Source organism: Macrotis lagotis, chromosome X, assembly GCF_037893015.1.
Source record: "Macrotis lagotis isolate mMagLag1 chromosome X, bilby.v1.9.chrom.fasta, whole genome shotgun sequence".
Taxonomy (NCBI): domain Eukaryota; kingdom Metazoa; phylum Chordata; class Mammalia; order Peramelemorphia; family Peramelidae; genus Macrotis; species Macrotis lagotis.
The window spans coordinates 241,569,570-241,693,397 of record NC_133666.1 but is presented as its reverse complement, the minus strand read 5'-3'; the positions used below and the strand labels follow the sequence as shown (position 1 = coordinate 241,693,397).

The following is a 123,828-nucleotide window of genomic DNA, read 5'->3' as shown; positions in this document are numbered from 1 at the left end:
GAGTGCTGAAATTGAAGTCAAGAAGACCCTGGGCAAATCATGTAACCCTATTTGTCTCAGTTTCCTCGTCTATTAAATGAGCTGGAGAAGAAAATGACATACCACCCTAGTATCTTGCTAAGAAAATCCAAAATGGGTTAATGAAAAATCAGATACTACTGAATTGAATTTTTAAGGAAAGAGAATATTAGTGTCACATAAAAGTTACTGATGAACTTTTTTTTTTTTTAGGTTTTTTGCAAGGCAAGGGGTTTAAGTATCTTGCCCAAGGCCACACAGCTATATAGTTATTAAGTGTCTGAGACTGCATTTGAACTCAGGTCCTCCTGACTCCAGGGCCAGTGCTCTATCTACAGTGCCATCTAGCTGCCCCCTGACGAACTTTTTAAGAAGGAAAAAATAAACTGATAGATTATAAAGCTAAATACAGATAAATGAGTGTCTCATCATTTAAGAAACATGGAAACTAAGCAATTGGCAAAGAAAGCATTTGGGCAATCAGCAAGGTGATTACCTAAAAAAGTTGTCTTTTCTTCTGAATCTATTGTTATACTTCAAACAACAGCTTTAAAAATCATCATAGCCCCACTATTAGCCATAATTTATTAAGCTGCAAATAATTTCCATGGTAGAGCATTTTATTCTCTTTATTTTTTCCCTTTCTTGCAACTAGTTGATCAAGATTTCTTCTTTTGCTCAAATACAAAAGTAGAGCATACATAGGACAACATCTCAGGGATTACTGATACAAACCAATTTTTTTAATACAGCATAAAAGCTCTATTTTTGCTTGTACTGATTTTGAATTTAATATTTATTGTATCATAAACAATAGGGAATAAGCCTTGCTCTTAACCCCAGGGCCTAATAAAAATCTCTTAGAGGTTTTTTTTTTCAAAAACAGCTTTATGCATAAATATCAAGAGCTAATATCATTTGTTTGCATGTTCTAGTTAAGTGTCCTTGATGCAGAAACATAGTCAAAATCAAGTCCATGTGTGAGAAAAATAACATTCTAGGAACTGGGGGAAAAAATCATCTCCCAGATTTGAGTAGGAACAAATCATGACCCAGTTAATTTTTTAATATGAATCATATAAAGGATAGAAGAAATATATAAGAAAATTTTTTGAAATGGGAATTGAATAAATACCTGTAAAAATTTTAATTTATAAATTTAATAAATATCCTAAAAATAAATTCTTAAACAGATGTCTTAAAAACTCTGTAGTAGTAAACAGGAACTTAATAAAAGTAGTCAGAAAGACTTCTGGGGCAATCTTTTAGGGATAGGCAATCTTCCAAAATGTAATGCCTTCTATGAATCATTGTCTTCATTTTATCTTCTTGAAGAGAGGATAAGAAATCTCACCTGCCTGCATTAAGACTAGATAACTTTAAAGAATTGGCTCTCCACTGAAAGATCTCTAGACACTGGCATTCAGAAAAATGACTCAGTGAAAAAAATATTTTCAGCAAAGAATTTAATCCAAAATTTGAAATAGTTTATTTTATACTATCTAACTCCAGAGGGAGAATAGATGAACTGAGTGCAAATTTATAATTTTTTTTTTTATTTTTCTTCCTCTGCCATGACCAATATGGAAACGTTTTCCATGATTTCACATGTATATTTGTATCACACTGTCTTGTCAATGTGGGGAGGGAAGGAGAAAGAGAATTTGGAAGGAAAACTTTTTTGAATATTAAAAATAATAAAAAACCCAAAGAAATTATTTTCTTCAGTAATCAGAAGATCTGTACAACTGAGGTTCACAAAATTTTACACATGAAAAATCTAGATTTTTTTCCAAAGAATATAAATTAGGGATGATGAATTACTCCTTAAAAGGATTAAATGCAAGTAGGATCCTTTAAATATCTAGCTGCTTTAGGATGGTTAAAATGATTCAAATTAAAAAAAGAAAACATTTTCTAAAAATATCTTTTGTATAAAGCAAAATACATTATAATGCCCTATTACTTTAACCAGAATATGAAGTTCCATGATTCTTGTTTAAAATCTTCCCCTTCATACACACACACACACAGACACACACACACACACACACATACATACTTTTTAAAAAATTGTTTATTATGCTTTAAAATGCTTGTGCTTTCTTCATCCTAGATTAAATGACATGATTTAATAACTTGGTGATGATGAGTTGTCATTCTGGAGATTCATTTCAGTAAGAAAAGAGGACCAAAAAAAGATTAATTGTTGAATTATTCCATTAAATATGTAAGGGCTATAAAAAATAGACATTTTCTTGTCAATAGCAAAAGATAAACTAGATTCAACAGAATTTAAAAACTCAGCAAAGAGGCAGTGTGGTACAACAGTTAAACCTTGGTCTTGAAGTCTACAGAGAATTGGTTCATATATTGCCTCTCTGGTCCTCAGTTGTAAAATAAGCATATAGACCACATGATTCCTGAGGTGCCTTGAAGATCTATAATTCTAGGACAAAAGTATAACAGTCATGATAGTTAAAAAAAAGAATGTTTTCATTCATGCAAAAAATGTGAGTTCTCAGTTTAAGAACCTTGGTAAAAAGCAAAGAAAACAATTATTTGTATGTGTTGCTGATGATTGAATCCTTACATTTGAGAAGGAAAAAGAAAGATTTCAAATTAGATACATTTTGAATCAACAAGGTAACAAGTAAGGTGTGTGATTTTTTTAAATTGCCAAATTTAAGGAGAGTTCAGCTTAATTATAGCTATCTCCCAAAAGTCAGCATTATGATGACAGCTCATGTGGAATTACAAGTTAGAGCCTAAAATAAATTGTAAAAAAAAAATGTTGTAGGTTTGATGTGTCATGAAGTCTTGTACAAAATTAATTCACAGTAGAAATATTCACAAAACAGAAGATTTCTCTGCAGAAAGATTCATGTTTTTAAGATGCTATGGAAAGATGCATAGATCAAGAAGCATGATTTTTCTTTCTTAATGACAGCCCAGAGGCTAAAATCAAACAATGAAGTTAGGAGTAGAAGGCAGGCAGAAGTGAAAAGCAGCAATCTTAAACTCCAGACCTGACTCTCCCACTGACTTTCTGTGTGACCTTGGTTGAACAAGACATTTAATCTCTCTGGATAGCAGTTCCTCATCTGTAAAAGAAGGAAATTGGATTAGATGGTCTCTAAGTTTCTTCCAACTTTAACATTCTATAATTTGAAAAAAAAGTGTCTCTATGTTCCATTGGAAGATGCTATTTTGTCTGAACTACACTATGAATGATACCCAAGCCCAATATAGCCCCTTTTCTGGAGTCAGTTACTTAGCAGTTTAAAGAAGACAGAAGGGTTCCTTATGAATTCTCTCTCTCCAACACCCTTCATGCTTTGGACTTATCTTGGAGCATTACTTTAGATTTTTCCCTCTAACTCAAATTCTATTTCTTAACTATCATTTTTTTGAATCTGATTCAAGGGTTCATTGGAGTTCTTACTTCATTAGTCAGTGAACTTAACAGTAGAATAAAGGACAAGTTGAAAGTCTGCTTATATTATGCTATCTCAAGTTTGTCAAGAAGACATCTAAACATTTCGAAAGTGTGCTTCTCTAGGAGGTAAGTGATGAGAGTGATAATTTGGTTCTGCTTTATAAAAGATACCTTAAATTTTAAGTGTAATTTAAAGCTTTATTAGCTTAAAAAGTCAGACTAAGGTCTTCTCCAGTTCTAAATCAATGATCTTGTGATTTGTGTCAGTACCTGTTAAAAGACTTGAATTACAGTGAAGGTTTCTACTTCTCTCACTTAGGCTGTTGCTATAAAGAAAGAGTCATAGTGTCTACTTCAGGTAGACTCCAGGCAGGATTTCCACTGATGCTTCTGCCATATAAAAATAACCCAAAGTACAAGCTCTTCCATATAAGTCAAAACCTACTTCTTTAGGTTTAGTTGTGGACATGTTGAGTTTAAACTTTCAAAATATCCAGTCTGAGATGTCTGAAAATAATTGGAAATGTGATTGGAGGTCAACAGAGATGTTAGAGCCAGGCAAGTAGATCTGTTTCATAAACATAGAGATGTTAGATGAAACCACTGGAACTGATGAGATTTCAGAGTGAAATATTATAGGAAAAGAGGGTCTAAGAGCTCTGTAGATTATCCATAATTAGCGGATGTGAGTTGGATAAAATTCCAGCAAAGGAGACAGCATAGAAATGGTAGGTAGGGAGCCAGGAGAGAGAAATGTCTTGAGAACCTGAAGGGAAAACATCAAGGAGAAAAGGGTGATCATTAACAGGGTCAAAGGATGCAGGAGGATAAGAATTGAGAAAAGATCCTTTGATTTCACAATTAAGAGATCATCAGTAGAGGAAGAAATTTTGGTTGAGTGATGAAGTCAGAAGCTAGATTGCAGAGTTAAGAGAATGAGAGGAAAAAAAGTGGAAGCATCTATTAAGATAACCTTCTAAAGGAGTATAGCAACACAAGTTATAGGATGATCCTATCACAAATGAGTGGATCAAATGAGGGATTTGGGTTTTTGGGGGCTAAGTGACTTCCTTAGGGTCACACAGCTAATAAGTATCAAGTGTCATCAAATGAGGGATTTGGGTTTTTGGGGGCTAAGTGACTTCCTTAGGGCCACACAGCTAATAAGTATCAAGTGTCTGAGGCCAATTTGAATGCAGTTCCTCCTGACTCTAGGGCCGATGTTCTATCTACTGCATACCTAGCTGCCCCCAAATGTGGGATTTTGAAGATTGGGGATATGAACATGTCTTTAGGAAACAGGGAAACAGTAGTCAGGAAATGAAGTTTAGTGACTGTAAAGATGATGGGGGCGAGAGACATCTGCCACAGAAGATGGGAACAGGATCACTTATGCATATTAGAGGGGTTTGCTTTGGCAAGGAAAAGGTCCATGTCTTAATTTGATATAGGGTTGAGGGAGGAAATAGTGGCAGAGGCATCTGAGATGTGAGATGAGGAGGAGAGAAGAGGGAGTTTTGGATGAATGATCTCAAGTTTTTTAATGAAATATGTGGCAAGATTTTTTTTTTATTTTTTATTTTTGGCAAGATTCTTAAATAAGAGAGTGGGGGAAGAGAATTGTGGGAAGTTTGAGGGTTGAAAAGATTTTAGAAAAATTGCTGTGAGGAATGAGATAGTGAACCAATTGGGAAAGTATTAAAGGATTGCATTGTCTCAGTGAAGGCAATATTGAGATATGAGTTTGTAGAGGCATATAATCAGCACGGTTTGTACAGAAAAAAAATGTATGGGACTAAAAGTTGTAGATAACAGGAGTACTTCAAGACTGGGGTTTGACAGGCAAGATCTTCAGTAGGGTAATGGGGCAAGAGACTTGAGAAAAAAGGATAAAACTGATAAGTGGTGATTGATATAGGGGAAAACATACAAGAATTCTGACTTGAACCAGGTGCTTTAGAAAGGTCTCCTAGTTCCTAAAATATTTGGAGATCAAACTTTTGTGTGTGTGTGTGTGTGTGTGTGTATGTGTAAGAGAGAGAGAGAGAGAGAGAGAGAGAGAGAATTGGAAGAGTAAGCCTGGTGTCTTTTTATAAAGATTACAAACACAACTCCTTGAATATTGTGTAGTCATTTTTCAATCATATCTGATTCTTCATGATCCCTTTGGGATATTTCCAGATATACTGGAGTGGTTGGTCATTTCCTTCTTCAGTTCATTTTATAGATGAGGCAAATGGGATTAAGTGACTTGCCCAGGGTCAGTTAGTATCTGAGTTCTGATTTGAATTCAGGAAGATCAGTTTTCCTGACCTTCAGGTCTGGCACTCTCTTCAATGTGTCATTTGGTTTCCCTAATTCTTGATTATAGCAAGATTTAATATTTGTTGAATAGTGGATCATAAATCCCTTATAATTTTAAGATATGTTGTCTTTGAGGAGTATATGGATGATACCTGGCTGCATTAGTCAAATCATTTTTATTAGAGGGGACAAACTTTCCATTTTTCTTTACAATTTAAATACAACAGAATTTTCCTAACAAATGCTCAAGAAACTTCTACATTCAACATTCTACATTCCAAAGCACCAACATAACTATCTATAGGAGTGATTGTGACAGTACATATCACTTTCTACTTTTTGGAATTTATAATTAAGCAGGAAAGAAGGTCTGTTTTAACTCCAACACAAACATTATTTCCATGACTTTGACCTGAGTTTTGTTGACTTTGTATTAACCTTGTATAATATGGTCATCATTGTTTATATTGAAACTTACTTTGCCTTCTTTACTCAATTCCTATGAACCTTTCCAGGTTTCTTTGAATTCATCTTCTTTATTCCTTCAGCAAAACAATATTCCAGTTCACTTACATATCCTAGTTTATTAAATCATTCCTCCATTACTGGAGTCAGTACTCCCCCCCCACCCCTTCTTTAGGTGGGATGATAAAATAGGCATACAATTTTATTAAAAGAAAACAAAAGATGACTAGAGAAAATGAGACTAAGGGTATATTTTGTGTGTATAACTAATAAAACTTGACTCTGCAACCAATTTCTAAAAAAGTCTCAAGAATATTAAGAAAAAAAGGTAACACCATTGCAAAAAGACTGACCAGTTTGTAGAATAAGTCTCTTTTGGGTTATTTTCCATGACAGGTGGATCTAAGAACCCCAGTTTGAGATTCTCCAGTCCTAGGCAAGGCATTTATCACCTTTTTTTTTTGCAAGACAATTGGGTTAAATGACTTGCCCAAGGTCACACAGCTAGGACCTTAGGTCCTCCTGACTCCAGGGCCACCTAGCTGCCTAGCTGCTCCTCAGGCAAGGCATTCACAAAAGATATGAAGCACCTCCCTGAGTCACTAAAGATTTGGAAAAGACTTTGCTATACCCTCTATTCGATTTACTGAGGACAGCAAATATAAAACAGACAGGAGTCTAAGAGTAAAGGGGAATCTGCTTTCTATTTAAATGGATAAGATTCTATGCCCAAATACCTTAACTAGGTGAAAACACATTTCTGTCATTTGTTAAGTCCTCAGAACAAGACCAGGACACTCCCTAGGTGAGTTAGATTGGTGGAGAGATTTGGCAATGCCCTAGGGGAATATATATAAAACCAAAGAGATTGTACTAATTAAACTAGCCAGATCCCTGAGAAGGAATTGCTTGGGGCTGAGGAGACAACTTTATTTTAAGCCTCTCTCCTCAAATACTACTCCCACTCCACCCACCCCAACCTTTTGACTAGAGGTTTGGGAACTTTTCATCATAGATTTGTCCTACCAATATAACTTCTGGTGCCAAAGAGAGACTGAATTTAATGAGGAAAGACACATTCAAAATTCTACAGTATTTCCAGTAGAAAAACTACTCTATACCTAAATGAAACATCTTTAGAACACTAGCAAAAGAATTTCTAAGAGCTATGACTTACCTCTTTTTACCACATATGCTTAAAATTTGAACTCACATGTACTTGCATTCTGTATGTATTTATGGGCAAATATATTAATACATTTTATTATTTTTTTGGTGTCAGCTACACTTCTATAGTGAATACTTATTGATAACTATTTCATTGATTATAATTGATATCAACTGATGAGATCAATATGACCGGAAGTATATTAGCAAGTAGGGGATCTTGAGTAATAGTATTAGAAAAACACCCCCCCAAACCCACTCCTTAATCCTTAGTACTTCACAAGAGGAGATGTGGCTGATATTGTTCTGGGAATCCAAACTGCCCATGGAGATAATGCTGGATAATGACTCCAGCACTCAAAATGCTCATTTTACATTCTCTAAAAAAATTGAGTTAGTGTACCATTAGTGCTGTTAATCAATTAACTGATAAAGATGGTGAAAATAAGGAGAGAGGTGTACTCTATTTTTAATTTTTTTTTTAATTTTAGGCAATGGGGTTAAGTGACTTGTCCAAGGACACACAGCTAGGCAATTATTAAGTGTCCAAAGTCAAATTTGAACTCAGGTATTCCTGACCCCAGGGCCAGTGCTCTATCCACTGTACCACCTAGCTGCCCCAAGAGGTGTACTCTAACAGAGACTTCATTAATCACTATTTTTAGAGAATAATCATTTAATCAGTTTCAAGTTCACCTAAATGTATTATCAACTAGGCCACATCTTTCATCTTGTCCTCAAGGAAGCTTATTAAATGACTTATTGAAATCCAATATATTCTATGATTTTTAACATGGCCTAATGTCATGGTCAACAAAACAAACTAGGATCAGTAACAGTAGAAATTTCACTTATGACCCTCAATGTTTTATTATAGTTTCCTGCCTTGACTTGCCTTTTCTTTGACAAGCCAATATTTACTAATAAACTTTGGTAATTTAGGAGAATTAAATTTTTTAATGAATATACATCAATTTTCTTTCCTTCCTACTTTCACCTCCCACCATCAGGGAAAACAAAGAAAACTCTTTGTAAAAAATATGCATAGAGAAGCAAAAAAAATTTCTATAATTAATATGTCAAAAAATATGTCTAAATCAATATCCTGAGTTCATCACATTTCTGCCCCAGAGGTGGGTAGTCTCCTTTCAGTATGAGTACTCTGGAAACATGATTGGTCATATGTCTTTCAAAGATGTCTATACAATATTGTTACTGTGTGATCTGTTTTATTCCTGCTCACTTTATTCTGCAGTTTTCTCAGGTTTCTCTGAAACTGTCACCTTCATAATTTTTATAGATTACAATAGTATCCCATTTCATGAATATTTCATAACCAGAGCAATCATTCTCCAATTGATGGACAGCCTCTTAGTTTCTTGTACTGGACTAATGTGAAAAGAATCATGTTTTTTATTTATTCATAAAAGTTCTTTTCCTCTTTAATTTATTGAGGGTATGGGTCTATAAGGATATTAGGTCAAAGATTTAGGGTATAGTACCAATTTTCTTTTATTTAATTTTATTTTTACTTCCAAATTTTCTCCCACCTTCTACCCTCTCCCTATCCAGATGGGAATATTAGAAAAATAAGAACCATTACAAATATGTTTAGACATGAAAACCATTTTTTCCTCCATTAGCCATGTTCCATAAAAAAAAAAAGAAAATTGCTTCAGTTTGCAATTTGAGACCATCAATTTTCTTTCTGGATATGGATAGAAATTTTCATCAGGAGTCCTTTGGAATTATGATGGGGTCATTATATTGATCAGAGACAATTTTTTACAATGCTCTTATTACTCACTGTGTAGATTGTTCTCATGGTTCTGTTCTCTTCCCTCTTCACTATTTAGGGTTAATCAAATATCTGTTTCATACAAATCTTCCCTGATTTTCCTGAAATCAGTCTTTATCATCATCATTTATTATAGCACAATAGTATTCCATCATATTTATATACCATCACTTATTTAGTCATTCCTCAATCAATGAACATCTCTTCAGTTTCAAATTCTTTGTCACCACAAAAGAGAATTATTATATTTTTTGGTATATATGGGACTTTTTCTCTTTCTTTGATCTCTTTGGTTTGAAGACCTAGTAGCAATATCACTAGGTCAAAGTATATTGTACAGTTTTAGCTTTTGGGGCACAGTTCCAAATTGTTTTCCAGAATAGTTGATTAGTTCAAAACTGTACAATCGGAGTATTAGTGTACTCATTTTCCTATAGCCCCATTTAAAATTTGCCGCTTTCTTTTTTTTGTCCTCAGTCAGTCTAACAGGTGTGAGGTGGTACCTCAGAGTTTTTATTTTCATTTCTCTAATAATTGATTTAGGAATTTTTTTAAATGTGACTATTTATAGCTTTTCTTCCTCTGAAAACAAACTGTTCATATTTTTTGACCATTTGTCAATTGGGGAATGGCTCTTAAATATTGTAAATTTGAATCAATTCTTCATATATCTAAGAAATAAAATCTTTAATCAGAGAAACTTCTGGCAAAAATTCCTCTCTTCCCCCCTTCCCCCAGTTTTCTGTTTTTCTTTTAATTTTACTTGTATTGTTTTATTTGTGCAAAAAAATTTTCTCTTATCAAAACTAGTCATTTTTCTTACCATGATCCCACTTGTTTGGTCTAACTCTTCTATCCAAAGATCTGACAGCTAATTTCTTCCATGCTCACTAATTTGCTTATGATATCACCATTTATGTCTAAATCCTGTACCCATTTTGAGCTTATCTTGGTATCTGATGTGAAATATAAAGCCCCAATAACTGGGAGTTTGGGGTTTATCAAACACTAGATTACTTCTAGTAATTTTTTCTTTTCTGCATATTGTGTACCTAATCTGTTACATTTTAAACAACCTCTGTTTCTTAAACAGTAACAAATTGTTTGAGAGATTATAATTCTGTAGTTTAGAGATCAAATATTTCTAGTCCTTCTTATTTTTTCCTAATTCCCTCAATATTCTTGACTTTTTATTCCTCATAATGAATTTTATTATTTTTTCCCCCCAGTTTGATAGTTTGATTGGTCTGGCATTCAATAAGCAAATTAATTTGGGTAGTATTGTCATTTTTAGCATACTGGCATGACCTGCTCCAAGGAATTAAAATATTTCTCTAAACAGATGTTTAGATCTGTCTTTATGTGGGTGAAGTATTTTGTAATTGTGTTCATATAGTTTATGTGTGTCTTGGCAAGTAGACTCCCAAATAGTTTATATTCTCTTTATTTTGAATGAAATTTCTTTCTGCTTGTTTTTTCAGTAATATATAGAAATGTTGATGATATGTGTTTATCTTATATCCTGCAATTTTGCTGATGTTATTTTGATTAGTTTTTCAATTTTGTGAGTTAATCATATTAACTGTTATGCCTATTCTTTCAGCATCTTTTTATTATTGCCATAGTTTGCATATTGAGATAATGGACATTTTTGTTTTACCATTGATCTTATTGGAAAGATTTCTAGCTTATCCTTACTACAAATAATGCTTATTCTTGGTGTTAGATTGCTGATGTTTTTCAGTTGTGTCTAATTGCATAATCCCATTTGGAGTTTTCTTTGCAAAGATACTGGAGTAATTTTCCACTTCTCCAGCTCATTTTACAGATGAGGAACTGAGACAAAAAATGGTTTAAGTGACTTGTCCAGTGTCATGGGCCACACAGCTAGTAGATGTTTATGACCAGATTTGACCTCATGAAGACGAGTTTTCTTGAATTCAGGCTCAGCATTCTTATCTACTGTAGCACCTAACTGTTTGATATTTTAGCTATTGAAGTAAAGCTTTTATTTTATTTCTATGATTTGTTTTTGATCTTTTCTTTCACTCACCCATTCTTTAGGATTAAATTGTTTAGATTTCAATTAATGTTAAGCCTGTTTTTTAATAGCCTTTTTAAATGTAATTTTTATTGCATTGTGGTCAGAAAAAGAAGCATTTAATATTCTGCTTTTATGAACTTGTTTGTGAGATTTCCATATTCTAATACATGATCAATTTTTGTGGAGATACCATGCATACTGAGAATAGGTATATTATTAATTATTCTCCAGAGACCTATCTTATTTAACTTTTCTATAATTCTATTCATCTCAAATTCTTTTAAAATTTTATGTCTAAATTTTTCTAGTTCTGAGAGTGGTGAATTGAAGTCCTTCACCATCCATTATATAGTTTTGTTGTATATTACTGCCTGTAATTAATTTAATTTTTAAGAACTTATATGTGATGCCATTTGATGCATATATGTTCAGTAATGATATTATTTATGGCATCTAAGCAAAATATAGTTTTCCTGTCTCATTTAATTAGAACTATTTTTGCTTTGATTACCATGTCTTCTTCCTGACTATAGCCCCAGTGCTCTGGCCTTCATATCACCTACTTGCCACCAACAACTATATTGCAGTTTATAGTCTTTAATTGTTTAGGGCTGTGAGAGGTAAAGTCTCATGCATACAATCATATAACCAATATATTTTAGTGATAGGACTTGAAACCAAGTAAAAAAAAAAATCAAAACCAGAGTCTAAATGCCTCAGTGACTGGCTTGCAACAGGCATAATTCCTTTAAGGTGGAATAAATCATCATTTTAAAAACTTTGAGTTAAACTGTGAATGATGTGAATTCAAATAGATGTGACTATTTCATGAGATTTGTTATTTGAACTAATAATGTACTAAACCATTCACTATCAAAACAGTCCTTTTGTTTGGAGGACTATATAATTGAATTAGTAAGTCTTTGCGAAGAATAACAAACATTTAGAGCAGTGTTTAACTTTTTTTTTCAATGTCATGAACCCCTTTAGTAGACTGGTACAGCATATGGATCCCCTTTAACAAAAAGAGTATTTTGGTTTTTGCAATTACATGTAAAGACAAATTTTGACATTTACTTTTTGCAAAATTTTAAGTTCCAAATTTTGCCCTTCCCACCCTTTTTCCTAAATCTATAAGCATGTTGATATAGGTTATATATGTGTAATCAAATAAAGCTTATTTCCTTATTAGTCATGTTGCAAAAAAGAAATAGAACAAAAGGAAAAAAAACAAGAAAAAAATAAAGTGATAATAGTATGCTTTGATCTGCTTTCAGACTTCATCAATTTTTTTCTCTGGCTGTGGATAGAATTTTCTAACATGAGTCTTTGGATATGGACCCTTTTCTGAATAATTTTTTAAATGCATAAAATAAAAGAACAAAATTACAAAGAAAATGTTATTAAAATAGTTATCACAATATTATAAAAAATTATTCATGGACTCCAGGTTAAATGTTTTTGATATTTTTTAGATCATAGTGTTTCACAAACTTTTTCAGTCTCATGATTCCTTCATATTCAAAAAATTGAAGATTCCAAACAGATTTTTTAACTGACATTTATAGTACTAGACATCAAAATATCTTATGAGAATGATTTTATACCTTGATAGGGACATTTGAGGGCCCACAGAGTTCCTGAACCACACTTTGAGAATTGCTAATTTAGATCAGAAGAGGTTGATGAGGGCTAACATTTTATAGCATGCAACTTGAGTTCAACACCAGTGTTAAGAAAATGGAGGCTATCTTTGGTAAACAAATTGAAAAGTATAGTACTAGTGAGTACATTCAAAAATGACTGATTGACAAAGACTTTAGAGTAGCATGATAACAAGAATGAAAAAAATGAAGATTAAGGTAGAAACTAAACAGTTTTTTAAGTCAATGAATGCTAAGGAAATAATTTAGGGCTTTTGTGTAGTTAATATGAAACTACTACCATCTTTTGGCAGGAAAGTAAAAAGTTAATTGAATAATCTGACTATTTCCCTGTGTAATTTCTTACAGTTAAATAGCAGATCTGGGACCAATGATGGACAGTAAGCAAGTACCCAGTATATGCAACATGGGAACTGAGGAAAAGGTACAAACAAAGGACATTTGAACAGGTTCATATTTAAATAAATGAACATAATTTTAATGTCAGATTATGCTGCTCTTTAGGAAGCTAAGTGTTTATATGTTACCAAGAAGGTTCAATGCTTCTCTTTGATGAATTGTAAACACAAGATGAAATTTTCAAATGCAAAAGAGTGCAGTTTTCCAACTTTATCTGGAACTGACCATGCCTTGTCTCAGCTTTGTTAAATAACACACATACATTTATGTGTGTATGTGTGTTATATACACAGATTATTGAAAATCTTGGGAAAAAAATTCAATTATACATGTAAAATCACAGAGAACATATTTCCATATTATCACTTAACTAGTTTCTAAGAGACACAACTGAATAACCACAATAAAGTTAAAAGTTCAGGGAGGAATTGGGAGTTGCAGAAAAATGAATAGAGGTGGAAAGCAAATATAGAGTAGAGAAGGAACATCCTTGATTAAACAAATGAATAGCAGTACTTTTCTCTACCTTTGGTCAGATTGGAGAGTTTTATGAAAATTATTTTCCAAAGTGCATCAACATTTTCAGTTATTATTGATCTGTTTAAGTGAATCAAAAACCTTAGCCTAGACTTTTTTACCATTATTTTAATATTGACTGTGGCATTTTGCTTTTATTTTTTATGATTTCTATAAAACTACAGTCAGGAATAGTTGTAAGGAGATTTTCAATAAGCCTCAGAAACTTTGACCTTCAGATTTCTCTTAAGTTTATTTGTTGTTCAGTCGTTTTCAGTTGTGTTTGACTTTTCATAACCTCATTTGGGACTTTCTTGGGACAGATGGCTTGCTTTTTCCTTTTCCAGTTCATTTCATAGATGAAGAAATTGAAGAAAATAGGGTTAAGTGACTTGACCAGGGTTACATAACTAATAAGTGTGTAAGGTCAGATTTGAATTTAGGAAGATGAAGTCCACCTCTCCACCCTATAAATTATTATACTTAGATAATTAGTTTATGAGAGACTTGTGCCAAGCAAATAAAATTCCACAAGATATAGCTTATTCTCTTGGTGGTATAAACATTGCATATAATTGCTGGAAGAAACCCTAGAAATCATCAAATTCAATGCCTTCATTTCTTTTTATTTTTAATGAGAAGTAGTAAGTAGTAGTTAAAGAGGAGAATTTGAAGGCAAGAAAACTGGGTTCAAGTTTTGTGTTTGATACGTTCTATGTGAATCTGAGGCTATCATCCTCTGAGGGCCCTAGACAACTCTCTTAAGACTATTAGTGATGGAGATGGTAGTAAGCTACATTGGTTGAGATATAGTTTGAGAATTTATAATGCTACTATGTTCTTCCCTTTTATTTATACTTTTTCTTATTGTTTTTGAAACCTTAGAACTTTCCTTTTTCTAAATGAATTTTGTCTAATTATATCCTCTTCTCAGTGTTTTGATTGGTATAGCAATACGTTTGCAAATTGATATAGATGGTCATAGCATTTTTATTAACACGGTCCAACCATAAGCAGTGAATATCTAATTATTTGTTTTTAAATCATGTGAGTATAGATTAACCCTAATAAATTTAATGTATTTTAACGATGTTTTGAATGACATTTTTCTTTTTCAGGTTGTCTTTGGGCTTTGTTACTATTGTAAAGAAATGACTCTTTTTTTTATACTTCTGTTATTTTGTATACAGATACATTATGGAAGTTATTAAACATCTCAATATATTTCTTCAATCACTCTCTGAAGTTACCTTGGTATTCTATCATGTCATCTCCAAAAATTGATAATTTTGTCTCCTCTGTCAATTTTATACTTTTCAGGTTGTCTTTGGGCTTTGTTACTATTGTAAAGAAATGACTCTTTTTTTTATACTTCTGTTATTTTGTATACAGATACATTATGGAAGTTATTAAACATCTCAATATATTTCTTCAATCACTCTCTGAAGTTACCTTGGCATTCTATCATGTCATCTCCAAAAATTGATAATTTTGTCTCCTCTGTCAATTTTATACTTTTTGGTTTTGCTTTTTCCCCTTTTGTCATAGTTGGTATAACAGGGTTCTTAGTGTTTCTAGAATTATGCCAAATTAAAGTGAGGAAGTGGGAATAAATAGAGGAAAACTTGCTTTACAGTCACTTATAATGGGAATGTTTCTTAAAAACAATAAGAAATATTTCTTGTAATAAGATATTGAACAATAAGGAATTGTTTCTTAAAAACATGAAACAATAGAAATGTTTCTTCACAGGGGTAGGAGGAATTTTAACTTGAGTTTTAAAATATATTTTTTATTATATTAAAACATTTATTTTTTTGGATTTTTTAAAAAAGAACAAAATAAATTCTATGCTTTATCAAAGACTTTCAGCATCAAAAGAACTCATGTATTTTTTGTTATTTTTGTTTTATACATTGTGAAAAAAATAGCTGACTATATTCAGAGGATACCTCTCAAATGATACCTCCTATCTGAATCTTGGCAAGTCACTTTACCCTCTGGGCTTCAGTTTATTTGTATAATAAAAGGTTTGGACTAAATGATTTCTGAGATAACTTCCAGGTCTACATCTATTATCCTATAACATAATTAACTATTTCTTATGTTTACTCAACCTTGCATCTCTGGTATTAATCTAATTGATCATAATAAATTGTTTTCTTCATAGTCTCTGTTAATTTTATTTAAAATTTTTTGTCTCAACATTCACTAATCACATTGGTTTATAGTTAGCTTTTTCTTTCCCTTATTTGGATGATCAATATCATATTTTTCTCATAAAAAGAATTTGATAGCATATCTTTTGATTTTTAAAATATTTTAAAATATTTGAAGTTAAGTACATATTTTGTAGAATTTGCTTGTGAATCCATCTGGGATGGATTTTTTCTCCCTTGACAGTGTATACTTTATTTGATTTCTTTTTCTTATATGAATTGTTTAGAATTTGTTTCTTTTTTTTTAGTTTAGCTATTTTATACTTTTGTGAATATTCATAAATTTCCTTTGAATGATCAGTTTGCCAGCATGTGATTATAGTAGTTATGATACTTCTTTTATTCATTTTTTTCTGTGAATTCACCATATATTCTTTTATATTTGTAATTTGATTTTCTTCTCTTTTTCTTGATCAAAAGAATGTCAAAAAGTTTTTTAAGTTTACTCTTCATTAGTTTTAGTCTTTTATATTTTATTTTCCCACTTTTCCCTAAAATTTTCAAGATTCCTCCTATATCTTATAGGATTGTTAATTTGTTTATATTTTTGTGTTTTTAACCATGGGCAATGTTCACTGAAGTTTCTTTTTCTGTTTTGATTAAATAAATTTTCACAGATATAAGTTTTCTCCTGAGGACTGATTTAACTTTGTCCAAAAAGTTTCAGTGTGTCGTTTCATTGATAACTTTTACCTTTAACATAATTATTTGTGATTTTTTTTTCTTTGAACACTCAATCTTTCAGGATGTCATTACTTAAGTCTTCATTTCAGTCTATACTGCTTACCCAAATTTCCTTTAATCACTATTAATTTTACTGCATTATGATCTACAAACAATGCTTATTTACATCTTCCTTTTCACATTAGTTTTTATAATCCCAGTAAATGATGAATTTTTGTAAAAATACTCTATGATCAAAGAAATATATTTCATTTCTATAATGTTTTCATTCAGAAATTGTGATAGGTCAGTCAAAATCTAGCATTCTTGTTTACCTTTCTGTAGGACTTGTCTAGCTCTCCAATAGGAATATTCATCCTTTCCATTAGTTTTAGAAAAAGAAGTTCAAAGGAATGAATTACACAAAGACAAATAACTGGTTACTAGTGCTATAGATGGAATTGGACCCAGCTATCTTTATTCCTAATTATATTCCCTATCTTCACTGACTAGTAGTTTTGTTCATAAACATGTAGTTTATCTTTTTATTATAATCTTTAAAATTATAGGGTGCTGGGTTTTATTGTCTCTGGATGTAAATTTAGGTGAACCTGGGATTATCAGAATGTTCAGTGATTACTTCTAAATAAGTGATATCTCTATGTCTGTTAGCAGCAAATCCAAGATTGGTTGTAAAATTTCTAGATTAAATTTCAAATGCTTAGTTTAAAAAATATAACAAACACTCAAAAACAATTTTATCACAGCTAGAAGTATCTAATAGGTAAAAGAGAAAATTATGTTAGAATAGGAATATGAAATAAGGCATAAGACAAAAAAAAAAAGGAAACGGTCAGAGTACCCTGGCCTAAATTGGCCCTCCATAACTCTCTTCCTTCTGTTGTGAACATAAAGGGACAGTTTGATGGTTTCTTCAGTGGAAATAGCTTTAGAAGAACAAATCAGGGTTTTTGAGGTAATGATCATCTTTTTTTGACACCTTAGATGATTGGCCAGCAGGGACAAATAACACACATAGAATGGGTTTTTTGTGATTGTTCTTTCACCTTGCTTCTTTATTTTCTTCCCCAAGTGAAGCCATCTCCTCAGGGGAATTGCCTATAAATTGAAGATAAGAAAAACAAAAACACAAGACTGTGAAGACCAAGATTTTGTAGCCAAAATAAGGGGTGGGGGGGGGAAGTCAAGTAATTGAAAGATATTTTTATTAAAGTCAAAACAAATACTAAACACACAAAACCACACAAATCATTTTTTAAAATTTTTAATCAATTCCTTTCTAAAATTTTCTTTTTCCTGAGTTATCTCAGAGGCTTTGTCTTAGAATTTCAACTCTGTGGTGATTAGAATAACAAAACTTGTTGCTTTAGAAATGAATTTGGTTATTGCAAATTTAGAATTAGAAACAAATTGGGTGCTGTGAGGTGGTGCAGTGGATTGAGCACCTCTTAGCATTAGGTGGACCTGAATTCAAATCCAACCTCAGACACTTAATACTTACTTAGCTTGGCAAGACCTTGGACAAGTCTCTCAATTCCATTGCCTTGCAAAAATAAAAAAAAGAATTAGAGATAAATTGAAAGATTATGTATAAAGAAATGGTCTATAGGGTCAGAAACGTATAAAAGAAAATATCTCTTATGATAAGCAAATAAAAACACCCAAATAAAGGAATGTAGAAGAATAAGTGAAAACAAAGCTATTTTATGCAAAACAATGTGTTTATTTTAAAGGGGAATTACATGCAAGATACTAATGTTATGATGGAATGCATTTTTAAACTTTTAACCTTTCATTGTGTTTATGGAATTCATTTTCCCAGAAGATTCCTTCAGTTCTTCCATTGATCCATTTGCATAAAAAGCAATTATACCAAAGAATCCTTTACTGATAATGAAGATCTTGCACCCTAATCCATATGCAGAAAATCAAATGGTACCATCTTTAGTGCTTGGATGGTACCTAATAGAATTGTTGGTAATACATATACATTAACATTTTTCCCATATCTATCATATCTATGGTTTTTCTTCTCTCATTTTTTTTTGGCAAGGCAATGGAGTTAAGTGACTTACCCAAGGTCACCCAACTAGGTAATTAATAAGTGTCTGAAGCCATATTTGAACTCAGGTCTTCCTGACTCCAGGGCTAGTGCTTTATTCACTTTGCCGCCTAGCTGCCTCTCCTCTCATTTCTGATCGGTAAAATCAGAGAAGACTTCCTGGAAGAGGTGGTATTTGAATATTGTTTTTTTATAGACTAGTAGAAATTCAATTGAAATATTGTGGAGAATAGAAAGGTTGTAACTGGGCTAGTAAAAGAAAAATTTCTCAATGAAAAATGTAATATGAAGAATTACTATATCTCTGACAAAATTTTGGATGTAAAGGGATGGTTTGTGAAATTGGAAAAGGCAGTGGTGATCACTAAGAAAAAAGAAGTTTTTATTAAGAATAAGTTATTCTGGATTAGCCTCATTCATTGACAGTTATAGGCTGCCAAATTGGAAAAATGCTATACAACAGAGTTGACTTAATTTATCGAAAAAGCATTTGACATATTATTTGCACAAGATGAAGGGATATGGGTTAATAAGGTGCAGTTAGAATTGGCTGAATTTTCAGATTCTAGTGTATCCTTTAGTGACTTGTTATCAACTTGGCAAGAGACTTCTGGTAGAGTCCCTCAGGAATTTGCCCTTTGCTCTTTGCAGCAATTTTTTAAAAAATCAGAATTATGGAATGCCAAAGTTAGAAGAAAATGCAGAGGCCAGCTTGTTCAATCTATACTTGAGTCTTTTTACTTACAATATATTAAATATTTTTACTGGAAGACCTTAAGTAAAGGGAAATCCATATTACTTCCAAGGCAGCCCATTCTTCCTTCTCTGGAGTCTAACCTTGTTTCTTTGCAAATTTTAGCTATTCTTCTAGTTCTTTCTAGGATAATGCAGAATTAAGTCTACTACTTCTATGTGGCAGTCCCTGAAATTTCTGGACACAGCTTTCCTGTTCCCCTTAATGTCCTCTTTTTCCAGAATAAACATTCCTTGTTCTTTTAACCATTTCTCAAGTTTTGAGTTCAAATCCTTCACCATCCTGCTTACTCTCTTTGTGAGTTTGGTGTAGTAGAATTATGAATTTAGAGTCATGGGGTTCAATTTTAGGTTCCCTCCAATTTATAATCTCTGTGACCTTTGGTAAGTCACTTCAAGAACTTGTTTGAAATAAAAGTCAGAATGTTTATCAAGTTGGCAAATACTATAATCCAAAGCTGGAAGGGATGATTAACACAATGAATGGCAGAGTTAATAACCAAAATATCTTGACAGAGTTCATACAATATTCAACTTAATTTAATAAAGATAAATGTAAAGTCCAACAGGAGATAAGAAAATCAACTCCATAAGTTGAATTAGGGAGATTTTTGAGGTTGCAAATTTGGTATGAGTTACCAGTGAAATAGGGAAACCAAAAAAGCTAATGAGATTTTAGATGCATTAATGTCTGGAATACAATTGATATTAATTCTGTTTTGTTCTTCTTTAATCAAATCACATGTACCTTTCTAAACATTTCATATTCTTCCATTTTATGTCAAACTCTTATAGTCAAACTGGCCTACAAGTTATTTTCTGAACTTGAGCACCACATCCTACCATTGGGCAACTGAACAAACTGCTCCTTTTGCCCACACAACTTTACTTTTAAGAATTTCTTGTCAAACAGATCCATGTCATATAAAAATGTTTAGGACCTGGAAGGATCCCTGCACCTTATAGACACCTAGACACTCTCTGCTATCTGGCCTAGACTCAAAGCCCTTCTAGAATGTAGCTTGGTAGAGTCTGCTTTGGCTTATCCTCTACTGGCATATCTTTCAATTCAACCATTCAACATTTATCAAGTTTATTATGTGCAGGCTCAGTTGTGAGGTAGGACCCCACAGTTACTTCCTTGCCAAGATGAAATATAAGAGAAGAACTTCTGGGGTTATGAAGTTATATGCTATTATTCCAATCATATGTGTCATTGAGCATTTCTAATCCATTTCTTCATCCTGTTTTTTTTCCAATTTATTTTATTTTAGAACCTCCCCCCCCCAGCTACATGCAAAAGTGTCATCATTTACTTCCAAATTCTCTCCCTTCCTTCCATACTATTACCCCCCTTGAGAAATAAGTTACTTAGTGTAGGTTAAAAATGTTACTACAATAGTCATAAGTTGTAAAAGTAAACATAACACCCCCTCCACAAAAAAGAGAACCTCACAAAAAATAAAGTTGAGAAAAAGAAAAAAAAGCATAGTTCAGTCTGTATTCAGACACCATCAGCTCTGTCTTTGGGATAGATAGCATTCTTTATCATAAGTTCATCAGAGAAATTGCTTCAACATTTTTTCCTCCACAGTTGCTACTGCTAGCTATATTTCCCTTCATTCTATCCTCTCCTACATACCATTTATTCCATTCTCTTTCTCCTTTCACCTTGCCCCTCCTTCAAAAGTGTTATATCTGACTACTCTCTCCCGCATCTTCTCTCTTCTATCACCTACATTCCCCTCCTCACTCCCTTCCCCTTTCTCCCATCCCTTTCCTCTCCTATTTTCTTCTAGGATAAGATAAGATATCTATATTTAATTGAGTATGTATGCTATTCCCTCTCTGAGCCATTTCCAATGAGAGTAAGGCTCTCTCCCCCCCCCTCACCTTCCCCCCTCTTCTCTCCACTGCTAAAGTGTTTTCTTTCCTCTTTTATTTGAAATAACAGCCCATTCTATCTCTTCTTTCCCCTTCTCCCAGGACATTCCTTTCTCCCCTCCCATTAACTCCATCTTTTTAATGTCTTCAGCTCCCTCCTATACCTTGGTTATATATGTTCCTTCTAACTGCCCTAATAAATGGAAAGGTTTGTATGAGTTATCAGTATCTTCTTTTCATGGAGAAATTCAAGCAGTTCAACATTATTCAATCCCTCATAATTGGTTTACCCTCTCTATGCTTTACCTGAGTCTTGTAGTATAAGATCAAACTTTCTCTTCAGTTCTGGTCATTTCATCAGGAAAATTTGAAAGTCCCCTATTTCATTAAATGTCCATCTTTTCCCCTGAAGGAATATTATTCAGTTTTGCTGGGTATTGACCCTTTGATGTAATCCAAGCCCTACAAGCTCTTAGTGTAGAAGCTGGTAAATCTTGTGTTATACTGACTGTAGCTCCTTGATATTTGAATTGTTTCTTACTGCTTGTGATATTTTCTTGATATGGGAGTTCTGAAATTTGGCTATAATATTTTTGGAAGTTTTCTTTTTGGGGGTCTCTTTCAGGAGGTGGATTATTTCTGGGATATCAAGGCAGTTTTCCTGAAGAATTTCTTGAAAAAAAGTCTAGGGTCTCTTTTTGGTTATGACTTTCAGGTAGTCCATTCCAGGTCAGTTGTTTTTCCAGTGAGATACTTCACATATTTTTTCCTAGTTTTTCATTCTTTTGATTTTGTTTTATTGTTTCTTAATTTCTCAGTCATCAGCTTCCCTACCCACATTCTAAATTTTAAGGAATTGTTTTCTTCTGAGAGCTTTTTTATCTCCTTTTCCATTTGGTCAATTCTGCTTTTTAAGGCATTCTTTTAATTTGTCTTTTGAACTGCTTTTTCCATTTTACTCAAACTAGTTTTTAAGATGCTATCTTTTTTTTTTTAGTTTATTAATATTTTGGGGGGGATTTGCAAGGCAGTGGGGTTAAGTGACTTGCCCATGGTCACACAACTAGGTAATGATTAAATATCCGAGGCTGGATTTGAACTCAGGTCCTTCTGACTCCAGGGCCAGTACACTCTCCACTGCACCACCTAGCTGCCCCTAAGATGTTATCCTCTTCAGTATTTTTTTTGAACTCCTTCACCAAGCTTCTGACTTGGTTTTCATGATTTCCCCACATTGCTCCCATTTCTCTTCCCAATTTTTCCTCTATCTCCCTTACTAGATTTTCAAAATATTTCTTTGAGTTCTTCCATAGTCTGAGACCAATTCATATTTTTCTTGGAGGCTTTGGATTCAGAAGCTTTGACTTTGTTATCTTCTAAGTGTGTATTTTGATCCTTCATAGGACCAAAATCTGTCTATGGTCAGACTTTTTCTTCTTTGTTTGCTCATTTCTTCAGCTTATGACTTAATTTTTACTCTCTATTAAGGTGGGGCTCTGCTTCTGGGGGGGGGGGGAACACACTGTCCAAATCTTTTGAGGGTTTTAATAGTCATTTTCAGAGACTATTCCCAGGTACCTACAAGTTCTCAATTCCTCCACGGCCTTATGAGAAGCTCTGACTACTTTCCTGAACAGTGCTCTGATCTGTGGATGACCATAAGCACTTTTTTCTGACCTACAAACAGTGAGCTTTATTGAGTACCTGCTCCTTTTCCTGAGACTGGGGTCCCAGATTGTGAACCAAATCCAAATATGGGCAAAGCAATAGAGTTCTGCCTCAAGGATAGCAAAGAGATTCCTGTAATCTCCTTCTGACTCCCTTACCTTCCAGACTGAGAAGTCTGGAAGTAGCTGCCAGGTGGCTCCCCAGGCCTGCTCCTGAGCCTCTGGAACCAGGTCTGCGCTGAGGCCTATACTGGATTAGGCTTCCCTCTTACCCTGGTGTGACAGAATTTTCCTGATGACCTAAATTGTCCTTGGCAGTCCCTGAGCTAAGAGGTCTGAAAACCACCACTACTGCCATGGACCCAGGTGCCCTGTTCCTGGATGCCTAGAGTTGGTTTGCTCTGGTACAGCCCATTCTGTGCTGTGGGCTGTTTCTAACCTTGGTGGAGAACAGATCCTTCCTGTGGATCTTCCAAGTTGTCTTAGACTGGAAAATATTTAACTCAGTCTTTTCGTGGGTTCTGCCTCTAGAGTTTGGTTAGAGTCATTATTTAAAGATATTTGGAGTGATTTGGGAGATAGCGCTCAAGAGTCCTTGCCTTTACTCCACCATCTTGGTTCTACTTCCCACTTCATTCCATTTTAATAACCTTACACTCTGCTTAATACTCAACTTGGGTGAACCCTTTAGCCCCCAAAACCTCTATGATCACCCTCTTTCTCCCCACCCCTTCTTTGAGTCATATTTTCTTCTTTTAAATGACCATTTTTATTGGCATATATCCTCTTTCTTCACTTCCTACTCCCACTAGAATGTATGCTCCCTGGGGAAAAGGATATTTTCATTTTTCATTCCAGAGTCTGGCATAGTATCTTGTATAGTATCCTGTCTCATTTGGTGACCTCATCAACTCTCATTGATTCAATATTTATTTCTATATAAATGACACTCAGTTCCGAGTTTTTTTTTTTTTTAAGTTTTTGCAAGGCAATGGGATTAAGTGGCTTGCCCAAGGCCACACAGCTGGATAATTATTAAGTATCTGAAGTCAGATTTGAACTCAGGTACTCCTGACTCCAGGGCTGGTGCTCTATCCACTGTGCCACCTAGCCACCCTCAGTTCTGAGTTTTAGACCCACACCACCAACTGCCTTGCTGAATATCTCCCCTTGGATGTCATATCGACAACTCAAAATCAACAAATCTAAAATAGGATGCATCATCTTTCCTCTTCATCCTCTCATCCTGCCCCTCCATACATCATCCTTCTAAGTCAGACAAGATTCACAATTTTTGAGTCATCCTTTATCTCTTTCTTCCTTCAATGCTGTATAAGTAGTTAATGAGTATTGTTAATTTTGCCTCCACAAAAGCTTCATCTTTCTTCACCCTACTCATATGGTCACTGGCACTTCATCACCACAGGCCAGGACAAGATGGTTCTAGTTCTAGCTCTATGAATCTATGATCCACTAGCTGCCCAACTGGTTTTCTGTTTACAAGCTTTCAAAAATTCACCCTCTGAACAGCAAGACAAAGTTTGGACCATGTCAATCTAAACTAATATAACACCAAGACAAAGGTCAGACCATGTTATCCCTTGCTCCAAAACCTTCAATGGGTTTGAAATGTCTCTAGGATAAATCAAACAGTTCAGTCTTATGTTCAAAGCCCTTTACATCTGTTTTTGATTTATCTTTTATCTAATTTTGTATATCTTCCTTATCCACATTCATTCACTCTTCATTTTCCAAATAAATTACTTGCTAGCTGTTCCTCAAACTCATTATGCCATTTTTCATCTCTGTGACTTTAGAATGGCTGCCCCTACATCTGTCTCTCTTTTGTCTTTTCCTCTTCACTCTGTTCTCAGTAGAAGCCCCACATTAGGAGGGGCTCTCTCTAGTTGTTGCTGAGAAACCCAGCTATTTCTTCCACAATTATTAGATAAGTTGCAGGGTTGTGAGTGTGAATCTTTTTTTGTGGGTCAGCTTCTGAGCTGTGATATTTGACTAGAAGTTTCAAGTAGTCTCAAACACCTTTATCACCATGTTTCATAGGAAGGGTTTTGGGTAGGTGATTTTTTTTTTTATCTTGGCCTCATCATCCAGGAGACTCCTGGGTGATGACAGTGGATAGAATATGACCTCATGTCAGGAATACTTGATCAAACCTAGCCTGAGATACTTTCCAGTTATATCTGAGGCAAGTCACTTATCCTTTGCCTATCTCAGTTTCCTCAACTGTAAAATGGGGATAGTACAACGCTTACCTTATAGAGGAGTTGTGAGGACCAAATGAGATATTTGTTAAGTGCTTAGTCCTTAAATGCCTGGCAAATTGTAGGTGATCTAAGTTTATTCCCCTCCTCATGTTCCTCTCATCCTACATCCAGGAACCAAACTTTGTTGTTTTAAATCATTTAATTTGTCCTTTAGATATTGTTTCTACCTCACAGAGGATTACTGTTTTGTAGTTTGCTACAAGAATTGGAGAGATCAGGATTGAATCTTGGTTTGAAGACTTGCTACCTTTGTGATTTTGAACAAGCTCAGTTGACCCTCTCTGGGACTCAGTTTTTTCTTCTGTAAAATGAATGTCCCTTGCCAGATGACTCCTAAGGTTTATTTTCAGTTCTAAACATAAGTACTTTAAGCTTCCTAATGTCTTCATCATCTTCCTAATCACTGTGAAATTGTGATTAACTGAGTCTCTTTAAACTGAGTTTAAAGTGACTGTTCTAAGACTTAGTGAAGATTATGCTTATTCCCTGATATTAAGAGTTACACATTTATACATCAGTATTTATAAATTGTGTCCCATAAAGCCATGTCCCATAAAGCTGTGGTATTCTGTCTACCCAATTTGGAAAAGGGTTCTATGTGAAAAATGAAAATCTAGTGTCATTAAACTTAAAAAGATATGATAAATGTTAAGTAGTATAATGTAGTGCATACATTATAAAAAGGAAACACTCTTATGTATGTGCATATATGTTTTTAAATATGTATAAAGCAATGTACAAGTGAAAGACAAAGAATGGAAGTGAGTACAGTAAATGAATCAATTTTGAGTTTCATTTAATTTGAAATTCATTTAAATAGCAAATAGCAGGGCAGTTAGTTGGCACAGTGGATAGAGCACTGCTTGGAGTCAGGAGAATGGGAGTTTTAATACAGCTTCAGACACTTGTCACTTACTGACTGAACAACCTTGGGCAAGTCACAACCCCGATTGCCTCATATCCAGGACCATAGCCAGTTATTCTGATTCATATCTGGCCATAGGAACTCAGGTGGCTCTGGATCACCTCTCTGATGTTATGGTCTTCTTCAAGAATGAAGGACAAAGGAGCGGCTAGGTGACGCAGTGGATAGAGCACCGGCCCTGGAGTCAGGAGTACCTGAGTTCAAATCGGACCCCAGACACTTAATAATGACCTAGCTGTGTGGCCTTGGGCAAGCCACTTAACCCCATTGCCTTGCAAAAACCAAAAAAAGAGAATGAAGGACAAAGATGCAGTTAGGTGGTCCAGTGGATAGAGCACTGGTCCTGGAGTCAGGCGCACCTGAGTTCAAATCCGACGCCAGACACTTAATAATCACCTAGCTGTGTGGCCTTGGGCAAGCCACTTAACCCCATTGCCTTGCAAAAGCTAAAACAAAACAAAACAAAAAAAAAAAATGAAGAACAAACAAAATTGTAAATGGCTACAAATTTATAAAGTTTATAAAGATTATAAACATTCAGTGAAAGCACAAATTACATGTGACAAATTTTGAGGATATGAAAAATGTTACATTTTTTTTATTTTGCTCCCATATTGTCCCAAAACTCCTTTTGCCTAGGAAGGCACCATCATCAAGTCTCCCAAGACCAATATTTATGGGTTTTACCAATGTATTTTTAAGGTTAAAAGCATTATGTAGGTAAATTTGGAGACACTTTCACTCAATTTTTTTTTGAGATTTTCTTAACTTTAATGTTATAAACATAATGACTTTACATATTAGGTTTTATAAGTTTCTTTACTTCTACCCCAATACACTCATCCTCAAAAAAACAAAAACAAAAAACAAGGAGATTCTTCTGAAATTTGAATTATATACTGGTGAAAAATTCAGCATATTAGCATAATTCTTAGCTATTTTATGAAAATGGCAACAAATTTGCATCAAAAAGAGCAAAACTCTTTCTACTGACAATAATTTAGATGCTTTTATCTAAGGATAAAATATCTCACAAATAGTAAATTTCCACTTTTTTCTTCCTTGAAAAATAGAAACATTTTCTATATAAGAGATATAAAGACAATCAAAGCTAATCAGATGGACAAGACTTAGGGAACTCCAAGAGAAACATTCAAAGTCTTACTTCAATACAGTACTTTTAATCAAAACAGAATTCAAAGTTGTTTTGAGTCAAGTTTCAAACAAAATCTTCACCAAAATAATGTCACATTGAAAATATAAAGGGTTCCCTGTCCTTGATTTCATTAATCAAAGTAAGTTGAACACAGCTGTTAGCATCAATATCAGATTTTTCAATGAATTAACTTACAGTTGAAAATTTTTCGCAAATTTTACAAAATCTTATCTCAAAGTTTTCAAGTATTACTTTCCTTTGGTCAAAGTAAAAAAGGCTAAGGTTTTTAAGGTGACTTAAAAAGAGATGGAAAAAAATTCCTAATAAAAGTACTCCTGGGGCGGCTAGGTGGCGCAGTGGATAAAGTACCGGCCCTGGAGTCAGGAGTACCTGGGTTCAAATACGGTCTCAGACACTTAATAATTACCTAGCTGTGTGGCCTTGGGCAAGCCACTTAACCCCATTTGCCTTGCAAAAATCTAAAACACACAAAAAAAAACAAAAACAAAAAAAAAATAAAAAAATAAAAGTACTCCTTTTATTACAAAATTGTACCAGACCTTTTTAAAATTTTTTTCATTTTCATTTTCTTTTATTAAATTAATTTTTATTAAAGATATTATTTGAGTTTTACAATTTTCCCCCCAATCTTACTCCCCCCCCCAACAGAAAGCAATCTGCCAGCCTTTACTTTGTTTCCATGTTGTACCTTGATCCAAATTGGGTGTGATGAGAGAGAAATCATATCCTTAGAGAAGAGACAAGAATTCTAAGAGGTAACAAGATCAGACAATAAGATATTTGTTTTTTTCTAAATTAAAGTGAATAGTCCTTGAACTTTGTTCAAACTCCAAATCTCCTTATCTGGATACAGATGGCACTCTCCTTTGCAGACAGCCCCAAATTGCTCCTGATTGTTGCACTGATGGAATGAGTGAGTCCTTCAAGGTTGATCATCACTCCCATGTTGCTGTTAGGGTATACAGTGTTTTTCTGGTTCTGCTCATCTCACTCAGCATCAGTTCATGCTAATCCCTCCAGGCTTCCCTGAAATCCCATCCCTCCTGGTTTCTAATAGAACAATAGTGTTCCATGACATACATATACCACTGTTTGCTAAGCCATTCCCCAACTGAAGCACATTTACTTGATTTCCAATTCTTTGCCACCACAAATAGGGCTACTATAAATATTTTTGTACAAGTAATGTTTTTACCCTTTTTCATCATCTCTTCAGGGTATAGACCCAGTAGTGGTATTGCTGGGTCAAAAGGTATGCACATTTTTGTTGCCCTTTGGGCGAAGTTCCATATAACTCTCCAAAAGGGTTGGATGAGTTCACGGCTCCACCAACAGTGTAATAGTGTCCCAGATTTCCCACAACCCTTCCAACAATGATCATTATCCTTTCTGGTCATATTGGCCAATCTGAGAGGTGTGAGGTGGTACCTCAGAGAAGCTTTAATTTGCATTTCTCTAATAATTAATGATTTAGAGCATTTTTTCATATGGCTATGAATTGCTTTGATCTCCTCCTCTGTAAATTGCCTTTGCATATCCTTTGACCATTTGTCAATTGGGGAATAGCTTTTGTTTTAAAAATATGATTTAGTTCTCTGTATATTTTAGAAATGAGTCCTTTGTCAGAATCATTAGTTGTAAAGATTGTTTCCCAATTTACTACAGTTCTTTTGATCTTGGTTACAGTGGTTGTATCTGTGCAAAACCTTTTTAATTTAATGTAATCGAAATCATCTAATTGGTTTTTGGTGATGTTCTCCAACTCTTCCTTAGTCATAAACTGCTCCCTTTTCCATAGATCTGACAGGTAAAATAGTCCTTGATCTTCTAATTTGCTTATAGTATTGTTTTTTATGTCTAAGTCCTGTAACCATTTGAATCTTATCTTGATAAAGGGTGTTAGGTGTTGGTCTAATCTAAGTTTCTTCCATACTAACTTCCAATTATCCCAGCAGCTTTTATCAAAGAGGGAGTTTTTATCCCAAAGGCTGGACTCTTAGGGTTTATCAAACAGCAGATTACTATATCATCTCCTGCTTTTACAACTAGTCTATTCCACTGGTCTACCACTCTATTGACTGATGCTTTATAATATAATTTTAGATCAGGTAGGGCTAAGCCACCTTCTTTTGCACTTTTTTTCATTAAGCTCCTGGCAACTCTTGACTTTTTATTTCTCCATATTAATTTACTTACTTTTTTTCTAACTCAAAGTAATTTTTTGGAATTTGGATTGGTAGGGCACTAAACAGCTAGTTTAGTTTTGGTAGAATTGTCGTTTTTATTATATTAGCTCTACCTATCCATGAGCAGTTGATTTTTTTCCTTTTTAATCCTGTCAATTCTTGACTTTTTATTTCTCCATATTAATTTACTTACATTTTTTTCTAACTCAAAGTAATTTTTTGGAATTTGGATTGGTAGGGCACTAAACAGCTAGTTTAGTTTTGGTAGAATTGTCATTTTTATTATATTAGCTCTACCTATCCATGAGCAGTTGATCTTTTTTCTTTTTAATTAAAGATTTTATTTATTTTGAGTTTTACAATTTTCCCCCATCTTACTTCCCTCCCCCCCACCCCCCACAGAAGGCAATTTGCCAGTCTACATTGTTTCCATGGTATACATTGCTCCAAATTGAATGTGATGAGAGAGAAATCATATCCTTAAGGAAGAAACAAAAAAAGTATAAGAGATAGCAAGATCAGACAATAACGTATCCATTTTTTTCTAAATTAAAGGTAATAGTCCTTGGTCTTTTTTCAAACTCCACAGTTCTCTCTCTGGATACAGATGGTATTCTCCATTGCAGATAGCCCCAATTATCCCTGATTGTTGCACTGATGGAATGAGTGAGTCCATCAAGGTTGATCATCACCCCCATGTTGCTGTTAGGGTGTACAGTGTTTTTCTGGTTCTGCTCATCTCACTCAGCATCAGTTCATACAAATCCCTCCAGGCTTCCCTGAATTCTCATCTCTCCTGGTTTCTAATAGAACAATAGTGTTCCATCACATACATATACCACAGTTTGCTAAGCCATTCCCCAATTGAAGCACATTTACTTGATTTCCAATTTTTTGTCACTACAAACAGGGCTGCTATGAATATTTTTGTACAAGTGATGTTTTTACTCTTTTTCATCATCTCTTCAGGGCATAGACCCAGTAGTGGAATTGCTGGATCAAAGGGTATGCACATTTTTGTTGCCCTTTGGGCATAGTTCCAAATTTCTCTCCAGAAAGGTTGGATGTCACTCAAATTTTCCAGGTTTTATTTTTATCTTTTAAATATTTTTTTTGTGAATTGCAAAGTCTCTCCTTCTAGTCCCTCCTCAATACATTGAGAAAGCAAGCAATATGTACAATATCCATTGTACATGTGAAATCATGTACAAATATTTCCATACTGACCAGAAAATTGTATGTTTAAAAAACACAGTTCACATAATGTTATCTGACACAACAATTGTATTTTTGTATATAATTTTCAGAGGTAGGTATGTATATATGCGGAGAGAGGAGGGAGGAGGGAAAGGTTATATAACAAAATTTAATATATAATCTATAGGGGAAAGTGATGCCTGTTAACTAGAAGGTACACTTAGATAAGTTATAAGAAACCTGAATCTAAAAAGGTTACTTTTTAGTTGTGGAATAGGGAATATCATGGAGATGGTGGTAGTGGGACAGTAGTATATGAGTCTTGTCCAGATGCAGGTGATAGTAAGAGCAAAATGAACACCAAGTTGAATAAAGGACTGAAATTTTCTAGAATGCATCAGTTACTATTTCCGATGGGGTTTTTTTCCCCTTTGAAATTTGAGCTATTCTTGTTTCAAGTCTGAACACCATCAAGTACGAGAAAGAATTTTAATTTGAGCAATTTGCAGTGTGACAGCACGTGTGGGCACAGAGATGACACTTAATCTGGAGCAGTTTGTTATCATATGTTTAACAGTCAGCATAGCCCGAGGACAAGAGCCTATTATTTATACTGTAGTAATACTAGGGTTTTCTGCAGTGTGGTAATGCAATATTGAGTTTTCCCATTTCTGCTTCATGAAAAATCTATTTTCACCATAATATAAATTAATTTCATTTTAATATTTCATAAATGTTTTATCATGGTCTTTGATATGGTACTAGAATTTTTTGAGCAGGGGCATTGGTATTTAGTATGCATGTTATCAGGAGAGATAATATCAGTATTCCTTCAAGTATATGAAGAGATTTTAACTTTTGATCTGCTTGGCCCCAGGAGAGAGCATCAGGTATAGAAGAGATATATAAATAAGCTCACAGAAAGGAAGGACCCCTTAATAATTCTAGTTAACTGAAGGTAGATTGGGCCTTGAGAGATAGTTCACTGGATATCTTCAAGTAAAGCTAGATTAACTATCAATTAACCAATTGGTTAGTTACCAATCATTGGGGGATATATTGCTCAAATATGGGATAAGATATGTAATCTGATGTGGATATCAGGAACAAATATGGGGAATGCTTGGAGATATAAAGAAATTTTGAAATGGAAAGTTGAAGCAGAGCTCAATGTCAGAAAGCTTTAATATCCTTAGAAAGAAGCAGATTCTTTATTGAGTGTGAGAGGTAGTTAATTCTTGAGGAAAGAGGTAAGAGATCTGATAATGTGAATTATAGGGAATATGATAAGAGTCAATAAAAGATAAACTAAAAGATTATAGATAAGTGTTGGCATGCCCAGTGAGGTTAGCTAGGATGGATTTGGAATAGACACTAGGCTTGAAAATTAAAATGCTTGTGGGAACATGTTTTGGAAATCTTTAGGACAGGAGTAGGGGAAGAAAAAAAGAAAAAGAAATTTATGTACTAACTTTATTATATATTTAAAAGGAATAGCAGACCATAATAGATTTCCAGTTTCATGTGCAATCATCTTTTTCATTATTAGACTATGTTATGAAATATTAGTTTTGTTTCATAAATCAATAAATTTACAAATTAAGTAAAAAAGAAAGAAATATTGAAAAGAGGTATGCTCATTAATGAATGAACAAGCATTTATAAAGTGATTACTATTCTAAGTATTGTGCTAAATAGCTATGCATACAAACAGAAAAGACAGTCCTTGATCTCAAGGACCTCATATTTGAATAGGAATCAACCCATAAGAAAGATTTTAGCTGCAAAGTCAGATGGAAAACTCGCAGGGTTTTTTTTGTTTTTTTAATTAATTTTTATTAAAGATATTATTTGAGTTTTACAATTTTCCCCCCATTTTATTTCCCTTCCCCCACCCCTCCACGGAAAACAATCTGTCAGTCTTTACTTTGTTTCCATGTTGTACCTTGATTCAAATTGGGTGTGATGAGAGAGAAATCATATCCTTAGAGAAGAGACAAGAAGTCTAAGATGTAACAAGATCAGACAGTAAGATTTATCAGTGTTTTTCTAAATTGAAGGGAATAGTCCTTGAACTTTGTTCAAACTCCACAGCTCCTTATCTGGATACAGATGGCACTCGCATGGTTTTTAGGGGGCAGTTGCAAAGATGATAAAAAAATTTCTATTTTTCTGACTTTTTCACTGATAAAATCATATCAAGTTTCTGATGTTCTCATAGTAGCAGCATGAACACATTTATAAGAGTTTCTTTCCTTAAACTGGTTATTCCAAGGGAAAAACAATAGGAACTTTTTTACAAGTGGAACCTTAGCAGCTCATGGTCCAATCTGTGCATGAACTTGTACAAGAAGAAATGAACAAGTGGACTTCTAATCTTTGCTTAAAGTCTCAATATTTTCCAAGAGGTCCCACTCTATTTTTAGATAGTTATAAGGAAGACTCTCCTCTCTCCAGTCCCCATTTCCTCAAGCCTAAATTTGTAAGACTCTGAAAAACTTAAGTTTTGACTTTTAGAATTCTATCAGGGTCCAAGTACAAGCCTGATTACTCCTCATTTATCCTTGACAGTTCTTTTTTGTTTTGCTTTGTTTTTGCAAGGCAATTGGGGGGGGGGGGGCGGGGAGGGAAGTGGTTTGCCCAAGGTCACAGCTAAATAAATATTAAGTGTCATTTGTACTCAGGTCCTCCTGACTCCAGGGATGGTACTCCATCCACTGCACCACCTAGTTGGCCCTTTGACAGGACAGGCCTTTGCAAAAAACTTTGAAGCCTATTCTTTTCTTGTATTGTATATCACGTGTGCAAAAATAAAGATAGAGCACCATTGTTTAGGAGACATTAATTTTTTAATGAAAAATATTGTGAATTTTTAGGTTATATTATTTAAGGAAACTGCATATGGTCTTTTTCTATACTTCTGCCTATAGCTCTCTCCCTTGTACCTCTCCCTTCCTAGTTCTACTTTCCCCTAAGCCATTATTCTCTTCACTTAAGATTTTGACAATTGCTTATGAACTTCCTGCTTCTCTCTACATTTTTTTCTCAGACTCTTGTCATCTCATAAATTCTCATTCTTTCTATATAATCATGAGAAAGCAACATATACCTTTGCAGTTAGAGCAAAAAATAAAAAATAAACTGGATTGGAAGGAACACTAGATTTTTAACAGATTGTTGGTTTCAAATCCCTTGACTGACAATTGGAGAAATCATTTAACCTGAGGTGAGGTTTTCTCATCTGTAAAATGAAGGAGTTGAAAGATGATGGCTAAGGTTCCTTTATAGCTCAAAATCTTTTACTAAAAATCTGCTAGATTCTTCTACGGGGTCTGGATTTTGTGAACTAGTTTTGTTTTACAGGATTTTCAAGACTTTCTACTTCTCTGCAATTTCAATTGCAGAGGTTGGGACTCAAGAGAGGGTAGCTGCTAATTTGGGTTCTAGGAATAATCTTATAGATGAGTCCTTGAGTTCACAAGACCCAATAAGTTTGTTTCCCTATTGATAACTAGCCATTAGACTTAATTAGCTTTTAGCAAAGAGTTTATTAAAAAAGATAGCATACTAAAAAAGTTGGTACAAACTAGGTACATTCTCCCCAAAATAAGTGCTTTTAAGTACTTAATGTTAATGGAGATTATTGTGTATCCTATACATGTGGCAAAGGTTCATAACCCTCCACACTCACATGTGAGTTCTTTTTCTATGCAAACTCCATTTCTCTGTCAGCAAGGTTACTCAGACTCCAGGGGGTCTGTTTCTTGAAATCATAGTAACATTTCTTTTGTGCAGAGGAGTCACATTCCTCGAAGCTGTTTCCTCCTTTAGGTTTAGTTTGGATGCATTGCCTCAAACTGGTCCAAATTTTTCAAAGACATGGGCCATGTAAGGGGGTGAAAAGAAGGAAAGAAAATCTCTTCTTTCTCCATAAGATCATATCCTTCTCATTGTTTAGTTTTATCTCTAATTACTGAACTGGACTCTACTACTCCTGAACATGGAATCCTTTACCACTAGAGTTGCTGGTATACTGGTTTGATTTGTTTTTATACACAGGCCCATGAGGCTCGACTGATTCTATCAGAGATGATACTCCTTGTGTGTTTCATTTGCTTTGATTCAAAGGCCAAAGTCAATTCTTTCAAATTAAGTACATATCACATGAAATTGTGATTACAGGAAAATTCCTTAACATCTACTTTACTTATTTTATAATTACATTTTGAATTCTGTGCTTGCATTATATTAAATGAGGTGGGATGGTGGATTCCTACTTCTTTCAAATCAGAAAAAAATTTGGACAAGATAATTCTGGTGGAATTAATCCAACCTTAATCAGAATATTTGGGGGGGAAAAGACACTATTTTTTCTCTCTTCTCCCAAACACACTGGGTAAAGCTGTAAAAAAGATGCTTATCAAATTTTTAAATGATATGAAGTGGGGATGGGGGTGGGGTAAGATAGTTCTGACAAGCTCCAAAATCTAAATCAATTTTGGCTAACTATACTACTGCTTCTAGTCCTTGGTATCAAAGAGGTTCATACCATCCAATCAGGTGATAGGTTGCATGAATAGTACAATTATGTTTATTATGAGTGAATAGTATAATATACAAGGCATCCTTCTCACTTGCCTTTACCAGAATCATTCCATCCCTTGACCTGGCTACTGCAGGAGACTAAGGTCATCATTGAGGCACTGGAGCTTCATCAACTCTGGGCAAGCACCAGCATGTGATATTTGGTGACAGAACATGATAAATTCTAACTTCTCTCTCAATGGACTAATTGTCAGTAAGGTCTTTCTTCTATGACCTTCCACTTTGGAACTACTCATCAGTATGGCTGTATGAGCAGTACACTACCAAAGCCAGGCAAGCACAAGCATGTGACATCTGATGAAAGAATGCAATAACCCAGGGGCGGCTAGGTGGCGTAGTGGATAAAGCACTGGCTCTGGAGTCAGGAGTACCTGGGTTCAAATCCGGTCTCAGACACTTAATAATTACCTAGCTGTGTGGCCTTGGGCAAGCCACTTAACCCTGTTTGCCTTACAAAAAAGCAAAAAAAACTTAAAAAAAAAAGAATGCAATAACCTAACTTGTCTCCATGAACTAATCAATAGTCCTTTCCTCTCAGTCTTTCTCAAGACACAATTAGCAACAAACTTTAACACTAAGAATGTCAGCTTGCCATTCTTAGGACTTATTACAAAGAGCAATTTTCCTGGCTCCGGCTCCCACTGACTTCTACAGCTTGATAACATTATGACTCTAAACACACCTCGAAGTGCCCATAGAGTGATGATATGGACAAACTAATGAAATTCTAGTAACCAAAGTGAAGTCTCTGGGAGTCACAGGGGACTGACTGAAAGAGTTGATTTATTCTTATCTTTTCTCTGATATAATTCTTTGTTGTTGCTGTTACTTTTTGCATTCTGATGACCCTAGATGATCAATCAATCTTAATGATTTAAGGAATACCTATTATGGAGTTGATTTATTCTTATCTTTTCTCTGATATAATTCTTTGTTGTTGCTGTTACTTTTTGCATTCTGATGACCCCAGATGATCAATCAATCTTAATGATTTAAAGAATACCTATTATATAAAGATGACCCAAGATGATCAATCAGTCTTAATGATTTAAGGAATACCTATTATGTAACAGGACTACAGTAAGTGCTGGGGTTTCCAAGAGGGGGAAAAAGAATTCTTGCCCATAAAGAGCTTATGATTAAAAAAAGGGGAAACATGCAAACAGAATATATACAAAGCAAGCTATATTTAGGATAAATAGGAAATAGGAAATAATTAAGAGAGGGAAGTCACAGGTAGGGAATGTTATCAAATCGTTGCCAGAAATCTTAAATTTTCCTATAAAAATGAAGATTTTAATTGGGATAATTTCCTGCTTTTATTCTATTGAATTTAAAAAAATATCTTTTATTATTGACTTTCAGTAAGGGTATTTGAGATGATTAAGAGAAATGTCTTTTTTCTGAATGTTCTGATTATATTGAAAAGATTTTTTGGGTCTGTTACATCTACAGTTTTATATTTATTGGGACGATTTTTCATTTTAAATGAAAAGTCTCCACTATCCTTATTCCTAGCCCCCTTCCAATTCCCCCATATTTTTCTAGATATCCATTTCAATGTTGATTTGAAAAAGTGATAATTTTGTACTGAGGCAGCATAATTTTCCTGAATTTTCCTGAAAATAGGTCCTCAGGTCCTATGGACCTTAATTAGCAAAATGCCTTAAATTAATGACATTTTTTATCAATATGCCATTCCTTTTTTTTTTCTTGTTTCCATGGTATACAATGATCTAAGTTGAATATGATGAGAGAGAAATCAAATCCTTAAGAAAAAAAAATAAAGAGCGAAATTACATAATTTTTTTTTGTACTGCAGTCTAATTGATCTGTTCAAGCAGCTAGTGCTTCCCATCACTGGATTATGGAAATGAGGACCTCATGGGGTCAGCTCCAACAGACTTTTAGTGGGCATTGGAAGACTTTCCAATGTTATCAAATCTTTGCCAGAAATAAAAAATTTTAATTCTTTAAGGAATCCATTTACTTGGATTGGGGGAAGGTACACCTACTATTTATTTCATAATTTGTTCTGCCTTCTGTGTAATGGGAAGGAATTTCTAAGAGAGAAAGGGTAATTAAAGTCCAACTCTTTTATGAAAGTATTAAATACATATATTTCTTGAAATTTCTTTAAATTTTTTTATTATGAACTTAACTGCATCAATTTCCATAGGTCAGAAAAAAGAGACTTGCACATGAACTTGTGGATCTCCTTATGAACACTTTTGTGTAAAAATTGTTCTTATCTGTAAATTCTTTCTGGTCTTCTTTGTGTTCTTTTCTCTGCATTGTTTAAAAAGGAGTTACATTTTACCAAGATTTCAACATAAAACTCTGACAAAATTTCTCATATTAACTTTACAGGACAATAGGCTACATTTATTGAATTGTTTGAATGATCGACCAAGGATTGTCTGTTATGGAGTTTTTGTTTTGGCTTTAGCATTTGGAACTGAGAGCTCATCAATGACTTGAATAAAAGCAGAGATAACTGTCTGAACTGTGGGGGCAGACTGCTCAGCTCGTTTACCAAAACCAGAAGAAACCATATACAATGAGTAACTTTTCCACATGAAAACAGGATAAAAATTTGGCTAGTATTCTGTCCATGAAGAGGAAAGGGAGTTTGTTCAAAAAAGCCAACACTAGGAGACCTAACAAGTTTTGGGTCCAGTTAAGAGGAAGAGAGGAGAACATGCCCTTAAGAAAGTTCCAGGGTAGTCTGAAAGTCCCAGTATGAGACCATTAAAAACTCCAGGGAAAGGGGGGCAAGCAGGCAAGTCACAGTGGTGCAGACCTTCTTTAGTCTGGTGCCACAGAGTTCTTAAACTTGAGGGCTGGGTAGCACAGTCTAGGCATTCTGAGGTACTAGCTAGTACCACAGAACTCCTTGAAATGTTGAAAGGATTAAAAACAAAACAAAACAATGTGGACATTATATTTTCAAGAAATAAATGAAAACTGCCCAGAACTTATCAGAACCAGAGGACAAAGTAATGACAGAAGGTATTCTCCATTAGTGAAATCACAGGAAAAACCCCTGAATTATAGGCAAAATCCAGAGTTTGCTCTCATGTAAAAGAAAAAAAATTGTAAGAATTCAAAAAGAAAGAATATCCCAGAAGACCCAGCTGGCAGCTCCCACTAAGAGATCTTGGAATATACTATTCTAAAAAAGCAAGCAAGATAATCATACAACCAAGAATAACTTTGCAAAGTTGAGTACTCTTCTATAGGAGGAAAAACTGGATCATTAATGGAAAAAGAGGACACATTTTTGATTTGAAAAGCCCAGAATTAAGTTAAGATCCTCAAAATAGGGAAACCTAGAAAGATAAATTGGAACTATCAGGAGCTGTATGGTTTTTCATAATTGGAATGCATAAAAAATAAGCACAGGTATACTAACATAAAGGAAGGAATAGGGAAAGAACATCATTGACCTTCAAAATCTAAAATGAATAGAAAAGCAAATTGCTGGCTGTTAAACATTTTAGCCTTCCTTTATTCATTTTAAACAGCCAGCAATTTGCTGTAATATCAAAAACAAGGGGGAAAGAGGGAGAATAATACTAGAGAGTGAAGTTACAGCAAAAATAATCTTTCTTGATCCTTTTATATTATTATCCAGCCATGTCCAACTTTTTGTTTTTTATTTATTCATTCATTCATTCATTTATTCATTTTTAGGTTTTTGCAAGGCAAATGGGGTTAAGTGGCTTGCCCAAGGCCACACAGCTAGGTAATTATTAAGTGTCTGAGACTGGATTTGAACCCAGGTACTCCTGACTCCAGGGCCAGTGCTTTATCCACTGTGCCACCTAGCCGCCCCCATGGCCAACTCTTTGTGATGCCATTTAGGGTTTGCTTGGACTGGACTGGTTTGCAACTTCCTCCTCTTGACTAAGGTCATGCATCTAATAACTGTCATAAGACAGATTTGTCCTTCCAACTCCTGGGCCTGCTCTTATCCACCAAGGTGTCCAAAAGGCCAGGGGAGGGGAGTAGAGTAAGAGGAAGGGAAGAAGGGGGAGAAGAAAAGCTAAGAACTAAGGAAATCACATAGACTGTACTCTTAGACAACTGGGGCATTAAACTAATAGATTATTTGTGTCATAAGAAATGAAAAATCTTTAGAGAATCCTAGGTGAAATGACACAGTGAAGTGAGCACAAAGCTGGAGAATAATTTATAATAAAGATAAACCACAATATAAGAAAAAACAACTTTGAAAGATTGTTCTGGTGCAATGAGTGCCCAGCTTACCAGAGGACCTAGGATGCAGCATTTATGTCAGCTCAACTCCTGACAGGTGATAATCAACTCAGGAAAGACCCATTTGTGACACAGCCACTGTGTGAATGAATCAATTTTGCTTGACTATTACTTTTTTTGACTAACAAGATTTCTCCCTTCCCATACACACATCCTTCTACTTTTTCTTTTTTTTATCCATCTCCCCAGTTTTATTAGTTTTATTTTTATTTTGTTTACAGATTTCTCACTCCCACTTAATTTAAGTACTGAAGCTACTTTTGTAACAAAGTAAAAGAAGTAAAATTAACAGACTTCATTTGAAAGTTCATACAACATTCACATCTTTAACTAGTAGTCCTTCTCCATTGTTTGAATTAACAGAAATATATTCTCTCCCTCCTATTCCCTAGACTTCACTGAAGGGAAAAAAACAATTTTCTTGCAACAAATGTTTAGCTGAATCAAACAAATTCGCCTAGAATATAGAAAACATGTATATTTACATAAGCATTCATATATATGTGTATATATAAACATATATCTCAATTCATCTTTATAATGAATAGCATATTTTTCCTCATCAGTCCTTTGAAATCATAAATTTAGTCATTATTTGATCATAGTTTATAGCTTTCAAAGTTTTTTTAACTTTGTTTTATATAGTTCTCTTGCAGAATTCTGCTCATTTTAAGTTTATATCTTTTCTGAACTATTGACTCTCCTTGACGTTTTTTCTTCCTAGTTGACATTTCATTTAACATTGTATTTCATTATGGCTTTCTTCAATTTCTTCCAAGTATATGTTTTAGTCCTTGTGACTAGAATATTCTTTTCTCTGAGTCTCTGTTTGGACTTACTGTGGGATTTACTATATTCTGATTTTAGCTCTTGGGTTTCTCCTAATTCTTAGTATTTCCTCGTTGTGTTTGTATCTTCCTTCTGGATAAGGACTTTTAGCTTGCTTGGGTAAGACTCTAGTCTTTTCTGTTTCTTATTGTCATTGAAGGTGTGGACAAGCCTTGTTTGACCCAGGAGAGTGTAGTCACCTTCAGGAGGAACTCCTGAGCTCAGACTCCTGGTACCTGGGACTTAAAATTTTGACTGTTTCCCTTTTCTACCACCTTCCTTTTAAAAAAAATTGTATTTGTTTCCCAGTTGTATACAATAGTAGCTTCTACCTATCATTTTTTGGTAAAGTTTCCCTCCCTTCTCTCCCCCCACCCCCTTCCCTCCCCCCACTTCCCCACAGAAGGCAGTCTGATAACCTTTACATTGTGTCTGTGCTTATACATTGATCAAAATTGAATGTGTTGAGGAGAAAATAAAAATTAGAAATAGCAAAATTATGTAGTATATAAGATATATTTTTTAAAAAATGGAAGGTATAAAACTTTAATCTTTGTTTAAACTCTACAATTCTTTCTCTGGATACAGCTGGCATTCTCTGTCACGGGTACTCTAAAATTCGTCCTGATTATTTCATTGATGGAATGAGTAAGTCTGTTAAGGTTGATCATCACCCTCATGATTACTGTTTGGATCTACAATATTTTGCTTCTATTCATCTTGCCCAACATCAATTCATGCAAGTCTTTCCAGACTTCTCTGAATTCATTCCTCTTGGTTTCTAATAGAACAATAGTGTTCCATAATATACATACAGCACAATTTGTTCAGCCATTCCCCATTTGATGGACATTCACTCGATTTCCAATTTTTTGCCACTGCAAAGAGAGCTGCTATGAATATTTTTGTGTAAGTGATGTTTTTACCCTTTTCCATGATCTCTTCAGGGTACAGACCCAAGCAGTTCCACCACCTTCCTAAATTGCCCAAGGAAGCCAAACCTGGTTGACTTAGTAACTTGCTGTGATTCTAATGGCTCAAACAGACGGATCTTTTCATAGCAGACTTCCTATGGTATCCCAGATACTTTGTTTCTCCCAAGTACTGCTCTGGTCTTTTTCCTGCTGTAGTTTACACTATGGGTTGTCCATGTAACCTAGAGAGTGCTGCTTGAACAAACTGGCCCTGACAAGAGTTTTTGGCTATTTCCTTACTTTCCAAACTTACCCCCTGGGTTATATCTGCCCAAAATTTCCACAAAATTCTGGCAGATATTAAGGTGAAGTCCTGGAGTGCAGGTGGCAGATCGTAACTGTTGGTCTTGTTTTTTAAATAATTATTTCTTCTGGCATTTTAAAAGAGCTGTGTTTTGTTTGGTGGTGGGTGGGGAGAAGTTGATTGGAATCTACTCTACTTTAGGGGTCCCTGATAGGCTACCATTTATTTCCCCCCACAATCAATATGATTTATAATTCCAACTATTTGAGTCATTATAGAGAGAGATGTATCAAAGGGATTCATGCCAAGGCTCACTTTCTAAAAGTTGATCTTGTTGACTTTTTTTGGAAATTAGTATACACTTTATGAATTAAATTTTCCAACTTCTCTGCTCAGTTAAGAGAAATATAACTATTTTTTGGGTCAATATTGATATTAAATATTTTGAAGTCATTGAGAAATCAATCATTCTGGATAAAAGAAGATCAGATCAATGCATCTATTATTTAACGACCCTCACAAAATAGGCTGTAAATTTATTTTATTCAAAAGTACTCAGAAGTTAGCAGGGTACTTATGATCATTGCCTTCTATTTATCCCAAAGGAATATTTATTTCTCTCTATGCAATCTATTGGAAATTTCAGTATTTGACAGATATTAACCATTAGGTTTGGGTTATACTGTATTATTAAAAGTTCATGTTATGCAATATAAGATGTATGATCAGCATATGCATTCAGTTATAAAGCTTTCCAAGCTAAGATATTGGCTTAATTGTATGGTTAATTACTAACCTGGCTCACACTTTTTCTTCTTCCCAGGATGCTTATAATTTTATTCATTCTTCAAAACTCAGCTAAATTTGCCATGAAGCTTCCCCTCTATCCTTGCAGTTTGAAGTAGACATCTGATAAATGTTCATTGAATGAAGATTGAACATTGAAAAGGATTTAAATTATAGTGGAAAAAAGGAAGGTTCCAATGTGAACATAATCCCCTGCATGCTGCATTTAAATAATGTTATCCATGTTTTATTGCATTTTTCTTCATTTTCTTAAATATTTCCTAATTATGTTTTAATTCTGGCTTGGTCATTACTGGAGGTTGGGCTGTGTGTTTGACTGCTCTATTTAAATGACACGGTAGGCATTAAATTTTAAAATTTTGTCTCTTTTTTTAAGAAATATATTGACCTTGGATTCTGATTTCATCAGAAATTTTTGAAGACTTACAAGTCAAAAGCCATGAAGACTCGACAATAGTCATTAATTACAGATATAATTCAGATGATCAAAAGTACAGAATGCATAAATGGAAAATGGGATCCAGAACCTGAGTAAGAATATTTTTTTAATTACCTGAAGCAAATATTCCTCATCCTGAGATTCATAGAAGGAAGGTCTGCCCCCTCAGTATAGGTTTTGGTAAGTTTTAGGAAAGATCCTTGGACAGTTTCTCCAAGTCCAGAGTTCTAACATTTGATATCAGAATATCAACATATGATATAAAATCAGTTAATAAAACTATTAAGTGCTCATAATACATGCTGGGGCATCGTAGGCATCCTTTTCTTTCCCAGAGTCCCTCATGAAGTTCTCTTGTGTGCTCTTTTGGGCTTAGTCAGTTCCCTTGTTTAGTTATGAAGCTTCCTTTTCCAGGATCTAGTTTATTCTTTGTGTGTCTTATCAACCCTCCGATGACACAGATCAGTTGTCATTAGCCACTGCTTCTTTAGGACCTTTGCTGCAGTATTTTCCCTATTGGTTATTTTATTTTATTTATTTATTTTTTTAGGATTTTGCAAGGCGAATGGAGTTAAGTGGCTTGCCCAAGGCCACACAGCTAGATAATTATTAAGTGTCTGAGATCAGATTTGAACCCAGGTACTCCTGACTCCAAGGCCGGTGCTTTATCCCCTACGCCACCTAGCCGCCCCCCTATTGGTTATTAATGAGACTTGGACTCCAATGACTGTCTCAGAGAAATTCAAACAATTGTTTGAAGGGTTGAAGTAGAGGATAGGAGATTTTGTGACTTTCTCCTTACTCCAAAAGTAATTTCCTTCCAAATTACTTGACTAAAGATAGCCTTTTTATTATTAACTTTATTCTTTTATTTAATGGGCAAGATGATATTTTAAAACAACAAAAGCCTGTTAATATCTTATAAATGTACAGAAATCACAAAGAAGCAGACAAGACAGTTTTAAAAGTAGAATAAAAAATTTTTTTAAAGGCAAGCAATGTGAAGTGGAAATTCATGGTTTCATGCAGATTTCTATTTTTATGCTTTTCTGTGTTCTATGGGAATGCTTTTGACATTTAAAAAAGTTGAGAAAAAAACAATTAAAATAATTAAGGAAATATTATATTAAACATTTAAAAAAACACACAGCAGAGACTGAGAAGAACCCAAGGACCTTCCCTTATTTTTTCCCAGAATACATTTATGCACTATGAGTCAATGCTGGGATTATGTATAATTATTTTCTGGTTGTGTTCCTTGATACTTTTCTATTTCACAATAAAAATCATTTAGTGGTTTAAAAAATAAAAGTACATTTATCACATTTGCAAATGTCATAGCTGGGAGAAATAGTCTATGGTTAATTCTGAATAATAGAATAATAGAAAAGCATCTCCAACAGGATTCTAGAGTCCTGGAAAAGATGTGGAGCTACATAGTAATTTGAAAACAATGTTCATTCAATTTGAAACCGTAAGAGAGACAGAAAAATAAAGCTTATTGAATCTGGGGCAGCATATTAGATTTGTTCAGAATTTAGGATTATTCTTTTCTATCCTGCTTGGACTATATCTGACTCCTAGTTCTCCAGACTTTTAAAATTTTAGTTCAGATGTGATTTCAAATCTATATTTAAGTAATGTTGGTGTATAAATTGCCTTTCTCCTCTCAGAACTCCTTTTTGCAAAAACATTTATTTTCCTTAATTTGCTAGTACTGATATGGAAAGGGATTGGAATGAGAGATTAACACTTTTAAAAATCCAGAGGAAAGTTAAGAGCCTGAAATGCTACTTGCCATACATTGTGTGAATACTAAAAAGCATGAAATGCTAATAGATATGTGATTTGTGAAAGGAGGAGAATGAGAACTGTGAGTTAGAAACCCAGAGAGAATGAGGTTTGGGGAGAAGGATAACAATTCTATTTTTGTATATGTTGGGAGTTTGAGTTGTCTAAAAAACTTAGTAAGGGTTGGATGTAACACACACACACACACACACACACACACACATACACAAAGGCAAATACAATAATGATAAATATATGAGTCTTCTGACTAGAGATAATTAACCCAAGAGGACTGATAAGGTATTTAGATGTTGCCAAACAAGAGGAGAAAACTCAGGATGTAAGGATGGAATAGTAAATAAGGAGTGCTGAGTCTAGAGTCAAGGAAGACTCATCTTCCTGAGTTCAAATTTGTCTTCAGATACTTATTAGTTGTGTGACCCTGGCCAAATCATTTAACCCTGTGTTTGCCTCAGTTCCACATATGTGAAATGATCCAGAGAAGGAAATGACAAACTACTCCAGCATCTTTGCCAAGAATACCCCAAATGGGGTCATAAAGAGTGGAGTACAACTGAAACAACTGAACAAAAAAGGATTGAGGGACTGAGCTAAGTGGAGCAGTGGACAGAGAAAACTCAAGAGTTTGGGTCAGGAAGACTTGAATTACTTGAATTCAAAGCCAGTCTCCTGGCTACATCTATTAACCCTAGGAAGCCACTATAGTATTCTTCAGATATAAAAAGTATAAAATGGGGAATGATAATATTGCACCTTACTTCACAAATTGTGAGATAATTATCAAATAAGATAAAATTGGGCAAGTTACGTAAATTTAGTATTGCGGACACATACTAGACTTTAGTAAATGGCTGTTTCCTCTTTTTTTTTTTAAAGTTTTAAGTCAGAGAATTTTTTTTAGTTTGTTACATTTATCATATTTTCGATCAATTTCTTGGCATTTATGTTAAGTAGCTTTAGTTTTTCCAAGGTGTAAAAGTTCTTAAAAAAAAATCTTTACATTCCAGTATCATTAAAAGCATTGTACAGAATTTATCAAAAGCGTACCTGTTCCTTTTTTTCAATTGCTTTAGTTTGTTTTTTTACATTAATGATCCAACTTAAATCTATTTAGGTTCCAAATACTTTAATAGATTCTTAAAATAACTAAATAGAAAACTCCTAACTGCTAACAAACCAAGAGAAGCTCCCCCCCTTATGTCTTATAAAATTTACCTTTTAATTTAAAATTTATTAGGTATAGATTCTATGGATGGTCATTATTTTTCTAATTTGAATCTTTACAATGGATAGAAAATTTTAGAAAAACCTCAATTTTAGAGAGATTTTGTTGTTGAGTCATTTCAGTTATCTTAAGACTTTTTGGGTTTTTCTTGACAGAGATTTGCCCAAGCTCACACAGCTATCTGAGGGTAGATTTGAATTCATGATCATGAGTTTCCCTGATTCCAAGTCCAGTGCTTTTATCGATACAAACCGAGAAGTCAGAGAAGGAACAATGACTTGTCAAGAGTCACTAACAAATCTTGTAAAATTTGAACAAGAACAGGGACCTTATAGTTCTTGACTCCTCATCCATTTACTTTTCACTCTACCAGGGGAATAAGATTTAAATGATGGGGGAGGGGGTGCGGCAAGCAAAACTTATTTTATGGAATACTGTTTTCTTGAGGCTCCCCTTGTAGTCTAATAAGAGCATTTTGAATAAAGAGCCTAGTATCAGATATTAGAATTTTGAACACCCCTCTTGACTAAAAAACCCACAAACAACAAAATGCTCCTTTATGATTCTTTCCATGAGAATTTTTAAAGTTTCAGGCTGCTCAAATAATAAAACATTGTTAAGCATTTTGAAATACAGACTTTGATGGAGAATTTTTTCCTGATGGCTTTTTGGCTTTGCTTGAAACATCATTTCGGGCGTGGAGATGGGAATCTTAGAATTTCTTCTTGATCTTTTCCAAAGAAGATACATATTTTCAAAGAAGAACCTATCACCAAAGCATGTATCACAATCAGCAGCAGCATCCTGATCCTTTGATGTTGTCGAAGTCTTTCAGACACTGTACCCTACCTACCTCTCTTTCTCCCTGTCTTCCCAATATGTCAGATTTTTAATTCATGTTAAAATTCTCCTATTTATTGGCATAAAGTGAAAACTGGACTTTTCCCACCAGTATTTTGAATATAAATGCTTGTTTTGCTCAAATCTCTGGTATGGTCTATCAAAAACAGCAGCAGCAACAAAATCAATGTGTAAAATATGTCACAACCACAAAATAGCCTTTAAAGTCAAACAAAAATTTATGCCATGAGTTTGAATATACATGCTTTCTTCTGGGTTGCTTGACAAATACACAATGATCCCATAGTTCTATGTGTTATTTATGTGTCAGGTATAAATATATCTCCCAAAGTAATGTATTTTTCTTAACATAAGGTTTAGAACAATTTAACACATATACACTTTTAGCACTTTTTAGCACTGAACAACAAAATAATTTTTAAAAATCATCTTTCTATAGGTGCCACTCAGCAATTTCTCTAAATACAGGATTATAAGCTTCCTTTATTGATCTAGAATAAAAAGATATATTAAAAGAAAGACTTTGTCTTCAAAATAATACATATTAAAAAATTAAAAGAAAATTTTCAATTCAATTTTACTCAAAAATATTTGCATTGCCAAATTCTTTAATGTGAAGTATTTTTTCTGGAGAGTTGTTAATGTTAACTTTTGTATAATATTTGTAATTTGGTTTGATCATCTAGTAAAAACTTATTTCTATAAAAAAAGATTAAGATGAGGCAACAAATGATCTATAGTTAATATTTTGGAAAAACCAAAGAAGGAGTTGGAATCATTAAGAAATGAATATGTATTTTCTTTTTCAGTAGGGATGGTGAGGATAGGATAATGCTTATTAGTGAAAAATTAAGTTAAAAAACTAATTTTTATGATTATTTGAAATGATATTTTAGTTGTATGTAGCACACTTTGAGACTTATGAGGTAACTTTTTCTTAAAATCAAATGACAGAAAATTACATGTTTTTGACATCCTCTAGTCCTGATCACTGATTAATCAACACCCTTGAAAAATCAACATAGTTACTACTGATTATAGTCTAGGACTCATGATGTACTGTTTTTGTTATTGTTTGAATTAACAATTCTGAAAATTTAAGATAAAAATCAAGGCGTTAATTACAAAAAGTTTGGAAAATTCTAGATTCTATCTGCATATGTACATATATGAACATGTAATATTATACTTCTAAATGGGAAAAACTATATAATTTATTTAAGACATACACACCCCCCTCCTAAAATAGCCCCTCCTAAATATCACCTCCTAAAATAATTTCTCTTAGTATAAAATTTTGATTTAGTACAATTTAGTATATATCTATTTTTAGCATCTGGTGTACTGAATAGAATTTATCTATAGGTAATATTCAACAATTTCTCTAAAAATAGTATATAGCTTCCTTTATTGATCCAATATATATATATATATATATATATGTATATATATATGCTGTTATACTGTAGAATTAATGAAATGATATATTCTTGAGAATAAAAAAGATTCACTGAATTAAAGATTGTTTTCATAATAATGTATATTAAAAATTAGAAAAGTAGTTTTTATTTTTTGGGGGTATTTATTTTTGTATAATAACTAATTTGGCTTGACTATCTAGCAAAAGATATTTCTACAAAAAGGATTAAGATGGAACAAAAATTATGTAGTTCTATATAAACCATATGTTTGTCCATAAATTTCATGAAGGCATGCTTGTCTGGTGTTCTGAATAATGAATGATGCTCTTGCGATTTCCTAGTGACTAGTGGAGTGAAACAAGGCTGTGTTCTTTGCTCCCATGCTTTTTTAACATATTTTCAACCATGTTATCAAATGCCTTTACTGAGGATGAATATAGCATCAAGGTCTGCACTGCCTGTAAATTCTTCAATTTGAAAAGGCTACAAGCCAAGACCAAAGTGGAGGGTGTGTTGGTGCATTATTTTCTGTTTGTAGAAGATTGTGTACTCAATGCAGCCTCTGAAGCTGAGATGCAACAGAGTATGGATTCTCTGCTGCTTGTGCTAACTTTGGCCTAACAATGCCAAGAAAACTCAGGTGCTTCATCAGCCAGCACCATGCCACCCTTATATGGAAACATGAATTACAGCAAATGGAGAAGTTTTGTGTACTTACCTTCCACTTACCTTGGCAGTGTACTTTCCAGGGAGGTACACAATGATAATGAGGTTGACACATGCATTGCCAGAGCTAGCTCAGTATGTGGGAGGCTCCAAAATAAAGTGTGGGAGAGAAGAGGTATAGACTGACTACCAAATGGAAGGTCTATAGAGCCATTGCTGTATGCTGTATGGTGGCTAAGGATTAAAGGCCCGTGAAACTGGACAGTTTGACAATGGCATGCCAGGAAACTCAGTTGCTTCCATTTAAATTGTCTTAGGAAAATTCTGAAGCCAAGCATTCAAATTTTTCCATATAGAACTCAACTGATGAACTGGTCACATTGTTTGAAGACTATTTTATACATATGGCAAGAGCTCACACAGTCAGAAGCAACAATACAGGGAAACCCTGAAAGTCTCAAGAACTTAAGAATTGATAGTACAGCATGGGAGACACTGGCACAAGACCACCCAGCATGGTGTGCCCTCATCAATGAGGGTGCTGTGCTCTATGAGGAAGGTAGAGTTGGAACTGCTCAAAGGAAAGTTTCAAGTACTCACTCCAGGTGTTCACAAGGACTATTTGTGCCCGACCTGTGGTAGAGCATTCCGGGCTTGTGTTGGTCTGATCAGCCACAGTTGAACATACTGTAACTCATCTCTAACATCGTGATGTCACTTTGGTCTTCTTCAATAACAAAGGACAAGGGGTGGCTAGGTGGCACAGTGGATAAAGCACTGGCCCTGGAGTCAGGAGTACCTGGGTTCAAATCCAATCTCAAACACTTATTACCTAGCTGTGTGGCCTCTGGCAAGTCACTTAACCTCATTTGCCTTGCAAAAGCCTAAAAAACAAAATAACAAAGGACAAGAACTACATAAACATACACACTTCAGGCTATCTGCCACTCAGAATGCCAAATAAAGAATATGGAACATTTAAGGGATTGAAAGCTCTAAAGAAATACATATGAATAAAAAGACTTATCTACTTCACCTGAATGCCGTTTGTCACAGGTTGCAAGGAGACTTGGAGTCATTGTAACTTGTAACAGCCCTTGTACCAAAAGCCACAGCATGCTTGGCCAGCTCATTGGGCAGGAGCCTGTACACTGCCATCTGGATGTCCTGGTGGCTAAGGGTTAAATGTCTTTTGTAACACAGGAGGCTGCAGGTCTCTTCAGCAATTCGTTCAAGGATATAATTGATTATGCAGTTCATGATTTCAGCAGTTTTGTATGACATGGTTTGATCAGGGAATACCTCTTTCATCACTCTGTGTGTGTAGAGGATATAGTTTCTGTGATAAGAGCGTTTCCGGGATGGTTTTTTCTTTTTCTCTTGGTATATTATTGTACTAGAAGATTTTTCACTTTCAAAGGCTCTCACTACTTTAGCCATTGTAGATGTTTTTCAATACTGAGCTAATGCCAGTTTCATGTCCCTTACTGGTATCAAAAAAAAAATACAAAAGTCTAGAAGTATGATCTGCTCTATTTATAGGGTTGCCACATGTCAACATGATGTACCCTCCCTCTGATTGGAGGTTGCATACCATGTGTCATAATCACTCTTCCTGAATTTCATTTAGAGATTGTGATGACCTTCCCTGACCAATCAAATGTTTTCTTAAAAAAGATAGCATAAATATGGCTCAGACAGTTTTAACTAATTGCAAGCTTGGGTCTAGAATCAGGTGATGAGCACAGACTCTTCATCAGCATGTGCTCTTGGTCAAGTTTAAAACAATTTTAATCATACTGGGAAATAAGATCATATAGATTGACCTAAATCTAGGAAGACTTTAGAGACCTTTAAATTTTTCTCATTTTCCAGACCCTGGGAAACTTTAGAGAGATTAAGTAATTTACCCTGGGTCATAGGTATGTCAGAGGCAAGATTTGAATCAAGGTTTTCTGACTCAGAGTACCCCTTCACTCAAGTCAGATCTAAGTCTCATTTTACTTGAATTGAAAGTCTAATGAATTGCTCTTGAATAGAAGACAGTCCATTTCAGGGAGGAATTTAAATTTCCTGGCATTAGATTTTTAGAGTGAGTTTTGGAGACCAAACTCAAAGTGGGACTTTTTTTTTTTTTGTTAATACAATCAAAAGAGGAGTTCTCTTGTTTAACATTAACTAGAATGAAAGGGGACCCTTAGGGGAAGCAGTTGCATTCTGGCAGGTAGTTTCTTCAGGGGTGTATCCACATTTCTAAGTTCTATTTAGTAAGTGGAAAAAACTAAATTTCAACAATTTATCTTTATTTTACTTTGCAGTAAAATTTCATCTTTTGTTTTAGGATTACTATGAGAGGATGTTGGATATTGAATGCTGATTGAATCAAAAGGTATTCTGAATAACTAATTTTTTCTCCAAGTAGAAATTCATCTATATAACATGTTTCTAACATATTTTACCAAAACAACAGAGTATAGGTTTTCTTCCACACTACCAATGAAATATCTTTGTGACCTAACCTCTACTCTCTCCAATTTCATTCAATTTACTTCTACCAGATTTTTCTTCTCTCTTACACATAAATATGGTCAAGTAACTCCATTTCCTAAAACCTTACGGTGATCTATTACCTAAGAAATACATTTCAAACTCTTAAGTTTGACATTCAATGCCCTTCAAAATGTGTCCCCATCTACCTTTCTGGCCTTTTCTCAGATATATTCTCTTGTAAAAAGTCACCATTCCAGCTAAATTGTACTACTTAATTTCCTGTGCAAAATCTGCATTTTTCTTGATCATCCATACACTTGGTACCTCACTTTGCTCTCTCCCCCTCCTCCACCACACACACAAACACACACACTCTCTCTCTCTCTCTCTCTCTCTCTCTCTCTTCTCTTCTCTTCTCTTCTCTTCTCTTCTCTTCTCTTCTCTTCTCTTCTCTTCTCTTCTCTTCTCTTCTCTTCTCTTCTCTTCTCTCTCTCTTTCACCTCAATCCAACTAAATGTCATTTTCTCTCCAGGGAGCCTGCCTTGATCCTTCTCTGTCAATAATATCCTTAAATCTCACAATGTCTGTTTACTCTTCTCTTAAATATTTATGACATATTATTTTGAATTAGAATATTTCTATATTCTGCTAGTTGCCTCTACTATACTTTAAGTTCCATAAAAATAAATCTTAACTAAATTTTATGACTTCTTATGCAATTAAAATTGTTTTGAGCACACTATAAAGTCTCAGGACTTTCTTTGTGCAAATATAGGAACACATAGAATGAAAGGAACTATAGGTGATGCACTCCAAAACCTTCATTTTCAAAATGAGGAAACTGAAATACAGTGAGGTCAATTGACTTACCCAAGGTCACACAGTTGATACAAGTATCTCAGGTGAGGTTTGAACGTTTTATCTTCATGATTCCAAATCCAAACATTCACTATTCTTGTTAATAAAATAGCTGCCTAATGTTTGCTTTATTCAATTCATTGCAAATGAAGGAAAGAGAAATATAATACTCTGATAGACTCATTCAAGTAATAATGAATTATTAAGTCAGGCACTGTGCTAAGTTACAAAGAAACAGTTCTTGCTTTGCCTTTTTGAAGAAGTGCTTTGAAGTTACCTACTTAAAGTATCATTTTAGAACTGGAAGGGATATTAGTCATCACCCTTGAATGGTGCATGGGGGTCCCTGGAAGGAGCTTGCTTGCCCAAGGTCACACAGAAAGATTTGTTCAACTGTCACTAACATTGAGGCTGTACTGAGATAGAGGCAAAATCTCAAATCTCACAAGACTTGATGTAACCTTAGGCATCTCCTTACTCAATCTTTTATAGAAGAAGAAACTGAGGCCACCAGAGTTAGTTTCAGAGTAGACAGTAGAATCTAGTTTTCCTAGATTTCAGTCCTATGCTTCCTCAGCCATGTTGCTAAAATTTGACTTTCCTTTTGAGTATAGACCCAACCCCTTGTCACATTACTCAAGACAAGCAACTTCTGGGAAGGAGACACCAGACACTTCCAGGCATTCCCCTGTGGACCGGCTTCTAGTTTGGGAATGCTGGTTGTTAAATTTTCAGTGTGAGCATTTATTCCGCAGAAATCAGGGCTGAATTTTTGTTAATTATTAATTTTGTTAACTGAGAAAGAGATAGAGAAAATATTAGAGATGTAGATTAAACTTAAAATTGTGTCAAGCTTTTGTAGAGTCAGTTGTCAAACATTTACTAACACACACTTACCCCATGTTTCCCCCTCTAACCCCAGGGAAAGTTTAAGTAACATGGGAGAGCATAGCTTTCTAGACAAGGAATTTCTGGGATGGGGGAGTTAGAGATGCACTCAGGCAGTCCTTTTGAAGTCTTCACTTGCATTCTAGGTCAGATCATACTGAGGGTCTATGTAGACTATTATGCCTGATAGATATTTTTTATAGGTCTTGTCCATTCACAGAGATAGTAAGTGGTTTTTACATAAGTTTTTTAATTATGCCTGACTCTCTGAGGTTTACTTGATAAAGATACTGAAGTGGTTTGCCATTTCCTTTTCTAGCTCATTTTACAGAAGAGGAAATTGAGGCAAACAGGGTTAAATGAGTTGCCTGGGGTCACACAACTAGTAAATGTTTCAGGTCAGATTTGAAGACTAGGGAAAGATGAATCTTCTAATTCCAGGTCCAACACTATCTGTTGTAACCACCCATCTACCATATTAGGTGTTAGAACCAGGCTACTTCCAGATTCTCTGAATTTTTATTCTGGGTTCATTAAACTACATCCATCACATTGACTTGAAAGCATTTAAATATCTCATTACAGTCAAATTCTTTTGGATCTTGTGTAAATTGATATATCTAAGACAATTTTTTAAAATCACGACTTTAGAGAGCAATTATTTTGTGATGACTATTTTTTTTCTTTTATTGGGATGCTTTTCTGTTTTGTCCTCTTGCACTAACACAAGGTTCCTGGACTCAGGAACTGAAGAATGGAACAGAGCTTGGTTTCCCTTCAGACTCTGACTCAAGCTGCTCCTCCAGTGGGAGTAAATGCTCCTGCCTCCTGTTCACCATTTTGTTATAGCTGAGGTTTGGCCATGCTTCACCCTCGCCCATCTCAACCAACAATCTCTACCTTAACTCCTCAGAGGAATGCATTGACTTGTCATCTGTCCTTAGGCATTTTCCTATTTTGCTGGTACAAAGCTCCTATCTCTTCTCCTAAGCTTGGCTCCTATAGAACTCTTCATTTTGATCCATTTTAGAACACATAAGGGAAGACTCCAAGTCTAAAACAAAACACCCAGAGGAAAAAGAATAAAGATGAAAGATAAAAATCAGTTGCCTTAGGGGCAGCTAGGTGGTCCAGGGGATAGACCACTGACCCTAGAGTCAGGAGTTCAAATCCGACCTCAGACTCTTAATAATTACCTAGCTGTGTGGCCTTGGGCAAGCTATTTAATCCCATTTGCCTTGCAAAAAACCTAAAAATAAAATAAAGTAAAAAATAAAATCAGTTGCCTTGGCTTGTTGATTTGACTTTTGCAACATTTCTCTTATTATGGGCTACTACCTCTCTAGGGCAAACCCTCATTACCTCAAATCTGGATTATTGTAAACCAGTGATGGGTCTATTGGCCTTAAGTCTCTTTTCACTCCAGTTCATCCTTTATTTAGCTATTAATGTGATTTCAAACTACAGGTCCAATCATGTCACTCCTCCCTCCCTCTACTCATAAACTCAGTAGTTCCCTAGTGCCACCAGAATCAAAAACATTTGGCATTTATAATCTAGCCCTTCCTCACCTAGCCACCCTCCTACCTTCCCAGTTTTCTCATACTTTACTCCTTACACCTACTCTTTGATCTAGGCACAGTGGCCTCTTGGCTATCTCACAAAACAAGATGCTCTCCCTGGTCTCCAGGGATTCTCTATGGCTGACCCTCATCCTTGCAACATTCTTCCCACCTCTGTTCCGACTCCAAATCTCTCTGCTTTCCTTTAAGCTCTCCCCCCCCTTGGTTTTTGCAAGGCAAAGGGGTTAAGTGACTTGTCCAAGGTCATACAGCTACTATGTGCTAAGCAGCTGAGTTGGATTTGAACTGGGAGCTACTGCACACCTAGCGGCCCTACCTCTAAGTTCTAAGATTCCACATTCTACAGGAAGCCTCCTCCAACCTCTCTTAATTCCAATATCTTCCCTCTATTAATTATTTCCTATTTATCCTGTACATAGCTTGCTTTGTTTGCATGCTGTCTCAATAGATTGTAAGTTTCTTTAGGTCAGAGACTCTCTTTTTGTATCTATAGTACTTAGCACATAGTTGACAATAAATGTTTAATGATTGATTTACTGTTTAAAGAGAAAGGTACAATCAGATCAGCTACAGGGATCTTAAATGTGCTGAAGGGAAGGAAGGGATGGACTAACAGTTAAATAGTACACAAAAGTTGATAGAAGATGACTTTTAGGACTAAGGAGGCAGAAGCAGACTGAGTTTGTAGGAAAATTGGAATCTAGAGTAGAGAGTAAAACTAAAGACATGAAGTGGGAAGGAGGAGAAAATAGAACCAAAGACACAGTGAGAGGGACTAGCCTAAGCAAAAAGAACCTAGGAATATTTTCCCTTTTGAAATAGTTGGGGGGCAGCTAGGTGGCGAAGTGGATAGAGCACTGGCCCTGGAGTCAGGAGTACCTGAGTTCAAATCCAGCCTCAGACACTTAATAATTACCTAGCTGTGTGACCTTGGGCAAGCCACTTAACCTCATTGCCTTGCAAAAAAGCCTTAAAAAAATAGTTGGAAAGAGAAATTGGTAATGATATTCAGAAACTTCAGCAGTGGGGATTGAAAGAATTCTTGTCAGAGGCCCTATATGTACTCAGATGGAGGCCACATCTTCAGCCACAAATGTAGGAGTGAGTTTGCAATTGGATTTGAGGATAGAGAAAAGAGGTTTAGAACTGTTACTGTACATGTGTGTGTGTGTGTGTGGGGGGGGGTTGTACAATAAAATATAAATTCAGAAGGATTGTTGGTAATCATTTGGATTTAGTTTAGGTTTCACTAATTCATTATTCGCGAAAATTAAAATGGGATCTGATCTAAAGTTTATCTTGGATTAACAAAATATTAGTATAGTAAAAATAAAAGTATAAGAGATTAAAGAGAAAGGTAAAAAATATTTAAAAGAACAATCTCTTTAGAAGAACTATTTACATACAATTAATAGATTAATTATGAAGGATTCTTACCTATGTTTCAAACCAAGTTCCCTAACATTTTGCTTGACTCCTTTGTACTCCTACAGTAAGGAAACTTCTATAACTGAGCTGTGGGAGAGATAAAGCAGAAGATATTACCAACAGTCCTGGGTACTGCTTTACCCTTCCACTCAGAGTCTGCTTGTGGGCAGCAGATAAAGTAGGCTGAAGCATAATATTTGAACTAATGTTTTAAAAGACTGCTTCATCCTACTGTTGAGAGAAAGTGAATTAGATGTGATTTTTTTTTGGAGTCATTTTGTAGTTATACCAGTCTATTATTCCTAAACAACTTATGCTTGTGTATTTTTGTATTTGTTCTTGTGGTTGTGTTCTTGGGGAAACCACCTGTGGCTCAGTTGGTTTACAGAGAGTTACCTAAAATATTGGTCACAGATAATACTTGCTTTTTCTTTAAAATTTTTTTTCTAATTATATATTAAGATAGTTTTCAACATTCATTTTAAAATATATATATATATATGTATATAAATATTTTGTTTTCCAATTACATACATGGTAGTTTCTATCAATCATTTTTTGTAAGGTCTTAAATTTTCTATTTTTCCCTTCCCCCTCCCCCCCAACAGAAGACAATCTGATATAGTCTTTACATTTGTTTCCATGATATACATAGATCAAAATTGAATGTGTTGAGAGAAGAAACAGATTCATAAGGAAGAAAGAGAACATTAGAGATAACAAAATTTTGTAATACATAAGACAACTTTTTAAAAATTGAAGATAATAATCTGCAGTTCCTTCTCTGGATGCAGATGGTATTCTCCATCATGGATCCCCTAAAATTGTCCCTGATTGTTGCACTGATGGAGTAAGTCCATCAAGGTTGATCAAAATGCATTTCTTGTAAGATTTTGAGATCTATGTTTTTCTCCCTTCCCTACCCACTCCCCATGACAAGGGGTAATCTGATATCGGTTATACCAATATTTAACATATTTCCATATAAGTTGAAAGAAGAATTAATGTGAAAGACGAATCAGAACAAAAGGGGAAAAAACACAAGAAAAAAACTCAAACTTTAGAAAGTAAAAATAGTATGCTTTGGTCTGCATTTAGACTTCATTGTTTTTCTCTGGATATGGATGTCATTTTCCATACTAAGTCTTTTTAGAATTGTCTTTGATCATTGAACTGCTGAGAGGAGTTAAGTCTATCATAGCTAAACATCATACAGTGTTGCTGTTAATGTGTACAATGCTTTCTTGGTTCTGTTCATTTCACTCAGCATCAGTTTATGCAAGTCTTTCCAGGCTTTTTTGAAGTCTTTCAGAGAATAATTTTTTTTATAGAACCATAGTATTCTATCACATTCATATACCATAGTTTGTTCAGCCATTCCCCAATTGATGGGCATTCCCTCAATTTCTAATTCCTTGCCCTTACAAAAAGAGCTGCTATAGTTTTTGTTGATGTAGATCTTTTTTTCAAAGGTTATGCAGTTTTTATAACACTTTGGGAAGAGTTCCAAATTGCTCCCCAAAATACACAACTCCACCAGTATTGAATTAGTATCCCAGTTTTCTCACCTCCAACATTCATAATTTTCCTTTCTGACAGACAGTGCTTTATGATGACAAATTGCTGTCACAAAGTCAACGACCTGTATCCCTGACAATACCTTCTGAACCTTTCCTTCTCAGGTGACTTAAGTAGTCAGAGGATATCAGACACCTGGTGGTCAGAGGTCTTGGAAACATATTTTCAGTTACTGTAGGTATTTGAAAATAATAAACTATTTCTTTTTAAAATGTTACTTCCATGCCTCTTGGAATTTTTCATAATCATACCTTACATGACAGTAATATTCTACTACATTCCATTTATTTAGTCAGTCTCCTGACAGTGAATAGCTTAGGTGGTGCAGTGAATCAAAAAGATCAGAATTCACATCTGGTCTCAGACATTTACTAATTGTGTGACCCTGAACAAGTCACTAAAATTGGCAAGTCACTGCCTAAAACTGGAGAAGGAAATGACAAATTGCTTCAGTATCTTGACCAAGAAAAGTCTGTGGACAGTTGGTCCATGGGATTACAAAGAGTCAGATATGGCTAAACAACAAGGCAATGAACATCAATTTTCCAGCTTTTTGTTATCCCAAAATGTACTATTAAAACTGCATTCCTTTTAAAAAACTTCCTGCTTCCTTTTTTCTTGCTGTTTAGTATTTCAATCCATGGACCACAGCATGTTAGATCCTTCTCCCATTATCACCAGAAGTCTGTCTGACTTCATGTTCATTGTTTCCATTACACTGTCTAGCCGTCTCATCCTCTGTCATTCCTTTTTCCTTTTGCATTCAATCTTTCCCAACATCAGGATCTTTCCTGCTGTATAAAGACCCTTTTTATATGATCCTTGGTCCTGTGTGGTTCCCTTTTAAATGATATTGGTAGAATTGGAGAAAATATGTTAAATATTAAACATGTTAAAAATCAAGCAACTTTTAGACTTATTAGCTAAAAATATGAGGATTTTTGTCTAATAATCTAGGCATTGATATTCTACTTCTACAAGGGGTAAAATATGTCCATATTGACATTTTTGCCACAAATGAAATCAAGAAGCTAAAGGAAGTGTCTGCTAAATAAAAGGATGGCTCTTGGACTCTCTTCAGAGAAGTAAACAAAGGAGTTGGTAGATCTGGTTTTATCGGAACCTACCATGCTGCTATTCCATGGCCATCTTCATACTACCATGATTCTATGCTCGAACCTCTCTACCTACATAATCTGGCACTCTAGTTCTCACCCTGGAATCCTGGGTTTCTGACAGGTGAGTAGAAGTGACATGATTTCTAGCTAATACAAGAGTCTAGGAGAAAGGTAGCAAACATCTGAACTAGGATAATAGCAGATGGGAATTAAAAGGGGGTAAAAAAGATAGTAAAAACATAATTCATAACTGATTTGATGTAGTGTAGGATATGAAAAAAGATGAGAGCTTTTCAATCTGAGGTTTTTAGTCTAGGATATAAAGAATAAAAGTGATATCAATAAAAACAGGGATGTCAGAAGCAAAAGTAGACTTTTGTGGGGAATAGAATGAGTTCAGTTTTAGAGGTGTTAATTTTGAGATGTTGGCAATCATCCATATGGAAATGTCCAGTAGGGAAGAAAAACTAGTGTTGGACAAAGGGATTGAGAGTTCTCTAAAGAATGATAATAGTTGGGGCAGGTAGGTGGCGCAGTGGATAGAGCACTGGTCAGGAGTACCTGAGTTCAAATCCGACCTCAGACACTTAATAATTACCTAACTATGTGGCCTTGGGCAAGTCACTTAATCCCATTGCCTTGCAAAAAAAAAAAAGAATGATAATAGTTGAAATTGTGGAAGTGGCTAGGAGAGAACATGTGGGAGAGGAGAGAAGGCTAAAACAAGCCAAGGGAATGCCAAGTTTAAAAGATGTGAAGAGGAAAAGGAGGAAGAAATCACAGAAGGACATGGAAAAGGAAAGACCAAAGAGGTAGGATGGAAATCATAGAAATGTATGGTCATGAATGCCAAAATAGGAAAGCAAAGAGAGAGCAGTCAACATTGTCAAAAATTATAGAGGGATTTAAAAAAGTCTAAAAAATGACCACTGAATATAGGAATCAGGAAATCATTGTAGATCCCAAGAACTATTTCAGCAGAGTCAATGGGGACAACGATTCATTGTAAGCTTAGAGGTAGTCAGTGGCACAGTGGATTAATTAATTAATCGGACTTGAATTCTTATATGACTGTAGACACTTGCTAATTGTATGACTGTGGGCAAGTCACTTAACTTCTGTTTTTCTATTTAGTAGACACTTCTTTAGTTTCTTGACTTCATTTGTGGCAAAAATATCACAAAAATGTCATCTGTAACATGGGGATGATAATAGCACTTACCTCAAAGATTTGTTGTTAGGATCAAATGAGATAGTATTTGTAAAAAGTATCAGACATATAGACACTATAGAAATGCTTCTTCCTGGAAGGGGTTCTCCTATGAATTATCTCAGGGATCTGTCCTTGAACCTGTCATCATTTTATCAATAGCCTGGAGTGCTGTGGTTGGAAACAAAATACTAAAGTCCTTCTTCAGGCAGGTTAGACTGTTTTTTCCTGAAAAGATACTGAAACTATCCTTTAGATTGTTTTTGCTTCTTTTTTTTGAGGGGGGGGAGATTAAAGAAAGTGGAGGTTAGATTTACTTGCTGTTTTTTGGAGGGGAGGTCTAGATTCAAACCAGGGACCTCTTTGATGTCTCCAGACTTCTTGAAATTGAATTGGCTCAGGAGACAAAGTTTCAGGCCATTTATCTGGGTTTTCCAGTAAATGTGTACAAAAAATAGCCATGACATAAGGGATTCAAGCTTTTCCTTCTCTTAGTCTTTGGACTACATACAGAACAGAGCATGACCAACTATGGAATAAGAAATAAGTTCAGAGGGCAGCTAAGTGGTGCAGTGGACAGAGTACTGGTCCTGGAGTCAGAAGGGCCTGAGTTCAAATAAGACTTTAAACACTTGATACTTACTAGCCATGTGACCATAGGCAAGTTGCTTAACTCCATTGCCCAACAAAAAGAAGACAAAACAAAAAAGAAGTGAACTCGGCTAAACTGCATCCTCAAGGGATATCGTTTCCCCTGCTCTGAATGTCCTTTTACTGCTACAAATTGCTAAATAAACCAAGTCTCATTGTGTTCCAATATTTGACCCACACCATTAGACCAGCTTGGTCTGCTCCGACCTAAAACAAATGATTAATACAATTGAAGATAAGCTGGAAAGTATAGCTATGGCTAATATAAAAGATGACAGTCAGGATCTCTAACATTCAGGCTAGGACATTGGGCTGAATATAAAAAGATTAAATTGAAAAGGGAGAAATGTTAATTCTTGCACTTGTGTTCCAAAAAAATAAACTTTACAAATATAAGATGGGACAAAGGTAGCTAGATGACAATTCATCTGAAAAAAAAATTGAGGTTTTTTTAGTGATTTGACAGCTCAATATGAGTCAACAGTGTGATATGTCAGCCAAAAAAAAGCCTACTAGGTTCTAAGAGGGCATTAAGAGAGTTTTGGTCAGGGTGCCCCTTATCATTTTCCCAACTCAGTTTCACAAAACTCATTTGAGAGAAGGCATCCTTAAAAGTCATTCAACACTGTGGGTGGAAACCTCAGGATCCAGTGAAACCATTCACCTTCAGTGTAGCAGATGGTAGCTGCTAAATTTAACTTGTTATCCTTGAAAATTAGGTGCTAAACTTGTTTTTACACTGATGGAGATTTATAAGTAGTCAGCTCTTGTGAACTGGGGAGTAACATTTGGAATATTGTATTCCATTCCAGGGTTATTGTGTTCCATTTCTGGCCTTGTTTTAGGAAGAATGTTAGTAATTGGAGAATGCTGGAGAAAGGCAAATAGAATAGAGAAAGGTCCCAAGTTCATGTCACAGGAGATTGACTTGAAAAATTGGAGACATTTAGCTTGAAGACTCAAGGCAGATGATCTCTATTGCTCTATTATATAATACTTTTCTGATATATTTCAGGGTTGTTATGGGAAAGTGAGCAGAATTTGAAATAATGGAGGGTAATAAAAAAGAAAATAGTTTTAATTCCAAGTTCTTAACAGTTAAAACTGTCTAAAAATGTAATGGTCTTTGCCTTAGGAAATAGTAGGTTTCCTTTCAGTAAAGGTTTTTAAATGAAAACTGGCTAACCAATTATTGGAAATGTAATAGTAAAGATTCTTTTTTTTAGGTATAAGTTAGACTATTAGGTAGTCTTTAAGGAGATCCCTTCCTACTCCAAGATTGTGGCTGAAAGAGAGCAAGAGTTGAGTATGTAGGGAGAAAATAAAAGCAACTATAGAATGTTTCTTGAAGCTTGATGGTAAGGGGTGAGGAGCAAAAGGTTATTTTGGGACTGGACTTTTTTTTTTTTTTTTAGTATGGGGAAACTTGGATATGTTTGTAGAAAAAGGAAAAGGAAATAACTGATAGAAAGGGAAAAAATAAAAGTGTATGGAGCAGGTCCACATCTTCACATGGAAGCAAAACTGAAAATTATTCTAAATTGAGAAAATAGTTCTATTAAGGGAATCTTCATTTAAAAAAATTAAGCTGAAAAAGACCATACCACTTTTTCCATTGAAATCAACTGATTGAAATTTACAGGTTGATTTTTAGTAGAAAGATTCCAGAAAGATGATTATCTAGAACACAATAAACAGACCAACAAAGCAAACAAGCAACATTTATGTTAAAAGACTCTCTGATTTAGAACTATAGATAATTGTGTCACCTTAAAAATGGCAAAAGGAGGATGAAAATCTGCTTTTTAGAACATTTAATTTAAAAATAAAATCCAATCCTATATATATTCTTAGTGAACAAGACTTTATTAAACATTTAGTATGTACCAACTTCAATTAAAAATTTGGGGATGCTAAGGAAGGCTAAAGCATCTGTTAGGATTATTTGTGATATATCATTACATTATATTATAACACACATATAACATATTATGTATAACAATATAACATATATAATATTTTATATATTACATATGCATTATATTGCATTATACATTATGCAGGTTATAGTTTACATACATTTTATAATTTATGTGTTATAGTTTACATATATATGAATTTATATGCAGATATCTGTATCTAATATAATATGTATGGACATTTATATATGCATATACCTATACTTGCATATACATATCAACATATGTTCATATATGCTTATATATAGATGTACTAATTCCCCTGATAAGGCAGGGATTTTGAAGGTAGGGACTATTTAATTTTTGTTCTGCATGCCTGACATATGTGCTGAATAAATACTTTTCAATTCATTACTGAGGCAGAACTGAGAGATTCTGGAGAGAAAGGGATGGCAGCTGGTGCTGTTTGTCTGGAATAAACCCTTGGAGTAAATGATTGCTATTTCCTCCTCTTGATCCTTCTACCAATGACCCTTCTAGGTTTTCTGCCTCAAATTTGAAAGATTTGCTCAACTTTTCCCATCTTTGTCTTGTGTGAGATAAAAATACATTAAAGAAAATTTTCAGATACCAGTCTGAGCCAAAGAAAGTTTTTATTTGCTTTCTGGAGAGAAGGGCAGACTCAAGATCAAAGAGCTGCACCTAAAGGACAGTCAAACAAGATTATATAGGTCCTAACACAGGTTCCCCCTCCCTAACCACCTTCTCTTTTAACCCATTGGCCGGGTCTCCAGTGGCACAATCTTATTTGAGGAAAATCTACCCCAGCAACAGACACAACGAAAAAAAGAATGAAATGTTTTCATAATATTTTTCCCAACAGATGGTGAGGTAACTTGGGACCTTTATCACTATCTTAATGAAGTAATGACTATGGTTAGACTGCCCTCCCAGTTTGCAAAAATAGTCTTCTCATAAAGCAGGTGGCTCATAAGTTCTTTTGTAATGCAAGGTCTTTCTAGGAGTAGTCTACTGTTCTCATAGTTAATTAAAAATATATTTATCAGAAGGCAGGTGCCTTGCTGGGAATGCCAGGTCTTTCTTCTAAGATTAGTCTAAGAATAATAGTTTGTTCTTGTCTTAAAGTTTCTTAACCCTGAGAGGACTTCACTAGGAATATTAACCCTAAGAAGGTTTTATTGGGAATATTCCACTCAATCTGAAGGTTCTAACATCAGAAACCACTTTGGTGATTATTTTGATCAATTATTTGAATTTTGTTTGCCATTCAACTCTGCTAAATCAGTTTTTTTCCCCTCCCTTAGCTATTTTGTGTATTAACTTTGAATTTGAGATTTAAATATTTACAAAGTACCACCCCCCTGATAATTCAGTCATTCTGGGTTGGATTGGATCCTATGAAATAGATAAATAGTAGAGAACCTGTAGGGCCTAGCCACTTCCAGAAAGATACATAATTCCTTGTTCTCCTATGATTGGTTTTTATATGCTATCTTATCACTCTTCCCTTTCCATGATGGAGGTAAGGCAAGGGTAACATGAGGGGCTTGCATTATACTGGTCACTGTAGGAGGGACCACTAAGTAGATTTTTTTTAAAAAGAGGGAGGAAAATTCTGCTCCTTTTCTGTCTTCTTTATATGAGTCTTGGTACTTCAATAGCCATGATTTGGATTTCTTGAGGTGTATATGTTGGGAAAGAGGAATTTCTTGTTCCACTGTCCCCTGGATATCTTTATCCATGTGACTACATGTACATATCTGGTGAATTTGATAATGGAATTTATGTCTCTAGTTGCCTTTGTGTCTCTTTCTCTGAGTATTGACCCAATAGCTTTCTTGAGAATGTGAATTCCTAGCCTTGGCTGCAACCTTGTGAAGATGAATGTTTCTAGTCTTGGCTGCAACCTTGTGAAGATGGATGTTTCTGGCCTTGGTGACAGCCTTGTACATATGGATGTTCTTAGCCTTGGTGGCAACCTTGTAAATCCAAGAGCTTCTAGCTTCAGGTCCTGGTTACCCAGCAAGGAATGAAATCTAAAGTATTTTTGTAGTGCCACTTCTAGGATGACAATATGGATAAAAGAATTTTAAAAAATTGAAGCCTGTTTTGACTTGCCAAAAGATATGGAACTAAGTGAGCTTCTCAGACAGCAGTCTTACCAATAAAATAAGCTAGAGAAAGAAATGGTAAACCAGTCTAGTACCTTTGCCAAATGGAGTCACGAAGAGTCAGATATGACTGAAAAATGACTGAATAAAAACAAAAAAGTCAGAAGGTATATTATATAGTGCATAGAAATCCAACCTCAGAGTCAGAAAAATCTGGATTCAAGTCCTTCCTCAGACATATATAGATTTGTGAAACTGGACAAGTTGCTTAATTTCTTGATGACTCAGGCAATGCTTCCAGTCTATAAACTGTAGTACAATTGCTGATTCACTTTGTTAGAGAGTTTCCTCCTTTGTTGTTCCTAAAAACAATGGGACAGTGGGAAGAACACTGACTCTGGTTTAACTCTTTTGGTACTGGAAATTTTTTTTCCCCTTTTGTCCCAGTGTTGAATATTTCCTGTCAAATTTGGGCCAAATACCAATTTTCCAAGGGATCGTTTATAGTTGCAATTTGTTAGTTTCTTCCTAACTACCCTCTAAACGAACCTGAAACAACTAAATCACAAATAAAACTTGAAGAAAACATGTATTGTTTTCACCATAACATGCTCCCTCTCCCAATGAGTTGAAACACCAACTACTAGGTTTAAATCTTCCTTCTGCCCCAACTTTACCTTCTTGGGGGCCTTAGTTTTCTCTCAAAAAGGAAGGGATTAGATCATGAGGTTTCTGGATTCTTTCTTGATTAATGATCTTAGACAATTACTGATGGAGGCCTCCCCAAATCATAAAGATCCTTAAAATAAAGCCATATATTGAAACTCATCTTCATATAGCACCTTACAAAGAATTTTCTGTGACCTTTTTTGAACTTCACACAAACCCATAAGTTAGGAAAGATATATGTTTTTATCTTCATTTTATAGATGAGAAAACAGGATGAGAAGTGCAGGTACTTGCCAGAAGTAAGATAACTAGTAAGCAGTAGGTGAAGAAGTGAATTTAAAGTCTTGTCCAAAAAATTTAATATCTTAAAGTTAAAATGTCTTATAGTACTTAATTACATTTGCACACATCCCATATAGTATGTCTTAGACAATCCACTTAATAACTCTATACCTCAATTTCTTAATTTGTAAAATGCATTACTTATGTTTCTGGGTTTGATATTAGGAAAGTACTTATAAAATCCTAAAGTAATAAATACAGATAGGTTGTTATAATTGCTATCACTAGTAGATTGTAAACTTCTTGAGGCAGATAGGTAGCACAGTAAATACAGTGCTGGGCTTGGAGTCAGGAAGACAAGTTCAAATCTGATCTCAGATACTTAGTAGTTGTGTGACCCTGAGCAGGTCACTTAACTGTTTACCTCAGTTTCCTCAACTGTAAAATGAGTTGGAGAAGAAAATGATGAACATCACCAGTATCTTTGCCAAGGAAATCCCAAATGGGGTCATGAAAAGTCAGACATCATTGAAAAATAACAACAATTAAGGCAAAAATTGTGCCTTATTTATCATCATACCTCTTACAAACTACCTAATACTGCTTCTTTCCCATAGCAGATACTCAATATGAACTTGTTGAATGAATATAGAAATGCTTTCCTAAAATAATAGCATGGTTGCCATGGATTTGCTGATATTTTGTCCACATTATATAGTCCTCCTATTCTTGAAAATACTATAAATATAAGTGAATTTTTGGCACTTTTCTTTTTTAGTATTCTATTAAAATACATGCTAATATAAAGGGAGATATTTAAATGTCTTTGTTCTTAATAACCCACAAAAGCCACTCTCCTGTGCCTCATTGTACTTAATTACTTTAGGAAGGGATGAATGGGTCAGTACAGAGACATCGCAAAACAGTGAGAAAACAGGAAATTAGAAGAACAAGTGTCTTTCCTCTGTCTAAATATTCTGAGCAGTAAGGTAAACCATCAAGAAGTCATTTACAATTAAATTACAATTCATCTTTAGGTAGCAATGTAAGATTTGCTAAATATTAACAATGAGCAACTCAACAAGGTAAGGTAGTAATCTTTTATAGAAACCTGTTTATAAAAAAACAGAATTAAAATTCTGCAAACATGTTTGCAACAACAGAAATTCCAGATTAGTGGAACTAAATGCTGACTAGATTTCATGAAAGGATTCTATGTATGCAAAATTATAAAGCAACCAAAATTTTCTTGTTTGAGGTGGGGTGTTCAATGGGCTAGGAGATGCTAAGCACTCTACTTCCAAATCCCTTGATTGGTTGTGGTAGCTGACTCATTTAGCAATTGGATTGGGCAAATTAGAGTTTACATTTAGCCTGTTTATCTGGCTCTTCTGGGTTTGTTTGTCATTTGCTTGGTATGTCTGGAGGTATAGGGAGTGGACCTGGCATTTCAATGATATAGGGAATTGCTTATGAGGAAACTCTTTACACCTTTGTGGGCTGCTACCTTCTTTACAGTTAAAACTGTTAGAGTTAGTCTAAAACAGTGAAAGGCTACCTGGAATTAAGGACCAAGATACATTAGTTTTAAGTAGTCTGCCCAAGGACATTTGCCCTTAGACTCCAGGATATTGACTTTAGGAAATTTGAATAATGGTCAAGATTTTTTCTATAACACTTCAATGAGCTACCCTCTCCAACTCACTCTCACATGTTAGGATGACTAACCTATATTCAGGATTCTGACTCTGGGGGTGGGGTCCACACTCCTAAAACCATTGCCCATGAGCTCCCACTGACTTCAGCAGTCATACAGTTGACTTAATTAACCTCAAAGGCTTTTTTTTACTGTAGTGATATATCAAGAAAAATAGGAACAAAGTATCTTCCCCATAAACCTAAGGTACTTTGTACTTGTACATTGGGTTCCCTGGGAGAACAGCATCTTAGGTTCAAACTGTTCTGTGATTTTAAAACCATAGCTCATAAGTCCCCAGCATTGGGTTTTCTTTTAATGGTCGGCCAGTTGACACTATTAATATCTCCCCCACAAGCCTCCTCCCACAAATATATCTGGCATCAGTGGGGAAAATGAATGCACAAAGATCACAAAAAGCATGGCTACAGGGGACGTATATGGCCATAATACATGTGGGCAAGAAAAGACCCTTACATTTTGAATTATGCAGCTCTCCTGTTGAGATAAAAATCTGTGATGAAGAGAAACCCAGAACAAAAGTCTGGGCATAATCTTTTTATTAGCAAGTTTAGTGGGTCTTCTATAGTTTGGCTACATAACTTTAATACATAAGGTTCATTATTGTCAACCAAACTAGGACTGTGATTGGTGCATAATAAACTATACCTTACCATTCACTCAAATGATCATCCTATATGCATTCTTCCTTTTTCAGACAAATTCCTGGAAAAAGCTCTCTCACCTGATAACCTTTACTTTTCTTACTACTCAGCCCTTTAAGCTCTTCCTTTTTATATCATTCTACTGAAACTGCTCTCTGCAGTTACCAATAATGGCCAAATCTGTCATTCTTTTCTCAATTCTTGTCAGCTAAAAATTTTTAATTCATTTTGTTAAATAGTTTCTACAGTTTTACAAATTTTGAATTCCAAATTCTCTCTCTCTATCTTCCATCTCTTCCCTGTCTTGGAGAAGACAAGCATTTTGATATGAAATATAAATGTGAAGTCATGCAAAGCATATTTCCAAATTAGTCAACTGTAAAAGAAAACACAAAAATAAATAATTGTTCCTGTTCTTTTGGCTTCTGTCCTGGGTCATCTTTTCTTCTCTCTATTCTTTGTGATTTCATGGGTTTCATCATTTCTATGCACATGCCTCATAGATCTATGTATCCAGCTTTCATCCCCTCCCTAAGCTTCAGTCCTGCATCACCCCCGTCTATTATACATTTCAAACTGAATGCCCTTGACACATCTCAAATTTCAGATCCAAAACATAATTAATTTATCTTTGCCATGACTCTCCATTTCTCCAAATCTCCATTTCTCTTGAAGACATTATCATTCTTCCTTTCTCCCAAATCTATAATCTTGGCTTTATCTTCTTCTTTACCATACATATTCAGTCACTCTGGGGAGGCTATGCAGATGTGGAAGCTTTACTCTAAGACTGCACTCTGCATGCAGTTTGTCTCATGTATGGTCTGTGGTTTTTCAGATCTATCCATTTCTCTTTGGAGGTTAAGTCTTACAGAACATCTTGGATCTGAAAAAGCTCTACTCAGGGGTACAGTGGATAGAGCCCCAGATTTGAAGTCAGGAAAACCTATTATATATTTTCCTTAGACACACTTCCTGGCTATGTGACTCTGAACAATTCATTTAACCCTTCTCTCTGTGTTCCTCAGTTCCTTCCTTTGTAAAATTTAGAGTATGGACTCAGGGGTCTCTAAGGTCCTTTCCAGCTCTGAATTTGTGATCTGATGATTGCTCATCCTCCATCAATAGACTAAAAAATACTCATGGTAAGGAAAATCCTGTATTTTCCAGCTCCAAAGGAGATATCTCAAAGTCATACTAAAAGTGATATCGATAGGTATGGCTACACCTTACGTAAGAAGATAACTTTGAAGTCAGAACAGTCTTCTGCCTTCAAATTATCTGGAAAAAAGGATGTAAAGGAGGTTATTTCTTAGAGATTTTTAATAATCACTTTGAAAACACATCAGGCATATAACCAACTAGGTGATGTAGTGGATAAAGCCTAGATTTAGAGTCAGGAAGACCTGTCTCAAATTTTTGTTAGCTATGGGATACTGTCCAAGTCATTTAATCTTCCTTGAAAAGTTTTTTTGCATCTGTAAAATGGGAATAGTAATAGCACCTATTTCACAGGACTGTTTTGCAGATCAAATGCAATAATATATGGAAAGCATTTTGCAAATAAGACAACCAAACCTTAAAAGTGCTATAGAGGAGTTCCTTTTATAATGACAACAATTTGAAAATTGAAGGGATGTCCATCATTTGGGGAATGGCTGAAAAAAATTGTAATATATGAATGTGATGGAATACTATTGTTTGTAAGAAATCATGAGCCAACAGACTGCCGAAAAGCCTTGAAAGACTTGCATGAATTGATGCTGAGTGAAGTGAGCAGAACCAGGAGAACACTGTAGACATTAAGGACAACACTGTGTGATGATCAATTATGATTTATTACCTCATTTCAGCAGTCCAGTGTTCAAGGTCACTTTTAAAGTCTTGTGATTGAAAATGCCATCCATACCCAGAGAAAAAAATTATGGAGTCTGAATGCAGATCAAACTATACTTTTTTTCACTTTTTAAAACATGTTTCATATTTTTTCTCATTTTCCCCCTTTAATTCTGATTCTTCTTTTGCAACATGAGTAATACGGAAATATGTTAAACATATATATATCCTATATCAGATTATTCACTGTCTTGGGGGAAAAGAAGGGAGGTAGGTAAAAAAATGGAATTCAAAGATTTACAAAGAGATGAATGTTGAAAACTATTTTTGTATGTAATTTGAAAAAAATAAGTGGTTTGGGGGAAAAGTGCTATAAAAATGTTAGATATCAGGGAGATAAATCCAAGTTAGGAAGAGAATTCAGGCCCTGTCAACCTTAAAAGTCTTTAATAAAGTATCTTACAGTAAAGGAAGAATTAGCCTAGAGACCTTTGAACAGAAAATCATAAATTTATAGGTTAAAAGGAACTTTGAAAAGTCACCCCTCTCCATCTAAATAAATCCTCACAAGATAACAGCTAGTAATTAATGAAAAAAATCAAACAAAATGACCCTTTTTCTTCTGCAATGGCAGTGACAGAAAAGCAAGAGAAGGTGCAAAGTATCAAACCAACTACAGGAATTAATTTAGCTGTTGGCACCCATTGTATAGATGGCATATACTTTGTTCCTACTACTATATTTGCTCCCTCTTCCCAGTATCTTAAATTTTTGAGAGAAAATGATTCTACTTCCTATGTCCTAATACTTATAGTTAGTTGGTAACCTGATATAATTTAGAACCAATCTCACTTGTAAAATAATTGTCAGAAAATTCAATAAATATTGGAATTTTGGGAAACACCACTCTCACTACTTGGATTTATAAGTGAATTTCTTTGTCTAAAGAGCATTGGATTTAGAAACAGAGAATCTTGAACAAATCTCAATTAGGCTTTGTGACATTGGGCAATACACCTGACTTCTTCATAACTCAGTTTTTTTTCCATTTCAAGAGGGCAAAAATAAATGATCTCTAATATTTCCAGCTCTATTTCCTCCCATATTTCTATTATCCTCCCAAATTCTCTATTTCTCAGTTTATAAATTTCCTTTTTCTGAGTTTTTAATTTCTAACTCATTTGTTATTTTACTTAAAAATCTCAAATTTCCCAACTCCTCCAAAATCCCCATTCCTCTTGACAAAATTTACCACATCACTAAATACATCCTTCTTCCCTACCAAAAATCTCCTTATTTAGGTCCTTGGAGATCCCTCTCTCTTAATTTCTCAAGAGAAATCAAGGTTGGCTGCCTGTTGGTTACCATGGATACCATCAGGGTACAAGCTGAAGAGGGAGGGAAGTTTGCTCCATTAGTGGGTGGAGGTGGGCTGAGCCAAGAGACCAAAATGTTCCTTGTAAGACCGATCATCATCCATGTCCACAGATGCTTATTAAACATTCTTTTTTGGTTCTTATCAAACATTCTTAAACACAACACATGGCAATGCTTGGAAGGTTGATTTTTTTTTCTTTCTGTTGGGTTGGGAGATAAATTTGGTCTCCTGCTACTACTACCATGCAGTAGTAGTAACAGTCTTAATGCCTATCATCTCCTGGACAACTCAGAGGTGCATACCTGGATTGAGCAAAGGACCTCAGTGGGCCAAGATAATGCTTCAGTATCCCTGTGGCAGTAATGCCATTCATTACATGAGAGTCAGAGGAAGAAAATTACACCTCAAAGGCTTTGAATGCTTTTTCCCCCGCTATAATTTACAAGAACAAATTCTTTTGGGGCACATTAACATTGCTGCTAGCAGGCAGGCAACAGATGGAAAATAAATGGGCTCAAGAGTTTTGAGGCCATTATTGATGCTGGAGGTAGGTAGTTAAGCAACAGGAAGTAAATACAGCTAAACAGGAGGATAGAGATATTTACTTTCAATCTTTTAGGTAATACATAAAGGAAAAACTTGGGTCAGGAGCTAGGGAGCGATCTTTCTTATTCTTGCATATGAAACTTTGACAGAAGATGCATAGCATTTTCTGCTCAAACACATATTTATTAGCTTTGTGTATCTTTTTTTTTTAATTGTCCCATGATTTCATTGGCATAGGGAATGCTCAGAGAGGAAAGACTCTCTAAGAAGACAGATCAGCATCAGTTTTTAAGAATTGCTTGAGGCATTAAGAGGTTAAATCAGTCAAGCAACCTGTATATGTCTGACCAAGGGATTTGAAACCAGTTCTTTCTTACTTTCAGCTCTAAATCTGACACATCAAATTTGACATGTGGGGCTTTTCATCTCAAAGATCTCAAAATTCATGCTATCTTATCTATTATTTATACAGTTGGAAATCTGACAGGAAAGGTCAATTGTAAATTGACCCACAAAATGGACAGTGGAAATAAAAAAAAATCTACTCTTTTGTTTTACTCAAATCTATTAGAGACATAGTCTTTATTAAATGTGCAAGCATCTTCTTAGAGAAGTTTTTATGCCAGAGTTCCTCCTTTTGCTAAATCAGAATTTTCCTTTCATGTAGTTATGAAAGAAAAGATAAAACTCCACAGAAGTGGTAAAACAAAAGTACATAGCTTCAGTTGACTTTGCCTAAGTTTATGTAAGTCTTCCTATATTTCTCTATACTCATCATCTAGAATTACTAAACAGAGAAATTAATAGTGATATGGGCTCATACCCTTGGAGAAGATGCCTCTTTAAAACTAACTAATCTCTCTAATGATTTCTTTCTTTCCATTTTAAACAAAAGAGACTTGTTTGTTAATTTGGTCAGCAAAAAGACAATTCATATTCTCAGTTTGGCCTCTGTGAACAAATGTTGAAGGGCTATGGGAAAACAGGCATATTAATTCAATGTTGGTGGAACTTTGGATTAGTTCAACCATTTTGGAAAATAATTTGTAATTCTGATCAAAAAGTTACAGAAATATGACTCTTTGACTCAGCAATACCATTACTAAGTCTATACTCCAAAGAGATCAAAGAAAGATCAAAAATATTTATAGCAGCTATTTTTATGGTACAAACATATGATATGTCCATTGATTGGAGAATAATTGAACAAGCTGTGGTATGCAAATGTAACGGAATATTATTTTATCATGAGAAATGATGAAAAAATATGGTATCAGAGAAACCAGGAAAGACTTGTATGCATTGATGCAAAATGAAGTCCTCTTGAATCAATTTTCCTGCTGTGCTATTTTTCTTACTGAATAGAAATTTCTCCACCTGGTTAATCCTGAGTCTTGCTTTTGACATCCTGTTATTACATGATTGAGTATCAGAACTATAAGAGTTTCCCCCATTATGATTTATGACATTTTTCCATTCCTAACAACTTTCTATAATAAGAGTAGGTAAACAGTAGAAGTTTTGATAAGTATAGTACTAAATCTATTATTTAATAGATTTAATAGACTGATACTAGAACATCTCTTAAGTTACTATAATAGGATGCACAAATGAAAAGTCTTATAATTTTAATCTGTATTTGTGGTCAAACTATAACATTTGTGAATGATATCCTCCTAAGTGGAAGGACAAATAAGAGAAAGATTTAATGTAAATATTTTCTAATTAAATGAAATAGTAATTGAGAAAGCAACAAGATTAGAATGCTTTTTTCTAAGAACTACATACATACATATATATATATATATATATATATATATATATATAAGTAATTCTATGTATGCATAATATGATTGGCTTCCAAATATATCTATTAGAAAAACACAGACTTTTTGATTGTTTTAGCAATAACTTTTCAAAGTTGCATTAAGAATTTTACACAAAAAACTATATTGATAACTTTAAAGAAAGTGAAATTATTTTCCCATGTTAAAGTACCTGTCTAATAAATTTAAAAGTCAAAAGAGTTTTATAAATAAGACTCTCACAAATTTTTTTAAATGATTTTTATGTCAGATACATAATTTATGTAAAGAAAGAAGCAGAAAAAAATGATGAGCAGGTAGATTTCAGGAAGATCTGGAAAGAATGAACTGATGATTAAATGGATATTGGGAATAAGTTACCAGGCTACAAGGAGACTTGATGTTATTATTGATGATGATTATTGTATCACTTTGGTCTTTTCTTTCATGGTGTTTTATTCTAAACAGGAATCAGATTACTTAAATTTGTATCTGGTAAATTGTTTTCTTTTAATTAACTGATCTTATTTGATCAAATGTTTTTACTGTATGAAAAATGTGTTTCCTCCCATATTTGGGGTCCAACTCTAAGCCAAGAAAGGGGTCTTGTTCCAATTTGTTAGGTAGTTGGCATACTTTGCTTGATAAATCAATATGCTTGGAACATCAAAACTTTGTTTCCTTAATCATTTCATCTTTCACCTATCACCAAGTATCTACCTAAAAATAAAAGTTTGGTATAACAAAGAACCAATATGCTTTTGTTTTAGGCCATTTATTTAAGAAATAATTCTTGAAATCCTAACTCTAATGATAAAAGAAAAAGGGAGTATGCATAGGCAAAAATACTAATATTTACAGATTATATGATAAATTACTTATAGACAATAAATATTTAATTTTTTTAAGGTTTTTGCAAGGTAATGGGGGTTAAGTAGCTTGCCCAAGGCCATACAGCTAGGTAATTATTAAGTGTCTGAGGTCGGATTTGAACTCAGGTACTCCTGACTCCAGGGCTGGTGCTCCATCCACTGAGCTACCTAGCTGCCCCTAGAGATTTAATTTCAAAAATTAATACTTTAAGTAAAGTAGAAGTCTAAAATCATTATCATATATATATATATTAATAATGAAATATATATATATATATATATATATTAATAATGAAAGCCAGAGGAAGACATTGGAAAAAAATTCCATTCAGCATAACTACGAAGTAGGGGCGGCTAGGTGGCGCAGTGGATAAAGCCCCGGCCCTGGAGTCAGGAGTACCTGGGTTCAAATAGGTTCTCAGACACTTAATAATTAACTAGCTGTGTGGCCTTGGGCAAGCCACTTAACTCCATTTGCCTTGCAAAAAAACCCAAAACAAACCCAGAATGACTACAAAGTGTACAAAATGCCTGGGAGTCTCACAACTCACATTGCAGACATACATGAATACCACATAAAATATTCTTTACAAAAGCAAGTAAGGAGAAATAACAAAATTATTTTTTGTTACTTTTCTGGTTTTTTGCAAGGTGGTGGGGCTGGGTGGCTTGTCAGAGACCATAAGGCTGGGTGATTGTTGGGTGGGTGGGTGGCTCTGTCCTCTGCATTGCTTGACTGTCCCAAGACATACTTTTAAGGATGGACAAAATGAGAGAGAGAATAAATAAATGGGAGTGGGGAGGAATGGATTGAGGGAAATACAAGGAAAATAAAAAGAAGCAACTTCTCTGGTAGACTTAGGATCAAGAATGCAATCCATCCCAGAGATGGAGATGATGGAATCAGAATGAAGTAAATTTTTTTCTTTTTCTATTTATTGTGAGGTTTTTATATTTTTGTGGGGGAGGGGGGCTTATGTTTACTTTTACAACAAGGTTATTTAGTAATCTGTAAATAAATTTTAAAAAAGCCCCTATTTTGTGTTTCAGTTTTTTGTGCTATTTTATCCCATTTGATTGTAAGTTCCATGAGAGTAGGAACAGTTTTCCTTTTTCTTATTTGTATTTCTAGCAGTATCAGAGTGCCTGGCCCATAATAGATGCCTCATAAATGTTAATTGAATTGAAGTAAAATGGAATGAACCCTGAGGTCAGTGTTCTAACCATTATTCCAAGCTACTTCTATAGTGAGAAATTGATACAAAAGTCTAAGAGTCATTTTTAAATAGATATGTGATAGGTACTTCTTAAATGAGGACAGTAAAAGAGGAAGACAAAGAAAGGAGGAAGAGAAAAAGAAGAATCCAGGAGCATCTGTATAATGGGGGGATGAGGAAAGAGTAGAAAGATAATTATCAACTAGGGGCAACTGGGAGGAGTGGGAGTTGGAATCCAGAAGACTTGAGTTCAAATTCACCCTCAGAGACTTCTAGCTGTGGGATCCTATACAAGTCACTTAACCTCTGTTTTCTTTGGTCTCATCTGTAAAAAAGGGGGTCATAGCAGAACCAGAAAAACACTGTACACCCTAACAGCAACATGGGGGCGATGATCAACCTTGATGGACTCGCTCATTCTATCAGTGCAACAATCAGGGACAATTTGGGGCTCTCTGCAATGGAGAATGCCATCTGTATCCAGAGAAAGAACTGTGGAGTTTGAACGAAGACCAAGGACTATAACCTTTAATTTAGGGGAAAAAAACCCTGATATCTTATTGTCTGATCCTGCTATCTCTTATACTTTATGTTTTTTCCTTAAGGATATGATTTCTCTTTCATCTTATTCAATTTGGATCAATGTATACCATGGGAAACAATGTAAAGACTGGCAAATTACCTTCTGTGGGGTGGGGGGAGGGAAGTAATTGGGGGAAAATTGTAAAACTCAAAATAAAATCCTTTTTAAAAAGGGGGAGGATCATAATTGTACCTATCTTGCAACATTGCTGTGAGGATCAAATGAGATCATAATTGTAAAATACTTAGCATAGTGTTGGAACATAGTGAGATCTACAAATGTTATATTATTATTATTATTATTATAACATTTCCAGATATGGCCAATTTGTTGATTTGTTTCTCTGGACTATATTTATTTGTGAAAGGGAAAGATTATGGGTGGAGAGAGGAAGGCAGGTAAATTAGTGATGATAGAGATGTGGAAAACAAAAAAAAATATGAATCTTTTATAAATGGTGGAGTGGATAGAATACTGATCTGGAATCAGAAGAACTCATCTTCCTGAGTTCAAATCTGACCTCACATACCTACTACTAGCTGGATGACCCTGGCTAAGTTACTTTATCCTGTTGGTCTCAGTTTCCTCGGCTTTGCCACATAAACCCCAAATGGGATCACAGAGACTGATATGACTAAAATGACTGAATAATAACAACAAATCTTTTATGAGATAATATGAACAAAACAGGAAAAAAGTTTAAATGATCAGGAAAGAACCAACTAGGGTAATTTTCTACTACTCTATTAAATCTAATATACATTAAAAAAACTAAACTATGTAACTGAAATTCATAATGTCTTATGTAATTCTTTTTTGTTCTTTGTATATTTACATATTCATACTTGTAGATAATTAAATTCTTTGTAAAAAGACAACTCAAAGAACTGATAAGTCTAAGGACAATATCACATTATATCACAAAGATGAGATACTATCCTTTATTTTTATGATATGGAAGGAATTGAGTATCTATAATCTTTGTTTTGAACCAAACTATATAATTCAAGAGGTAGAAGATTAGAAGACTTAGTAACAATGAAATTTTTTTTAATAACAATGAATATACCAGTGAAATGTGTTCTTTAAAAATTTGAGAAAATTAATGTATAAATATTCCTATCACTAATCTCTGGACTTTGACCCTGCATGCCTTAACTCTGACATATGAGCTTTTTGCTTTATCTTTCTGGGGTTCAAGTCGCCACACTATCTTACTCCATCCTATGTTGCCTGAAGTTGATCAGAGTTCTTAATTAATTTTTTCAGAGTTGTTTGTCTTAGCCATGTGGTTATGTAGTTTTTTTCCCTGTTTCTACCTTAGGCCATGCCAAGGTCATTTCCTCAACTATTTTCCTGAGGACAGACATTGACCTGTCACAGTTCTCAGATTGCAGCATGTGTCACTTTCTACTATTGATTTCATGACTGTTCAGATGATTATCTCTATAATCAAAACTCAAATCAAGAGTAAATTATAGTTCTGAATTTTTACCTCAAATAAAATTTCATTAACCAGCAACTTAGTGATTGAACATTATTTATTTTTCATGTTTCTCAAATAGTTATATTTTGTTTATCTTATACTTTTAAATTAAAATCACATTCTGTAGTTTCACCATACAGTAAATACCTGATAGTTGATTCATTAACATGTTGCAGTTACATCTTTAAATAACCTTATACCTTTTTGTAATTTTTATATGCTGATAGCCAAAAGTTTTCAAATGAAAACAGTTATTAAAGTAAACCTGTTATAATCTATTCTAAAATAAATTATACCCCATTAAATGTTATACAGTTTTCAAATGTATAATTTTTTAAAAATCACATTCTTTTAATAGTTCAATTTATATACCAACAGCATCTAGCACATATAAAACCCATTTTAGAGTTATCAAGTATGGAATAATTACATTCAATTAAGGAAATAATAAAAATAATAGTAAATATTTATATAGATTTACCATATGCTTGTTACTATGTTAAATACTTCACAACCATTAATTATATCATTTGATCTTCACAACAACCTTGGGAAGGGGGTATCATTTTTTTTCTTTACATATCAGGAAACTGAAGCAAATAGAGATAATTTGCTTAAGATTATAAAGCTAATAAATTTCTCAGACCAGATTGAGACTTAGATTTCTAAGTTGTTTTTCCAGCATTTTTGTTGTTCTTCTCTAATACCTTTAATTAGGAACCTGATCTGATTTGAAAGGGGTTAACAAGTTCTCAGGGAAAGGGTCCTAGGAGATCTCCTAGGAGAGAAGTCCTATGAGATCTCTGAATTGGAGTTGAAGTTGGAGGGGCATCTCTGAACTGGGAATGAGGACTCAGGGGTCCCTGATCTGGGAGAGAGGTCAGTTGAGCTTGGATTGGGACAAGTGGGCTCAGGGGGTTACTGATTTAAACTTTTCTCATCCTTTTAAAATTTTTTTATTTTATAAATTATTTTATTTTTGTCATTGCAATTGGAGTTAATTGATTTTCCAGAGTCACAAGCTAGAAAGTGACAAGTATCTGAGATCAAATTTGAACTCAGGTCCTCCTGACTCCAGAGTCACTGCCACCCAGCTGCCCCTTTTTTCTTCTTTTTCTTTCTTTTTTTAAAAATTTCATTCTATTTTTATTTTTTTTAAATATTTTTCAAGGCAATGGGGTTAAATGGCTTGCCCAAGGCCACATGGCTAGGTAATCATCAAGTGTCTTAGGTTGGATTTGAACCCAGGTACTCCTGACTCCAAGGCCGGTGTTCTATTCACTGTGCCATCTAGCCGCTCCAATTTTTATTTTTTTAATTTTATTTTTTAAAAACAAACTTTTCTCTCTTCATGGTCAAATACCAGGTAAATTTAAATTGCAAACTTGCTTACCTATTTTTTCCCCATTCATTGTGGGATATTTTTAGACTAGCTGATTTTCTTCATTATACTTAAAATATTAAATCTTATCAATCTTCAGGGGAAAATTACCTAATTCTTCTTTTACCTCTGAAACTTTCACAAAACTCATGATATTTCAAAAGGGATGAGTTCCTGGATTTACTCAAAGTCCCAGGAGTTCCCCACTGCAATCTTAAAATGATTAATCTCTAAACCTTCAGCTTTTTTTTTTTTTTTAAACTAATCTCTGGTTGAAAGCCTAAAGTGAGAGTTAGTTCTGCTTACAGGTACAACTATTTCAGATATGAAACTTCATTAATCTTTCCCAGCATACAAACTCTTTGATTGCAGCTTTTTAGCAGGTTTTCTAGTTTGCTACATTTCCTTTTTAGAAATCTTTTAAGCTAACAGAATCTACAAAGAAAACTAAAAACAATCCAAGGCAAAGATTTTCCTGAATTTTATAAAGACATAAAAACACAGATAATATAATAAGAAATCCATAGTTCTTCTAATCAGAATAAGATTTGTCAGTGGATAGCTTTAATAGTTTTTTCAATTGGCAATAATGAAAAGAATTGAATTGATGGATCACATAACTCAATAATGCTATTTAGTCATTCCTATAACTTAGAAGCATCATTTGGTCCCATCCTATCAAAAGTTTAAGATTGGATCCACAGATATCTTACTGGAACTCATCCTCTCTCACCATTCCTTGGGGAAAACAATCTAGAAAGTAAAACCTGCTCCTAACTACCAAACTTCCCTGGGGCAAATTTAATCTAAACCTAAATTAGTCCAATCCCTGGAAGAAATTTAACATACCTAATGTAACTGTTGGCTCAGAAGAAATAGGAATCGAGAGTTGGAGTCTGACCCCGGGGGGCTGCAGTCTTTCATGAAAAAGACCCTTTTAACTGGGAGTACTCTGGGGAGTTTTTCTGAAAGGCTTGTGGACTGGGGATCACAGTTCCAACTCAACTTGACTGACTTTGCCAAAATTGTGGTAGGGGAAAGATGATATGACTGAGGAAATAAAGGTTCCATCTTCTAAGCATAATGATTTAGTATGTATTGCATGCCAATTGCCTAACAAATAGGGACCAGATCTCCTCAGCTTTGGCACTGGACCCTGTGGGGAGACAGATTTTTATGCACTAAAAAAAAAAATAAGATCAATCAATGAAGAGAAACAATCAACCAGAATATAAAATTAGGTAACCTGATTTCTAACTTTTTAGGAAAGATAAGGCATTTTCCTAGGGAAGGGGGGAGAATGGGATATAGGAAGGGGAGAGTGAGCAGGTGCAGTTCTCTGAAATTGGACTCATTCCCCACAAGTGGTCTGTATGCAATTAAAGGATCATAGAAACAATAACTGATAAGACATATAAGTTGCTTGAGATATACAATTGTGAGAAACCTCCTTGTATCAATCTTTGGGTCTGACTGGTTTCTGGTCAGTATAACCTAGGGTCTTAGTTAAGGGTCCCTAAACAACAGGTAGAGTTGATCCAGCTTTCCAGACACGTAGAGCTAGTTTCAAACAATACAATAAGATTTTCTCCCAATCCCCATAACAAAGTTTTCTCCGGAGACAGAAGTTGGACTAGACTCATAATTGGATAGAAACTAAGTTAACTCCATAATTAAGTCACTAGATGGATTCAGGATGGGTTTAGTTCCCACATTTAACCACTTGCTGTCCTATTTCCTGAAGTCCCATATTGTTTACAATGTTAAAGAAAGATCCATTTATACCTAAACTGTTTAAAAAAATTGTTGAGTAGTATATTTTCAAGAGCTTTTTCTTATATTGATTTAATCATTGATTTTATTGTTTTTAATTATTTGTTTTAAAATAGTTATAGTTTTCCAAAGGTTGAACTAACTTTGAATTTCTGTCATAATAGCTCCTGGTTATTATGCCCGTATTTGTCTCATTGAAGAAATTTGATGTGCCTTTCTTTTTTGTTTTTGAAAATAATTTACATAATGTTGGAATTAATTTTCCTTTGAATTTTAATAGAATTCACTTATAACTTTATTTAGGTCAGAATATTTTCCCTTGGAAATTCATTTATGTTAATTCAATTTATGCTTCTAAGATAAGGTTGTTTAAATTCTCTTCCTCATTCTGTTAATATTTTTGAAAATATTCATCTATTTCATTTGTTATTAGATTTATTTGCATATAAATGTACAAATGTACTTTCAAACAATTTTCTTTGATTCTATTCATTTGTTGTATTTTTTAGTTTTGATCATTTAATTTTTATATATATATCAAATTAGCTGATGATTTGTCTATTTTATCATTCTTAAAATATTTTCGTGTTTATACCAACTTTTTTGTTTAAATTTAATGTTATTTGATTTTCAGTTTTTCCTCCTTTTTAGTTTATCTATCTACTTATTGATTTTTAATTTATTTGCATGCCCAACTTAGTGATCTAGTATTTCTTTATTGTGAAAGTATTTAGATATAAACCCACTGACCTTTCCTCCCTCTCCCTCTAAGGACTGTTTTGGTGGCATCATCATAAAAACTTTGGTATGCTCTCTCACTGCTATTTTATCTGATACAATTATTTTTTCTATAATTTTTTTTTACCACCAATTCTTTAGGATTGTATTACTCAGTTTCCATTTAAATCTGAATTCTTTTTTTGAGTTCCCTTTGGTAATTATATTTTTTCTATGTTGAAGGCAATATGTTTCATATCTCTGCTTTTCTACATTTGTTTTAGTAGTTCTGTAGGCTTTCCATCTAGTTTAGAATCAATTTAGAACTGCTAATGTTGCAAGTGCAGCATTTACCCTGGCTACTTGATGAATTTACCACTTGAAATCCTAGTATCAGTATATGCTGTGTTTTCGAGATGCTACTAATGCTATTTTTTTTAATATTTGAAAGAAAGGGTAAGGATGGCTGTTTGAATAAAAGAGTTAATTCTATGAAGCTTCAATTTGTTCTAAACCTTTAGAGTATGAGAACTACACTATAGGACTTTCAGAATGATTCATTATTCTCCCTGTTTGCCACTTCCCTACCCCCATACATTTGACATTCTTTTCCTTGGGTTTCTTTTATGTGGCTGCTTTGCATTCATGGAGATGTTCTATAAGGGTATGATGACAGCTTCTCATTGTCATTTCTCTTGAATGAGTATGTTAATGGCATGTTTAATGTTGGAGTAATTCACCAATTTGGGTTTATAATGTTTGTCAGAAAGCTATGTTCTGAGTGAAACATAAAAGGGCACTAAAATGTAACCTCAGAAACAGAATACCTGGATTGTCATAAATAAAGCAGGTTATTTTGGCGACTTAATTTTCTACAGTGTACACATAATGTTGAAGTTTAAGTTGTATTTGCAGGATTAGTACTGAGTTCATGAAGTGAAGTGTTTCAGGAAAAATACTTTTGGGAACAATGAGATTTCTAAATAATGACATTTGAGAAATTGCTTGACTAGAACTTTTGTAAAAAGCATATTAAACAATAGGAAAGTAATTTTCTTGCAAGGTGTCATCATCAAAAGAATAGACATTTTAGAAAGGAATGACATTAATATTAATGTTTTCATATTATTATTCAAATAGAAAACCTATTTTTTGAAATTGTCAGTAATGTGATATCCTTGTTTTTTGTTTATAGAACTTCAGTGAAAATTATTCCTTTATTAATTCATTCAATAATTTAAATGTACACACACTATATAAAAGTCTATACTCTAGATAACCAAATTTTCATATTATTCTTTAGAAAAACAATAATTTTTCTCCAAGGAAATAAACCTGCAATTTTATTGAATGGGATTGGTTGAATAATGGTTGAGAGCACTCTCTCTCTCTGTCTTTATTTCTCTCCCATCCATCCATTTATCTATTTACCTATCTACTATCTATCTAGTTTAGTAGCTACCTAAATACCCCCAAAATCTTAGTACAGTTTTAAGCTATCAAAAACTTAAAATTACTATGCATCCTGAAATGCAATGGGATAGATCATAAAATGTAAAGTTGGTAGAACACTTAGAGAATCTAGGGTCCAGTTCCTTTATTTTGCAGATGAGGAAACTGAGGTACAGAAAAAGTCAAGGGATTTACTCAATTTCATACTGCTTATAAGAACCACAGTTCAAATGCAGCTTTGTTATTGTTGAGTCATTTCAGTCTTGTCTGACTCTCTGTGACCCCATTTGGGGCTTTCTTAGTAAAGATACTGAAGTGGTTTGCCTTTTCCTTTTCTAGTTTATTTTATAGATAAAGGAACTTAGGCAAATAGGATTACATGTTTTGCCCAGGTTCACACAGTTAGTAAGTGTTTGATGTCAAATTTGAACTTAGGACTTCCTGACTCCAAGGCCAGCACTCTATCCACTGCACTCCTAGCTGCTCTAGTTTTTTTTTTTTTTTTTTGTCTTTTTTATACTTAACAAAGTAAATAAAACAAAAACCAAAAATTAAATTAAAAGCTAGGTCTTTTTTTTACCTTATCAAGTGAAACAAATGATGTAGATCACTTTACACATTCTTATTGAAATGTTAGCCATTATTTTATCTACTACACCATGATTCATTCATATATATATATATATATATATTATATATATAAAATATATATAATGTATATATATTATATATATATAATATATATATATATATATATATATATGTATGACTTATACATTGGTCCCACTACCTAAGGGCTAGATATGTTACATACCATTCCTCTTCCAGGATTCTCTTGTATGCTAAAAGGAGTTTGGGATGTTAGGTGTCTGGCCTAACTGATAGTATTCCTCCATTTATAGGAGGGTTTTCTGCACTCCAGCTCATCTATCCACAATCCAATTAGTTTTTACAAAGGAATATTTACTTTAAAGGTATATTAACAAAAATACAATCATATTCCATGACATATGGGAGGCATAATTCTATTCCTTCTTGCCCTTACTAAAATCCTAGTCTCTGAGGAGTTGAAGATATTAGAGTCATAGCTTAGCTCAGTTCCTAGAGACTTGAGCATTGTAGCCCCAAGTCCCAAGTCAGGACTTCCTTGCAAGGTTTACTGGTTGCAGCATCCTGTCTGGAATCCTGTTCCCATGGCTAGAATTCCCCTTCTAATGGGGATGACTGACTATATCTGGAACTGAGGACAACAAATGAAACGACAGAAACAGAAATAACCCCATCATGGCACCTAAAAGGAAATGGGGGAGGTATCCCTGCTTTCCCCCTTAGTTCATGAACTATGTATGAGCTTCACTCTCTGGACACAGTAAGGAAAAGTACACAGTAAAGAGAAGAGAAGGGGAAGGGAAAAGGAGAGAGGTGGGGGGAAAGAGACTGTTACATAGTCTATTCTAGCTACACTGCCAACTGGAAAAGGCTAGCCCCATGTGGTAGAGAAGTAGGGGGCCTCCATGTTAGACAATCTGAGCACCCTCCAAGCTGTGTAACACATAGTTATAGTGGTCATATCTTTTTATTCAGGATGAGGGTTAATCAGAGTAGCCCCTACTATCCACATATAACTTAACACTCCAGTTATTATTTTTTTCTCCATTACAATTTGGATATTTCTTATCATTAAAGTTTATGAAATGTGTTTGTTTACCTTCTCTGAGATAAATATAAGGCTACAAAAGAAAAAAATTAGCATTTTATTTCTTGTTACAGTAATGGGAAATATACTGGATTCTATGCTAATTACAGTAGATGGAGATAGGAGTTTAGTTTAGCAGAAAACTCCTCATCTCAGGTGTCCTGATGGCAGTGGCTTTCCTTTTATCAATCCCTTCACTCAGGCCAGTTGGAACCTCTTGAATCTGGTGAGCAAACTCCAATTGTAAGTAAAAAGATTTTCCTGAGGCTACTAAGGCAACTGTCTTAGAAACTTAAAAACTTGAAACTTAGAAAGTTTCTCTTTAGCAGAACTTCTTCTCCCATTACTTCTTAGCTCATTCTTTGCCCAGGGGAATCCATGGAAATCTGGATTAATTTAATTTTTCCCTAACTTTTGGGAAGTTACAATAATGCTTATTTTAAAAGCTATTTGACTTGTTTTGAACCCCTAGTCAGGAAGTCAGTGATTTAGAAAGAATTTAGTTCTGTGTCTCAATGTAGCTGACCAAAATCCTCTTTACAGCTATCTTGGAACAAATGACATATTTAGAGGCCAATCATGCTTTGGGGTAATTGCAGTTTTATTGGATACTATGTCATGGAGACTAGGTGAACAGTAATATAAAATACAAATTTAAAATAGTATTTTACTTTTTTCAATTATATTTAAAGGCAATTTTTAACATTCATTTAAAAAAATTTTGAGTTCCAAATTTTCTCTCTTCTTCTCTTCCTTGACTCCTCACTAAAACAGTAAGCAATTTGATGTAGATTATAAATAAACATATAAGACATGTTGCCATATTAGTCTTGTTGTGGAAGAAGAAACAGTCTAAAAGGAAAAAACCTACAAAGAAAATAAAGTCAAAATAGTATGCTTTAATCTGTATAAAATAAAAATGTATAAGGAACACAAACTTCAGAGCATATTTATTTATTAAGCAATGCATGCCAATTGTCTAACAAATTGGGACCAGACCTCCTCAGCTTTGGCACTGGACCCTGAATATGCATTAAAAACAATCAAATAAGAACAATTCATTTTAAAAATTAGCATAATACTGAATTAGGTGATCTGATTTCTAGTTTGGATCTGACTGGATTTCTGGTCAGCATAAACTAGGTTCTTAGTTAAATAAGGGTTTCTAAGCAACAGGTAGAGGTAGTCCAGTTTCTCAGACATGTAGGGTTAGCTTCAAACAATGTAATAAGACTTTCTCCCTATTCTCACAATTGAATAAAGTTGCTTTTTTTAAGGCAGAAATTGGACTAAACCCATAATTGAATAGGGAAGGAACTGAGCTAACTGCAAAATTGAGTCACAAGATGGATTCAGTGTGGTTTACTCAATTCCCATTGCTATTTGCTGTTCTAATCCTCTCACTTCCCTTATTCTCTTGAGAGGGGAAAGGAGGGAAATTTTCTTTTAAATCAACATTATTGTTGGCAAACACATATAGCTGCCATTTTTTTGGCATTGACTCCACATAGCATATGTATGGTTTAGCTTTTTGATTGTGGCAGTGGCGAAAGCCATCAAAGCAGGAAGGAAGGAAGGAAGGAAGGAAGGAAGGAAGGAAGGAAGGAAAAGGAGAGAAAAAGGAAGGAAGGAAGAAATTATAGAAGGAAAGAAGACCTGAAATATTACAAGAAGGGAAAAATAAACAATTGCACCTGGGGTAGAAAAGGACTTCCTCCCATGACATTTGAGAAAGAGAAAAAGGAAGAAATCCTGGGTACCAGCACCACTTGATCACCGAATGATATTGCCTTAGTCAAGCAGTGACCTGGGAAAGGCTTAGCTTTAAAAAGCCAAGGTCTCTCACTGCATCTGGGCCATCTCCAGTTGTCTTGATCTATATCTTGCTACTGGACTCAGATGACTCTGGAGGAGAAAGTGAGGTTGGTGACTTTGCACAAAACCACTCACTTAAATCTAATTTATTTGTGTGTCATAGCATCCCCTCCATGATGCCATTGTCTTCTTTGAGAACAAAAGACAAACATCAGAGAGGAAACCTTTGTTTTTTCAGCTATGGACACTTAATCTCAAGACAGGGAAGAAACTGGAATCCTGTCCACTGGTAGACATTGAACTTTCGTTACTCAATACACATATATAGATTTATGATCTCTTCATGAATATTTCCTATACCAGTACTTAATAGCCTACCCAACAATTCCATGGCTTTAACCTATAAATTCTTTATCAAGGATCCATCTACCTCACCAGATGCCTTTGCTTCTTTTATTGTCTTAAAGGTAGCATTGGAACACTTGGATTCTCATATACACTTCAATATTAGTTTCCCCCACTTCTGGTCATATACTTTATAGGATCTTAGATAATGAACTTGAGGGAAGAGAACACTTTTAGTAGTTGGAAATGATGAAAGAGGGCATTTCAATAATGGAGGATGACCCTCAGAAATACATGAAAGTGATTTAGAAGGAAGAATGAAATTGGGTAAAAATGAATAGTCCAATTTGGCTAGAACAAAAAAACGAATGATGAAATGTAATGTGAAAAAAATATTTGAAACACATGTTAGAATTAGAGTTTTAAAATGCCTGGCCAAAAAATTTGTTTTGTAATCTAGGGGAAATAGAGTGCCACTGAGGAGCTTTTAGTAGAGGAGCAACATAGTCATATATGCATTAGGAAGATCATTCTTGTAGTGTGCAAAGGATGAACCTGAGATGGGCGAGACTAGGAAGACCTGTTGGATATCTATTATAAAGTCTGAACAAGAAATGATGAAAGAACAAATTACTGATCTTGAAGGGTAAATGGAGAGGGAAGACTCATTTGGAGGGAAAATCAAAAGACAAACTGAGTTTGGAATCCTGCATCACTTGGAGGTTGACAATATCAATAACAGAAGTGAAGAAATTGTAGACACAGAGAGGTATGGTTACAGCATCAGAAAGACCTGTATTCAAGCCCTAACTTTGATACATGCTAATTATGTGATCCAGAGCAAGTCATTTAATACCTCAGGGCCTTAGCCTGAATCTCTAAGGTTATAATTTGCAGAAGGCTGTGGAAATGATTATAGGCAAAATCATTTTTACTAACCCTTGTTGGTTAGATGCACTCTATCCCTGAACAAAGGCTTATTATTCATATAGGTTAAACCATGGTCCAGAAATCCAAATCTCATTTTCAGTTACTGTTTTATCTGAAACTCTTTACTACTTTGGCAGAAGAGATGCAAGCGCCATATTTTCCTATAAAATATTCAGTTTCTTACCCAACCCTTCACAATTTCTCTCCCCTTTTCTCACTTTCCCTCCCCTTCTAAATATCCTCAATTTCTTTGACTGTTCCTCAATTTATATCATCACAGTCAAATGAAGGGGAGTCAGGTCTAGGATAGCAACTTTTGAATTCTGTTCTCACAAATACTAATTGTGAGACATTTTATTTTGTAGGAGAGTAGATTTTATTGAGATGGAAATGAAAAGAGATGTACTGGGGTGGCTAGGTGGCACAGTGGATAAAGCACCGGCCTTCGAGTCACGAGTACCTGGGTTCAAATCTGGTCTCAGACAATAATTACCTAGCTGTGTGGCCTTGGGCAAGCCACTTAACCCCATTTGCCTGGCAAAAACCTAAAAAAAAAAAAAAAAGGAAAAAAGATAAGAAATGTACTAAGTAAGACTATAGATCCTATAGTCCAGAGCTGTAGTTACCAAGACTTTCCCAAATACAAGACCCACACATTAGTATTGTGACTATGTTGAAAATCACTTCTTGAAGGAAAGATTCTAGATTAATAAGATTCAAAGTCTTATATTCTTCTGAAAAGACTATTATCCAATCAAAGACAATGTTAAAGTTTTTAATATAGAAAGACTGAAAGAAAAAACCCAGATGAACATATATTATGAAATCTGGATTATTCAAATCTTCATTATACATTTCCTTCAGTTCACTGCCATGAAATAGATATTTTAAGTAATTGTATAAGAATCTACTTCAACTAATCAATTGGTACTTTTCTTAATCTATTGCTATTGTTGTCCTTTTGGAAGAGGACCAATGACATCATGGGACTATGAATTGAATTTAACTGAGGCAGAGTTGCACAAAGTTGACAGCCTCACTCTCTCAAAGAAGTTCAATGGCAAGACAAGAGTCAAAACAGGATGCACTGGATGATCTTGGTGTCTTTTCTGTCCAACTAAACCTTAAACCCTCCAAAGAACCTGCTTCAGCTGCCTTCATAATCAATGGAACAAATTATTCTCATTTCCCTATTCCACTGGGAAAGTCTTCATATGCTTGAGGTAGACGACCTCTTCTTAACCTTTTAGCAACTCACTATGCTGGATACCAAGGAATGCCATAATATTTAAAATAGAATTTCTTCCCTCAATGAATTTAAAGCCTGTTTGCATTTTCTTTACATGGATAGTTAGAAAAACTAAGTTTGTTACCAGAGTTGAGCTGAGACAATGTATTTTCCTCTGGTTCTGTTTATTTCATAGGTGGGGGACATACATAGTATGCATAATAGAGATGATGATTTTGCTGAACTATTCTTTTTCCTCTCTTCCTTTTTTAATCTTTGTTGCCAGAGATGGCTCATATGGAAGGGATATCATCAGTACTGAGCGTGTTTTAAAAACAAAAGTTGCCACTGAAAATAAGATAAAAATTGTAAAAGTCTCTCTTCTTGATACCTAACCAATTACTTTAAAAAAACTGATGGAATTACCTGAGAACTATCTGTCAAAATGATGCTAAGAGTATGAGGACTGGATTTATTGCTTCTCTTTACTGATGCAATCAAATCCACTCCTTGTCACTTCAGGTATCATTCTCCAAAGGGACACTAATCTTAGTCTTTCTTCTAGTATCTAGTCTGACAGATTGGCTATATTAGATGTAATTTTTTTTGGATGGTGTAGTAGAATCCAAAGTGATTGCAATATGTCACTCTCTATGGTAGCCTGCCACTCACAAGCTTAAACTTCCATCTATGATCTTCTGTTTCTAGTCCATATTCATGCCATGATTGAAAAAGATATAGTTAGATTTCTCAAGCCTGGCAGTATTTGTGAAACCTCTCCTTCAATCTGAGACATCCTACTTTTCCATTTTATCCTTTTTTTCTGTTCTGTTTATCTGGGACAATGCCACAATTTTCTTAGTGTAAAGTTCTAAGTAAGTTTCAATCCATAGTAATTCTGATAATACCTTTGTTATTTTATTGACTGATATAAGGAGAGAAGTAATTTTTAGAGTCTGTCTTCATGTATAGACTACTTCACAAATAAGACACTATGGCTCTATCAAGTGACTTCTTTTATTTAAGAAGTTACATTTCCTGTTCATGCTCAGGAGCTCAGTTCAATTTCCTTATGTCTAGGACAGAGACAAAATTTGTAAAACTTCATTATTCTGAAAGCTTTGCAAAGATCTTTGGTCAAAAGCAATTAAGTTCTGATGTGCCACCATCTGTTGGAGTGATATCTATTTTGTATCTCTTAAGAAATATGATACAGGTAACTCTTAAGAGCTTTTTAATCATTAGGGCAGTCCATTGTGTCTCCATTGTGCCACACACACACACACACACACACACACACACACACACACACATTCATATAAGAACTACAATGAGACCATAAAAGGGACCTTTTTTGGGGGGGGAAGACTGATTGGCACATATTTTTTGGTAGTATATGTATAGAGAGAAATAGAAAAGTTTTTATATGTATATCTATAAATGCACATATTTTACATAAATAAATGTGTGTACATACATGTATATATACATACACATATTTATAATTTTCTTCTCCATTTAAAAATGAATACTTTCCTAAATAACCATTATTTCTCTTTATAGATTAAATGGATTTTTGCTGGAGAAACTTTTAATGAAATAGAATGAAATAGAATCTAACTTTTCAATGATTAGAAATCAAAATCGACTTATTTTAGAAGTGTATTAATTATCCCTGTATAGAAACTTAGATTTATGAGCATTCTATAAGCACAGAAGTCTGAAAATTACATGTAACATCTTCCTGTTTTTTTATAAAAATGTTCTTTAATGATTCATCAATAGTATCAACACACAGGCAATCACTTCTGTTATTTTGTGGGAACTCTTGTCACTTCTGATGTCCAAAGATATTAATATTCTCATTCTCCAACTCCAATCACCAGAAGTTATAAGAACTACATCGGTTTGTGTAAGGGACTGTTGTGTGTGGGAGTACTATAAACCTTTATCACCTGGTGTCCTCTAGCCCAAGAGCTAGAGGTGGGAGTGGGAGTGAAACAGGGACTGGGGAGGATATTTAAGCACTTGCATTCTGGTAAATAAAGGGAGATCCTGGAGATCTTGAAGAACTTGTCTTCCTTGTCTTCCTTGTCTCCCTTGTCTCCCTTGTCTCCTGCCCCTTCAGCATTCACCTGGATAAGGATAGGCTAGCCAGCAGGAACCTAACATTTCCTGAGCAGCTAGTCTAACAGGAACTTAACACGTTTGTTCTAAATTAAAGGCAAGTGGAAGATAATCTTCCTCCATATAGATTAATATAAATTTAATGAGACTTGGCTGCAGTGTTTGGTTAAAGGCCAAGGGTTGATGAATAAACTAGTACTCTACAACCCCCTGTTAATATTATTCTTCTTGATTATCTATTGGCACATATTATGATTTAACTGGTTTGAACATCTGAAATATATAAGCCACTTCTAATTGTATTTATAATTTTTCTTGATTAAAATATACCCCCCCATATACCCTTCTCCCCTCCACAAACATGATCTACCTCTCTGTCAGAGAAATCTGGGAGTTTTTCTTTTTTCTTCAATGAAATGATTCTTAATGAAAAGACAAGTGGCATATTAATTAATGCAAACTAATAAAAAATGATCAGAGCATAGTTCTAGAGATGGAAGCGAAATCAGAAGCTACGTCACTTAAATCATTAAGATCCAGAGAGGTTAAGTTTAAGTAGGTTTAGAGCTGGATGGGCCTTTAAAATTATTTGGTTTTCAAATTCATAATTTCAAGACTCTCCATCACTTTAAAATTTTTTTTATTTAAAAAGTTTTTTAATTTTCAGTTTCAAATACTATCCCTCCCTCTACCTCCTTCTCCACTGACTAAGGAAGCGATAACTATGCTACCAAATTATGTGTAACTTATTTATTCCATACTAGCTATGTTCCAAAAAATAAAAAGTCAGAAAAATATGCTTAATGTATACTCATAGTTCATTGGTTCTCTCTCTCTGGAGTGGTTAGTATTTTTCATCAAGAGTTCTTTGGCATTGTCATAGATCATTGTATTGTTCAGGGTAGCTAAGAGTTTCACAGTTGATTATTTTTATAATATTTCTTTTTCTGTATTCAATGTTCTAGTTCTGCTTGCTTCACTTTGCATAAGCTGATAGGTTTTCCTCCTCCTCATTTCTTCTTTCTTTTTTCTTTTTTTTAGATTTTTCAAGGCAGCGGGGTTAAGTGGCTTGCCCAAGGCCACACAGCTAGGTCATTATTAAGTGTCTGAGGTTGGATTTGAACTCAGGTACTCCTGACTCCAGAGCTGATGCTCTATCCACTGCGCCACCTAGCCGCCCCCCTCCTCCTCCTTATTTCTTACAGCACAATAGTATTCTATCACAATCTTATGCCACAATTTGCTGTCATTCCTCAATTAATGGGTATCAGCTTAATTTTCAATTCTTTGCCACCATAAAAAAGTGCTGCAATAAATATTTTTGTACACATGGGTTCTCTCTTTTTAATTTGATCGATATCCTTTTTTTTTTTTGCAAGACAAATGGGGTTGGTTAAGTGGCTTGCCCAAGGCCACACAACTAGGTAATTATTAAGTGTCTGAGGCAGATTTGAACTCAGGTACTCCTGACTCCAGGGCCCTTGCTCTATCTTCTGCACCATCTAGCTGCCCCTGATTGATCTCTTTAGGATATAGACCTAATAGTGATATTGCTGGGTCAAAATGTTTCCAGAATGATGGGATCAGTTCATAACTCCATCAACAATGCATTGACATCCCTATTTTTCTACATCCCCTCCAATGTGTCATATCAGGTGATACTTCAGAGTTCTTTTAATTTAATAATGAGAGTTGGGTGAATCGGGTGGATACTACAGGTAAATCAGCAACCCTGAAAAGGACTCAGCAAACTGTCACAGTAGAGGTGCTCGTCTTCCTGAACACTCCCCAAACCCTAATTCTCTAATTATTAGTGATTTAGAAAATTTTTCATATGATTATAGCTTTGATTTCTTCCTTGAAAACTGCCTGATCATATCATTTAACTGTTTATTATTTGAGGAGTTGCTTTTATTCTTGCAAATTTGACTCAAAACCCCATATATTTGAGAAATTAGACCTTTATCAGAGAAACTTACTATAAAAATTTCCAGTTTCCTGCTTTTCCCCCCTAATTATAGCTGTATCAGTTTGCTTATGCAAAAACTTTAAAATTTAATATAATTAAAAATGTCCCCTTAACCTTCCATGATTGTCTTTACCTTTTGTTTGGTCATGAACTTTTCCATTATTTACAAATCCAATAAGTAATTTTTCCCATTCTCCCTAAATTTGCTTATACTATCACCCTTTATTTTTAAGTCATGTACCTGTTTTGAGCTTATCTAGTAGGTATACAATGTGATATGTTGGCTTATGCTTAGTTTCTGCCAGTCTGCTCTCCAGTTTTCCAAGCTTTTTGTTGAATAATGATTTCATATCCTAATAGTTTGGATTTGAGGTTTTATCAGATGCTAGATTATTGTGTAAAATTTATTCCTATTCCATTGAACAATAGCTGTGTTTCTTATCTAGTATTAGATTGTTCCAGTGATTACTACTTTTAGCATAGTTTGAAATCTGGTATTGATTTACTGCCTTCCTCACATTTTTTTTTTTCATTGATTCTCTGGATATTCTTGACTTTCTATTCTCTTAGATGAATTTTGTTTTTATTTTTTTCCTAACTCCATAAAATAATTTTTGGTAGTTTGGTATGATTGAACAAGTAAATCAATTTAGGTAGAATTGTCATTTTTATTACATTGACTTGGTCCTAGCCAATTAATATATCTTCTATTGTTTAGATTTGTTTTTATTTGTATGTGTGTTCATAGGTAGATTCCCAAGTATTTTATACTCTTTGCAGTTATTTTATTTATTGGTTTATTCATTTTTATTTATTTATTTATTGGCTTATTGGCTTGTTTATTTGTTTGTTTATTTATATATTAGATTTTGTCAAGGCAGTGGGGTTCAGTGGCTTGCCCAAGGCCACACAGCTAGGTAATTATTAAGTGTCTGAGGCTGGATTTGAACTCAGTTACTCCTGACTCCAGGGCTGATGCTCTATCCACTGTACCACCTAGCCACCCCTGTAGTTATTTTAAATATGATTTCTCTTTCTATCTCTTCCTACTGGGTTTTGTGCATAATATAATGGAATTCTGATGATTTTATGTGGATTTATTTTATATTCTGCAACTTTGCTAAAGTTGTTCACTGTTTCAACTACCTTTTTTAGTTGATTGTCTTAGGAATTTCTAAGTTTACAATCATATTCTCTGCAGAAAGTGATAGTTTTATTTCCTCACTGCCTCTTATTATTCCTTTAATTTCTTTTTCTTGTCTTATTGCTATAGTAAACATTTCTAGTATAATATTGAATAATAATGTGAGAGTGAATATGTTTATTTCATCCCTGATCTTATTGAAAAAGCTCACTTATTCCCGTATTTGCTATTGGTTTTAGATGGATATTATTGATCATATTAAGAAAAATTCCATTTGTTTCTATGCTTTCTGGCATTATTAATAGGAATGGATATTATATTTTGTCGAAAGTCTTTCCTGTATCTATTGAAATAATTATGATTTTTGTTTTTATTATTATTATTATTATTATGATCAATTTTGCTTATAGCTTTCCTAATATTGACTTAGATGTGCATCCCTGGTATAAACCCAGTCATAGGGCATGCTCTTTGAAAAAATATTGCTATAGTTTCCTTACTCTAGTATTCTATTTAAAAATTTTGCATCAATATACATTAAGGAAATTGATTTATAGTTTTCTTTCTCTAATTTTGCTCTCCTTGGTTTAGGTACTAAAACCAAAATTGTGTCAAAGAAGGAATTTGGCAGGACTCCTTCATCTATTTTTCAAATCATTTTTATGTAGCATTGGAATTAATTGTTCTTTATATGTCTGGTAGCATTTGTAAACCCATGTAGTCCTGAAGGTTTTTTTCCTTATGGCATTCATTTATGGCTTGTTCAATTGCCTTTTCTAAGTTAGTTATATAAGCATTCTATTTCCTTTTCTATTCAGGGCAATGAATATTTTTATAACTAACCATTTCATTTAGATTGTCAATTATGTTGACATATAATTGAACGAAATAGCTCCTAAAATAGCTTTAATTTCATCTTCATTCACCCTTGTTATGTATTGAGATTGGTAATTTGGTTTTCTTTGAAATCTCTCCTTTCATTTATCAGAATTTCTATTTTAGTGTTTAATTAAGGATTTTAAATTTGTTTTCTCTTTACTTTTTTTAGTTGCATGCTCAATTCATTGAACTTCTCTTTCTTTCCCTTATTGAACTAATTTTTTAGAGATAAAAAATTTTTCCTAAGTATTGCTTTGACTACATCCCATAAATTCTGGTATATTGTCTCATTGTTGCCATTATCTTTAATGAAGTTATTTGTTGTTTCTATTTATTCTTTGACATATCCATTCTTTAGGATTGTTATTTAATTTCTGTGAATTTATTGCTTTTTAAGTTTTATTGATTGTTTTATTTCTATATTATGCACATTTACAGATCGTTTCTGACAGGTCCATTTTAGCAAAATAAAACAATTGATCAAAAAATAGCAATACAGTGATCTCATCTGAAAGTGCATATATTTCACAACTGTTGTATACCCACTATCTATTTTTAAATTGTTTTTAAATTTACAGAAATCTATTTTCTCTCCTTCCCACCCATCTCTAGAACAATAAAAAAGGAAAAGAAAAAACAAATTTCTTGTAACAAATATACATTATAAATCAAAACACATTCCTTCATTAGTTGCTTTCAAAAATATATGAACAGACAACTCTACATGAGCAGAGGAGCAAAAAATAGATCACATATTTTAGATTTCAGATCCTCAAGCAATCTTCCTATGTTAAGTAGTAAGTTTTCATTTCCAATGAATTTTTTTTTTTGTAAGGCAAATGGGGTTAAGTGGCTTGCTCAAGGCCACACAGCTAGGTAATTATTAAGTGGCTGAGGCTGGATTTGAACTCAGGTACTCCTGACTCCAGGGCTGGTACTCTATCCACTGTGCCACCTAGCCACCCCTCCAACGAATTTTTAATCTATTCTTTTAAAGCCTTTAATTGAATATGATTTTTATTAAATTATTATTTGAAAAAGAGACATTTGACGTTTCTTCTCTTCTGCCTTTGTGAAGTTTTTTTTGCCCTAAATTGTTGTAAATTTCTGTGTATATGCTCTGTATAGCTGAGAAAAAGATATACTCTTATTCCTATTCAGTACCCTCCAGAAATCTATTATATCTAACTTTTCTAAAATTGTATTCATCTCCCTAACTTGTTTTTATTTATTTTATGAATAGATTTTCGAGATCTGAGAGAGGATAAATTGAAGTCCCACACTGGTATAGTTTTACTGTCTATTTTTGCCTTTAATTAATTTTACTTTTTCTTTAAGAATTTGGATACTATGCCACTTGTATTTGTGTATGTGTGTATTTTATATAAAATATATATTTAGAATTGATATTAATTCATTTTTTTAGGTTTTTTCAAGTTATTTTCTTCAATGAGGTTTTATTTTTCCAATTCCAATATTTAAGTTATTTTCTTCAGTGAGGTTTTTTTCTTTTACCATTAGTCTAGTTCTCATTTTTAAGAAGTTATTTTGTGTCTCTTATTAAACTTATTTTTTAATAATTTTCCTACATTGTACTTATTTCTCTTCCATATTTATCCTCAACTATTCCTTTTTGATTTTTAAACTCCTTTTTTCCAAATCCCCTAGGGAAAAAAAAACAGCCTCTTTGTTGCTTTTAGGAATTCTTGTTGGACTTGTGTGGAATTTTTCTTTGAAAATTTGCTTTCATTGTCTTCATCTAATTTTTTGTCTTGAATTTCCCTGTCATCATAGCTGCTTATTATGATCAGGCTATGGTTTTTTTTTTCTTTTTGCTCATTTTTCTAGTTTATTTCTCAACTTGAATTTTATATTAAAATTAGTCTGTGCTTACCTTTGAGGGATGACTCTCCCAAGCTTCATGACTGAAATATCTAGACAACAATCACCACAAATTCCTCTGGGGATTTTTTTTTTAAGTTGAAGACTTGGCTGTATTTGTAGGTGGTAGGGAAGAGACCTATAGACAGGGAGAGATTGAAGATTAGAAACAGAATGTGAGTGGGAGAACATTATATCATATATATGAATACAGGACTAACTCTTCAGAGACTGGAGTAAAATAGGATATAATGGGAAAGGATGTCATGGGTTTTAGAGATGAATACAAAAGTTTTTTGGGTGAAGAGAAAATAGTGAGGAATGAGTCCTAACTGAGAGGGTGGGAGGTGGGGTTATAGTTTGAGGCTTTAGGAGAGAAGACAAAGTTTGAAACAGTTCTTGTGGAGAGTGGGATAGAGAATCAAAGTTGTTGAGTTGTTTCAGCTATGTCCAACTCTCCATGACCTCATTTGGGGTTTTCTTGGTAGAGATACTAGACTAGTTTGCCATTTCCTTCTCCAATTCATTTTACAGATTAGGAAACTGAGGCAAACAGGGTTGTCTCTCTCTCTCTCTCTCTTTTTTTTTTTTAGATTTTTGCAAGGCAATGGAGTTAAGTGGCTTGCCCAAGGCCACACAGCTAGGTAATTATTAAGTGTCTGAGGTCGGATTTGAACTCAGGTACTCCTAACTCCAAGGCCAGTGCTCTATCCACTGCGCCACCTAGACGCCCCAAGGGTTAAGTGTCTTGTCCAGGATCACACAGCTGGTAAATATCTGAAGTCACATTTGAAGTAAACCTCATTTAATATGTTTTTTGCATGCTGTGCAAATAACTGGGAAACATTAGACTTTTTGCTTGTCCTTGTGACCTCACCCCTTAGCCCTTAGTGCTTGCTCATTGACTGACTGTCTGTCCATCACTTCTTAGGGTATTCAGGGCAGGGGCCTGAACCTGGAGCTGCAGTACTGTGGGGACCTATGAAGGAGCAGCAAGTAGTAAGTGTCAAAGGCAGGATTAGAACCCAAGTACTCATACTTTGTACCCATTGTTTTTCCCATTGTACCATTTTTACTATTTATGGCAGCCTCCATCCCCCCAAAACACCCCCTGCAGAGTTTAATACCTAAAAAGAGTTAAGCAAATCATTTAATAGTACCTGGTTATATTTGGGAAAAAATCATTTTTAGTAATAAACTTCTATATTTACTTCTTGTTAAAAGAAAGTCATAATTTTTAAATTTATTAGCATGGTACCTACTTGCAAGTTGAATTTTATTGTTTTTCAGTGTGATTTTTATCTATATTGTCATGATGGCTTTACTGTCTTTGACCTGTCTCATTCCAACAAGCTCTTCCCATTTTTCTTTGAATTCTTTATATTTATTTTTCCTTTTTAGGAAGCAGTAATCCACCCAGATACATTTCAGGAGAACTCTGCAACATCTTCAACCTGGGTACGGCAATTGATTTTTTTTTATTTTGTTGTTGGAAAATGGAAATAAAAGGGTTACAGCAGAATCCATGTATAAACATTTCTGCACTAAATCAAACTCTGCTGAAAGGTAACGGTTGTTGTCTTGAATGGCTGCTATTTGCTGATGCAGCTCACTGCAGCTGAAGGACCACGAGGGAGATATTCCGAGAGCCCTATGTTCAAGCAGCTTTTGGAAAAATCCATAAAGTAGTATATAGATGAATCAAGCAATAAATTCTACAGACATACATGCTGGAGCCATGGAAAGATATCAATAATTCCTTAGTAGCACATTAAAGGGACAATAAAAGGAACTCACAAGGTTTCCCTTTGTATTAGAGCTACTTTTAATTGCAATGCATCCAAGACATGAGTGAGCATGTAACAGTTGATGCTTACACCTTGTGTTTTATTACCAATTTTATTTTGCCCTTGGTTTTTATTTTATCATCTAGAGTTTTCCATGTGAAACATCCTTGAAGACAGGTTTAGAACTTTAGGAATATTTGCTAACTCCTCTTCCATAGTTGGGCTATGCTCCATAGTATTCTATAAATCTATAACTTAAAGGAGTTCCAACCCCTCTTTTTGTAGATTAAAAATACCCGAGGCTCTAGGAGAGTAAAACTAAGAAACTTGCCCCAGGTCATGGAAGTTGTCATCCCCTGAGGCAGGATTTGAACTGAGGTTTTTCGGTTTGAAGAGCCAGTGTTGGATCCACTGCAGCAAGGTGAGAAGGACTCCTCATTAGGTGTGGCATACCACAAAGTGAGGACTTTTCCCCCCTACCCCTTAGACCTAGATGTCGTTTAGTTGTATCTAACTCTTCATGATCCCATTTGTGGTTTTCTTGGTAAAGTTACTGGAGTGGCTTGTTATTTTCTTCTCCAGCTCCTTTTACAGGTAAGGAAATTGAGGGAAATGGGGTTAAGTGATTTGCTCGAGGTCATACAGTTTGTAAGTGTCTGAGGTCAGAATTAAACTCAGGAAGATGAGTTCCTGACTCGGACCTTGCAATCTGTCTTCTGAGCCAACTGGCTGTTGTAGACCAAGTCACGGAGAAATTATGTAACCTGCATCAGGCGAGGGAGTATTCCCACTGATGTCAGCATACATCCTTCAACTAATAAGGATAAGGCAGTACATAATTGAATACTCTATTGTATTCTAATTGTGACTGCAAAAATTAGAAATCAGAGAAGAGAAAGAGATCTGTAATATAGTCTGGAATAGTAGGGGAAGAAAATGGGACTTAAGTTGGGCAATGAAAAATGAGCTTGATTTTTGAGAACCATATAGGAGGGACAATGACATACCAAATAAGAGAAACAACATGAGGAAATTCATAGAGTAGGAGAAACAATATGAGGAAATGTATGGAGTAGGGAGTTATATCATGTGCCTGTTTGTTGTTAGTTCTTCCTTCTTGAAGACTACCAATGATGTCAGGAGGGCAGTGTCTTGTCTAGCAAGTGAATTGGATCTGAGTGAGGCAGAACTGTTGTGCAGTCTCATCTTCTCCTCCAGAATCTTTGCAGTCCAAGACATAAGTTGAGCCAACTGGCAATGGTCTTATCATACGCCAGGGGCAGGAACAAAGAGCAGGTGTCACTGGCTATTAGTGAGAAAGGTTGGCTAAGTGCTAAGTAGGCTGTGGTAAGACTATGAATAACTTTCAGAAAAAAAGGAGTGGCAAAGGAAAAAGGAGCTTAATTTGTAAGTTGTGGGCAATTAGAGAATCATTTGGAAGTTCTTTAGCAATGGAGTGGCATAATGTTTTTGAAATTTCATTCTACCAGGCCTGTGCAGGATGGATTGAAATGGTGAGGGATTGGTGATATGGAGACAATTAAAATATACATTAATGCAGACATGAGGTAATGAGAGCCTAGACTAGGGTGCTGACATTTGAAATAGAGGGGAAGGAATGCAAGAAATAGTTTAAAGTAAGTGGTTCCTAATGTAACTCTGCCCTTAGCCCCTTAATCTCCTCGGTTAACACTTCCTTTCTCAGATGATTAGGGTTATTTTCTCATTATTTTTTTCATTCTACCTCAAAATTTCTCTGTATCTCTTCCATCTCACCTTTATCTCAGTAAGAGTTGCAAAATTCTTTTTCTCCCAGACAAAGCTTGGATACCATGATTTTCTTCCAAGACCCTTTTCAACCACTTATCTCCACCCCTTTTCTTTTTTTTCCTAAATAATTTTTCTCTCTTTTTGCTTATGATTTATGACAGGAAATATAATTTAGTGGATAGGATGATGGAAATCTGGGTTTGAATCTTGCCTCAGACTCTGTGTTCTTGGGTGAAATATCTACCTTCTTTGGACCTCAGTTTCCTCATCTGTAAAATGATGAGATCCCTTCTGAATCTATGTTCAGAGGTCCCTTTTCTTGAAATAAATATTTCTGGGACCCTCACAAGTTATTAATCTATTTTTCCTTCTTCCTTTTCATCACCAATTTTTTGAAAAGAGTAATCTACTCTCTCTGCCTTCAGTTTCTCATCACTCACTATTGCCTTAACCTTTTGGAACTCTGGTTTCCAGTATTATTGCTCTCTAGAAAGTTACTAATGACTACCTGAAGACCTCCTGAAATGACCTATTTTTAGTCATTATGATCCTTGAACATTTCAGCATTTGACACCATTGACTATGGCCTTCCAAAAACTTAAGGTAACATTGATGTCTGTGCTCTGCTGTTATTCTTCTTCCTCCCCACACTCCTACTCCCTGCTGTTATATATAATGATATGTGTCTGGTAGGTCCTAGAGTCTCTGATTGGACTTTGTATATCCCATTGTCCTTTTTCTGAATGATAGAGAATAGAGAGGTATGATTAAAAAAGAATTTGAGCTTGAGTGATGGAGAAAATGATGCTGAATCCTGTCTACTCTGTGGTTCAAATGTGAGCCCAATATACTTCCTGCCTGTAGGTCACTTTATTATAAATAAACATCAACAAAAAATGGAGAAGTATAGAGTTAAGGGGTAACTAGGAGGTGAAGTGAGGACTGTCAGTTCTGGAGTCTGAATTTAAATCCAGCCTCAGTTTTAGAGCTTTGTGACCCTAAGCAAGTCACTTAGCCCTGTTTGCTTCAGTGTCCTCATCTATAAAATGAGTTGGAGAAGAAAATAGCAAGTCACTCCAGGTTCTTTGTCAAGAAAATCCCAAATAGAGTCATAAAGAATTGGACATGGTGGGGATGATGAAGGAAGCCCTCTCCCCACCACTGACTGAGCAGGCAGCCCTTGACTCAGATTCCTCCTGATCCTCCTGCCAAGATGGTCATCCCATCTCGCCTCCCACCCACCTCAACAGTGTTTGGAGAGTGGAAGAACCAACCAGGTGTGCCACTAGCACTCCAGCATAATAGTATTCTTTCACTGTTTGGCCACTGGATTTGGGCCTCCCATTCTCTGGATCTGCTTAGAGATCCCTATAGGCTCAAAAGCTTTTATGAACTCTTCTTTTCCACCCCATGCTCCTCTGTGAGGAGCAAGGGCATGTAATAAATATATCTATGCTTTAAAAAAAAAGAATTGGACATGAATGGACAACAAATAGAGGTGAATGGATTTATGAGAAATTGATGCATTTTGTTTAAGACAGGTGGAATTTGATGAGACAGTGGAGTAAAGAATAGCAACAGGAGTTTTGAAACAAGCATTGGATTTGGAATTAGAAGACCTGGATTAAATTTTTTTTTAACCACCTGTGTGAGTCATTTTAATATCTTTGAGTCTCAGTTATTTTATCTGTAAAATGGAGGAGCAAGATTAAATGATTTCTAAATTCTCTTTCGGTATTGTTTCAGGGTCTTATGATTCCAAAATTCCTGGGAGGAAAGTCTGACTAGAGTTATGAATTTGGAAGGTATCTATAGAAATGATCACTGATGTCAAGAGAATGAATAGAGAGGGTACTGAAGGAGAAAATCAGATAAGACTGAGTTGATGGAGAAGAACCTGGAGGAGGTGAACCAGAACAATACTGCATCATGAAAGATAAGGGAGAGATTTTTCAAGGAAAGAGGAAGAGAAGGATGGACAGTGGTATTCTATGCTGTAGAAAAATTAAAGAATGAGGACAACAAAAGGTCACCAACATGTTTGGAAGATCAATTAAGGCCTTTGAAGAAGCTCTTGTCCAGACATCACAGTCCCAAACATGTTTATAGGCAGAAGAGCCAGTGAAGAGGGAGAAAATAAAGCTGTAAAAGAGGTGATGAGTGACTGAACAAGATGATGATTGAACCAAAGGGAATACAATCGGGTACACTGGCAGAGTAGTACACGACTGTATTTTAGGAATATTAATTTGTTAGGTAGTCTGAAAGGGATCTTAGGTCATTTGTTGTTGTTCATTTGTCTCAATTGTAACTGTCATTACCCCTTTTTGAGGTTTTCTTGGCAAAGATACTGGAGTGGTTTGTCATTTCCCTCTCCAGTTCATTTGACAGATGAAGAAACTGTGGCTAACATCGTTGAATGATTTGCCCAGGGTCACACAGCTAGAATGTATCTGAGGCTGGATCTGAACTCAAGTCTCTTTGGCTCCAGTCCCAGTGCTCTATCCACTTTGTCACCTAGCTGCTTCCCCTCCCCTCCACCCTAGGGCATAATAGAATTGGAACTGGACAGGAATTCAGAAGCTGTTTAGTTCCAACCCCTTCATTTTATAGATAAGCAAACTAAATTCCAGGTTGTTCATTGAATTGTACTAGGTCACATGGGTAAGTAAATATCCAAGATTTAAAATTAGGTCCTCTGAGCACAGAACTAGAGCCATGGCTTAGTGGATAGAATGGTGGACTAGGAATTAGGAAGACAGGTTCAAATCCTGCCTCTAATAATTTCTGGTTGGGGGACCAAGATGAGTCACTTAATCTATCTAAGCTTGAGGCTTAGCATCTGCTTGGAACAGATGACCTACAAAATCATAGCTTCATGCCTGAATCCAAGATTGGAGTCAATGAGACTCCTTCGAAGATTCTTGCAATAGTCTAGAAGGCAGTTGATGAAGGTTTGGACAAAGGTAGTGACAGTTGAGAATGGAACAGAAGGAGTGATAGTTCCTTCATGCATGGGGCATTCGGGAGTGTCAGATGCCTGAACCTTTTCAGGGTTAAACCAGGTTGAAGGAGATGTCTACTCCAAGTCTGTGTAGATGAGAACAATTTGTTCCAATGGCCACAAAAGTGACTGAAGTCAGACACTGTGTTAGGTCAAGAGTTAGGTTGAGACATTGAAGATGCCAAGGTCATCCAATGAAACCCAAGTCACTGACAGTTGTCCTGACTTTTGTCCTGTCACTGACTTTGATGACTCTGGAGAAGAGAGTGAGGTTGATGACTACTTAAAAAAAATTAAATTCAAATAATAATAATAATAATAATTATCAATATTTTATCAGTATAATTATGTATTTCTGCATATTATTTTTAATATTTCAATATAAAATAAATACTAAAATCAATCAATTTATAAAATTTAATAAATTTCAAATAAATAATATATTTAATATAATATATTTAAATAAATTAATTAAATTTAAATTAAATTGAAACAAACATTTTATAATATTACAATAAAAAAGATGAATGTATATGAAACTATAAATTTACTATGCACAACTTGCTATTCCTTCAAATATTCCTTCAAATATCATGTACATTTCTTTTTTCTTCCCTCAGGGTCCCTGAGATGGCTACTATTAGACACAAGGTATAAAGGCGTGTGTGTGTGTGTGTGTGTGTAAAATTATGATGTCTTTGTGTAATTTTGACTCACTTAAGTCCAATTGATGCATAAATCAAGATATCATCCCATGATGCCATTGGTCCTCTCTGAAAAATGAAGGATAAACACCACAAAAAAACTAGGATAGAACTTGATGATGATTAGACAGATTTGATGAAGAATTGGGAATGGGGTGGGATGGGAATGGGTCAGATTCCAAATCAGCTGGGATGCCAACCCTTCCAAGAGAATTGATCATGGTCAAAAATGCCCTACACCCACCAAAATACCATTGGTGCAGACTTGATCTTAGACATTTATCTACTCTGTCTCTGACCCCTGGATCTAGACCTCATTTCATATTCAATCTACTTGGCTCCCACCACCTCCATCCTAGCTATTATTTACATAGACACATTGACCCAGACGTAGACATTTCTCTGGTCCCTCACTTCTTTCTCTAATGTCCTGATAGTCTTTTTTTTTTCCCTGGGACTCAAAATTTAGCACTTTGTTGGTCTTTTCCTCCCACTTACATTATATTCCTCTCCTGATGCCAGGGCTGGTGCTTTATCCACTGTACCACTTAGTTGCCTTGAGTTAAAATCTGACCTGAGTTCAAATGTGGTCTCAGACCTTAAGTGTATGATCTTGGGCAAATCATTTAATCTTGTTTGCCTCACATCCTGGGACATCTCCAGTCATTCTGATCCATATCTGACCACTGGACCCAGATGACTCTGGAGGAGAAAGTGAGGCTGGTAACTTAGCACAGCATCCCCTCACTCAAATCATTTTACATACTTGTCATGGCATCACCTCCCTGATGTCATGGTCTTCTTTGAAAATGAAGGACTAGCATCATTGTCATATTTCTCTGTAGGACCAGGATATAACATGAATATTTTAGGCCTCAGTCTAAACTGGCTGATGTCGAGAGAAGATTCAAGTACATATGGGATCATAGAATCATAGGTCTAGAATTGGAAAAGATTCTAGAGGTCAATGCTGAAGAACATTGTATGTAGCCCTGTTCTATTTAACATTTCTTAAAGAGCTTGGATAAAACAATATAAGTTATATGTATATAATTTCCAATTATGCTGAATGATAAACTAAAGTTTTTAAAAAACTCATCAGGCTGAGAAAATGGGCATAACTTAACAAGATGAAATTTAATAGAGGTAGATTGAGTTTTATATTTTAGGTTAAAAAACAAATAGCAACTCTTAAATAGAAGAGTCAAGAGTAGGGTTAGCAGCAGTACTATGTTTTTTTTTTAGGTTTTTGAAAGGCAAACAGGGTTAAGTGGCTTGCCCAAGGCCACACAGCTAGGTAATTATTGTCTGAGATCAGATTTGAACCCAGATACTCCTGACTCCAGATCCAGTGCTTTATCCACTACGCCACCTAGCCGCCCCAGTACTATGTTTTCATTGCCAGATTAGGATGAGCTGGAGTCAGCACCTTAATTTGAGGGTCCTCCCCAATGTCCATCAAATACAATCTTAGTATATACTAAGAGAAAGATGGAGCCCAGATTAGAGGGGTTGGGAAGCTCCCTGCTGTGGGACTCTGAGGCCGCTATTTGTCAGTATGACATAAATAATAGAAAGATCTGTTGTCTTTCCAGGATGTGTGTAACTGGGACACCCCCGGCTTGTTAAACTTGATGATGGCCTTCCAGTACTTATGGTTCAGGTGGCAACAAGAACTGCCACAAGAACTTAGGAACAGTTGTTCAGAATTCTCAATTTCTGGGTGAGAAACTGAAGACTTTAGGGAGATGCAGGTGGTGTCTTAATCACTGCTACCAACTGAAGGCAGGGGCTTTGGAAGAAAAAAGGTAGATTGGGAAAATGAACAGCTAGTTAAGAAGATGGTAACTGAGAAAAGAATCCGAAGGACGGCTTAAAATAAAGGAATGATAGGGTTTTGACGAAGAATGAAGCTTGCCTAATGAGGACTGGTAAGAAAGATTTGCCTGGAGTCATGCAAATCTCATTAAGAGGGCTCCAAACAGAAACAAGAGAGGAAGGAGAGGGACAAGATTGCATATATATATATATATATATATATATATATATATATATATATATATATATATATATGTATGTATGTATGTATCTGCCAATCCAGGTACCACAGAGAGTAGCAGCTACAATACAGGAATAAGAATAACATTAGGGAGGTTCAGTAATTCACAGAATGGAGTCAATAATAATACCAAAGGGCTTAGATGTCTAGACACAAATGCACACAATACAGGTAATAAAACCAAGTGAACTAGAGATCCTAATGCAAGGACATAAATTCATCCTTATAGATATTTTGAGGCATGGTAGAGTGAGTTTTATTGTTAGAATATGGCTACAAAAAATATACTTTCAAAAGAAAAAAGATAAAGAATACATTGAGGGGACAGTTATATATTGTCTTTTTTATTGTGTATTCATTATATATCAAAATATATGTACATAATGAAATCCAGGACTTCAAGGGCAGAGAGGACTTTGAGGCAAAGTCCAACAAAGAGAAAAATTAAAATTTCATTATTGTGACACTATACTCCTATTTTAACAATAACTGCTTTAATATATCACTTTAAGGTTTGAAAAGCACAATTTTAACCCCATTTTACAAAGGAGAAAATTTGAGATAAACAGAGGTCAAGTTTATTTGCCAGAAGTATTCTGTTAGTAAGTATCTGAGACTGAATTTGAACTCAGGTTCTCCTGACTCCAAACTCACCAGTTTATCTGCTGGACCATCTAGCTGCCTCATACTATAGACCTCTTCTTTAGACAGAGTAGATCACAAATTCACCCACTGATGGGAGAATGCAACTATCCAAATGTTTGCTATAGCACACTCTCTCTGTTTCTCTCATCATTCTCCTCTCCCTGACTTTATGACTCTTTTTCTTTCCCTCTTTGTCTCTCTGTCTCTGTCTCTCTTTCCCTCTGTCTGTCTCTCAATCTCTCTCTGTCTCTCTCATCTCTCCTCTCCCTGACTTTCTGTCTCTCTTTTTCTTTCCTTCTTTGTCTCTCCTTCTCTGCCTCTCTCTCTCTCTCTCCCCCATTTCCTTTTGTCTCTCTCAATTTCTATGTCTCTGTCTCTGTCTCTGTCTCTCCTCTCTCTGTCTTTCTGTCTATCTATCTCTTTCCCTGTTTCTTTCGATGTCTCTATCTTTTTTTTTTAAGCAGGATTCCCAATACATTCTTGTGACCATCTTTCTTGTTCTCCTGGGGAGAATGTTGGATTGAGCTGCTATTCCTATGATTGGGACTGTGGGGAGTATACAAACTTTCAAAAACCTAGGTCTAAATGCTGCTGATAAGCCTGTGAATAGTCATAACAGTCATCTTTGGTCTGTTTGTCTCAGATATCAGTGAAATCATTAAGTTTGTGCTTCATGTCAATAAATTCTTCATCTTCATTTTTCTGGGGCTGAGTTTCATTTTGTGCAGTAGAAACTGGGTCAATAATCAAATTCTGTTTGATTTTCTTGGAGGTGCTCATCATCTTGACTGGACAGAGCATTGGTTGGCCACTCTGGAATGGAGCTATTCTAAGTGTCTGTTCTGACTCAAATTTATATCTCTGATTCAAAATGACTGTGGGGCTCAGGCAGAAACTAAACAGAAAAAAAACATCTATTGGATAGCACAAGAAGCTATAAACATTTGTGGAAGCTGATCTGGTTATGCCATGGGTACCTTCTTTTGGATTCACTTTCTTAAAGGTGTATATTTGCTTTAAAAAAATTAGGAAAAATGCTTGATCAGCACATAAAAAGATGTTTGATAAACAACAAACTGTGGTCCAACTCTAAGATAGAAGACAGAGATGCAGTGACAAGGTATCTCCAGGCTGAGAAGGCTGCTGGCAGGGTAGGGGAGAATTCTAGGGAGTAAGGAGAGGCATCATGAGGATAGAATGGAGAACTGCTAACAGAGGATGAATATACAACAGTGCTGCGATAGATAAAAGTAGTCTCAGGTTCAAGTAAGTGAAGATAGACTGAACCAAACTGGTGATGAATACTGAGTAACAGGCTCAAATGAACTATATCCCAAAGTACTGAAGAACTGGCAAATGTGATTATGACCTGCAGTAAACAATTTAAAAGAAAAGATTGTTGAGAATGGGAAAATTGCTGTAGTGGTCCTAGTTTTTTAAAAAAGGGGAAATAATGGGTTTTATAAAAACTAGAAATTAAATAGCTTGGCTTTTCTGGAAAATTCTAGAATAAATAGAGGGATGGTTTGTGAGCCTTGAGAAAGTGTTATGACTAAGAATGAGCTTAGATTCATCAAGAACAGTTCATACCAGATGAATTGCATCCCTCTCTCCCCCTTTTTTGACAAACACTAGATGGGTAAGAAAAATGCTCTATATAATGTGTAATATTAATGGACATATTTCAGCAAAATGTTTGACAGTTTCTCATGTTATTTTTGTGGATTATGTGTAGAGCAGGCTAGAGTAGATGGGAATACATTTAGGTGAACTCAAACTGGTTGAATGGTAGAACACCAAGATTAGCCATTAATGAGTAGATGTCAGCTAGGAAAGAGGTCTCTAGTGACAGGATCCAGTCATCTGTCATTGATCTTATCCCAGTGAACATCTTTATCAGTGGCCTGGGTGATGGCAAAGATTCCATTCAATTCAGTCTAACATGTATTAAGTACTTACTACTTAAGGCATTGTGCTAGATGGTTTGCTTGTCAGTTTTTACAGATGTGTCTGGGAGTTGGGAAGGATAGCTAATACATCAAATGACAGATTGATGGTCCAAAATGACCTCTAGATGGCAAAAATAAGATAAAATTCAGTAGACACAAATGAAAAGTACTACCTGTGATTTTTTTTTTTTTTTTTTTTTTTTTAGTTTTTGCAAGGCAATGGGGTTAAGTGGCTTGCCCAAGGCTACACAGCTAGGTAATTATTAAGTGTCTGAGGCCGGATTTGAACTCAGGTACTCCTGACTCTAAAGCCAGTGCTCTATCCACTGCACCACCTAGCTGCCCCTTGTGATTTTTTTTTTTAAAGAGAAAGGCATGACTATTTGATAGCTGCCTCTGTGAAAAAGAACTGAGGGTTTTAGTGGACTGAAAGGTCAGTGTGAGACAGCAGTGTGACATAGCAGGGAGAAAAGTTTACACAATCTGCCTTGGATGGCAGGTAGGTTGTCTGCTAGACCAGGAGTCAGGAATATCTAGGTTTAAATTCACCTGTTAATCTTGATACCTGTGTCATTTAAACCTCTCTGAGCCTTGGTTTTTTACAAAATGGGCAATGGTATTAACAATATGAAGATAATAATGTCTGTTCTACTTATCTCATAGATAATTTGAAACTGATCACAGCAGATTTGGACCCTTAGAGAAAATGACCTAGACCCAGGTAGAGTCTCTGGGGTTTAGGAAGAGTGTGGCAGCATTGTCAGGTTCCCCAGGAGATATTTCTAACTTGAGCATTTTTCTATGTATATCTTCCAGGAGGCTGATGTTTGTTGTTGTTCAGTCAATCCACTTGCTGTATCTATCTCCCATTCAGTCTTCTACTTCTGTGAGTCCACTTAGAATCCCGTTTCCCTCAAACCTCTACTCAAGGGCAAAGGTCTTTCTTTCTCCTCTTGTGTAATCTCTTATTCCTTATCCCTCCCCTCCTTCACTTCCCAATTCATTTTTTGTCTTGGTGCTCCCAATACTTAGCATACATAGCAGGGAACACTGGATACTAACAAAAAAGTTTGTTGAATGAATGTTCTCTTCCACACATGTATCATATGTGCTTTATCTGAACTTGTTAACTCCCCATTGTTTTGGGGCCAGTCTTCAACAATAAGGCTTTCCTGAGATAGTCTAGGGAGATATATCTGCACTGTAGCTTCTGTCTGAGCTCTTGGTTTATTGGGGTTAATGGGTCATAACAGGAAACTCAAGTTACCAATATCTTAGAGTCACCATGGAGGGGTGGCTAGGTGGCACAGTGGATAGAGCACCGGCCCCGAAGTCAGGAGTACCTGAGTTCAAATCTGGTCTCAGACACTTAATAATTAACTACCTGTGTGGCCTTGGGCAAGCCACTTAACCCCATTGCCTTGCAAAAAAAAAAAAAAACCTAAAAAAAAGAGTCACCATGGGTGGATTCCTTTTGTTCTAGGAATGGGAAGTAAATTCAGTTAATATAGTTTATATAATGCAATTGATAGCAAATGAACTCTTCATGATTTCTTGCTCCCCTTATTCCTATGTGGTGTGTGTGTGTGTGTGTGTGTGTGTGTGTGTGTGTGTATGTGTGTGTGTATATGTTTGTGAGTGGGTCCACAGTAACATGAGTAATAACCTGGTTTGACATCAACACTTTTAAACTCTTCCCTGTCCACAAAGACAACCCAAAGAGAATTACTATGACCAGGACTGTGGAGCTGCGGTTATTCAGTAATGATGATGATGATGATGATGATGATGATAATAACTAGCATTTATATAATGCCTACACTGTGTCAGATACTGTACTAACTGCTTTATGAAAATTAATTCATTTGACTCTCGCAAAAATCCTGAGAGATAGGTACTATCATTCCCATTTTATACTTGAAGAAATTGAGGTAAACAGAGATTAAGACTTGTCCAAGTGAACTAATGCCCATGTTGCTCTTCATTCATCTGGTTTCTTTCTATCCTCCCCATTACCCCCAACTCCAAAGTCCCTTTCTGCATCTACTAACACTCATACACTCATACACCAGGTATTGTTCCTCCATCAGCTGATGCTGCAATGATAAGAATTGTGAATGGTGGCACCTCTCTATAAGCCCTGTAGAGTACCAGTCTCCTGCCCCCCTCCAAAATGACTTCATAGTAATTTTGCATTTTATATGTGTGTGTGTGTGTGTGTGTGTGTGTGTGTGTGTGTGTGTGTGTGTTCTATCTGCTCAATAGAAAGTAAGTTCTGTGAGTGTTGGGAGTATTTATCTTTTAGTATTTATCATTGACACTTACCAAAGGACCTGGCACCTAGTGGGTGTTCAAGAAATATCTATTGGATTGAATTAATTTGAAAGAGGGATGCTAATTGTAGTCTTAATTTTTTTTTAGGAGAAAATTGTAGTCTTTTTTTTTTTTTAACAAATCAACACATTTATTGAGCACCTATTAGGTGGTACCACTAAGCCCTGGGCCTGAAGTCAAGAAGACTCATTTTTCTGAGTTCAAATCTGACCTCAGACACTTACTAGATGGGTGACCCTAAGTCACTTCACCCTGTTTGTCTCAGTTTCCTTTTCTGTAAAATGAACTAGAGAAGGAAATGACAAATCACTCTATTATCTTTGCCAAGAAAACCCTAAATGGAGCCATGAAGACTCAGACTCAACTGAAACTGAACAGCAACAATAAATCATGTGGTTGGTTCTGAAGAAGATATATGAAAAGAAACCTCCCCATTATACCACATCATTCATAGGAGATGAATCATTGTATATATTTTCATATTTTTAAAAAAAAATTTGTTTTGCTGATTTTTTCTTCCTCTTTTTCTTTCTTTTTTTAAAAAAAATATTACCTATTGGCACAAAGTGCTTAATAAATATTTTATTTATTTATTCCCTTATCTTGGCACAGGTCTAGATGTTGATCTTTGCTCTCAAGCTTATTAAGTTGAGAAGACAAGGCATTAGATGTGAAAAACTAAATTTAAATAAAAAATGATGTGCTACAGGTGCCAAGAAAACAGTAAAGAAATTTTAAAATATAGTTATACTATAAGTTAATTAATGTGAAATGTGATTTTTTAAAAAAGCAAATAAATAGAATAAGAAACATATATATATATATATATATACATATATATATATATATATGTATATGAAAAGCAAATAAAGGGGATTAGAGACAGGGTCAGTCCAGGTAATCACAGGATCTCCAGGGACACAGATGGCATAGTGAGTTCATTAAGGACTAATTATTTAATTCTTTACAAATCATTAATAAGATCTAGTATTCTTTCCTTGGACTTACAGACAATGCTAAGTAGGCCTTAAAAGAATCCTTATCCTTCTTCCTTCTTATATTCAAGAGCCAAATTAACTTATTCTGTAATTGCAGTGCTTCCAATGTAAGTATAAATTAGAAAAAATACTGGAATATAAATTAGAAAGAAGACTGGATTATTGCTCTAGTATATTTTTAAGTAGGCATAATAATAGAGAAAGTTGTGCCAAATAAAGGAAACGGATAAATTAGCTGCAGTAAGTAGAAAATAACATTTTTGTGCCTTATTTGTTACATTATTTTTAGCCCTTTTTAAAAACAAATTTTGTCTTTTGTTTTTATATCACCTATGTTTCTCAATGTAACCTTCCCCTCTCTCTTACAGAGTTTTCTTTTATAAAACATTCCAGTTTGGTGTAAAATTAGCTTGAAACATTGAAAAAAAAAAATTTGAAAGACATTGAAGACAGGGAGGTGTCCTCTCATACTTTTTCTTTGAGAATAATTTTGGTTATATAATTTTGCAGCATTCAATTTAAATTAGGTTATTTGCTATTCTGTCTTTCATAGAAAGAAATCTTTCTGAATGATATCTATTTCCTACTTTATCAACCTTTGTAAACCATTTCTTGCCTTTGAATCTGGGAGAACACCCTATCCTAGATGACAATTTTGGAAATACTTGCTAGGCAGCTTTCATATCACTCTAAATCTTCCCAATTACTTTTGCAATTTCTCAAATTATTTGCTTCTGTTCTTTCCCCTTATGAATTCTCTGACTAGATGCTATTTCTTCCATAGGCAGGTAGGTAACGTAATGAATAGAATACTGACCCTGGTGTCAGGAAGACTTGAATTGTGTGACCTTGGGCAAGTCACTTAACCCTGATTGCCTCACATCCAGGGCCATCTCCAGTCATTCTGATTTCATATCTGGCCACTGGATCCAGTAGGCTCTTAAGGAGAAAGTGAGGCTGGTGACTTAACCCAACACCTCTTCACTTAAATCTAATTCACATGCTTGTCATGAAATCACCTCAAAGTACAAATGTCATCCTTGTCAGGTAGAGGGTATAGTGAATAGAGCACTAGGTCAAGAGTCAGAAAGACCTGAGTTCAAATGAAACCTGAGACAATCATCTAGGCAAGCTATTTAAACTCTGTTCCCCTCAGTTTCCTCATTTGGAAAACAATAATAATAGCACATACCATACAGAGTTGTTGTCAGAGTCAAAGGAAATGATATTTATAATGCATTTGGCATAGTGGCTAGTACATATTTGGAATATATAAATTGTTATTTAGTCCCCTTTCCTTTCCATTGCCTATCTGCACTAAATTTAATGAGGGTCAACTTCCCCTATCTTTGTCAATATAAAATTCCCTTTTATTCTCTCTCCCTCCCCCCTTCCCTCCCTCCTCCCTCTCTTCTCTGCTCCCCCTCCCTCTCTCCCTTTGTCTCCCCACTCCTCCCTCTCCTCTCTTTTCTTCCTTATAGCCCTAAGCCCCATCTATCAGAATCCCACCCTCATCTGTGGAGCTGAGACAGGATAGAGCCTAGGGGAGCTGGAGTGACCAGGAAGATCATGACAGCAGGTAGGTGATGCTAGGATGAGCATGTGAATTGCATTTGAGTGAAGGGGGCTGTGCTAGGTCACCAGCCTCACTTTCTCCTCCAGAACCATCTGGGTCCAGTGTCAGATATAAATCACAATGACTCGAGATGGCCCTGGATGCGAGGCAATAGGGTTAAGTGACTTGCTGGATTTGAACTCCTGTCCTCCTGAATCTAAGGCCAATACTCTATCCACTAAGCTACCAGTGTCAGGAAGTCTCAGGAAGACTCATCTTCTTGAGTTCAAATCTAGCTTCAGACACTTATTAGTTGTGTGACCCTGGGCAAGTCACTTAACTCTGTCTCAGTTTCCTCATCTATGAGATAATCTGGTTGGGAATGGCATACTGCTCCAGTATCCTTGCCAAGAAAACCCCATACAGGGTCATGAAAAGTCAGACCCAACTGACCACTGCTTTAGAAGAACAGTAGGAGCACCCTCACCCTGGGCTGCAGGTGTCTGGATTTCATGTCAGCTTCCAGGTTTAACATATCTGCTCCAGTCTAGAGGTTTTCTAGTTTCATTTCACTCCTCTGGAGTTGGATGTTCTAGAGAAGCAAGGATTCTTTGTCTTGGATCCTTAAATTTGTTTAATGCTTGGACAATTGAATTTTAAAAACATTTCCTTTGTGATCCTCTATATTCTATTTTGTGCATTTAAAAACATTATTCTGAGGAGGAGGTCACAGCCATTTCCAGACTGCCAAAGTCAATTCCTTGTACTAGAGATGCAGTTAGAGGGGATTGTGAGGGCCAGGAGCAAGTGGAAGGATCACAATAGTGGTGGAAAGAGTGTGGTCCCAGAGGAGTGCAGATCCACTCAAGAGAGCAGGAAAATAACAAATTTTTCTTTGGACCAAGTTAGACATCCACAAGGGTAATAATAGAGCCAGGAAGCTGGATCAGAATCAAGTGATTCAAGTCTTAAGAGCAAAATGTCTGAAGACAATGAATGTTTGTACTGAATAAGACTAGGAAAGCTTTACTGAGACTGCAGATAGTTGATTATCATTTGTGTCCCAATGAATTAGCTTGTTTAAATTTTTGTGTGTGTTGAAACTGTGTAAACTATGACCCTTTCTCTTTCCTTTCAAAATAATGCATTTGTGAGGTTCTATATGACAGCAAATATTTAAGTATCTATTTTATCATTTTATAGCTTGAATATCTCCTGGGGGAACATAGGCCGGCAAACTTTTTAATTGGAATATTTTTTCTTCTAGACTTGCAGAATTGCTCTGGTCCCTCTAAATTTTCCCTTGAATAACTTTTAACATTTTGCTTTGTCTCTGTAGTTGCCAAACAAACAGTCTTTACCAGATAGCTAAATAAAAATAGCTTCCAGACACTCAGACTGCTAAGAGAGAATTTGAGCCTAACATAGACAGTGGGGGAAGTCATAAATAAAGCATGATCCATCCTGCCCTGGTGACCCTTCTCATACCTCTGAAAAGTATCTCCCTGTAGCCTCATCTACAAGCTAGATATCATCAGGGTTCTAAGGGTGCTTTAATTAATGAAAAACAATTAATGCCAATGGGAAATGAAGCATGTGATCATTAGCTCCCCCAAGAAGAAATCTATTTAGGAAATATTACATAAACGAAGAAATAAAGGAGCACACAAATCTCTGCTTGAAACCTATATTAATTCCCTAAGTCAAAATAAAATTAAAAAATGAAAACATGAAACTGGGTCTGTGTATCTGTGCTCAAATGTATCTGTGATTGCAATGATTTGTCTGTTCCCTCCAATGATGCTGAATATTTCCCATTTTTCACATCTCTTATTTGTGGCTTCTCATAAGTTCATCCTTCACCATCCTCCCTCATAAAAAGATTCATTGAATGCGCTGGAGCCCTTCCAAACTCTGTTCTTCTGTTTAAGAGAATACTAGTGGTGTACTTGGACTATCCTGCTCTCATGCTTGCCACATGGCAAGCCAATCTTTTCTTCCTATCATGTATTTTTCTGATGATATCTTTTACTCTTGTTCTTTTTTGAATCTCCACATTGGTCATATGTTGCAGGTGACTGTGTGGGTGATTGTCTTTTAGAGGACATTCATTTTGAATTTTCTGAAGGCTACAATATTCCCTTTCTAACAGTCATACAATGCCAGTTGAACGTTGGTATTAAAAATGTAAGAATTTGTTTGGAGGGTATAATAAAAGGAGTCCTTGAAAACAATCCAGACTGCTTTCTTCCTATTTAACTGTGGTCCTGATTCATTGCCCATTTGTACTGTATGACCCATATAGATGCTGATGAACAATCTCCATAGGTTGTCTATCCAATTGCATGTAATAATTGAGAAAATCGATATTCTGCAATTGCTTGATCTTCATTGTATGAATGATCATACCACTCTTTTGAGTGGTTACAGATTTCTTTGAGGAGCCTTTGAGTCTTGATGCCATCACTATAATGTTGTCTTCAAACTAAAGGAACTTGGAACCTTTGTAAGAAGGATATTCATGCTCTTCATAAGATTTTCCAAAGAAAATTACATTCTGAGTTGCTGTTGCATTTTCTACTATATTTCTTTATTTGTCTAATAAGTTAAACCTTTTTTTTGTCTAAGGTTTTTTTTTTTTGAGCTGTTTTGAGTTCTTTATCATGGAAATTGTTTTGTTGTTGTTGTTGTTGTTGTTCAGACTCCATTTAGGTTTTTTTTATTTTTGCCAGGCAGTGGGGTTATGTGACTTGCCCAAGGTCATATAGTTGGGTAATTATTAAGTGTCTAAGGTCATATTTGAACTCAGGTTCTTCTGACTCCAGGGCTGGTGCTCTATCCCTTGTGCCACCTAGCTGCCCCTATTTAGGATTTTCTTGACAAAGATACTGAAGCGGTTTGCCATTTCCTTCTCCAGTTCATTTGTGGATGAGGAAACTGAGGCAAAAAGAATGAAATGACTTGCTTAGATCACATAGCTGCTAAGTAAGTAAGCTAGTAATCTGAGAACAGCTTTGAATTTAAGATGAGTCTTCCTGATTTCGTGTCTACTAACTCTAAATTGTTTAAGCTTCTGAATACAATGATTATAGTGTTGATTTCATTTATACTATTCATTATTCATTTTGGTTTTTAATTACATATTTAAATAGATCTGGATTAAGTTGTTTCATTTTTATGTCTTTCATCTTTGCCCTAACAAGTCAATAGTGAGACTGTACACAGCCATTTTAGGGTTGGCTCCCACATCCAAAAACAATTTTTTTATATGTATCAAAATGTAATCAATTTTAGTTTTTATGTGGATATGTGAAATTTTGCACTGGTCCTCAAATCCAGAACCTACTTTTTTCTTTCTAGATATATTCTTGAAAGATGGATCCAAGATGGTGGCATGAGGACAGCATTTCCCAGGAGCTCTGTTCCAAATATTTCAAAACTTTAACTCTAACTAGATGTAGTCTTGACATGTATTCATGACATAGGATTTCTGTAGTCTATACATCTTCAGCTCCTTGCATTCCTCTTTCTGGACTCATTCTTTCTATTTCTCACCAAACCTATCTAGTCCTACTTTTATATTGAAATCATAAAATATCAAAGAGTATGTTGATTTAATTTGAATAGTCCTAAGAAGTCATAGAGTTTTTTTACTTCTTCAGCTATTGCAAGTTGGTACATAAGCTGCAATTATTTTGATGGTTGTCCTTTCACAGATACTTAACTATTAGTATTGCCATACAGATAATTCATAGGACTAGATATTCAATGAAATAATGGTTCTGATTACCTCTATGTGTAGTGTGTGTGTGTGTGTGTGTGTGTGTGTGTGTGTGTGTGTGTGTATTTTGAGGGTTTGTGTGGCCTTTTCCTACAACATTTTTGAGATTAGTTATAATACCCTTAATGAATTCAGTCAGTATTTACTCAACTCATTGTGATTTGAAGGGTATCACTGATTTTATTAGTGGATTAAGAGAATAGAATTAAATTTGAGTTAGTTTTGTTAGTTGATGCTGTTAAGGTAAGAGTCATGATTGATTAACCCACTACATGTTGATGATAATATCTATGTATTGATTATATTGCTTTTATATGATTTATTGGGGAGATTTATATTATATAAATTAATTATAATCAATAAATTAATTAATATTAATAAATAAATTAATATTAATAAATAAATTTTATAAATTAATAGTTTATTATTTAAACCTATAATAATCTGTGCTAGAGATAGAGCCTTGCTGTTCCTTTCCTCTCCAAGAATCTCCTTTTATTGGTTGCTGTGTTCCAGAAAACCACAGTTCCCCCATTTTTCTCTGCCTGATGTTCATAACAAATAGTGGAAAGATCTAGAATCCTAGGTGTAAGAGGGACATCTCCCTTTACTCCCCAAAATGGGAGTTTCTTCCTTTGATCAAATAAAGAATCTCTTTCTTTTCACTAAACATGGAGTTCCACTTTCTCTCTTGAACAATCTTGTGGATTCTTCCTTTTTGGAATTGAACAATTATAGAATTGTACCATCTCAATCTATTTTTTGGCATCCTCTTAATTGATATAAAATGACCAGCCCTGAAGTAGAAGGATCCCTGACAACAGAGAAGAGTCAGGATCTAATTTCTTAAAGACCACTCGTTTCCTTAAAAAAATAAAAAAAATGCTCAGAGTCCTTCTGCTTCAGTGTCCTTTTCTTGCAGATTGGAATTTTGAGGTCATAACTTCTTTAACCAGCTCTCTCTGTCTCTTTCTCTGTGTTTGTCTTATCTACCAGCTACCATTATCCATATATCATTCATTATGGATCTCTATTACTTTCTATCTCTTTATCAATCTATCACTATCATTCTGTCTGCTGTCTTTCTATCACTATCATCTTTATCATTTTCATCTTATTTTCTTTATTAAATTTTAAGTAATCTGAGGGCAGAAATGATGTTTTGTTTTTACCTTTGTATCTTCAGCTCCTGACACAGTGTACTGCTTATATTAGGAACTTGATAAATGTCTAGTTGAATTGAATTGAATTGAGAGAAATTGATGATAAGCATCAGTAGAATGACAACAGTTCACTCACCAATGAGAAGCAACATGGTGGGATGGTAAGAGTTCTAGATTTGGAGTCAGAAGACCTAGGTTCAAATAATTTGTATGACTTTGGCCAAGGCATTTCACTTTTTTACAGCTTCATTTTCTTCTTTTGTAAAATGAATTCTGTGGCCAATATGGCCCCTTCTCAAAAACTCCAGTATCTTATTGCTTGATCTGTGGTTTGTTGGTTCTAGTTACTTAGGATAGATCTTTCTATTCAGATTGTTGTACTTTCAGTCTTTTTTCTAAGAGAGAGATTTCACTGGAATGACCTAGTCTCCAGTCACACACCATTCCTACCTGAGCAATTAGTATTCTCAGCAACTTTTCTTTGCATTAGCCATCTCTGGGCCCTGACTTTCTCTGTCTACCTGTTATAGATGAGACAATATGAGACTTATTTTAGTAGGATACTAGAAGTAATAATCAAATCCAGAGCTGGTTCAAAGGGAAGCTGGATAAGCTACCTTGTTCAGCAAGGGGTGAAAGAGTGGTGAACATTGAATTAGAGAGTTTGCAGGGTAGAGTTTGGGAGATGAATTAGCTCCTGTGAAGTAAAGCTGTTTTAGTAAAATAGGAGGTGAGGTTAGCTGCTGAGAAAAAAAAAAGGTTATTGGATAGAGACCAGGGCTTGAGGAATGAGGAAAAGGTTTGAATAGTGAATGGGATCTGTGTATCTAAGAATCAATCATATATGAATAAAAAGAATTTTGTGTAATGGATCAGATAACATGAATTTGTTCATGCCAACTGATTCCATATTTTCTGACTTACTGATGCAGAATTTTGCAATTTGATAACAGATACACAGTGGAAATGACCCAGGGATGAAACTAAGTAAAAAATGAATAATGGAAAAGGAGGCAATAGAATCAAGAGCAGAAGACAATGTCTTGTTGAATTGATTAGCTAAAAGGTTAGAGTAGCAAAGGGAGAGAAGCGCTAACTAATTAGGAGAATAGAGAAGGATCCGAGGACCAAAAGTCAAGGTGAGAATAAATAACAGGTTTAAGGAGTAAGACAATGGGAAAGGAACAAGGGAAATAGTTTATCATCGGATAGGGGAATTTCAGGGCAAGGTCATGAAACTGCTTTGGATGATGGTTAGGTCTAAAGGTGACTGACTATCTCTGAGGTAACAACATAAAAGTAAAGATGAAGGTCATGTGAGGAAAGGCATTTGATGAACTGGGAGACTAGAGTATTAGAAAAATCAGGAATGAAAATATTGCAGTTTCCAAGTATGAGTGCTAGGGGTTTAGACAGAAAGGAAAGCTAGGAGCCACTTGTTTCTTTCATTCTGGGAGAAGATTATGGCAACAGGAAGGTGATACCATTACATTCACGTGAACTGGATTTGAATGCAAAGTTACAAGTCTCACTTTCTTTTCCAGAATAATCCAATAGCCAGATGTGAATCAAGATACTTGGAGATGGTCCTAGATGCCTGGTAATTGGGGTTAAATGACTTTACCAAGGTCACACAGCTAGTTAATAAGTAACTGAGGTCAGATTTGAACTGAGGTCATCCTGATTCCAAGGCTAGTATTGCACTATCTAGGTGACACTTCCTGAATTCATTGAGGAAGGAGGAAGACTCAGAGATCAATAATTGACAACAGCTAGAATTTGGACAGAGTGACACTAGACTGATGAGTTTGAAAGAAGGAAATATTGATGAGTCATGACAGAAGAGGATTGGCCTCAAAGTGACTATAGACTGATTCTTCCACTTGATTTTATATGTTGAGGGGTGCGATAGAATGATCTGTTAGCACTGGTATAGTCGTAATGGGATAAGGTGTCTATTTGTGTAAGCTATGGAAGGTGTTATAATGATGATAATGGTAGATGGGAGCCCCTGTGCTTAAGGAGACCTCAGTAGCTGTTTGTTTTGGGAATCTGTACAGAGGAAATAGCTTTAAGGGAACTGGAAGGCAACCAACTATTCTGTGTTCTTCTCTATTTCAGACAACTATGGTACCATCATCAGGACTGATATGAGGAAGAAGAAATAGGGGAAGGGATTAGGCAATTATTAAACACCTACTATAGACAAGATCCTGATTTAAACACTTTACAAATTACAGAAACGGAGGCAAAAGGGTTTAAGGGACTTGTCCAGGGCCACACAGATAATAAATGTCTAAGGCTGAATTCAAACTCAGGTCTTCCTGACTCCAGGCCTAGAATTGAACTATCCATTGCACTACCTGCCTACTTCTCAACTAGCACTTAAAATGAAATTAGGAATAATGGTTCCACCTGTCCAAATATATTCAGAAGAAATCTGCATTGAAATGGACATAAATTTAAGTATTCAGAGTAATTTTCAACACAAATTTTTAAAGCGCTTACACAGAAATATTTACTTTAAAAGGTATACATATAATCAAAAATATACAAGATATCTCCAAAACATGGGAAGCTTAGTTTGCCTCCATTTTGAACTAAAAGATTAGAAGGGGAAAGGGATTAGGATGATAAATTTAGCTTGATTCCCTTAGAACCCAGTCCCAATTCCAAGTCCCAAACTCTCTTTGAGCTCAAGTCCCAAATACCCTGGCTTCTCAACTATTTCTTGCCTGATGGGATGGATGATTGTACCATCTTCAAAAACAGTATTTTGCACCATCACAATCACGATTCACTGAATGGTATAAAGAATGAGATTTTTGCTAATGGTTAATTTTTAATATAGTAGGAAAAAATATAACCTTAAAGACTTTTCTCAAATAAGTAGTTTCCTTGTTAAAAATCACTTCACATTCCAGAACAGGTTTGGCTACAGGGATAGTTTAGTATCAACTGAGCATCAACATTAAGTTATTAAGCAGGGATACATGCTTATCAAAGTTTCTCACTATTGTCTCAGAGAGTATTCTGGATATTGTTCAAATAGAAGAAGTCTACCTTGCAAATAGTGAGGGACCATAGATTCTCTACTTGATCAGTTCATGACTACTTAAAGAAAATCCACCTAACAATTGATATAGGAAATGATAAATGGACAAATAAACTAGGATGGACAATCCATTAAATTCATCTGCTCATCTCTGTTGGACATGCAAAAGAGAAGAGGAGACAGTTGGGTCTAGACCTGAATAGGAAGAGATCAGAATGGACTTCATTTGGGAAACATTTTGTTTCAGTGATCATAAGCTGTTGATCCATAATGCAAAAGTCCATTGTTTTGAGACCAATATTCCCCTGATAATATTTTATGACTAAGCATAATACAATAATTCCTGTCTTAGAAGGATCAAAATATGGCTAATTGAAAGGACAATAAACATGGGATTTATGCATGAAGAGCAGTATAAAAGATACTATTAAAACATACATGAACATGGTTAATATGATGTTTTGCATGACTTCATATGTATAATGAATATATTGCTAACTTTCTTAATAAGCAGGGGGAGGGGTTGAAGGGAGGGAAAGAATGGAGAATTCAAAATTATAAAAAATAAATGTTAAAATATGTGTATGTATATATCTGTATATTATATATGTGTATGTATGTATCTGTATATTATATATGTGTATGTATGTATATATGAAATGGATGCATGACTGGAAAAGGAAAAGGACCAGAGGAAGGCTACAGCATCTGGGTCAGATACCTTTTCAAGGGAGGATTTACAGAAAAATCTTAACAGGGATCAATGTATTAGAAGGTACGAGGAAGCTAAAATCTGTATAGGTGGAAGGAGTGTCTGCACTGATTCCATCATACCTCTAGCAAAGTATTGAAGTATTCCTCCACTGTACTTCCTACATCTTAGAACTTTCCTGCTGTTCCATGTGAGCATAGATCATTGTAGACATGGGTGGACAGGGAGGGAACTCCCTAGCTTGAAGTGGAACTTTGTTAATGGCTAAACAGTTTGCAGCTCATCAACATCCATCATTATGTATGGCATAATGATGATCAATATGGTAGTTCATATTTAAGTAGTCTTTTAATGTTAAAAATCATGTCAAGGAAAAAAAAAAGGTCAAGGAAAATGCTGATCACAAAGCCAAGAAGACCCGGGTTCAAATCCTACCTTTAACACATACTGGCTGTAATTGTGGGCCATGACCAGTTAACCTCTCAATGTTGCAGGAGACCTTCTATGACTGTAAGTTACAGAGGAGGTACTACTATGCTTTGGTAGAGGGAGTTTCCTAAATTCTGAGTTCCTTATACTAATGACAATCAAAGGACTAGTTCATAGTTTATTAAAGTTTTCAAATATGTTATCAAAGTTTTCATATGTATGTGTATGTATATATGTATGCATATGTATATACACATATATACACATATGTACATATACATACACACATACATAGACATATATATGTATACATGTATACATATACATATATACACATATATATGTATGTGTGTGTGTATATATATATATATATATATATATATATATATATATATATATATATATACTAGATCTTCACCATAATGCTGTGCTCTAATTATGCTCACTTTACAGATAGGGCAACTGAAGCCCAGGTTATCAAAGCTAGTAAATATCTGAGATGGGATTTAATCTTTTGGATTCTAAAGTCAGCAATGTGACCTCACAGTGCCACAAGCTAATTCTCTAATGTTTTAAGTTGCAGAAGAATTACAAATATGAGATTGGTGGAGGGGGTTTTCACACTGGAAATTCCCCACTC

The 123,828-nt window shown here is 34.9% G+C and overlaps 2 long non-coding RNA genes across 2 annotated transcripts; one reads left to right on the top strand and one right to left on the bottom strand.

Annotated features, from left to right (window-relative positions):
• Positions 1-17,664: 17,664 nt before the first annotated feature.
• On the bottom strand, positions 17,665-50,515 carry LOC141498281 (uncharacterized). The gene is made up of 2 exons (XR_012471600.1): positions 50,053-50,515; positions 17,665-17,815 (listed from the first exon to the last, which is right to left on the bottom strand). It is a non-coding gene; the product is annotated as an uncharacterized LOC141498281 (long non-coding RNA).
• Positions 50,516-98,642: 48,127 nt separating this feature from the next.
• LOC141497692 (uncharacterized) lies at positions 98,643-104,487 on the top strand. The gene is made up of 4 exons (XR_012471411.1): positions 98,643-98,701; positions 102,342-102,448; positions 102,547-103,004; positions 104,425-104,487. It is a non-coding gene; the product is annotated as an uncharacterized LOC141497692 (long non-coding RNA).
• The last annotated feature ends 19,341 nt before the right edge of the window (positions 104,488-123,828 follow it).